Genomic DNA, 121,896 nt, shown 5'->3' on the forward strand with positions numbered 1-121,896 from the left:
GCCTAAGCAGCTGAGTTGAATCAGCCAGGGAGAATAACCTGCTGTTTTAGGGCAATGGTGTCAGTAAGAAAATGAGTCTGGCAATATCTGTACTATGTAAATATCCCATCTGCCTAAGTGTCTAGACTTGGTGTCTCCAGTCCATATTTAAACTGTTCAAAGCATAACATAGGACCTGAACCTAAAAGAGACTTAAGAGTGACAGCACATGCTGAATGCAAAATTTATGCTAGACTACACTGATAATTAGCCTCTGATGAATGCATGCAATCTCTAAAGCAATTTTTTTTCTTAATCCACATTTTACTTGTATGCGAAGTGATTTCTCTCTGGGAAGTCATATTCATTCTGGGACAGTTCCATTTTCAGACTTTTACAAAAAGAAATATTTACAAAAATATGTTTCTGAAACAAGCTGTGGTGTCTCAGGTAACCTTGATCCCAGTCTGTTGCTCCCATGGATAATGACCTTGCATTTTCTCTTGATTAAATGGTTCAAATTTTATATTAGTAATAATGTCAATAAGAATCAGAACAGAAGTGGTAGGGGGAACTATCCCAGAATTCACCACACATTTCTTGGTCTGAAATAAAACCATCCTCCAAAAATCAGGTTTCCACATATTCTCAGAATGCATGGGACTAGAACTGCTGCCTCAGTCCAGAAGGTTACCAGATGTGAGAACTTGACATGCATGCCTCTGGGGACTAGGAGAAACCTAAGGGATCTTAATTGGTGTTCCATGAACTGGCCAGGGAGGCTACTGATGGCCAGATGAGACACAGGGGTAAATTAACAAGGAAGGGAAAAATTGAGGAGGGAGGAAAGTGTGTGTGGGACTCAGATGTATTGTGCTTAGTAGGAGATTTCTATAGCTGTTAGGCTATGACTGTATGCCAACATCATGTCTCCAGTGGAGGAAGGTCTTTGTGGGAGGGTACACGGAAGGGGTCAATCCTTGTGTATGTCCTGGTGCTGTATGTGTTTTTATGCTAATTCTGCTTCGTCCAGAGGGGCTGCCCCAATGAGGGGTCAATCAAATACACTGGTGATTTTGTGTGAACCTTCCCCCCTTTTTATTGGTCAAATAAAGGCTAGAGTCTGTAATTGGACAGTGGAAAGGAAAGGATACTGGAGGTTTTACACAGAGAGAAGAGAGGAATAAGGAGATGGAAGAGACAGAAGTTAAAAGAAAACGAGTTGGAAAGAAGGTGGAGCAGAACCATGTGTCCTGGAGAAGCTGCAAGAAGCAAGGGATCTCATACTTGGGGACTAGAGTAGTGTAGTGGTAAATCTGCTAAATGAAGGCATGCAGCTTATAAATATTGCAACTGAGTCACATGTTCTTTGCACAAACTTATTGGGGTTGGAGAATTACAGCAAAAAATTGGCACCTAATGTATTGTTTAGAACCCATCTAACCTGAGATAAAATACAACTGCCCCTCTCTACCACCAAATACACAGATCAGACAGAGTTCCAATGCTACAGCAGCCTGTGGATTGAAAGGTGACTAAAGTCAGCTACAGTGTGGGACCCCAGCCTTGAGCTAGAGTTGGGCAGTACTCTGGATTAATAGGGAGGGACAGTGCCCTGGACAGCAACTGCATGGGAGGCTCTTTTCTGGCAGACGAAGTGTCCTGATCAGGGCATCTAAGCCTGTAAGGGCATTTCTGTGCTCATTCCCCACACATCCCCTTAGTCTGCAGAGGACATGAGATAGCCAGATTGGCTCTTCAGACTGCTTGTGATAAAGGCTGCCTGAGATCAGCACACAAAGACAAGCTGCCAGATACAACCCAAACAAAAGACAGAGAGCCAGCTCAGAAGCACAGAAACTGCTATTCTTTCTACAATTAGTGCCTTCTTGTGATCTGAGTGGACTGCAGTGTCCTAAATTGAACAGCAGAGAAAGAAAAATGGACTCCAAATCAGGCAATAAGAATCATACATTGATAATAAAAATTGTGTGTGTGTGTGTGTGTGTGTGTGTGTAATCCTCTGATACTCAAAGATGAGGAAAACAACAAATACCTTTTGGGCTTTATGGGATGATATTTTCAACAGGATGGATTTAGAGGAAATATACATCTTGTCATTGACTGTTACTGAAATATTTATCCTCTTGATTTACTATGTCTCCTCAAAAGACAGGGCCCTAGATAAAAAATTACATGCCTTAGACAAAAGATTAGAAGAAACACTAGAAAAGTTCATAGATGAGACTGAGCAACAGAGAGATAAGATTAAGACTTGGCAACATGGCCTAGAGGGAACTCTAGAACTAAAGGTTCAGGATTTTATAGGTCAATATTGGCAACAGAAAGAGGAGAATAAAGGTTGGAGACAGGACATGAAAAAGATACTAGGAAAAATGATTCTACAATTCACAGATCAGGCTAAACAGCAAGCAGATAGGGATAAAATTTGGAAGCAAGCTCTAGAGGACAACTTACTAAAGCTAATAATTCAAAATAAGTTAGATGCTACAATATCAGAATTGCAACATAAGGAGAAGTTAAAATTATGGAAGCAAGGTCTAGAACAGAAGATATGGGAATTTATACAACAGTATAATTGTATAATCAACAATAGAAAGAGAAACTTAAGACTTGGCAACATTACTTAGAGGAAACACACGAATTGAAAAGTCAGAAAATTATACTCCAGAATAAGAGAGAGAAAGACAAAAATTAAGGTGGGAGACATGTGCTGGAAAAGATGCAAGAACAAAGGATACAATAGTTCCCAGATCAAACTGAACAGCAAAGAGAAAATAATGAGGATTGGAAGCAAGACTTTGAGAAGAACCTTTTAAAATTAATCAATGAAAATAAAATAGACAGCAGAATATCAGAATTACAATATAAAGAAGAATTTAAATATGGAGGCAGAACCTTGAACAGAGAATACAGGAACTCAAGAATTAGGAGTAGTGACAAAAGGAGAGATATGAAGCAGGGACACAGATCTTATTTTGAAATAAGAAAAATACTCAGGTAGAGACAGAAGATAAAAAATACCAATCTAAGGTAATTAAAAAACAAACCTTACTATACCAGGTAAGTACACAACAAAAATATCTAGATGGATCATCTATAGAGTAATCAGGAATTTGAATGGCAACACATTGATGTGTTAAAATTAAGAAAATTTAATGAAAGTGTCACTAATTTAGGAATGCATGCACCATTTGTACAACAAATCCTGACATCTTGGGCTATTAAAAATAGTGTAATTGGGCTGGAGAGATGGATCAGCAGTTAACAGCACTGATTACTCTTCCTAAAGATCCTAAGTTAAAATCCAAGCAACCACAGGGTGGCTAACCACCATCTGCAACAAGATCTGACACCCTCTTCTGGTAAGTCTGAAGACTGCTACACTGTACTTATAAAAAATAAAATAAATATTTAAAAATAGTGCAACCCCACAAGACAGGAAGGATATGGCAAAAGCAGTGCTGGATCCTGCATCACATTTACAGTGTTTCTCATGGTGGAGAGAAAAGACAAAGGAGATAGCAGGACACAGTAGAGCCAAGGGTAGAGAGACTTCCACAGATCGGCTACTTGGTGAAAGCTGCTTTGCTGAAATAGAGGTGCAGGCTGCATATGATGAAGAAACTTTGGTATTGTGTGTATTGGCAGCCTTAAATGCCTGGGACAAAGTTGCTGAATCAGGCAAAAGACTTGAACCACATCCTAAAGTCATGCAAGGTCCAAAGGAAACCTTCGCCAACTATTTGAAAATTTTAATATCAGCTGTGGAAATGAGTTTATCAGATGCAGCATCAAGAAAGGCAAAAATCTAGTCTTTAGTCTAAATTTTAGACTAAAATTTAGTCTTTTAAATTCACATTTAAAAATGTGAATGCTGAATGCAAGGAGGTAACCAGACCACTGAGGGAAAGGTCTGCATCAACAGATGAGTGGATTAGATAGCACTGACATTAGACATTGTTCACCTGCTATGGTTTTAATCAGAGAGGCAGCCACTAGAGACCAGGACATGGCCCAAGGTTTTAAATGTTTCTTTGTGATGAGCAGGGTCATGCCAGCATAAACTGAAGGAAAAAATAAATTAATTCCCAAAGTAAGGTTTTGCCTTCTGGATTTGTTAAAGATGCGGCAAAAGCTAACATTTGCCTAGAGAATGTAGAGAAACCACAAACAAATGGGGCAACGTTACCAAAACACTAACAGGGGATCCTCCTGCAGGTCCCAATGCCAAGAAGTGAGAGTTCTCCTCCTCAGAACAATTAAATATCAGTGCTCTAAAACTGACATTGTGAGACCAGATAACAAATCTGAGCTAAATTCTACTGACAATTCAAAAAACCTAAAAGGGGACCAAATCTGATTTATTTTGGCAAACTTCTCTAGAGGATCTAAGGCCAAAACTCAGAATCCAAGTAAGCAATATTGTAGTTGAAGGAATGGTTGACACTGAAACAGATGTCACTATTATCTCTCCAAAATATTGGCCTGCAAGTTGACAACTTCAAGAGGTAGACATCCCTACAAGTACATGTACATCCACTGACCACCCATGCAAATGGTGGCCAAGTCTTCCTTCTTCTACCTTACAGCACAGAAGAAGGCCATGAACATGGGCAGTGTGTGGTATGAAGAGCAGAGAATTGGGTTACTGTCTCTCTGAGAAAAATTTCAAATTTAGCCAGGAAAGTCAAACTGGAAAACTGGGAGAACTTTGCTTTCACCTCTCAGGTCTCTAGGTGACTTGGCTCCCGTACATGCTGCCAGTGAGCCCTCAGGGCCAGGCCCCAGTCTTGCTTACTCACATGGCCAAGGTCAGGCATCAGAAAGCATGTTTTGAAGCTACAGAAGCTGAAGTCTTCACTCCATGATCCAGGTGGCCTCCATTATTGGAGCTGGCCACAACTGAGTTGAGATTCACTTTTACATAAAAGTAGATGAGTGAATAATTTGGATGTTTTATCTAAATGTGTGATACATTGTTATATCATAGAATATAACACAATATAAAATTATTAAAAATAAAAAGAAGTAGACATCCAATTTCAAGGATTTGTGACTTTATCCCAAATAAAGTAATGCAGCAAATGAATTAAATGGATAGGACCTGAAGTTCAATTAGGAAAATTGAGGTCATACATGGATTACATAGCCATTATTGTATGGGGGAAGAGATCTGTTACAGCAGTGGAAAACACAAATTAATATCCCCTCAGTTTCAAATTCTAGACACAAAACTGATCAGGCTTCTAATAAAAATTAAATTAGTTAAGGAATGTTATTGAAGACATTTACAGACTGTCTAGGATGTCCATAAACAAGATACAACAGGGGCTGGCAATATAACTCTATCTCAAGGAGGTACTGCTGATAAAACACCAACAGGCTTATCACTAAGGTGATTGACTGACCAAACCATTTGGAGTGATCAAAGTTCTATTACAAAGGAAAAACTATAGGCATTAGAGCAATTCATCCAGGAGCAGCTGGAGGGTCAGCATATATAGGACTAACAGCTCTTGGAATTCTCTGGAATTTGCCATTAAAAAAAAAAAAACCAAAACATAATCCACACATCAAATGAGGTACAAGAAGAATGGAGGAGTGGCCCCTTGTTCTGGAAAGACTCAGTGAAGCAGTATAGGGCAAAACCAGAACGGGGAAGTGGGAAGGGGTGGGTGGGAGGACAGGGGGAGAGAAAAGGGCTTATGGGACTTTCAGGGAGTGGGGGGCTAGAAAAGGGGAAAACATTTGAAATGTAAATAAAAATTATATCGAATAAAATAAAAAAAAATCTTGCAAATGGACTTTGTTCAAAGATCTCAGAGCAACTGATAAGATTATTCAGCCAATAGGTTCTTTGCAGTCTGGACTCTCATTGTCTTCCTTGTTGCCTAAGAAATGGCCTGTCAGTGATTAATATAAAAGATTGCTTTTTCACAATTCCTTTACATCAATGTGATACGGAAAGGTTTGCTTTTTCAGTACTTGCCTTCAATACAGGTTGCCAAATAAAAAAGATATCATTGGAAAGTCCTGCCACAGAGAATGTAAAATAGCCCTACCTTGGGTCAATATTTTGTATGACAGCCATTGGAGATGAGTCCCACAAAAATCCCCCAATCAATTATTTATCATTATATAGATGGCATCCTATTGGTTGATTTAGATAGAAATATCTTGGGAAGAACTTTTGCTCAAGAAAAATAACAAAACAAGAAAACCATTGCCTTGCTGGGGAATGCAAATCGCCCCTGAAAAAAAAAAGAGAAATATGGGATTCTATTAATTATCTAGGATATAGAATAAGTCTGCAAAAGGTTAGGTCACAAAAGGTGCAAATCGGGACAAAGCAATTAAGGACTCTTAATGGTTTTTAGAAGTTACTGGGAGAAATTAACTGGCTGTGGTCTGGGATTGGCTTGGCCACTCAAGAGCTAAGCCAATTTATTTCAAACTTTAAAAGGTGATGAAGAATGAAATAGCCTGAGAAAAATTATCAGCCTAGGCCTTAATAAAAACATAAGAACTCATTGTCAATGTTGAGATACTATTACTATATAAAGTTGTCATGACCATAGTATCAGCAAATATTCAGTGCATTTTATGTACTACAGAGGTTCAATATATGGAAATCCATTAATGTAATCTGCTACATAAACAAAAAATCACTTATATTTTAGCAGGTAAGCAGATGTTATAAAATATTTGCATGATTAATTTTGGATAATATAGTTTTTGAAATGGTGTTGCAATTATTTGTGGAAAAGCATTATGTGAGGATGGACCAAGGTATTTGTTTAGTGCAGGTGGTATATAATACAGCTCTGTTTCAATCTTCCAAACTCATGCTGACAACATTTCCTTTCATTAGGACTGTTAGTATATGATGTAGAGTTTGGTATTAGCTCTGAATTTATTACATTCATCTATATTAGGCCCAAACCACAATTGTTCTTACAAAAAGATTAAAGAAGAATTCCACAGACCATAGGCTGCTTCTGCTGTGGACCCTGCTTTGGATTTCAGTATTTATGTTAGGAAGCTCACTTTTGTCTGTGACTCCAGCTCTGTAAAACTGTTGTTCTATAATGGCCCAGAGATACTTAAAGAAATGTTCAATTTCCTTAGTCATAAGGGATATGCAAATAAAATGATTCAAAGATTCCACCTTATGCCCATCAGAATGCTTATGATAAGAAACACAATCAACAGCAGATGCTGTCCAGAATCTGGAGCAAGGGGAATACTTCTCCATGCTGATGGGAGTACAAATTTATACAATTACTCTGGCAATCAGTTTCATGGTCTATCTGAAATTTGTGAATAGTTCTGACTCAAGACCCTGCTATACCCTCCTGTGCATAAAAGCAAAAGATGCCCTAGCATACCAAAATGACACTTCAACTACGTAGTTGAACTACGTTCATAATAACTAGGATGTAGACCTAATCTAGATGTCTCTCAAGTGAAGAGTGGATAAAAATATGTGGCTCATTTATACAATGGAATACTACTCAGCTATTCAAATCAAAGACATCATGAAATTTGTAAGCAAATTGATGGTGCTAGAAATTAGAATCCTAAAATAGTCATAAGAGACAAAGAGAAGGAGAGTTGGAAGGGAGTGGAGAGGGAGAGAGGAACATGTGGTTCACGATCAGGTGTGGGGAAGGAAAGGAGACTTGGCAATAAGGACATGGGAATGAATCGAAATCTGCAACTGACTTGGGTGAGGAGGTGGGGGACATCTCCAGAACAAGAAAGAGATCTGGTATACAAGAGGCACCCAAGAATAAATGGGCATGTCCTGAGCTGTGACTTACTACATTTGTGATAGGAAATCTGAAGAGGCCACCTGTTGTAGTCAGAAAGGAACCGCAGTGCAGTGATAGAGACACCAACTTGCCCTTAAAACATTCAAACTAAATTTTATCCTATCTACAAGAAATTCAGGCAGGGAGGATGGAGCCCAATTTGAGACTAATAACATGGGTAAGAATCAAGCCCTAACACTTTTAGTAATAGTCTGTATTCTTGCAGACAGCAGAATGTTGTCCTCTGAGAGTCTCCACCCAGCAGGAGTCTCAAACAAAAACAGACACTCACAGCCAAAGTGTGGATGGAGCTTGGGGACTCTTATGAAAGAATAGGAGGGAGGATTGCAGTCCCAGAAGGGGATAGGAACTCCACAGGAAGACCAACAGAGTCAATTCATCTAAACCTTTGGGGTTCTCAGAGTCTGAACCACCAACCAATGAACATACACAGGCTGGGACTAGGCCTCTCTAGTCATATATACAGATACAGAGCTTGGCCTTCATGTGGGTCCTGAACAACTGGAATGGGAGTTATCCCAAAAGCAGTACCTGTAGGTGGGATATGTTCTACTAGCTGGGCTGCCTTGTCTAAACTCAGTGAGAGAGAAAACCCATAGCCTTGCAGACCTGGAAGTGGTAGGGTGAGGAGGATAATCATGGGAGTTCCTACCTGCTCAGAGGAGAAGGGGAGGAGAGAAACAGGAAGGGGAAGGATTGTACGAGGGTTGATTAGGAGGGAGGCAGTGATCAGAATGTAAAGTGAGTAAGTAAAAGAAAATAAAATTAAATTTAAAAAAGAAATAGAAGAAGAGAACATCCCAAGTGAGCTAACCCAGACCTGGCAAGACACACATCCTGTATACTCACTTATCAGTGAACATTGGACATAAAGTACAGGATAAAATGTTTTACAATCCACAGACCCAAAGAAGCTAAGTGATGAGAAAGGACCAAATGTGGAAGCTTGCATCTTATACTCAAGGGGAAATAATATATTCATTCAAGTACAATGGAGGGAAGGAACTTGATGGGAGTATGGATAAGGATAAGAGCATAAGGGGCAGTGCTAATCAGGCATAGGGAGAGCCAGAGAGAGAGGGCCTGGAGAGTTAAAGGAACTCAGCAGCAGTTAGGGGGTCATCTCTAGGATGCACCACAAACCTGGGATAAGGAATGCCCCAGGGAGTCTATGATGGCGACTTTAACTTAGACTTCTAGTAGCCTGGGACACAGAGCCTAAAGTGGACAACTCCTGTTGTAAGGAAGGACTCACAATAGTGGGATAGGACACCAAACCACAAACAAATCTGACCCAAAATTTGTCCTCTCCATAATAATTGCAGGAACAAAGATGGAATAGATTGAGAAAATGGCGAACCAATGACTGGCCCAATTTGAGATCCATCCCATGGGCAAGAACCAATCCCTTACACTATTAATGATACTCTGTTATGCTTGCAGACAGGAGTCTGTCATAACATCCCTCTGAGAGGCTACACATTGCAGCTGATGGAAGCAGATGCAAATACCTCCATTGAAATATTGGCTGGAGCTTGGGGTATTATGCAGTTGTATGTTCCTATGCTATGTCACAAATGTGGAAGTCAGAGGACAAGTTGGGACTTGGTTCTCTCCATCCACCTTTAATGAAAGTTCTCGGTATCAGACTGTTAGTGTTTTCCCAGGAAATGCTCTACCCACTGAACAATCTCACCAGCCTTTAAGATACTAAGTATAAAAATGAAAGAGAGAAAACAAGACGCCAGTGAAATGACTCAGTGGATGGAGGTGATTGCTACCAAGAATGACACCCTGAGTTCAATCTCTAGGATATATAGGTGGAACAAGAGAACTGATGCCTACAAGTTGTTTTCTGACCTTGACATGTGCATGGCTCCCACCCAATAAAGAGAGTATCATATTTCTTTTTCCAGAGCTGAGGAGCAAACCCAGGGCCTTGAGCTTGCTAGGCAAGCGCTCTACCACTGAGCTAAATCCCCAACCCCGAGTATCATATTTTAAAAATCCATCAAGATGTATTTCTTGTAATATGTTATCTGACACAGCTAGGTATCATTTAGAAATGCAATGTGAAGAAATCTGGACAGAATTTCAAGGCAGGTGTAAAGCATTTGTTGGTGAAGGAGATCTTGGAGAGAGGGTTCAGAAGATTCTAATCTCCATTTCACTAAATAAAATTGAGTCACACCTGTCCACTGCCCCGTCACAGGACCTTCTATTTCCCAAACAGGGTTCAGGCTTCCTGTAAACATGTTGTTCATTGTTTAAACCTATTTGGGAGCTGAATGATGTTTTCACAGGAGTTACCTAAGACCACTGGAAAATAGATATTTACATGTCGATTCATAATAGTACCAAAATTACAGTAATGATGTACCAATGAAAACAATTTTATGGGTAGAAGTATCACCAAAACATAAGGAACTATTAAATAGTGACAGCATTTATAGTCACTGAGAAACACTACAGTCAGACATCATAGTAAAGTGGTTAAATTTGTGTTGACCAGGCAGCTGTCTTCTCAACTCTAGCCTCTTCTCTCATAGCCTCAAGTTCTTTGGATATTAGTTATAGTAATATTACTGCTGACATAGGTCAATAGGATAGTGTGATGACTTGGTGAGAAGAACCTGGCACACAACAGCTTCCACCTGGTATTAGAGATGCAAGAGGAACTCAAGGAGCTGTTGGACACTCAAAGGCAACAGCTTCTGTGCTTTGTAAATGTAACCAGTCATTCAAGAGCCACCATTCCCTTCCTCCCAGACAACCCTAAGATCCTGCTGCTAAAAGCCAGACCAACAAAGTGGTTTCCCTTGGAAAAATCACAAAGTAAAGGGAATCAGACTATTTAGATTATAGGCTGAATGGATTCCATGACCAGTCAGTCTCCTTCAGGGGAACAGAATGTTGTTCAGAGAGGTCCTGGGCATAAACTAATGTTTCAGTATTTTATGATAATAATGATAACATGTTAATAGCTTCACTGGAGTTTCCAGGTGGCAGCCTGATCATAATCATTTATATACCATGCCTAAAAGTACAGGTGAACCATTTTGTCAAAGCCTGCAGCTAATGATAGAGCCATAGCAGCCAATGAGATGGAGAGAATCTACAGCCAATCAAGAAGCTAGCACGACTTCTTATTCAGTCTTACATTTTTACAGTGTTCCTTTCGTAAGTACCAGCCTATGGGACGTCGTCGATACTGGGTAAGGAACTCTTTTCCTCTTGTGAAGAGTCTTCTACCTGTTTCTTCAATTTAGTGCTTTACTGATGGTCTACACAACCATAATTCAATTAGGGCTGAAAACATAGTTTAGTTGGTGCTGCCTGACATGCACGAAGTTGGAGAGTTCCTCAGAATTGTATCATATCAGTAACAGAATTCTGGTCACCTCAAATGTGACTGACATGGCTCTAGTAGGGCTTTCCCTTCTCTCTCTTTCCCTTGGACTTGCTAAATACCACTAGCTTACATCCCCAAACTAGTCCTCAACTTCTATCCCCTTATTATGTCAATCCCTCCTCTTGAAGATGACTATCAAGGACCAGCATTCAAAATATTGGAAGTACAGCAATCTAAAGCCTTCTTTGGCTAATCTAATTAATATTCCCGGGTAAAAAAACCTCTTCCTGCCGGGTGGTGGTGGCGCACGCCTGTAATCCCAGCACTCTGGGAGGTAGAGGCAGGCAGATTTCTGAGTTTGAGGCCAGCCTGGTCTTCAGAGTGAGCTCCAGGACTATACAGAGAAACCCTGTCTCGAAAAAACCAAATCCAAAAAAACTCTTCCGAACACAGTCTTTCCCCTTGTTCCTTTATAAACCACCATTGGCCTATGTGCCATGTCTGTCTTCTCTCTATCTTGAAACCGTTTTTGCCCATGGACAAAATACTGCTTACCCCTCTCCTCTTTTCTCAGTGGCCTTTTCTCCCACCCCTTCTCCCTCATTCTCTGTCTCCTGTGTTTTCCCTTTCTCCTGACCTCTGTTACTCTCTGGGGCCAATAAATCTCCTTTGTGCTGAGAACTTGCTCTGACAACTGGCTCTTGGGTACTCTTAACTGATACTTTTACTTTTACTGAACTATGATAAATCGCAATTGTGATCCCCACAATTGGGAGGTGGATACTACATGATCACATGTAGTGGCATTTTTGAGAATTCTAGAATTCAGGGTTTTTATAACACAGAAATATTATATGAATGTGCTTTCATTTTATTTCCACTTCTAGAAATGTTGAACTCTTTCCAGCTGTCTTCAACTGCTGACCATGATTTGCCTCATGTTCTAGGAGAAACATGGTTTTGCCAGCTGCAGATGATTTCTGCAGCTGTGTGGCACTTGGAATTCAGCAACTTTTCAGAGAGTATATAAATGGTAGGACCCCAAATGGGTTGTTGGTCTTTTAGGGAAGCTGGTTACAGTTTGTTAGTTGCCATGGTCAAACAAGAAACAAAAGGGATGAAATTATATTCAGGGATGTATTTCCCTTGTTTATCCTTGTTTCTCTCCTATCTACTACCTGGGGTTTATAAACGGGGATAAATGGTGTTAAATAAAAGAATCAATAATTTAGTAAAAACCAACTACAATCAGAAGTTTAGGGCTGTTTTCAGATTCACAGTGAATCTGTGGTCTGTCTGGGTTCAATAAGACCATGTCTTAAACATATTAATTGACGACATTGAGATTTAGAAGCTATGAATACTAAATAGTTAATGATGAAGGAAATGACCACTGAACCCCAAAAGTCTGTTTCTCAGATTTGGTGTGAGTGCCAGATTTGACTGTGAGATGTACAAAACCTGAGCAGAGAAAAGAAATAGAGGCAGTTCCACAGGGGAAAAGGGAATTAAATCTGAAACCAGTTTCTATGGTGATTTGCCTGGGTGGGTTTGAAATAACATTTTGTTTGGTACACAGAAAGTCTAGAAAATCCTATCTGTATGTTGATAGGAAAATCATGTCATCATTCACCTTTCTGTTGAGAAGCAAAAGAAAAGTGCTATAGGTTGAGTGAGACACCTGTTGCCCTTTATGAGAAAAGAGACAGGTGTTGGCAGAACCCTTGAGGTGCATGTCATGAAATGATTGGCTAGAGTCTAAAATCATCTCAATGTTTCCACAAAGTTTCATGCAGTGAGGAATCATGAATGAAGATTTAGGGGTAAAACTGATAAGCCAAAGGTTTAAGACTCTGTGGGAAAGTTTCAAGCCAACAAGAAGAGATCATTAAGGAAACACCTTGGACCCACGGGGATTTTAAAAACTTGTGGTAAAATATACCAGCAAGACACCTGTCACTTTAACTACTGTTAATAATTTGGAGCTGTTTCTCTGTGATTTAATATACTTTCTTTGTTGGATTCCCATCCATCTCCAGAACTGGTCAGTAATCTAGACAAAAACTATTTTGATTAAACATTTTACATTTCTTGTCCTCTACCTACAATCTCTAGATTCTACTTTCCCATCCTATGAAGGTCAATCTTAATTCCTCAAATGGGTGACATATGATATCTGATAATGGTGTGATTTCATTTATCATACCTATATAGGTCTATTCATGCTATGATTCATGCCAGCATTTGACTCTATGAAGTGACCAAATAATGCCCAAATGTTGAAAAAGCATATGCCATTTCTGGATCTAGTGATGGGTATCTAGTAACTCCCAACTCTTTGCAATAGGAGACAATGCTACTGTGAATGTTGCTATACAATGATGTTTTATACAACATGTGATCTTCTGCTTTCTTCATTATACAATCAAAGGTTGTGAGATGCATAAAGATGATGGTCTAGCACATTTAGGACTCCCTCTTGGTCTCTATCAGGTGTGTAAGGTCCTGCTGCCTAGCAGGTAAAGTCATATATATATATATATATATATATATATATATATATATATATATATCACAGTTAACTTGGAATTTCTGTTCTATAAAATGGGACATTTAATAATTGCACAATTCATCAAGACATTATTTGACTATTATCATATTTGTTGGTATTTAAGTTTAGGCAATCTACAGATTCAATGCAATCCCCATTAAAATCCCAACTCAGTTCTTCACAGAGTTAGAAAATGCAATTCTCAAATTCATCTGGAATAACAAAAAACCCAGGATAGCTAAAACTATTCTCAACAGTAAAAGAACTTCTGGGGGAATCAGTATCCCAGACCGCAAGCAATACTGCAGAGCAATAGTGTTAAAAACTGCATGGTATCAGCACAGTGACAGGGAGGTGGACCAATGGAATAGAATTGAAGACCCAGAAATGAATCCACACACCTATGGTCACTTGATCTTCGACAAAGGTGCAGGTAACCTCCAGTGGAAAAAAGATAGCCTTTTCAACAAATGGTGCTGGTTCAACTGGAGGTCAGCATGCAGAAGAATGTGAATTGATCCATTCTTATTTCCTTGTACTAAACTCAACTCCAAGTGGATCAAGGACCTCCACGTAAAACCAGACACACTGAAACTAATTGAAAAGAAATTGGGGAAAACCCTTGAGAACATGGGCACAGGGGAAAAGTTCCTGAACAGAACTCCAATAGCTTATGCTCTAAGATCAAGAATTGACAAATGGGACCTCACAAAATTACAAAGTTTCTGTAAGGCAAAGGACACTTTCAAAAGGACAAAACAGCAACCAACCAACTGGGAAAAAAATCTTCACCAACCCTACATCTGATAAAGGGCTAATATCCAATTTATACAAAGAACTCAAGAAGTCAGATGCCAGGGAACCAAATTACCCTATTAAAAATGGGGTACAGATCTAAACAAAAATTTTCACCTGAAGAAATTTGAATAGCCGAGAAGCACCTTAAGAAATGCTCAGCATCATTAGTCATTAGGGAAATGCAAATCAAAATAACCCTGAGATTTCACCTTACACCAGTCAGAATGGCTAAGGTTAAAAACTCAGGAGACAGCAGGTGTTGGCAAGGATGTGGAGAAAGAGGAACACTCCTCCACTGCTGGTGGGGTCATAAGATGGTACAACCACTATGGAAATCAATCTGGTGGTTCCTCAAAAAACTGGACATGACACTTCCAGAGGACCCTGCTATACCTCTCCTGGGCATATACCCAAAAGATTCCCCAGCATGCATAAAGACATATGCTCCATTATGTTCATAGCAGCCTTATTTATAATAGCCAGAAGCTAGAAAGAACCCAGATGTCCCTCAATGGAGGAATGAATATAGAAAATGTGGTATATTTACACAATGGAATACTACTTAGCAATTAAAAACAATGAATTCATGGAATTTCTAGGCAAATGGTTGGATCTGGAAAATATCATCCTAAGTGAGGTAACCCAATCACAAAAGAATACACATGGAATGCAATCTCTGATAAGTGGATATTAATTAGTCCAGAAGCTCTGAATTCCCAAGCTACAGCTAGCATAACAAATGACTCCCATGAAGAACTAAGGAGAGGGTGCTGATCCTGGAAAGGCTTGATCTAGCATTTTAGGGGAGTATCAGGACAGATACAAAGGAGAGAGGTGATTGGAGAATGGGTGGAGAGAAGAAGGTTTATGGGACATATGGGGAGGGAGGAACTGGGAAAGGGGAAATCATTTGGAATGTAAACAAAGAGTATAGAAAATTATATATATATATATATATATATATATATATATATATATATATATATATATATATATATGAAGTTTAGGCCTTTTCAAACACTTTAATGTTCATTTACTCAGGCACTCCTTTGAACATGTGTGAAGCTGTTACTTGGGAATAGATTCTGGGTGATGAAACTGGGGGACAAATGTAAGGCTCACTTTCTGTTTGGATGGAGGGACTTTGCTAGGTTTCAGCCAAAGAATCTATTCACATCTTTACCTTTATACTGCCTCCATTGCACACCTATTAAGTCACAGATTCAAACATTTTCTATACGTTGTTTAAATACTATATGTACAGAAATGGAAAAGGACCTCTTTTTGCTATGTATAACAGACTTCAGTTTCCCCTGTGCACCTGTGTGTGTGTGTGTGTGTGTGTGTGTGTGTGTAGTGTGTTTGTGTGTATTCACTTGTATCTAAGTAAATTCAGTTTTTTTCCTTTTAAGGGAAACAAAAATGTATGCTTAGATTTTGCCCACTGGGGAAATATGGATAGTGGAAGTTTGTGAATTTGAGACCAGCCTGCTGTACATCTAGTGAAATCCAGAACAACCAGATTTGCATAGGGAGACTGTGTCTAAACATACATGTAACTTTTAGGATTTTTGTCTTCATTTAGTAACTTTCCAATTGCAGCTTTTTAGGGGAAACTGTGGTTTCTCATTTCAGAAAATGTTTTAACATGTTTTTCTGATTTAAGAGTTTCCTTTTTAATGTATAGGAGAGTGTGTCCATTGGAAGGTAGTAATTAGTGATATGAAACACCTCTGCATTGAGTTTATTGTCCACATTTTTTTACCTGTTCAAAATGAAATTTCTTCTCTTTGTTGGACCGTTTTCATTTGTTTCTCATAGTTAAGATAGTATTTCTTTGTAATGTTCATGGCTTTACAGCCAGCTCCTTTTCCTAATGGGTAATACATTCCCAAGTAGTCACTCATACAAGTACTGTCCAGGCCTGAACTTGCTTAGCTTCCATGACCAGACAAGATCAAGCACGTTCAGGGTAGAATGGCCACAGACAAAGTGTTTTCCAAGTTTTATAGCTTTATTTACTTTTATTGTAAGACTGTTTTTTCCTTGCATGCATGTCTGTTTGCTGTGTGAGTACTTGGTTTCTGTTGACATCAGATGAGGGTATCTTGTCCCCTGTAACAAGAATTACAGGTGGCTATGGACCACTGTGTTGTGTAGGTGCTGAGATTCAAATCCAGGTGTTCTGCAAGTGCTGGCAATGTTCTGAAACCCTAAGCCATTTCTCCAGCCCATGGATTTTTTCTGCTTTAAATTTTTTCTCACAGTGGAAATGTGAGTCTTCTGAGGTAGTCACTGGGAAGGTTATGTTCCTTTTAAAGCAACTGAACATAGGTGTAATACGAGTTAGAAATGGCTAGCCACTGAATACACTGGTTGCACTGATCCACCTAGAATGTGAATTTTTATTTCTTTGCTTAGTGGAGAGGGGTTTACCACCTGAAAATTATGCCTTTTTCATTTTGTTTAATACTATATCAAGATATTATATTACGGTATTACTTAATATGTAAATTTTTGCTATGCATAAAGAATTTTATTTAATGGAAAGTTAGAATACACATTTTAAAATAATAAATTTCTAGTGTTCTAATTTATTTATAGACAATACTGTGCATATGTTTCAAAAACATTTGAAGGATTTTTGATGTTTTCACTACAATGAAATATCTTTGGAGATGGGTGTTATTGTGTGGATTGAACATTAATCAATGTAGAAAAGTAATGAAAGTTTGCAACATTGCTTATTGATTAGTATGATTTTTATACCTCAATGAAAATAGAAAATCCTTTTCATAGTGGAGATTTTATTCAGTAACAAAAATTAATGAAATCATGTCCTTTGTAGGATTGTAGACTTAACTGGACATTGATAATAAGCACATTGGTTCAGACCAAAAAAAGACAATGTAACACATTTTCTCTAACTTTGGGACTATGGTATTTTTATATAGATGTTTAAAATCACACACACACACACACACACACACACACACACATGTGTAACTATATATATATATATATATATGATAATATTTATAAAAGTTGGTATTATATAATATATGACAGAAAAGTGGAAGAAAGTTGTCTAGGGGAATAGATAGGACTACCAGAATGGCAAAGGAGAGAGACAGAGGGTAAAGGAATGTTGGAAGGAGCAGGTTAAAATATATGTTTATATCAAAATATAGCAATAAATCTAATTGCATAAAAAGAACATGTGCCAATTTTCTGAAATGAATTGAGTAGGTGTGATGGCATATACCCTTATTCCCAGCAACAATTAGAAGTTAGGCAGCTGAATCTCAGTGTGAAGTAAGCTTGATCTATATATCAAGTTCCAGACCAGGCCAGGGTATATAAGTGAGAATCTGTCTCAAATGATAAATCAAAGACAATTGGGTGGAACGAAATTCCTCCTGATTGAAAATAGAATAACAATTGTCAGGGAATGTGAGCTTCTTACTTTACTGATAGGATTTCAGTTTTAGAAGATTAAAATCTGTCTGTTATGCAGATAGATGTGGAAATAGTCTGAATTGTGTGAATATATGTGGCAATATATTAGGACAGAGTTGCCATACGGAAATGGGGAGATGTGCTGCGGTGGCCCAATGAAGTCTGTAAAATATTTTACAGACAGAGGTGAGAAATGTCTCCTGGGAAAAGTGGAACACTCTGTAAATTCAGAAGCTGAAAATCTCACTTGGCAATTTTCTATACTCTCCTATATCCTAGCAGCCAGATGGGCCCATAGTTCTCAAGATGCAGTTTGCCCTGACTTCCCCCTTTGCTCTTTTTATGGAGATTCCTATGGCCTCGCAATAACCTGGTCTTTGAAGTCAACTCACTGATTGCCAAACTCCCTTTTAAGAATTGCAATTCTTTGCCTCATAGTTGTTTACATAATTACAGCCTTCCAAACACATGCAGGTTTATATTGCTGTGCATATGTGAATGGGAACAGCTCTGGCGCTTTGGTACTGAAAGCATTGATTAAGTCAGGAAGTTTTTCTTTACAAGGTAAAAGTCTAAATGTTAGATAAGGATTTCTCACAAGAACTTGTTATAACTCAGGGGGTATAAGAAACTTCAAACTTTTTGAAGATTTACTCTAAACTCTGAGTGATTCTGTATTATAATTAGGAAGTTTGATGTCGTCTGTAAATTGATCCTCTGTACCTGATTGATTTTGAATTTCCTTGTACCAATTGGTTATTATAATTGTGCCTGCCTCACTGGCTACATCTTTTGAAGTGGTAATACCAGCTCTTGGTGTATAAAAATCCTTGCTTTAGAGCTCCAAAATACATTCAGATTCAAACCACCTCTATGGTTGTGTCTGTCATCCTGCCTGACCTGTGCCTTCCTGGACCAAAGAATCCTGGCTATCCTGTGGCAGATTTTGGACTGTAACTGAAATGATTGTATTATCAATCTTGGTCTGATTGTAGTTAGACTGGATCTGTTGTAAATTCAATTAATTTTGTTTTTAATTTCGTATTCATGAAACTTTACTATGTGTTGAATAGGAGCCATCCTAATTAGTTTTCTGAGTTCCATGTGAACCTTTTGAAGATTTTGTTACTCTGTTTGAATAGAACCCTCTAGTGTAGTAATTCTCAACTTCTAGGTTGCCACCCCTTTGGGATCTATTTCTGGTACCCAAATGGTGGCACACAGCCAACTTGTAACTGCAGTCTGAGAGGATCTGATGTTCTCATTTAGTCTCCATGTGTACTACCTGCAAACAGTGCATAAACATAAAAACAAAGATCCCCAAATTTCTTATTTAAAATATCTATTTGATTCATTCAACCTAGTCCAAATAGTTTTTAAATTATCAAGTATCAACGGTGTGTTAATTTTTTATAGACATCAACCATTCTTCCTTGACTATATTGATGAACTTACACTGCTTTATTTTTCAGTTGTTTATGATTCTCTCTGTTGGTGGCCTTGTTGTAAAGATTTTTTTTGTTATTGTTTTTGTTGGCTTTTTGAGACACACACAGTTTCTCTGTGTAGCACTGGAAGTCCTGGAACTTACTCTTTAGACCAGACTGGCTTTAAACTCACAGATCTTCCTGTCACTGTCTATTTCTGAGAACTGGGATTCAACCAGTGTTCCACTAATATCTGGCCATTAATTTTAACAATGGATTCATATAAATTGTATTGAAATGGTGATGAATGAATCCATATATATCTAAAGGAAGGAACACATATTAATAAATTTGACACTTTAAGTTGTTGAGACTGAACTCTCATGTCATTCTTCTTCAAATGTCACTTATTTATTGGTTTTGAAGATTTTTCATCCTCTAGAGTCCAGGATCACAGTTCCAAGATGATGGAGACATCTTGTTTTGGCTTGCTGCAGTATTTGCAAAAACTCAGTGATAAAGAATTCCAGAGATTTAAAGAGCTTCTCAGGAAAGAGCCAAAAAAATTTAAACTTAAACCTATCTCCTGGACTAAGATTAAGAACACATCCAAAGAAGATCTGGTAATGCAACTGAACAAACATTATCCGGAAAAGGTATGGAATATTGTGTTGAGCCTGTTTGTACAGGTGAATCGGGAAGACCTCTCTACCATGATTCAGAAAGAAAGGATAGGTAAGTGAATATCGGGAGAAAGGGACACATGAGGAAAGTTAGCCAAGCAGGAGATTGTTTCTTAAAATAATTACATCTCAACAGTAGTTTCCCTCCCCCTGCCCTCCCTGTCTTCCCTCTCTTCTCCCTCACATGTTCCTCCATTTGCCTTCAGAAAAGGGCAGTCCTCCAAAGAATATTAACCAAACATGCATTACAAGTGACAAGAAGACCAGGCACAAACACTCACATTGGACTGGATGAGATAAGCAAGCAGGAGAAGTGTCCCAAGAGCATATGAGAAACAAACCCCAATGCTCACTCTTATTGTTCTCATGAAAACACCAAGATAAAACCCATAATGTGAAAGTGATGTCAGTGCTGAGTTGTCCATTAGTTGAGAAAATTTCTAGAAAGCAATGAATGTTATATGCAGACCATCCTTTAAATGGGGTATCCTAATGCACATGACCATTGCTAAGAAAAGATAATACAGGATCCATTGAAACTAGTAAGGCAGATACAAATACTGTCTTAGGGTTTTACTACTGTGAACAGACACTGTGACCAATGCAAGTTTTATAAAAGACAACATCTAATTAGGGCTGGATTACAGGTTCAGAGGTTCAATCTATTGTCATCAAGGCAGAAGCATGACAGCATCCAGACAGGAAAGGTGCAGGAGGAGCTGAGAGTGTCTACATCATTATTCAAAGGAAACCAGGGACAGACTGGGCTTGCTTAGGTATCTAGAAGGAAGATTTCCAAGCCCATCCCCAAAGTGACACACTTCCTCCAACAAGGCCATACCTTCTAATAGTGCCATTCCCTGGGACAAGCATATACAAACCATTACATCCCACTCCCTGGCTCCCATAGGCTCCCATAGGCTTGTTCAAACATGAGTCTATTTGGGCCATTCCTAAACATAATGCAAATATATGTTTAGTCCAGCTTCAAAAGTCCCCATAGTCTCAACATAGCAGTCTCAACAGTGTTAAAAGTCCAAAGTTTAAGGTCTCTTCTGAGATTCATCTACTCACTCAAGTCTAATCCCCAAAGCAAGACAGGACAGCAGCTGGGCAAACGTTAAACTCTGCATCTCCATGTCTGATGCAAAGCAGTCTTCAGATCGTCACCTCCTTTTTCATCTTTGTTGACTACAACAAAATTCTTTCTCCTGGGCTGGTTCCACTCACTGTTAGCAGCTGTCCAATGGCATACACAAAATCGTTAATATCTTGGGTTACCCAAGACAACTTCAGCTTCACAGCTTCTTGTTTCAATATCTGAGATCCACACATGATCTCCTGTGCATTTCCAAAAGACTGGTGTCAATACTCCAGCTCTGCTCTGTTCTACCCTTTTAAGTTCAGGTAGATCCACTTGGCTGCAACTGGTGTTCTTGGTGATCATCCCATGGTACTGGCATCACCAATATGCTGGAGTCTTCCACTTAGACTAGGCTTCACCAAAGCCTCTCATAGGCTCTCTACATGGTACCAAGCCTCAACTCCTTTGCATGACCCCTTCAGTCCTGGGGTGTCAACAAAAGCTGAGGCTGCACTTTTCACCAATGGCCTTCCATGGCCTCTCACAGTGCCAAGCCTCAGCTGTTCTTCATGATTTCTTCATGCCTTCAAAACCAGTACCACCTGGGTGATTCTTACACATTACCAGTCCAGCCACAGCACAAGGTACAACCTTGGCTATGGCTATCTCTGGTATACAGCCTCTCTGTGCTTTCAAAAAGCATTGCTCAGAAGATTTCACCTCAATGATGCTAGTCTCTTCTTGATCACCACTAATTTCTTAGCTCCAACTAACTAGCAGCAATTGTCCAGTAGTCTCCTTTTCCTCTTGAATATAAAGCCAGAGACATATGGCCAATGTTGCTGAGTGCTGCTTGCAGTAGCTGGAACATGACCACCTTGTTCTATGATATTATCACTAGCTTCCTTTTTTCCAACTGCTTCACTGCCTAAACTTGGATGTCCTGGATCTGGCTCCATAGACTGACTTTGAACTCAGAGATCTGCATGCCTGTGTCCTAAGCACTGGAATTAAAGGTGTGGGCCACCAAACCCGGATTTAAGTTTTTCTTCACCTTGACTTTGCTCTGTTCTAAGCAGGTTTTGAATTCAGAGATCTGCTTATCTTTGCCTCCTGGTGTTAAAGGCTTGTACTACCCCACCTGAACTCAAATTTACCTGGGTGGAATCTTGTTCCCAGGTTGTCACTCCCTTAATCCAGTTTAATATCATTGAATTAAGCTCCATTTCACTTCCTGGAGCCTCTTTAATACTCAAGCTGCACACCTGCTACATATGTTCTTGGAGGCCAAGGTCCAGCTTGTGTGTGCGATTTGGATGCTGGTTGAGTGTCCAGGTTAGTTGACTCTATTGGTCTTTCTGTGGAGTTTTATCCTCTTTAGGCCCTACTCACTACTCTTCCATAAAGGTTATCAAGCTCCATCTTCTATTTGGCTATGAATGCTTTCATCTGTCTGCATCAGCTGGTGAATGGAGCTTCTCAGAAGGCAGCCAGACTAAACTCCTGTATCCTGTACTAGAAAATCATAACAGTATCATATGTACTGTCAGGTATTGTTGCTTTCCCTTGGTGTTTTTCTCAGGTAGGGATGGTTACTGGCTGGACATTCTTTCAGTCTCTGTTCCATATTTGTCCCTGTATTTGTTGTCCAAACCACCATAACTACGCCATTCTAGCTCCTGCCAATGCTTATTGAATATATAGATAGTTTGAGGTCAATGGGCATTCTGGGCTTCACAAGACTCTGCCTCTAAAATCAGAAAAGAAAAAAACCTAGATTAAAGCAGGACGAATTCTAGCTAATATCAGCTTAAGTTTTTGTTCTCTTTACTATACTACGCATGCTTACAGGATGGGTGACATTTATTGGGCTGTGGAGCTGGATCTATACCTATAAACTAAACTTGATGGGACTTCTTTTGTGATGCTTAGCTACCTATATTGATATAATGATATTCTTTTAATAACCATTCAATTGATTGAATATTTACACCATCTTCATTTTTAAGAAGTCATATTCAACACATGGCAAGTTCCACTCAATTAAAAGCTAGGCCATATAAACCCCAGAGCCATGACAACATCAACCGTGTAGTAGAGACTAATACGATGGCTGAGTTATGTGTCTGTCCTTGGTGGACCTGTGCAACCTTTTCATCCAATAATAAGCCTTCCCAGCCATAGCAATATTACTGTTTTAGGATGTGCAATTGTGCCTTAGGAAAGTTGTCTTGATTGTTGAGAGGCATTATTGGTTTGGGTTTTAGCCCTTACCAAGAGACTGAATTACCTCTCTTAGTGGCAAATTTTAAAACACAGATGTTATCATATATTGTTGTTTAGAGATACAGAAGTACAGAGTGAGACAACAAACACAGAGGGCAAAGACAATTTTCTTAAATTAATCACAGGTTTCACATAATAGAAATAATCTAGACCTTATAGTTTCAAATTCAGCAGTGAACCTTAACCCAATCCTAATATGTATTCATCTATCCAAATTTACTGTCACACAAATTCATAACATATAATTTACAAACTATTATTAATTTAGTTTTATTTGTAATTGTATTTATATGTGTGCATAAACATGTAGATGTGTGCCATGAATATAGGTTTTGGCATCAGATCCCCTGGAGATGCAGTTGCAGGAATCAGAGGGCTATTTTGTGTGAATGCTCAGAACTGAATTCAGGTCCTCTGCAAAATCAGTATGCACTTGTAAACTGTGAGCTGCTGCTGCAACCCATATTGATGTATGTAAATATTAGTGTTGGTATACAATTGAGTGTATGTGGAGGTAAGAGGACAAATTGCTGGAACTGCATGTCCAGTGTGGCCCATTCATTAAGACATATTGGCAGCCCAACACTCAACATTTTATAATGTGTATAGAAAATCTTTTTTTTGAAAATAAAAATATAATAGGTTTAAAATTCCGTGCAAATAACCATTTTCTGTTTTGAAAGTATATCTTTTTATTATAAGACCAATTTGCTTACACATATCAACATGCACCACATGCAGGCAATACTTGTGGTGGCCAGAGAGGACTGGAATCACTGCAGCTGAAATTGACAGATAGTTGTCAGTGGCTTTGTCAGGGCTGGGAAATAAACCGGATACTCTGGAAGGACCAGACTTAACTTACTGAGGCTCTCTAATATGTGAATTACTGCCACAAGTCCCAATGAATCTCAGGAAGCGAGTAGGCTCTTGCTTTCTGAAAGACTGATACCAGAAAAAAATAAAAAACCTAATAAGAAAATATCTAAGTGTGGTAGTGATCATGTCCTGGTTGTCTGGTACCTACCTCCATGAATAACCAGAGAAACATTTTCTCTTAATCTCATTTGTTCGAGGACACTTATATAGATACATTAAACAACATACATAAAACTATGAGATGCATATGACATAACCCAGACCAATATGACACCCTGATCAGGATTGTTACCCATAGACTTGAGATCATATAACCCCAAAATTTGTTTCACTGTCTTGTTACCCAAAGCAAATCTTGCTTTGACTAAGCATAAATTATAAACATGTTTATAAAATTGAAAAATTATAAATAGAAGGATTCTTAAATGACTTACTGAAGATAGGAACGTTTTAGACTAGATAGCTACAATCTGAGTTCTACTTCATACAATTATGTAGAAATGAAGTATTTATGGATTTTTTTCCTGGGGAGGTACAAGATCTTTGTAAATTTGAAATGCAATAAATACTTGGAATTCATGCTTTACTGTAGCTGCTTTTCAGAGATGAGTTACAAATTTGGTCACAATGCTTTCAAGGCAATATATAAAATATATTTTAGCTCTGGATATAGGGAAACCAACTGAGAGTCTACCATTTGGGTCCCATATTGGGCACCAACATGATACTGTCTAGCTGAGTTCTGTTTCTTTGTGAATTAATGCACATACAGGCTGGAAGAGTTGTGGGGAATGTGAAATCAAAATTTATTGGCATTATAGAGTTGTCAGGTAGAGAAGGAGCCCTATATATGGGAGACAATTGACCCTAGATGGAGTTCCTGTTTTTTTCTTTGTTTTAAATACACCTGCCTTCGGAAGAGTTTCTTTCTCTATTGGCCCTAAAATAGTCATTTGCCACAGCTAGCATTGTTATTTGAGGCCCTGTTTCTGTTCACAAAAATGGAAACAGTTGTGTGGAATAGTGTTTTCTATCAATATGTATGGGTATAAGCAGAACTGGTTGGGTGGTTGGGCAATGGAAAAGAAAAACCTACACTAGGTTCTTGTGAGTGGAAATGGGAAGTTATTGCAGAAGAAGTGGTGGGTGGCTCTCCTTTCTTTTTTGCTCACCTCAGAACCCATGGCCTCACTGCTCATGCAGAGGTATAGATTATTTGTTAGATATGAATGTAAGAATTACTGTGATTCATTCTTATGAATATTCTATTCCTAATTCCCTGTATTCTGATTTTATCAATCACAGATAAATACACAAAATACAAAAAGTATATGAAGAATACATTCCAGCACATATGGACATTGGAGACCAACACTCATATAACTGATAGAAGCTACCACAAAACTATAGAACTCCAGTACAGAGCATTGCAGGGCATATTTGATCGTAAGTCAAAGCCAATCACTGCAGTTGTATCAGGTTCTAGAGGAGAAGGTAAAACTATTTTCTTAAGAAAAGTAGTGTTGGATTGGGCAGCAGGAAATTTATTGCAGAACCGATTTCGGTACGTTTTTTTCTTCTCTGTCTTCACTCTCAACACCACCACAGAGTTCAGCTTAGCTGAGCTTATCTCAAGTAATTTGCCTGAGTCTTCAGAGACACTGGATGACATTTTATCAGATCCAAAAAGAATCTTGTTTATCCTGGAAGGATTTGATTATCTGAAATTTGACTTGGAACTCAGGACAAACTTGTGCAATGACTGTACGAAGAAGCTGCCAACAGAAATCGTCTTGAGTAGTTTGTTACAAAAAATAATGCTCCAAGAATGTTCTCTTCTTCTTGAATTGGGGGACTCAAGTTTATCAAAAATTATTCCTTTGTTGCAGTATCCAAGAGAGATAATGATTACAGGATTCCCTGAACAAACTATAGAATTCTACTGTGTGTCACACTTCAATATCCAGAGAGGCAGAGAAATCTTTGAGAATTTAAAAAGAATTAACACATTGTTCACTTTATGCAGCAATCCTTTAATGTGCTGGATGATTTGTAGTTCTTTAAAGTGGCAGGATGAGAGCAGAGAAGTAGAAAAATATTATGGTGGAACAGTCGGGCTTCTCTACACATTATTTATGGTGAGTGCATTTAAATCAACATTTGCCAGGACTCAATCTAAACACAACAGTGACCAATTAAAGACCCTGTGCACCTTGGCTGTAGAGGGAATGTGGAAACAGGTGTATGTGTTTGACTCTGAGGACCTCAGGAGAAATGGGATATCTGAAACAGATAAGGCAGTGTGGCTGAGAATGAATTTTTTCCAGAATCAAGGTCACAACATTGTGTTTTATCATCATACACTACAGTGGTATTTTGCTATCCTGTTCTATTTTCTCAAACAAGGCAAAGAGACACATCACCCAATTATTGGAAGTCTACCTCAACTTCTAGGAGAAATTTATTCTCATAAACAGAACCAATGGTTCCAGACACAGGTATTATTGTTTGGAATGATCACTGAGCAAGTCGCCTCCTTGCTTGAACCATGCTTTGGCTTTGTATCAACAGAAGCGGTAAGGCAGGAAATCATTAGATACATTAAGAGTCTCAGTCAACAAGAGTGCAATGAAAAACTATTACGTACCAGGAATTTGTTTTTCTGTCTACTCAGCAACCAGGAGGAAAGTTTTGTAACACAAGTGATGGATCTATTTGAAGAAATTACTGTTGATATTTGTAATGTTGATGATTTGTCAGCAACTCAATACTGTCTACAGCAAGCCTCAAAATTGAAACATCTTCACCTGCATATACAAAAGAGAGTTTTTTCAGAAATACATGATTCAGAATGTGGTGACTTAGAAAACTTTAATGTGGACAAAGAGTAAGTATGTCTCTAAGACTTGTCTATTGTTCTTCACTTCTGCCCTACTATTTAGAGCAATATTTTATAGATGTGTCCATGCTATAACCAAGCAAATTCATATTGAAGGCAGAGAAAGATGTTCTCTTTGTTCTCTGCCTTAATCCCTTAGAGGACAGTCTCTCACTATCTTAACAAGGCAAACTGACCAGAAAGATAGCAGGAGCTACCTGTTTCCATGTTTTAATGATGGGCCAACAGCCTCAAGCAACCATGTCCACGTTTTTATGTCAGTACTGTGGATCTGAACTCAGGTTCTCTTGCTTGCGTAGAAAATATTCTTACCTTCTCATACCTCTCTCGGCATAGTAAAGCTCTTATATGTCTATGCTTGATTGTTTAGATGGTATAATCAGGAAGGTTTTCTATTGAATCTTGTTATTGATGTTTGGAGCTGTGTAGCCCTGAACAGCCATGTTCCTCCATTTATACAAAGAAGAAATTTGTCACATGGCCAGTGTGAGGTGGAAATGTGAGCATTTCCATTGCAGTGCCTGATGCTTTTCCTTTATCCATTGTGTTTAGAGTGTCCTGGTTGTTATGTTGGAGAGGATTTGGGAATTTGTGTCTGTTTTAAGTGATGCTTATATTATGTTGTTGTAATAGTTCACTTGTCTTACATTGAATTTAATCTGCTAGCTCATACTTGATCAGTATGTATAAATCTTTTATGCCAAATAGTATTCAGTTCCCTCAGGATTCCCAAACATCTACAAAACTTCATATAGAAATCATGTTTCTTACTGGAAGAGGAGACACTTAAAAACCCAGTGAAATTGGAGGCCTTCAAATGTGAATCATACATAGTAATAGTGAATTCCCAGCAGAGATTCAATTCTAGTTTATCTCATTTCAAGCCACATCTGTTTATTATAATTTTTATTCAGTGCATGATTTGTAATTTTGTTTAGATTTATAGTGCATTCTGTTAATTCTCACTTTCTATTCAGTTCTGTTTCCCTTCTACCTAATCATCCAACTTCTTTACAAGATCCTTTCTCACATTAACATCTTTTTGTTTTGCCAGCTCTGGACTTTAGGGTTAAAATCAGTGAGTCAATGGGTTTGGAAATAGCATGTTAGACCTTGGTGGACTCACTTGTTGGTATGACATTGAAAGTGCCTCTTCTCCAGAAATCAGCAGTTCACCTGAGAGGGGTTGATCTATGTGACCCTCTCCCCACTTTATTATTGATTGGCATTTTGCAGGCCAATTAAAGCATCCATAGCTGCTGTGAATCAAGACTGCAATATGTTTACCATGCTCAGAAGATGCCACTTTATATTCCAGAGTGCCTTCTCTCTCCTTTTATCTCCCTGCTCTCCTCTCCTTTCATCTCCTCTATTTGCCTCTCTTCCCATCATCTCTCCTCTCTCCTCTACTTTTTAAAAAAGATTTATTTTACTTAAATGTTATGATTGTTTTGCCTAAATATATGTCTATGGACCATGTGAGTACAGGGCCTGTGGAACTTAGAAGAGGTCATTAGATCCCCTGGAACTAAAGTAACAGATGGCTGTGTGCTTCCACATGGCTTCTGGGAATCAAACCTGGGTCCTACGCAAGCGCATGAAATGCTCTTACCCTCTTAGGCATGCCCTGCTCCAGGGATTACTTTCTTAATCACTAATCTTTGTTGACCCATCTTATCTGTATGAACTTTTGACAGTGCCAGTAATAACTGCTAGCTTTGAGAATGGATTGGGCCTTATCAGCTTATTTTTGGAATATCGTGAATTGAATTTAGCCATTAAAGAATAATGATGTGTTATCTCATTGCAGAATTGTAGCTACACATTGGCCTATGATCTGCAGTTATTTACATAAATTGTATGTGTTAGATCTGGACAGTTGTCATTTCAGTAGAAAGGCCATACAGGATCTCTGTAATTCAATGTCTCCATCTCCTACAGTGCCTCTGACTCATTTTAAGCTCCAAAGCTTGTGGTAAGTTTGATAGTCACACATCCATTTAAGTAAATAAAAGACTTTCCCTTTCCTCCTTGTGTAGAAGACTCAAGTAGAAGTAAATACATAACTAAAATCAAAAGTACTTAATATAATAATATCAAGAGTCAGTTATTTGAAGGTTTATGTCCCTCTCTCTCTCTCTCTCACACACACACACACACACACATCTGATTTATATATAATTTTAAATGCCTATACGTCTTTTTGTCTGTGTGTACACTAAAATAACACTCAACGAGTATTGACAATGGTATAGAGACCACAATGTATATTAAAGGTCTAACTTAATTATTTTAAATTGTGAATATGTATGTGTGATTCTGAATTGGGTACTCTAGACTTCGAGTTATATGAACAGTTGTGAACTTCCCAACAATGGGTACTGGGAACTGTACCAGTACCCATCTAGTCCTCTGCAAGAACAGTATGTGCTCTTAACCACTAAGCCATCTGTCCAGCCCAATGTTACTTAGTCAACATTATGACATATATTTGTTATCATAGAAACCATGGACTGACATAAGTTTGGCTACACTTTTCTCACCTTGAAATGGAATTACTACAAAAAGAAACAAAACCTTATATCTAATTTTCTTAAACTCTGCAACCTATTCTATAACCATTATAGATAGTGATGCCTTAAAAAAGTTAGTACTTGATAATCCCAGTGGTTGTGGCCTATCCTTTAATTCCAGCACTAAGGACACCTAGGGAGGTAGATCTCTGAGTTCAAACCCAGCCTGGTCTACAAAATGTGTTTTATTATAGGCAGGGCTGTAAGGTGAACATGTCAAAAAAAAAAACAAAAAAAGGAAAAAAAAGAAAAACATTAGAACTTAAAGAGAATTAGGCCTTTCCCTTTGGATATATAGCTGGGAATATTAATACAAACTCAAGTATTTGCATTATACACAAAATGTAATTCTGGTTTGATTCCTATTCTATGATAAACACTATAACAAAAGGCAGCCTTAGGGAGGAAAATTCTTATTTTATTATTTTTTGGTCACTCCTTGGTCATAATCTATCACAAGAGGTAGTTAGGGCAGGAACTTGAAAGCAGCACCTGAAATAGAAATCATAAAGGAATGATGAAGGCTGGAGAGATGGCTCAGCAATTAAGAACACTGACTGTTCTTCTGAAGGTCCTCAGTTCAAATCCCAGAAAACCACATGGTGGTTCACAACCATCCATAATGAGGTCTGACAGCCTCTTCTGGGGTTTCTGAAGACAGATACAGTGTACTTATATATAATAAATAAATCAATATTTAAGAAAAAAGGATGATCCTTTCTGGCTTGTTTCTCTATGATCTGCCTCTACAACATTTCTTATTCAGATTAGACTTACTTTCCCATGGGTAATGTTCCCCCACCCCCACCCCATACATGCATTTCTCCACTGATTAACAATCAATAAATGGCCCAATAGTCATGCTAATCTGGTGGAGGCAATTCCTCCATTCAAATTCCCTTTACTAAATTAATAACAGATGCCATCTTATTTAGCCATAGCAAGTCAATGTAGAGGTTAATATGAAGATAACCATGAATCTCCTTACAATGTTTCTAAGTGTTACACAGATGTGGGTGGGTGGGTGAAATGGAATAAAAGGGAAAGATCTGAATAGCTTGAGCCTTAGTGCTTGTCTGGTCTGTAGAGATAACCAGGATGCCCACACAACCACAGTATGTATGTCAAAGTCTGAGAAAGGATTATGTAAATTGGTCTGCCATGGTCCCACACATCTTGATATAATATGGCACTTGGTTTTATTCTGTAGGTGCTCCTTCATGACTAACTTTGGAGATGGTTCATTATTTCACACTCTTCTTCAGCTACCTCACCTGAAATACCTGAACTTGTATGGCACTAATCTCTCTAATCATGTGGTTGAGATGCTCTGCTCAGCCCTGAGATGTTCAACATGCAAAGTGGAGGAGCTATTGTAAGTAAATGCATTTTCCACACTCAGTAGTTTCCTTAGAATGACTCTGAAAAATCACTTTGAAGGCTTAACTTTGAAATTTATTTTTAGCTAGTGATGTATAAAGTGAGGTTCATTTTGAATATTTCATTTTCTCTTTGTTTGTATACATGCATGTACACCTGTACACAGGTCCCTTCAAAAGCCAGGAAAGGACATTATGTCCCTGGAGCTGCAATTATATGCAATTATAAACTATTCTGTGTGGGTGCCTGGAATTGAACTCTAGTCTTCCACTGAAGCAGCACATGATAGCTGCTGATCCATATCTCCAGCTCCCCATTAGGACACTTTCAGCCATGTTTATAATACACTCCTGTCAAATTCATTTATATTCTGTTGGTTCCCGTTTTCATTCTACTGTTTTCTTTTTGATAGCTCATTTTTTCCTAATGCCTGAAATACCAACATAATAGTATATAACGATCTCATTATATTTATTTAGTGTGTGAGACAGGACCATCATAGAAAACAGTGGTCAACTTGTAGTGGTGTTTGGTAAAAACTTACCAGCATAGAAACATTCCACAAATAAAACTTCACATGGTTCTTGATGGGAGACTAGAGAAGAAAGAGGCAGCTATGTGACTGGGCTATGTAGAAATGGCACGAGAAGTGTGTAGGTCACTGATGGTCAATTGGCATAACTCAGATGTGTGTTTTACATCATTAACATTTGTAATATGATGGCTTATGTTAGGTAATATGCAGTTTTGCCTTCCACACTCCAGATATGTAAAAGAATTACAAATTTTGTATTTTCATGAGTGCTTAGTGATGGTAGCAGAAATATTACCTCTGTTTGGACTGTTGCCTTGATTCCAGATGTGAAGTTTCCTACATTTTCCAGGTGATGCAATGAACTATAATTCTAATGAGGCTATTTTTGGTAGACTACTGAATAATGGCCAATTCCCACAAGAACAGAGCTAGCACCATGTTCTGTAATTATCATTCTCATTTCCTGTCCTCCTTGAGTTCAGTTTGAAGTGAGCCAATCATGCTTACATGGTAAAGCAACCATTATAAAAGACCAAAACTTCAGAGTTTTCATCCTGCTTAGAATTAACTGTCAACTGGCCCTGAAGAAAATTCCTTTGGTTTAGTAATTGTCTATCAGGATTATTTCTTGGAAATATCAGTAAGGGATTAGTTAACATAAAAGTACCCAGTCTACTAAGGCTAGGCTAGGCATGGTTCACTAAGCAGGTAGTTCTGGTCTAGTTAGAAGTCTAGCTAGTTAATTGCAATCCAGCAAACAGCTCCTTCATGACTCTTGAATCCAGTTTCCTGTGCTGATTTTTCTGAATGATGCTGTGACCTGGAAGTATCAGCCCAACCATTTCCTGTTGGCTTTGGTGAGAGTGTTTTATCATGGTGACAGAATGGAATTAGAAACATCAGTATTTGAGTTTGGGAAATATAGCCTTGTGGAGCACACTACATCCATGAGGCAAAGGTTCTTGTACTTGGCATCCTTCTAGATTCTTTCCATGTACATGCTTTCTCTGATTGTTTCTATTATCCTTATCATTATCTTTCAGATATACAAAACTAGCATGTGTCACAACAATAGTAGAGCTTCATGAGCACCTTAGAAAGTTAAACACAAGGAGAAGGATAAAAGAATGTCAACCTGTAGCTGGTTGATATTGACCACGGGTTAGATACAATGGGCTTTATAACTGATACCTGAAATCTAGAAGGGAGAGTAACCGTGAGAGACCTGAGAAATAAGCTCTCTCTCTCTCTCTCTCTCTCTCTCTCTCTCTCTCTCTCTCTCTGTATGTTTGTATGTGTGTGTGTATAAGTGTTAACAGTAATCAGACATATGGTTTCAGATCATATTTTAGTGATGGGGTCTATATGTGCATTAAAGAATGACTTTTATCTACTAATTCTTGTAATGCTCTATCTCTCTCTGTTAGGTGCTGTGACAACCAATATCACTAAACATTGTCAAATGGATCTTCGAAAGTAAAAACCACCCATAGCTGAAAACCACTGGCTTGGGCTTATTACCGATCATTAGAACTCTATACATTTACTATGATAGCTAAGCAATTTTGCTTATAAATTAAATAAACCTATAATATATGTCTGGACTAGTATTAGAATCTGGGGCATTTATCTAAGCCATAGACAGTCTTATGTAGATCACCTAAAGACTATTCCTAACCTGTGACATGTTTCTCATATGTAGGTTGGGAAAATGTGACATCTCAAGTGAGGCATGTGGCATAATTGCTACTTCCCTTATCAACTCTAAGGTGAAACATCTCTCATTGGTTGAAAATCCCTTGAAGAACAAAGGAGTTATGTCATTGTGTGAAGTGCTAAAGGACCCAAACTGTGTTCTGGAGTCACTGATGTGAGTTATTCTGGGAGAGCATGCCCGGGAGGTCTTGTAGAATGCTACACATTGGTCTGAGTATCATAAAGGTAGTCACATGCCCATTAAGGAATAAAGATGTGGCATCTGAAAAGAGATTGTTTACTAGGCCAGAGGAGACTATACTTAAGAAAAAAAATTGATTAGTTTCCAAAGCAGAGCTTCCTACATCTTACTTAAGTCACTATTATCTGTCTCATGCCATTAATTTGAGGTTGATTTCTTGTGGAAGAAAACTGTCAGACTATTGTACTAGGGAAGCCATACTAGATAACTTACTATTCGATCAAAGGCCTTAAGTAAGAGAATGTGTTCAAAGGCACTGTGGTTTGTAGATGAGGAAGAATACAGAGAAAGACACATTATTTTGTCTTCTGTGATCATGTATTCATGCAGTAATGCAAACTTGTGGAGCTTACAGATATGAGCAGGCATATAAAATGTATCAACATTGAATATTGTCCATTATAGAGAAACCTGTTTAATCAAAGAAAACTAGTTCAGATTAAGCATCCCTTATGTAGACTACTTATGAAGAGACCAGAAGTGCTTAAATTTCTTTTGGAATATTTGCATATTATGAGAATGGGTAATGGTAACCAAGCTCAACAATGAAATTTATTTACATGCTGTATAAAATTGGTACACATGGCTTAGGGGTAGTTTTACACATTATTTTCAGTGCCTTTGTGCTTGATCTGAGCTGAATACATGAACACAGTTGTGGAATTTTCTTATTGTGGCTTTGTGTGATTTTTGAAATTCTTTTGTATTTTGGAGCATCACAAAAATCCACTTTTATTTAGGAATGCTTAATGTGCAAATTAAATTAAATTAAATGTTTAAAAAATGTATTTTATGTATATGTATGTTTGCATAGCTTTATGTGTATCATCTGCAAGAGCCTGCAGAGGTCAAAGGCAGTCATTCGTCTCTTAGAATTGTAATTATCGGAGACTATCAGCACCATGTAAGTGCTGTGTGGGAACTTGGAACTGAACATTGAGCCCTCTGCAAGATCAGAAAATGATTATAAATGTTGAGCCAACTTTCCAGTTGACAGAGCTAGAGAAAGGGAGAGAAAGAGAGCTAGGGAGAGAAGGGGGGACAGGGAGGGGAGAGATAGAGGGAGGGAGGGGAAGACAGTGAGAGAGAGCAGAGAGACAGGGAGAGAGGTGGAGACATGGAGAAGGGTGGGAGACAAGGAGAGGGGGAAGACAGGGAGAGAGGGGGCCAGGGAGGGAGGTAGAGAAGTAGAGAGTTACTGTGAGAGATATAGAGAACTTGCAAACATATAGGGGACAGAAGACAACTTGTGGGAGTTGGTTATTTACTTATTTATTTATGTATTTATTTATTTATTTTTGAGAAAGGGTTTCTCTGTGTAGCCGTGGCTGTCCTGGAACTCATTCTGTAGACCAGGCTGGCCTTCAACTCAAAAATCTGCCTGCCTCTGCCTCCCGAGTTCTGGGATTGCAGGTGTGTGCCATCACCACGTGGCCAAGGAAAGTTGGTTATTTGCTTCCATTAGTGTGGGAATCTACTCAGGCACCCCTCAAGAAAAGCGGTCAGAGGTGGAGAGCACTTTTCAGATGGCCATCAATATGGACAGAATGACCTACAGAGATTGCTATAGCAAGACAAGTCTAGATTATTGATTCATGGATAGAGCACAGAAGGGATTTTTTTAGTGCTACAGGTTAAAAGGGCAAATTGGTCATGCCATCATGGGAGCAGTATTGGCTGATTGGTTATAGTACAGGACCTAATTATCATCCCGGTGGAAGGCAGAATGGGATGCATGTGCTGAGTTATACCCTTGCAGAGAGCTCTGTACACTGTCACTTTTTAGACAAGGGCACACGAGGCCAGTCATCTGTGTTTAGGGACATACTCCTGAATAAGACCTGTAGAGAAAAGGAAGCCCCAGTGATTAATGGAGTCCCCCATTTGGTGCCAAACTCTAAAAACCACCCACTCCTGGGGCACTGCTACCTTAGAGCAAGGTTCCAGATTTGGTATCAAGGGTATTTAGCCATCTAACCAGATCATTTCAATTTTTTTTTCATACAAAGTAAACCTTCAGTATAGGAAGAACATGAAAGACTGAGCAGTCATGTGAATGTTGCAACAGTATATGAGTTGCTGACATTTAATCCTCTTTCAGGTTGTCTTACTGCTGTCTCACATTCATTGCCTGTGGCAGTCTCTATGAAGCCCTTTTGAGCAACAAACACCTCTCTCTGCTTGATCTGGAGTCAAATTTCCTGGAAGACACTGGAGTGAACCTTCTGTGTGAAGCTTTGAAAGATCCAAATTGCACCCTTGAGGAGTTATGGTATGGCTCTGTTTTCATTCATTGCTGGGGTTAGTTCAGATGCTGGCATTCAGAAAAAAGAAGGGAAGAATTGTCTGAATGGCATTGTCACTTCAGAAATTGTCTTAATCTTGCCACCCATGATAACTATCTTAAGACATGGAACTGTGCATCATTGGGTTTTGAGGATGATTCCCCAGACTACTGCTTCATCACATGGCAAAATATTTACACTCTGTCAAGGATTAAGAGATGAATCGGTGATTGAGTGCCCTTCTTAGTGAGGCATAAGGATCAGAATCTGCATTCCAACACCCATGTTTGATAGTACACAATCACCTGTAACTACAGCATCAAGGGAATAGATGTACTTGCCTCCATGGGTACAACCCTCTACCTACAACATGTACACATGCATTCGTATGGGCACATGCACACTGGCACAAATGTAAAAGAAGGTTTATCTATGAACCATAATATCAGGCTAACTCCATATTCTCTGGAAACCAGCTTATACTTTGATCTTGGGGTTCTAGACTTTATTACTATGTAACTGACATCTATTTATGAACCATCCAGTATGTTTCATTAAAGCAAGGCAAACAGATTAAGACACCATAGAGAATGATGTTTCCTTGAGAAAACAAGGCTGTGATTATTCCATCTGATCCTCCTGGGATGTTCAATGGCTTGCTGACTGTAGTCTTTTATCAAAGGAGTAGTTAGAACAAGGGCTGTATTGTATGCTGCTCCCGAGTTCAAACTTAGTGGAATAAAGAGTATAATAGTGGCAGTGCACACAAGGGCAGGGGATTTTTCTTACACCTCTCTCTTGTTAAGAAGGTTAAGTATAGTACTCAGCTGACAGAATTGAGGTGATGGGCATCTATGTAAATCAATCACAAAGATATTGTGTTTATGTGCAAACATCATAGTTTCTTAATCTTTACATTGTTGATATTTCATGGTGACTGTCCCGTGATTTGTAGAGGTTTATAGTAGCATGTATATATCACTTAGATGCCAGTAGAACCATCTTGCCTAGGGTGGCAAAACAAAATACATCTAGATGCTATATGCATCCCCTGATGGGTAAAATTTTCCCTGCTTAAAAACTATTTTATACACACATAAGTCCCTGCATAAATCCATATGTATATATACCTCCATCAATCATGATTCTCTGCATGTTTTGTGTCTATTTTCATATCTGCCTCTCATATCTACCCACGTACTATCTGTCATCTATGAAGTTAACATGTCTCCCTTGTCTATCATTTAAAAACACATTGTCTTTACTTACATATCATCAATGTCTTCCTATATTCATCTGCGAATCACTTTCCATTTTATTCTATATATCTACTAATTTTTACATGTTGGTTATCTATCTAACATACATCTGCCTAACTTTAATTATTAACATCTATGCAACATCTATGAATTCCCTATTCTTCACCTATATTATACCAATTAGCTTCCTTTTGTCTCTCAACATCTCTATTATTTTCATGCCATGGAGAACTATGAACTTGATGCTTGGGAAGGGTTTGAAGACATTTTATATTAATTATTGGGAAATGTTCTCAGCACATGAATCTGAAATCAATAAGGTAGCTGAACTGACTTTTTAAGGCATATGTATTATAACTGGGGGAATGAGAGTAGGTACACCACATAATGAGATCAAAGAAGAAGAACTGGGGTTAGCCTACATTCTGCAGAGGATCCCAGGTAAAGAAGCATCATCAGCATTTCATAATTGTGGTTTCTACAAATAAGGCAAGCTGTTAAGATGGAATCTCATGGACTGGGAATGTAGTTCCCAGAATACTTACTTTGCATACACAGAGTCCTGAATTTGATTCTCCAGCAAAGGCTTAAATAAAAGCTATGGTAGCTACATTCCTATAATCTCAGCACTGAGAGATAGATATAGGATGGTCATAAGTTCAAAGTCATCCTCAGCTATGTGAAGGCAGACTAGGTTACATGAGATTCTCTAAAAAAATAAAAATAAAAAAGAAATGTGATCAATGAATGGCTGCTAGGGGAGCGGAATCAGTCTCCACCAGCGGAAACTCTGACCTAGGCTGTCCAAACCCCTGAATATATGTACATACAAGCAAACATAAATATACTTATTAGGTTGCATATACGTGTGCATATGTTCATGCACAAACATATATCATATATTCATGTAACGAGAAAAATTAAAGAAGATATTGTTAATTTGGAAGGGGGAACTTGGTGGAAATGGAAGGAGAGATGGAGTGATATAGATGGCTGGAGATGCAGTACTCATATGAAGTTCTAAAAATAAAATTAAGAATGCATCACAACAAAAGAATTGGTGAGAAAGTATTTACATGTATATCTTTCCAGGTTGTCTGGTTGCTATTTAACTCCAGAGAGCTGTGAAGAGATCTATACTGTTTTTACGTGCAATAAAAATCTAAAGACCCTAAAACTTGGCAACAATAGCATACAAGATGCTGGTGTCAAACAGTTATGTGAAGCTCTGTGTCATCCTAACTGTAAATTGCAATGTCTTGGGTGAGTTTCTACTAACTGCCATGTTTGGGAGGCTTGATAAGGAAATGCCAGAGGGTTGATAAGTTTAAGAAGTCCAACTATCATAGGCTCTTAAGTATTGAAGAAATGCATAGGTCTTATACAGCTGCTGTGAGACTGAATGCAATACTCCTGTCATGTCTTACCGCACCACAATATCTGGTACTTCAAGCCTTTCTCCCACTTCTTCTGTTATATTCTCTGGGTGTTGGAGGGGGACAGAATGATATCAATGCCTCATTTGTGCCTTCATACACTGTACACTCTCTGAACTTTAACTAGCTCTGTGTCTATATTATCCAGTCCATGGCAAAAGGAAATTTCTTTGAGGCATGAGAACTAAACTAATACATAGCAATAATGTCAAGGACTTAGAACAATGTTTTTTAACTTGTGGCCCTCAAACGCTTTTGATTGGCAGAAAGGATTTGCTCAGTGTTGGAAGTGTGGACATTTGGGACTGGGTAGGTCTTTACTCAGAAGCCTGGAACTGGCACTGAACCGCACATTCTATTTCTGGCATGCTCCTGCTCATAGGTTAGACATGTGTGAGCTTACCAGTGACTGTTGTGAAGACCTGGCCTTGGCTCTCACCACCTGCAACACATTGAAGAGCTTAAATCTAGACTGGAATCTCTTGGAACATTCTGGGCTGGAGGTGCTCTGTGATGCTTTGAATCACAAAGACTGTAACCTGAAGATGCTTGGGTGCGTACACACTGTCTCCCATGGTTAGAAATGGCTTCAAACAAGCTCTTATGTGTCAGTGTTCACAAGCTCTGCCCCACTGAGGGTGGGTTGATTTCTCTAGTGAGGGCGCACTGCTGCACTGTAGGACACTGAATGCTATCTTGGATTTCTATCCACTCCTGAGTACTATTCTTTGGTGGTGATTACTCCAAATATCATCAGTCATGTTTCTAAAAAAAAAAAGAAAAGAAAACAAAACAAAACAAAAACTAATATCCTTGGCTTAATTTTAAAAGTTGCCATTCAGTTCCAAAACATGAACTCACAAAAACTGTAGAAAATGAGTGAACTTCAAAGTATAGCAACAAGGAAGAAATGAACTACATGTTTTTGCTCATAAACACATCCTAATCAACAACATATATGCACGTACACACAAACATGCACACACACACAAAGGTATCATATACAGGACATAAAATAAAAAGGATAATGTTTATAAATATAAGTTTATGTATATACTACACTTTGTGTTATTCAGTAAATGTTCTCAAAAGGTATAAAATATTTTCAATGCCAAATTAATTTTTAAAACTTTTTTCTTTATATGGGTGAATATTTTGTCACACCTGCATCCTGGCAATTTCATTCCTGGATGAGGGCTGTGAAGAGTAAAGTTAAAGCAAGGATGAGGGAAAAGCTAGGATGCTAGCATAGTAAGAATGCAATAATTGGGGCAGGACTGACCAAAGGAGAAAGTGGAGAGTCAGGAGTTAAAATTGAGCAAGAGATCTAAAAGAGCATAGTAGATCAGGGTGAATGCTTTGTAAAAGCTTATAGTTACCACACAAGGAAGAAAAAGAGGGCAGGAGAAGTTTGAGGAAGCCCACTGTACTTACAGTGAGATATGTATTCCAATTTTTACTTGTGAAATTCAGGAGGAGTAATGACCAAATGTCTAAAGGAATTTTTTCAAGAAAAAAATGTAATTATGTTGAGTATTGACTTCTTTTAAGACATTGTTTGCCCCCTCCCCAAAAAAATCCAAATCACAGCACATGTCTGTGACCATTTACTCCCAGGCAATATTGAAGAAGGCATAGAAATATGGTAAGAGTTTATCACTTATAAAGCAGCACCTGCTAGACTCAGTAAGGTAGACATACTCATGAACAGACAATAGCTGACTCCACAAAACCTGCATAAAATAAAGCCAGTCAACATTCCAAAGATAGAGGAGATTCTCCTGAGGCCTTATCCCTAGATGAAGAGTTGTTTGCATTTGGTGGCTTCAAGGGAAAGGACTGTCAGTTTCTTCAGGGATGTGGCTCCTGCTAGGTTGTATATTCTCCAGAGGATGGACCTAAAAGCATACTTTTATGGGCATCTCTAGTTAGATTCACTAAACTCCTGGGCAGGAAAAGGACCTGGAATTTAGAGAGGAATGTGGAAGGGTCAGAGAGGGGAATGGGGTTAGGATATGTTCAAAACACATGTACACATAAGAAATTCTCAAAGAATAAACACATTGATTTTAAAATATGGGTTTAATGATAATAAGCATTTGGCAATGCATAGTGTTTGTGGAATCAATATTGTTTCTGTTAGGTAAGTTTAGTGATGATGGAGTAGCAGAGAGAACAGGTGAGCTAATGTATAGGATATGCGGTAAGTGTCTCACAGAAAGCGAGTAGGGATGAAAAGGGATCAGACTTAATATGAATAATATTAGTGACTATGACATGATTTACACCACTGTTCATAAGTTTAAGAAAAGATGACATTGCCAGGCGGTGGTGGCGCATGCCTGTCATCCCAGCACTCTGGGAGGCAGAGGCAGGTGGATTTCTGAGTTTGAGGCCAGCCTGGCCTACAGAGTGAGTTCCAGGACAGCCAGGGCTTTACAGGAAAACCCTATCTCTAAAAAAAAAAAAAAAAAAAAAGACATTATGTAACGTTATAATGCATGAATATGGTTAGGCACTTAAACAGTAAAAGGGGGAAACCAGCCATTTTTACTTCAATATTGTTTAATTTTAACATCTTGATGCATGCATATGAACATAATATATATGTATGAATGAAAGGTCTCTTCTCTCTGTGAAAGAATCACACTTTCTCTCCCCTCTCAGTTCATTCATTCCTAGGGATGGATGACAGAGAGATTGTCACAATTGTAAAGAGATGCAAATGATGGTTGACAAAACTTGGGGTGCTGACAGTGAGTGTAGGCACTTGCTGCCACACCTGACAACACAAAATCCCCAGGATAAAAGAGTGGGGGGATGGACTTCCAGGAATAGTCTTCTGACCTTCACATGTTTGCAGAAGCGTTCATCTGTATAAAAACACACAAATTAGAGTTTTTAATTTAGTAAACAGAATTTTCTATTTTTAACCCCAGGCTGGACAAATCTTTATTTCCTGAGAAATCACAGACATTACTGCAAGCTGTGGAAAAGGAAAATAAAAATCTGAATGTTGTGCATTTTCCCTGGATTGAAGAGGAATGCCAGAAGAGGGGTGTTCGTCTGGTATGGAACAGCACAAATTGATCTTGTGAAGAAGACTTATTCTTTGTTATGTTTCCCCCATATATCCTGTCCCAAGTTGCACACCGTGGTACTGGTAGCTGTTTCCAGAGATGTTCTTCCACATTGTCCCACCACCACCCATCTTTGCATCTCCCCTTACCACTTTGAAATATTTAGATAACAAACACATTCAATAAACACTAAGCTTGTTTGCAAACATGAATGTTTCCTTAATGAATGTCTTAAAGTGTGGAAATTTGAAACTTAAAGGACCCTGATCCTTTTACAAACATCATTTCCAACCAGAACTGTAATGTGTCTTCAGTTGATGTAATTCTCAGAGCTGCAAACATTCACCTGAACTTCCTGTGTGTAGTTTATTCCATGATCCTAAAAGACAGGAACATCATGATACAGAAAAGTGGGAAATGGAAAGACAATGTCTAGAATTCCCAAAGTGTTAAAATATGGATCTGTAATTTTGGAGAAACTGATCTCAAAAATTCTTTTTTTCTAAGTTCTAGGGATTAGACCTAGGACTCACTTTTGAGTCTGGAAAGATAACAGTGCTTAAAGTGCTCCTTGCTGTTCAGAGGACCAGAGTTCAAACCCCAGCATTAGTCTGTGTGCCTCCAAGATCCCTTTAACTCCTATTCTGGGGTGTCTGATGTGGACTGTGTGCCTAGCCTCCATAGACACATACATGCATGCACCCACAGAGATTACACAAATACACACAAAATTTTAAAACTTAAAATTTTACATGTTAACCATTAGTCAGTATTGCAATTGCTATAAGTTAGTGCCAGTTCAGAGAGTCCTGAGTAACAAGCCAGCAGTGGAGAAAAAGGCAAGACTCTAAAATATGGAGGGAGTGGGTGTATGGAAACACATACTGTCATGTGCCAGTCACATGGAATTATTGATTTTTTAAAAACATGGCTTCTCGCCCAAATCCTGCCTCAGAATATACATGAAACACAAGGATAGGTTGAAAACATGAATAACATAAGGGAAGGGACAGAGAATGAAGAGATGATAGTTGGGCAAGGACTCTGGGGCACTTCATGTGCAAAGGCCACTCATTTGAAAGTGCAAGCAATAGGGGATTTAGATGTCACACATCTAAATTATAGTTGATTATTGTTACAAATAGTAATATCGGAAATAGCAAAGAAAACAAAATGTAATAACACTATCAGAATTTTTCTTGATAAATATTCATATAAACATAATATGCATAAAAGAGGATAATCCCTAGTTCAAGTGATAGAAAATATACTGACAACAGGAATTCATGCACAGCAGAATTTTGAGAGGCATAAAAAATATGTTGTCATCAATTTATGAAATGTAAAACTCATTTGATGAAAGCATCAAGGGGTAAGAAAACATGGGCATAGTAATACATAAATTTTCAGGGAATAATCAGGACATTTTTTCAAAGCATGACACTTATGATTTTTGTTTGTGACATGCAGTTTGAGTATTGTCATCTCTATCAGGAACAGATCATAAATTCCTGCTCCAGTGATAGATGCTGGGCTTTAGGTTCAATAATAAATTCGTGAAATGGTGTATAACCTGGAATTATTTTGTCTAGGTGTATAATGGGAAAAGTACATCTTCCATTTTATGGATACTGAACAAGAGCTCATTCAAGAATGGAAAGAATAAACCATGGTTGTACATACTTCCTCAATGAAATCATCATGAACACTGGGTTTCTACTTTAAAACTTGGAACTAATATTTATTCAAATAAATACCTGATTCAGAATACACACAAATTCACACTTTTGAGTCTTCCAGTCAAGGTTTACTGTCATTTGATTCATCATAAACTTTTTTTTAAGTTTAAAGCAGCAACGAAGCTTCTTTATTATTGCTTCTATTGACATAAATTAAGGTAAACCATTTCATGTCATTCTGTGATGGAAACAACCAGCAGGTTCAGTTTTTCTATCTTTCTTTCTTTTTTTTTTTTCCGAGACAGGATTTCTCTGTGTAGCCCTGACTGTCCTGGAACTCATTGTGTAGATCAGGCTGGCCTTGAATTCAGAAATCCACCTGCCTCTGCCTCCCAAGTGCTGGGATTACAGGCCAGTTTTTCTTTTCTTTCTTTCTTTTTTTTTTTTTTTTGGTTAATCTTTTTAATTTCATTCGATATATTTTTTATTTACATTTCAAATGATTTCCCCTTTTCTGGTCCCCCACTCCCCGAAAGTCACATAAACCCCCTTCCCTCCCCCTATTCTCCGACCCACCCCTTCCCACTTCCCTGTTCTGGTTTTGCCTTATACTGCTACACTGAATCTTTCCAGAACCAGGGGCCACTCCTCCATTCTTCTTGTACCTCATTTGATGTGTGGATTATATTTTGGGTATTCCAATTTTCCAGGCTAATATCCACTTATTAGTGATTACATACCATGATTGATCTTTTGAGTCTGGGTTACCTCACTTAGTATGATGCTCTCTTGCTCCATCCATTTTCCATCCAATGAATTTCATGAATTCATTGTTTCTAATGGCTGAATAGTACTCCATTGTGTATATATACCACATTTTTTTGCATCCATTCTTCTGTTGAGGGATACCTGGGTTCTTTCCAGCTTCTGGCTATTAGAAATAAGGCTACTATGAACATAGTGGAGCATATATCCTTATTACATGCTGAGGAATCCTCTGGGTATATGCCCTGGAGTGGTATAGCAGGATCTTTTGGAAGTGATGTGCCCAGTTTTCTGAGGAACCGCCAGACTGATTTCCAGATTGGTTGTACCAATTTGCAACCCCACCAGCAGTGGAGGAGTGTTCCTCTTTCTCCACATCCTCGCCAACACCTGCTGTCTCCTGAGTTTTTAATCTTAGCCATTCTGACTGGTGTAAGGTGAAATGTCAGGGTTGTTTTGATTTGCATTTCTCTGATGACTAATGAAGTTGAGCATTTTTTAAGATGTTTCTCCGCCATCCTACATTCTTCAGGTGAGAATTCTTTGTTTAACTCTGTACCCCATTTTTTAATAGGGTTATTTGGTGTTCTGGGGTCTAACTTCTTGAGTTCTTTGTATATATTGGATATGAGCCCTCTATCTGATGTAGGGTTGGTGAAGATCTTTTCCCAATTTCTTGGTTGTCGATTTGTCCTTTTGATGGTGTCCTTTTCTTTACAGAAACTTTGTAATTTTATGAGGTCCCATTTGTCAATTTTTGATCTTAGAGCATACACTATTGGTGTTCTGTTCAGGAACTTTCCCCCTATCATAACTTTTAAAAGTAGTTAAACTAAAACAGCAATGTGTAGTGTTCAGACACTGGGACTCTGGATTACTAGAATACCATGGCATTCTAGCTTAGAATTCAGTTCACCTGGACTGTTATTTTCATTTTTTTATTTTTTTTTTATTCGATATACTTTATTTACATTTCAAATGATTTCCCCTTTTCTAGGCCCCCCCACTCCCCAAAAGTCCCGTAAGCCCCCTTCTCTTCCCCTGTCTTCCCTCCCACCCCTTCCCAGTTCTCCGTTCTGGTTTTGCCGAATACTGTTTCACTGAGTCTTTCCAGAACCAGGGACCACTCCTCCTTTCTTCTTGCATCTCATTTGATGTGTGGATTATGTTTTGGGTATTCCAGTTTTCTAGGTTAATAACCACTTATTAGTGAGTGCATACCATGATTCACCTTTTGAGTCTGGGTTACCTCACTTAGTATGATGTTCTCTAGCTCCATCCATTTGCCTAAGAATTTCATGAATTCATTGTTTCTAATGGCTGAATAGTACTCCATTGTGTAGATATACCACATTTTTTGCATCCACTCTTCTGTTGAGGGATACCTGGGTTCTTTCCAGCATCTGGCAATTATAAATAGGGCTGCTATGAACATAGTAGAGCATGTATCCTTATTACATGGTGGGGAATCCTCTGGGTATATGCCCAGGAGTGGTATAGCAGGATCTTCTGGAAGTGAGGTGCCCAGTTTTCGGAGGAACCGCCAGACTGATTTCCAGAGTGGTTGTACCAATTTGCAACCCCACCAGCAGTGGAGGAGTGTTCCTCTTTCTCCACACCCTCTCCAACACCTGCTGTCTCCTGAATTTTTAATCTTAGCCATTCTGACTGGTGTAAGGTGAAATCTCAGGGTTGTTTTGATTTGCATTTCCCTAATGACTAATGAAGTTGAGCATTTTTTAAGATGCTTCTCCACCATCCAAAGTTCTTCAGGTGAGAATTCTTTGTTTAACTCTGTACCCCATTTTTTAATAGGGTTGTTCGGTTTTCTGGAGTCTAACTTCTTGAGTTCTTTATATATATTGGATATTAGCCCTCTATCTGTTGTAGGATTGGTGAAGATCTTTTCCCAATTTGTTGGTTGCCGATCTGTCCTCTTGATGGTGTCCTTTGCCTTACAGAAACTTTGTAATTTTATGAGGTCCCATTTGTCAATTCTTGCTCTTAGAGCATACGCTATTGGTGTTCTGTTCAGAAACTTTCTCCCTGTACCGATATCCTCAAGGGTCTTCCCCAGTTTCTTTTCTATTAGCTTCAGAGTGTCTGGCTTTATGTGGAGGTCCTTGATCCATTTGGATTTGAGCTTAGTACAAGGAGACAAGGATGAATCAATTTGCATTCTTCTGCATGCTGACCTCCAGTTGAACCAGCACCATTTGTTGAAAAGGCTATCTTTTTTCCATTGGATGTTTTCAGCCTCTTTGTCGAGGATCAAGTGGCCATAGGTGTGTGGGTTCATTTCTGGATCTTCAATCCTGTTCCATTGATCCTCCTGCCTGTCACTGTACCAATACCATGCAGTTTTTAACACTATTGCTCTGTAGTATTGCTTGAGGTCAGGGATACTGATTCCCCCAGATTTTCTTTTGTTGCTGAGAATAGTTTTAGCTATCCTGTGTTTTTTGTTGTTCCAGATGAATTTGATAATTGCTCTTTCTAACTCTGTGAAGAATTGAGTTGGGATTTTGATGGGTATTGCATTGAATCTGTATATTGCTTTTGGCAAAATGGCCATTTTAGCTATATTGATTCTACCGATCCATGAGCATGGGAGGTTTTCCCATTTTTTGAGGTCTTCTTCCATTTCCTTCTTCAGAGTCTTGAAGTTCTTGTCATACATATCTTTGACATGTTTGGTAAGAGTCACCCCAAGATACTTTATACTGTTTGTGGCTATTGTGAAGGGGGTCATTTCCCTAATTTCTTTCTCACCCTGCTTATCCTTTGAGTATAGGAAGGCCACTGATTTGCTTGAGTTGATTTTATAACCTGCCACTTTGCTGAAGTTGTTTATCAGCTGTAGGAGCTCTCTAGTGGAGTTTTTTGGGTCACTTAGGTAGACTATCATGTCGTCTGCAAATAATGATAGTTTGACTTCTTCCTTTCCAATTTGTATCCCTTTGATCTCCTTATGTTGTCGAATTGCCCGAGCTAGTACCTCAAGTACAATATTGAAAAGATAAGGAGAAAGGGGGCAGCCTTGTCTGGTCCCTGATTTCAGTGGGATTGCTTCAAGTTTCTCTCCATTTAGTTTGATGCTGGCTACCGGTTTGCTGTATATTACTTTTACTATGTTTAGGTATGGGTCTTGAATTCCTGTTATCTTCAAGACTTTAAGCATGAAAGGATGCTGAATTTTGTCAAATGCTTTTTCAGCATCCAATGAAATGACCATGTGGTTTTGTTCTTTGAGTTTGCTTATGTAGTGGATTTTATTGATGGATTTCCGTATATTGAACCAACCCTGCATTCCCGGGATAAAGCCTACTTGATCATGGTGGATGATCGTTTTGATGTGTTCTTGGATTCGGTTGGCAAGAATTTTATTGAGTATTTTTGCATCGATGTTCATAAGGGAAATTGGTCTGAAGTTCTCTTTCTTTGTTGGATCTTTGTGTGGCTTTGGTATCAGCGTAATTGTGGCTTCGTAGAAGGAATTGGGTAGTGTTCCTTCTGTTTCTATTTTGTGGAATAGTTTGAAGAGTATTGGTGTTAACTCTTCTTTGAAGGTCTGGTAGAATTCTGCACTGAAACCATCTGGTCCTGTGCTTTTTTTGGTTGGAAGACTTTCTATGACTCCTTCTATTTCTTTAGGCTTTATGGGACTGTTTAGATGGTCTAGTTGGTCCTGATTTAATTTTGGTATTTGGTATCTCTCAAAGAAATTGTCCATTTCCTCCAGATTCTCCAGTTGTGTTGAGTACAGGTTCTTGTATTGGGATCTGATGATTTTTTGGATTTCCTCAGTTTCCGTTGTTATATCTCCCTTTTCATTTCTAAGTTTGTTAATTTGGATACTTTCTCTGTGCCCTTTGGTCAGTCTGGCTAAGGGTTTATCTATCTTGTTGATTTTCTCAAAGAACCAGCTCCTGGTTTTGTTGATTTTTTGTATGGTTCTCTTTGTTTCTACTTGATTGATTTCGGCCCTGAGTTTGATGATTTCCTGCCTTCTACTCCTCCTGGGTGAAATAGCTTCTTTTTGTTCTAGGGCTTTCAGGTGTGTCATTAAGCTGGTAATGTATGCTCTCTCCGTTTTCTTTTTGGAGTTTTCCTTTTAGCACTGCTTTCATTGTGTCCCATAGATTTGGGTATGTTGTGTTTTCATTTTCATTGTGTTCTAAAAAGTCTTTAATTTCTTTCTTTATCTCTTCCTTGACCAAGGTATCATTGAGTAGAGTATTGTTCAATTTCCACGTGTATGTGGGTTTTCTATTGTTTCTGTTGCTATTGAAGACCACTTTTACTCCATAGTGATCAGATAGGAGGCATGGGATTAGTTCTATCTTCTATTTGTTGAGGTCTGTCTTGTGACCAATTATATGGTCGATTTTGGAGAAGGTACCATGAGGTGCTGAAAAAAAGGTATATTCTTTTGTTTTAGGATAGAATGTTCTATATATATCTGTTAAATCTAATTGGTCCAAAGCTTCAATTAGTTTCATTGTGTCCTTGTTTAGTTTCTGTTTTCCTGATCGGTCCATTGAGGAAAGTGCAGTGTTGAAGTCACCCACAATTATTGTGTTAGGTGCAATGTGTGCTTTGAGTTTTAATAAAGTTTCTTTTATGAAAGAGGGTGCCCTTGCATTTGGAGCATAGATGTTCAGGATTGAGAGTTCTTCTTGTTGTATTTTTCCTTTGACCAGCAAGAAGTGTCCCTCAGAGTCTCTTTTGATGACTTTGGGTTGAAAGTCAATTTTATCTGATATTAAAATGGCTACTCCAGCTTGTTTCCTGAGACCATTTGCTTGTAAAATTGTCTTCCAGCCTTTTACTCTAAGGTAGTGTTTGTCTTTGACCCTGAGGTGTGTTTCCTGTAAGCAGCAAATTGTAGGGTCCTGTTTACGTATCCAGTCAGTTAGTCTGTGTCTTTTTATTGGGGCATTAAGTACATTGATGTTAAGAGATATTAAGGAATAGTGATTGTTACTTCCTATCTTTTTTGACGTTATTTTTTAAATTTGATTGCTTAACTTCTTTTGGGTTTGATGAAAGGTTACTATCTTGCTTTTTCCAGGGTGAAGTTTCCCTCCTTGTATTGGTGTTGTCCTCCTATTATCCTTTTTAGGGCTGGGTTTGTGGCTAGATATTGGGTAAACTTGGTTTTGTCGTGAAATATCTTAGTTTCTCCGTCTATGGTGATTGAGAGTTTTGCTGGATATAGTAGTTTTGGTTGGCATTTGTGTTCTCTTAGAGTCTGCATGAGATCTGCTCAGGACCTTCTAGCCTTCATAGTCTCAGGTGAAAAGTCTGCTGTGATTCTGATAGGTCTTCCTTTATATGTTACTTGGCCTTTTTCTCTTACTGCCTTTAATATTCTTTCTTTGTTTAGCTCATTTGGTGTTTTGATTATTATGTGACAGGAAGTATTTCTGTTCTGGTCCAGTCTGTTTGGAGTTCTGTAGGCTTCTTGTATATTCATAGGCATCTCTCTCTTTAGGTTAGGGAAGTTTTCTTCCATAATTTTATTGAAGATATTTGCTGGCCCTTTAAGTTGTAAATCTTCACTCTCATCTATGCCTATAATCCTTAGGTTTGGTCTTCTCATTGTGTCCTGGATTTCCTGGATATTTTGGGTTACAAGCTTTTTGCATTTTGCATTTTCTTTAACTGTTGAGTCCATGGTTTCTATGAAATCTTTAGCATCTGAGATTCTTTCTTCTATTTCTTGTATTCTGTTGTTGATATTTGCATCTCTGTCCCCTGATTTCTTCCCAAGGCTTTCTATCTCCAAAGTTGTCTCCTTTTGAGTTTTCTTAGTTGTTTCTACTTCTGATTTTAGATCCTGGATGGTTTTGCTTAGCTCCTTCACTTGCTTGTTTGTGCTTTCCTGTAATTCTTTAAGAGATTTTTGTGTTTTCTCTTTCATGACCTCAGCCTGTTGACCAAAGTTCTCCTGTATTTCTTTAAGAGATTTTTGTGTTTCGTCTTTCATGGCCTCAGCCTGTTGACCAAAGTTCTCCTGTATTTCTTTAAGTGTTTTTTGCATTTCCTCCTTGTTGGCTTTTGTATTCTCCTGGATTTCTTTCAATGATTTTTGTGTTTCCCTTGCAAGGGCTTCTAACTTTTGATCCATTTTCTCCTGAATTTCTTTAAGTATGTCCTTCATGTGTTCCTGTACCAGCATCATGACCAGTGATTTTAGATCCAAATCTTGTTTTACTGGTGTGATGGGGTATCCAGGACATGCTGGTAGAGGAGAATTGGGTTCAGATGTTGCCATATTGCCTTGATTTCTGTTAGTGACGTTCCTGCGTTTGCCTTTTGCCATCTAGCTCTCACTGGTGTTACTTGGTCTTGTCAGTGCTGGACTCACCAGTGCAAGCTGCCCCTTCCCTGTTGGCCTCTGGTGCACAGCTTACACCCTGCACTGCCTGTAGACAGGGTGCTGCTGTCCAGGCTGTTCAGATCCCAAAGCGGGCACCTGAAGGCTCCCGCTGGGGCCCGCAGTATTTACCGGAGCACACCGACTTCTCCCAGCTGGCCGCCCGGAAGCCCCCGCTAGCCTCTTGAGGGACCTGGAGATGTGGTGCGGCCGCCCAGGCTGATCTGAAGCGGAGAGAGTTGAGCTGAGGGCTTCTGCCTGAGGCCTTGCCCCAGATTGTGTCTGTGGACCAGATGGAGCCCGTGTGCACCCCCAGGGAGTGCCGAAGGTGTATGCTGCTGTGACCTCCCCTGTGTTCCGCTCACTCCGCTGGGCAGCTGATTCCCCAACCGGGCTGGCGCACACAAGGTTAGCCTGGTCGCCCAGGCCCTGAGTCCAGGCAAAAGCCTGGGAGGCCAAGGTCCGAGCAAAGTTCCCCTAGGGCTATGACTGTTAATTGGGTCCGCCAGGTGACCCGGATGGCCGGCGTGCGCGTCCGCGCTCCCCAAAAGCACCAGGAGAGTCTGTTGTGCTAACAACCTCCTGGGCAGGTTGACACACAGATGGCCCACCAAGCTGCCCAGTTCTTGGGGTCAGTCCTGTGCCTTTTGGGGCCTAGACCCCCATTTTGTTAGCCTCAGGCTACGCTTGTTAGCCGTCTCTGCCCTCCCGAGCACTCTGGGTCCTGTAGGCAAAATGGCGGCGCGTGCGCTGGCCAGGGCAAAAAAACCTCCTGGCTGGGTTGGCACCCCGATGGCCACCCGAACAGCCCAGGGCCTGGGTGCAGGCCAACGCCCATCGGGCTCAGACCCCTGTGGTGTTGGCCTCGGATTATGTTTGTGTACCTCAGTCTGTCTGATCTGTGGAGTCCAAAATCAAGATGGAGGTGAGTCTCTCCTGACTGGCGGGAAGCGGAGTTCTGAAGTGGCTTCCGTGCAGAGAAAGGCTCCGCAGAACTGCAGCTGCTTGCCGCCAGGCTGGTCAGCGAAGGTCAGTGGTCGTGGACGCAGGGCCTAACTGGACCCTGTGTCGCCTTGGTTCCACCGCTGATGGCCCTTCAGCTGGACCAGCCACTGCTGCCGCCGCCGCCGCTGCTGCCCCACTCTGTTATTTTCTTTGTGCATATTTCTATGTTAATTTTCTTTTGGATCCAGGTAAAGTCACCTTTGTATTATGACTGTACCATACTCACTCTCTTTCTGTATTCTGCACTACTGTCTGTGCAAGATCATTGTGGGATTTTCTAAAGAAATTTGTGAAATCAGTACTCTATCTGCTGACTTATCACTGTTAGAAGGAAAACTGAAGGACTGGATTTCCACACTTGATTTTTCCTGTCTTAGTGTTATGGCATAGAAAGTTTATGTATTCACTTGTTCCTAGGAAATCATTATTTTGCTCATCAATTCTCATTAATTTTACATGACTTTCTATGGCACTCGATCATCTGATTTTTCCCAGTGACAATCTTAACTACTGAGTCAGGGGTGTAGAAAGAAACCATCCATATAATGGTTCCATACCAAGAGAAATATTTGACTTGAGAAAAATGTAAGGTCAATGTAATACATAAAAAGTGCTGACTAGTTGCTGATAATGATAATTTTCACAAGGGTTGTCAAAGATCGACCATCATAAAACATATTTTTTATGGTCTTGGGACCTGATACACCATTCCTGTTATCAATCTGCATGTGGGTCTGTAACATGTAGATGTATCAACACGCGAGTTCGTCGAATTGTAATAAACCTTTACCATACTATTAAAAAAGTGGAGAAAAAACTGGCTTAAAGTTGTCACATAAGTAAATTATGTTTAAAGACATCTCTGGCTTTTAATTGTAATATTCTACATATTAATGCATTCATATGGATGCCAAGGGATCCAGATCAATACATACAAACGTGTGCATGGGAGTTAGAAAACAGGGCCATATTGAAAGGAGAGGTAAGTTGGAAATAAAAGTTTTATCTTATGAAAAATTGAAAGCCTTCTTAGATGATGATAAAATTGTAACTAAATCTGATGACATTTTCTTTTGCAAAATGCATGATATTTGAGAGATAGAATCTTTGTACTCCAAGACAGCAGACACACATGCACTATATATATATATGTATGTATATATCCACACACACAGTATATATATATATATACACTGTATCTTCCTGGTAAGAATGAAGTGGAGTCTTATGTGATTCAATTGGAGGCATCAGTCAAGGTAGCCACTTGCCATTTGTCCTTGACTCTAGACACAGGAATTTAAGTTCTCAGAAATAGCTCTGAGTAATCGTGTTTGCAGCACATATGTATGTGCTTTCCATTTGTGCTCGGTGCTGGCTGATGTTAGAGGCCTCGGATTATAAATATATTCCTTTCTACACTAAATATGTCACTCCATGCTCAATATCTGAAGAAATGTTAACGATTCCTCATATCATTTTGCTTTTAATAAATTTATGTTATCTAGTTTTGTACATAATGGAGTTGTCTTAATTTCATCTTTATATTTTTCAAACCCTGTGGTGAAATTTCAAAAAGTGTTATAATATTTGAGAGTGGAAGAAAAACATCAAAAAGATTAATGAGTGCTTCTATGATAAAAAACTCCACAGGTCAGTCTGCTCTCCACAAAACTTTGAAAAAATATCCTTTTATTATTCAAACCATTCAAAATTGTATTATCTCTCTGTGGAAATGCTATCTAAAGTGCTTATTTTCTATGATCTTCATTTTCTTCTGGGATGATAAAACTATAATGGTTAAGTGTTTCACATATCTAACACCATTATATTTTCACTAGATTTTCTACAATTTCCATGAACTGAACACCTGCCAGTCTCAAAGAGAATCAATTTTAAATAATTCTCAAAAGCCATATTAATGGCAAATTTATTCATTGGATGGAGTTGTGTAATTTTATATTACTGTGGAAGGAAGATCTTATTTCAGAGATGATCAGGGTTCCAGACAAAAGCTTGTGAATGTGGTTATAAAAATCTGTGGACACTGATACCATTGAGCAATATATGGAAGGGAACAATTTGTAGAAGGATAAAATTATAAAGGATTCAATCCTCTTTAGAGGCACAGGTGATGATAGGAATATGTGTCTTTATTTTGCTATAACATTGATGTGTTTGTGAGCAGATTTAGATGGCAGTATTCTACTTTTTGGCATTTTATGTCAAAAATGATCATGTATTTGTATACACCTGAAATGTGTTTGTCTCAAGAGAGATACTTCCCAATGTTCTGTGGTAATTTCTCAATATAGAAATAGTTCCCTTTTTCTTTTGGTGTGTGGGTTTATTTCTGGATCTTCAATTCTATTCCATTGTTCTACATGACTGTCTCTGTACAAATACCATGTGGGTTTTTTTTTTATCACTATTGTTTTGTAGTAGAGCTTGAGGGGGGATGGTGATTCCCCTGTGAACTTCTCATATTGTCGAGATTCGTTTTTGCTATCCTGTTTTTTTCCATTCCAGATCAACTTGGGAATTGGTCTATCTCCCTGAAGAATTGACTTGGAGTTGTGATGGGTATTGCTTTGATTCTGTAGGTTGATTTGGGTAAGATGGCCATTTTTTCTTTTTTAATCCTGTTGATCCATTAGCATAGGAGATCTTTAAATTTTCTGAGGTCTTATGTGTTTTATTTCTTCAGGGACTTGAAGTTCTTGTCAAATAAATCTTACACTTGCTTGATTAGAGTGACTATCATGAAGGGTGTTATTTTTCTAATTTCTTTCTCAGCTTATTTATACTTTGAATAGAGGAAGGCTACTGATTTGTTTGAGTCAATTTTATATCCAGCTAATTTGTTGACATTGTTTACCATGTGATATACATGTCTCTGTATATGGGGACAGCTCAGGAACTGGCTGAGACTAAAATGTCTATACACAGCAAATAACACTTATTAGGAATTACATACATACCATCCTTTATGAGGACATATATAATAAGTAACATTGTAGTTTGACTAGGTGATCAAGCTAACCTGAAGAAAGGCAGTCAGTTGTCTTTCTTTATTGATCTTCATTGACCAATCTGTGCACCCTGCATGCTCCATATAAATGTATTTTCTTGTTGCTTTTGAGTTTTGTATACTACATGATGAAAGAAGAGAAAGACAGCCCTGAAAAGATTCACACTCCAGGATGCTGAGATTCGGGGACCTTCCATTCCAGCTTCTCGCTTGACTCTACTTCAATTACATCAAAGTTGATTGTTTTAAAGATTTGCTTCCAGAACTTTACTTGCCTCTTCAGCTTTTCAGAATGGCATGATCAAGATGTCAGCTGATCAATGAACATTGTCAGTACATAGTGACTGGAAGGCAAATAATGCCAGCTAGCTAGCTCTCTTCTGACAAGCCAATTTTACTATTTCCCTTTGGGACCCCAGATGGGAATTCTTTGCCCCAATTCATCTTGAAGCAGATAGAAGACAGTCATAGTCTCAGTTCCTTATATTGGCATGGATAGTTCTGATTATTTTAGGAATTATAGTTTTGTTGTCATTTTAGGGATACATTATAAATGTAGCTTTGGACAAGGAAGGAAGTAAAGAACTTAAATCCAGGGATTTCTACCTTTCCTTTCATCTTCTCTATCCTTCTTTCTTAGGTAAAGGAGAAGGGGGTGGAAAAGAAAAATGGGAATATAGTAATATCATAGAGATTATAGAAATAGACAAATAGGGATAGGTTAGCAATAATATTTTTAAGCAAAACATTACATAGCCAGATCTTACATTAGTAGAAGTCTTTACAATTGATATAAAGTTGAAGTTAAAATCTCTTACATTGGTTCAGAGTTTATTTTATGTAAATTTAATGTTTTCATTGGTATAAATGTATTATTGATATAAAACTTGGATTAATATTGTTATTCCAATGTAGGCATTGTGCCTATATAACACATTTAAGAATACAAGGTTTAGATCCTGTTCTTCTAGAACTGAAATTATAAACTGTTTTTAGATGATTTAAGTGAAACAAGTTAAGGGCCAGATAGCAAAATTGAGGTTGTAAATTAATTAAAAGGGGGTTCCTGAGTCATTTTGATTAGAAATGGCTGAGAGTATTCAAGGCTTAGTAGTTCAGAGATTCTTTAGGTAGATAGATGGTCTTCAAAGGCGTCAAAAGTCCACAGAATATGATGCTTATTGACATTTCTTTATTAAAGATCATTTGACTGGAGACCTGTCTGCTCCTGACAGCACCCATTTCTTGAATTCTGAGAAGAAATGCAGTATCAATTCAGTTGCTTCAGTTGTGGCAAGGTAATCACCAGGCAAGAATTGCCTCATTTCATCTACAGACAAATACTGTTCAAAAAAAAAAAAAAAAAAAAAAAAAAAAAAAAAAAAAAAAGGACACACTATGCAGAATAGTCAACTGATAATCTCTTCCAAGACAGAGTAATCAGCCCTTCAAAATTCTGCATTACCAAGGTCTGTCCGATGATCCTGAGCCAGAAGACTAAAGACTGATACTCCAACATTTTGGAGTATAGGGTCTGCCTGGCTAAGTTTTAGAAGTTATATTTAGTTCTTCTCATACTTTCAGATAATATTAGTCATTTTTTGATTATTGATGGGATTGAAGAATAATAATCTTATAGTAAGTCCAAGCTGTTTAGCATTTAGAAAAATGATATAGATTTGAGAGGATGGTTTTCAGATGGGGTTTCAATCTAAAGCCAGGACTTGAGTCAAGGGTAGTATTATAAGTCTTTTAAGTTTGGAAAGATGGCAGAGGTACTACGTAATTAAAAAAAATTGATTGACTGGGTGTTAGGTGTATACTGTAAGTTATGAATTACAAAATGGTAATAATTGGGCTCAATTGATGTCTGAGATAAAAGAGTCTTTTAATTGGACAGAAAGAGCGAAATGTTTTGGATAGCCTGGGGCTTGTATTTTGATGCTAATTCCATTCCTCAGAGGGACTGTTGATGAGGAGTTGCCTTGTGAACCTTCTCCCACCTTAATTTTCAAATAAAGGCTTGAGCCAATGATTGGGCTGGAGAAAGGGGGAGGAGCTGAGAGTTTAGGGGAGGAGCCACAGGGAAGGAATAGGAAGGGAAGACCTCCTAGGGTTCGAAAGAGAGGCTGCAGGGAGAGAAGCTTGTGGCCTGGAGAAACTGCAAGTTACATGGGATAATATAGATGGGAATAGAATAGTGTAGTGGGGGATCTGCCCAATCTATGCTTATAGATTGTTTTGTTTACTGATTGAGTTGAGACTTCTTTTACTGGGTAATTGGGTTGGAGACACCGTTGGGTTTTGATTGAATTGTGATTAGAAGTAGTGGGTCTTACTTTATGGTAACTGAAACTGTTCCTTATGGATTTTCTACAATCTTAAACTCTCAGTGAGCTGAGGGATTTTATGTATAATCGTCTGCATTCTTTTCTCTTTATCTATTGAGCAAAGCATTGTGAAAAGTCCAAGTACTTTCTGAAGAATATATTATAATGATAAACATGACATTTTCACCTTAGAACAAAGAGGCTTGAAAAGTGCTGTGAAAGGAGCTTATAGTAAAAGTACCAGGGATTTTTTATCCTTTGAGGTAGGGATGATCAGGGATTCAGGAGACTGAAAGTGAAACCGGCGTGTTCCCTTGAAAGCTGTTGTGATGATGTACAAATTAGTAGAGGTGCTTTTTTTGAATAGGAATTTGGTTCAGTTCCCAAAACACAGAGTAGCTGATAACCAACCTTAATGTCAGTTTGGACATCTGAAGCCTTTTTCTGAGTGTAGATAGCAACAAACATGGAAAATACACACAGACTCTCACCAAACATAAATCTCAGAGTAACATAAGCATATCTATCAAAAAAGTGAGGAAACAAAGATGGTACAAGTTTGTTTTCCATGTTCTGTCTCTGTATGATTGATCCTGTAGGTATCTATTTCAAATAATCACAAGATTTTGTTCTTGTGATTGAATTTCTATGTAAAATTAATATTAGAGAAATTATAATTTACTTAGCTGTGCATTTCACTGATGAGGTCACCATTGTATCTGTATCTCTTTGTGCCTGAATAACAGTATTAAATGATTTTTTTAAGATTGTGACATATTGTAACAGTAGGAAAATTCATGCTTTTAGATTTTTTTGTCTGAAAGACTTGAAAGATTCTTCAGACACCATTCATTTTTTGTTCCATTTTTACATTTCCTGAACTGACTTTGATAAAATTCTGCACAAACTTTCAAACTATCCTTCTTGTCTTTCCATTGATTGATATCATCTGTTCTATTCCTCAGCCCATATTCAATAATTTCCACTAGACTAATTTTAATGTTCATTTTTATTCTAATTAGGGATGCTTTTGAACTCTGATTTCTTAAAATTCCATATCACTTTAGAATTACTTTTTATATTGTGCAGAAATGGTTCATTCCTGCTGAAAAAAATTGTTTGCCAAGGAAACTTCCTTTTCAGTTGTATATACATGTGAAGTGAGAACATGCTATTCTTATAACATGCATGTGTGGAGGTCTACTGATTTCTTTGAGTTAAATTTGTACCAAATCACCCTGTTAAAATATTTAACAAGTGTAATTTTCTTGTACAATTTTTGGGCTCACTTATGTATACTGTCATATCATCAGAAAATAGTGATACTTTGACTTCTTCCTTTCCAATTTGCATCCTCTTTATCTCCTTTAGCTTTCTTATTACTCTAGCTAGAATTTTACATGGTATGTTGATGAGATGTGGGGAAAGTGAGCAGCCTTGTCCCCAAATTTATTAGAAATGCCTTAATTTTCTTTCCATTTAATTTGGTATTTGGTATTGTTTGCTGTCTATAACCTGTATTGTGTTTAGATATGATCACTGTATCCCTTCTCTCTCCAAGACTTATAAAAAGGAGTGTTGCATTTTGTCAAACATAATTTTGGAATCTACGGAGATATTTATGTGGGGTTTCCCTTTCCATTATAAAATGATGTATTATTGTGATGGCTTTTCTTGGCTGTCACCTTGACTACATATAAAATGAACTACAATCCAGAAATAGAGGGAACACCTGTGATTCAGATCTGAGTCTCTAAGGCACAGGGATCTGACCCAGAATTTGTCATGGGATGACACATGCTTCTGATCTAGATGTTGAGGCATGGTGGCCATGAGAAGCTTAGGTGCCAGGAGTCATCATAGGACAAGTTTATATGTCCTAATATCATAGGACAAATTGGTAATCTTCCTGAGATTACTTTACTTTAGACTAACAAAATTATGACAGAGCTTCAGTAGGCAGGGTCCCAGAGAAAATCACTTTAGAAAAGATTCCTGCTATTGATGTGTTTTGCTTGTTACTTTTAAACATCCATGACAATCACTAGGTATCAGCTCACCATTTTGGGCAGATCTCTGCAGAACTACAAGACAGACTATCTTGTGATGCACTAAAGTTATGTAGATGGTTTCTTTATCCTATATAATGGTGATCCTATAAGAATTCCATAGTTGATAGTAATTATTAAGCTCTTTAATAACACTATAACGTCCATTCTGATAGTCAGAACTGCAGTGAAAACTCTGATAGACTTTAGTGTCACTTCTGATAGTCAGCACTGCAATCAGAACTCTTCCAGTCTTTAGTGTTACATCTGAGAAAGTAAAGACACATTCTCTTACTCAGAAGGTGTATAACAATTAATTAAACATTTTTAAAAAGGAACAAGCATCCCATTACTAGGGCAGAAGAGAAAATAGTGACTAGGTTTCTGTTTATACAACTTGACCAAATGACCAGATCAGATCTCTGGGCACCTGCATGGGGAGTACCCTATTGCACATGCTCAGGTAGTGGGACAGCTTTTATTAGCCTCAGCTGATCCCTGTGTCCTTCTCTGAGACTTAGATTTAAATAAAAAAGTAAAATGATGCTCAATTTCTTTCACAAAATAAATGTGTAACTGGAGGTATCCAGACATGTAAAATGGAAACTGATGCAGCTTTAGGATCCAGACTTTGGAAGGAGTCCTCTATAATATTTTTGTACCTGTAGGAAGCTCTGAGTTCAGTCCCCTGCAGTGCATAAAACCCCATGTAGTAGCATAAGCCTTTAAACCTAGCACTGAGTGAAGTGACAAAGCAGGGGCAGAAGTCGAAGACTGACCTCAGTGAGACACTGACTTTGAAGTTAGCCAGGGCTGCTTGAGAAATCCTATCAAAAATGAAACCTGGCAGGCATAGTGACACATACTTTTATCCAGTTCTGGGGAACCAGAGGAAGGTAGATCTCTGTAAGTTCAAGGTCAACCCGGTTTACATAGGGCGTTCCAGACAAGACTCCACTGTGAGACTCTGTCTCTAAATGAATAAATAAATAAGCCAAGTTATGTAACATAGCTTCAATTTCAGCTCTGAGGCAGAAGAGGGAGGTTGTCCTTGCACTTTCTTTGTAGACCAGAGTGGCCTTTAATTTACAGACATCCTCTCTTCTCTAATTCCATTCTGACTTATAGTTGTGCATCACTGTAATGAGCTTACTCCCCTGAGGGCCTCATTTCCTCTCCTAGCTCTTTAAGCCTTTAGGATGCTAAGTGGTTTTTAACCCTGAGGATTCTGAACACCCAAGTTAGGCATCCCCAACCTCATAAGGAGAAACTAGAAAAACAATATAATCTTGGCTCTGAGAAAACACACCAGAGTCTCATCTACCACACAAGAGGATGCTTTCATGTGCCAGGTAATGCACAGAAGAAAATGATAGGTTTTAGCACTTTTCATGAACACAAAATGATACTTTTTACCTTATTGAGCAGTTGTTATGCCATCACAACAAGCACCCCTAGTTTGAAAATTCAAAATCTAATGAATGCGTTCCCAAATTATAAATTCTTATAGTACCAGAGTATTGCCATTAGTGGAAAAAGTCCATGATCTTATGAGTTTGAAGGCTTTATTGTCATCTTAACTAAATTTAGAGTCACCGAGGAATATGTGACTAGACATGTCTATGAGCAATTCCTCAGAGCTTCAGATGACAATTGAACACACAACCTATATGCATGCAGCATCAAACAGTGGGCTGTGGACCTCCGCAAGTAGAAAGAAAACAGAACCACCACGCTTGTCTCCCTGCTTCTGAAATGCAGATACAATGTGGCCATTCATATTCATGCTTCTGTCACCATGCTTTCCTTGCAAGCCAGGCTTATATTTCTCTGAAAGCAAGAACCTATTCTTCTAAACAAAGCCTTGATTAAGTTGTTTTTGTCAGGACTGTCATCTGTCTCTCTGTCTGAGTCTGTATCGATTATCTACAATTTTGTTTCTTTGAGTGTATGAGCATGAGATTGGAGATCAGAGAATAACTTACAGGATGTGGCTCTCAACTTCCACTGACTGTGTCCAAGGGACAGAATTCAGGTCACCAGGATTGTGTAGCAAGCACTTTTACCTAAAGAGACATCTTATTATCTCTTGAGCTGGCTCTCTCTACAATGGATGCTTGTGAATAAAATCCATAATGATTTTAGCTGAGCAGTGTTGGTACATTCCTTTAATGCCCAGCCTCCTCTACAGAGTGAGTTCCAGGACAGCCATGGTTATACAGAGAAACTCTGTCTCAAAAAAAAATTTTCCTCATGCAAAGATGTTTGTATTTTTCCTCATTATGCATGTAAATAGGTTAAACAAAAATCCTCAGATAAAAAGAGACATTTTCATGATATATTGTCTTTCCTTCATGTTTATCCTTTAGACTGGTGTTGGTATGTTTTATTCTTGCCCCATGAAAAATTCCAGATTCATTCTGAATACTATTTTCCCATTTTCATTCTCTATATGCACAGCCAAATCTGCATGATTATACATGAAAACCAAGAGCCCTGGAAGGTAAAGGCCAAGGAGATCTCACAAACGATTCAGGTATGTTAGAAGGATTGAACAAGGGGAATGGAGCTCACCAGGCAGAAGAAAGAGCACATGAATTTGTTTTTTGCAGAAGCTATTTGATTAATGATTCTAGAAAATTTCAATGAGAATAATATTAGATGTGACAATATGAGCCGGGCATGGTGGTGCATGCCTGTAATCCCAGCACGTGGGAGGCAGAGGCAAGAGGATTTCTGAGTTCGAGGCCAGCCTGTTCTCCAGTGTGAGTTCCAGGACAGCTAGGACTACACAGAGAAACCCTGTCTCAAAAAACAAAAACAAAAACAAAACAAAAAACAAACAAACAATCAAAAAACAGTAGTAGATGTGACAATATGGATTCCCCATGGTAGGCAGTGCAGTCAGCAGTCAATTGATGTCAATTTTTAATTAGTTTTGAGACTCTTAATTAGAAGATGGCCATTGAAAACAAAGTTTCTTTTAGGCAGACTAAAATCATCATCAGGGTGTGGCAAGTTCCTTTTACATATGAAGCAAAGATCAGTAGTGGATTCAGCCCTAGTGCCCTTGAACTTCCTTTTGTGTTTTAGCCAGATTCTCAGTTTAATCTCTCAATTTTATTTCATGACCTCAGCTTGAACAAGAAAATTTTCTGTTACACACATATATTCTTGCCACTGTGATACCAATGGAAATGTGTTTTCTGACAGATTGAGATTGTAGATCACAGGATGCAAATTGGCATCTGGCCATGGATATCTATACCCCAGGCCCCACTCTGTAGAGCATTTTTGACCCTGTGAATGCTACCACCAGAGAGTTCATCTGTGATATTTGTTCACAGAGTGAATGGTCTGATCTCAGTTGTTTTTCTCCAGAAGATGCACTTGCTTTCTGATTCACCTATTCTGTCCAGTCGAAATGATATTTGGACCTTGAATTGTGTTCTCATTCATGCAGTGTGTTGAATTAGTCCTATTTAGAGTGGAATAATTACTGTTGACCTTCCCTGTACTGTTTGGTGGAGTCTCTTTTCCTTAGTATTCTGAGTTATGTTTCTTCTCTTCTTACATTCTAGAAGTATTAGATTTTTCATATGGCTGTACATTTAACTTTCATTCCACTGTTGTTTTTTGTTGTCTGGGAGGCTTACTGCGTCTTTCTATTTGCCTTGATGTAGGCCTAGAAACCTCTAGCCTCTAAACAATCTCATCTAGTCCTAGAGTGTTTTCAGCCTCTGAAATTTCCTGCTGAATAAGCTTCCCCTTTCTTAATCATTCTCAACTCTTAACTGGCTGGTTCAACTCAGCTGTTCCAGCTCAAAATCATCTCCCAGCTGCCTTAATCAATCTGATTTTTCTCTGAGACACTGTATTGCTCTACTTCGACTTTAATTAACTGTAGCAATCTTTTTTTTAAAAACCTTCTGGCCCCTGTCTTTCCCTTGCTCATTCTATCTTTACCTATCTAGCATCTTCTTTTTTCTTGTCTTTTCTTGTCTCTTCTTCCTTCCTTCCTTCCTTCCTTCCTTTCTTTCTTTCTTTCTTTCTTTCTTTCTTTCTTTCTTTCTTTCTTTCTTTCTTTCTTTCTTTCTTTCTTTCTTTTTATTATTGCTGTTGTTTGCTTTTTGTTTTCCAGACAGAGTTTCTCTGTGTAGTCTTGACTTTCCTGGAACTCATTCTGTACACCAGGCTGGCCTTGAACTCAGAAATCCTCTTGCCTCTGCCTCCCAAGTGCTGGGATTAAAGTCATGCACCACCACTGCCCAGCACATGTTCTTTTCAATCTTAATCTGTAACACTCTCCCAGTAAAACTGTTACCTTCTTCCTCACTGTTGTTCTGCCCTCTCAACTGTACTGTACTGCTGCTAATGCGCTCTACTGTATTCCTTTACTATTCTCTTCTTCTTGTACTGTCGTCATTCTCTCCCTTAAGAAGCTTCCCTTTCCCTCTCTCAATTCAGCAGAGTTGTGCATAACCTGTTATGTCAGATCTTTGGGTGACATTTCACATTTTCTGCTATTCAATTTGACAAAACTTTCAAACATGGGTGCCTCCTTCTACTCAATAACTGTCCTTTTTTTTGTTTAGTATTAAAGTGAGCACTAAGGGCTTGATTTTATTCCATTCATTGTGATTCAAGTTTGTGCTAGGGGCTAAACCACACCCTAAGTTGGAACAGGTTCAAATATCCCTATATAATAAATATTCCTATATAATATCCAGTCAGTTTACTTCTACAGAATTTCTTCTTCCTAACTGAAAACTAAGATTCACAAATCATACTCTTCATTAAGTAGATATCTGTTTCATTTATTCTGACTTCTACCAAGGATTTTATTGTGAGCTTCTTTGATGATTGTTCAATGAAATTGTTCTTTGTGAGATTATATTCTTTAGGATTTGTAATCTAGAAGGTTTGCTTGAATTGTGAATGGGAATGTATGGTTGATATTGTTCTCCATTCCTTGTGTGGAATAGAGCTTTACTATGTTGTAGGTAAGGAATCCTTCCTAGTTCTCTTGCATTCATTCATTCTTCACAAGAAATGTATTATTTCCTATGACCTCATGAAAATTTTGTCTTATTCTTTTGTGCATATTTTCATCGGATAATTCTCTAAGTAGGTTTTTGACTACACTCAAATGTACCTTATGCACTGTCTATCCTAGCAGCTACTTTCCTGGATTTAATACTATAGTTGCCAGTTATTTTCTCTCAGGCCATGAAAAACATTATTCAATGTTCTCCTGATTTTAATCTTTGGACAAATATTTAGTACTACTCTATGCTAATATAATATCACCTCTTTTGATGGTATGGCATAGGAGACGACAAGTGAAAAGAGATATACATTGTTACAGCACTTAGATGTGACAATAATGAGATACATCCAAAAGTACAGGTATCCAATCTCTGAAAGTCTTTCCTAGAGAATGCTAGGCTAGAATGTTATGGTCTTCTAGTACTCAAGAGTCCCAATGTGTCTGGACGCAACACATTGATATTTGAGTTCATCTACTTTAAAAAGATTGTGATGAACAAAGTGAAAGTAAATTCTAACTGGAAGTCTCAAAAGTGTGGAATTGTATCTATTCAGAATCAGGTGTATATTTGAGGAAATGTCAGTTCCAAAATTTTAAGTGGAAGTCCTAATGTTCATATTGTCTTCATGGTGGAGGTATGTACAACCATGGGTTATTCTTCCCATTCTAGAAGGAGCTCTTTTTCAATCTCCATGAAATTGAAGACATATTTCACCTGTTATTCACATAGACAAAATAATTCCTTGATATACATTCATCTTATGTATTTACTAGATTTGAATGTAAAGCATCACTAGATCAGGAATTTACGATCTGTTGCTGGTAGAAATGACAACAATCATAAACAATAACAGCCAAGAATCATAAAGTGATATTCTTTGAAAAGAATGTCCTGATTACTTCCTAAAAAATCATGTATTCCTATGACCACTTATTATTACCCACTTGATTCTGTCCACAAATGCCCAGAGCATCCAGTTTTACATATTGTAAATTTGTGACAGTATTTATTTTTTTCCCTGCATCTCCAATTTCTGTTTTACAGAAATTCCTGTTGTCAGAGAAATTTTCTATCACACAAATTAGGATTTATCCTCATTTTTCCATGCAAATTACAGTTTTTACAATATTGACAGAGAAACATTCTGGGAAATATTTGCATTATATGGTTTCTTTGCTATTTTAGATATTACAAAGCTCCTGGAATTGATTTTAATCTGTGCTGTGTAAATACATAGTGCTTGCATTTTCAGTTGAGTGCCTTTGCAAAAGAAGTTCCCCAGAGTGCTTGCAAAGTTGCCATCTCTTTATGCTCAGTCCTCTCTCCCTTTATTCAGGTTTTCAATATATCCTTATGTTTCATATATGTTCTGAAAGAGGTTTTGGATGGGTATTTACACTATCATATATTCATAATTCCATGTTTCATGGTAAATGACATTATGGGTTTCCATGACTCCAGTTCCTCCACCTTTTAGAGCTTTTCCTATTTCCCAACTGCTGGCTTTTATTTTATTGATATATTTTTATTTATATTTCAAATGATTTCCCCTTTTCTGGGTCCCCACTCCCCGCATGTCCCATAAGCCCTCTTCCGTCCACCTGTTCTTCCATCCACCCCTTCCTACTTCCCTGTTCTGGAATTCCCCTATACTCTTGCACTGAGTGTTTCTGGAACCAGGGGCCACTCCTCCATTCTTTTTGGACATCATTTAATTTGTGGATTATGTCCTGGGTATTCAAAGTTTCTAGGCTAATATCCACTTATCAGTGAGTGCATACCATGATTGATCTTTTGAGACTGGGTTACCTCCCTTAGTATGATGTTCTCCAGCTCCATCCATTTGTCTAAGAATTTCATGAATTCATTGTTTCTTATGGCTGAATAGTACTCCGTTGTGTATATATACCACATTTTTTGTATCCATTCCTCCGTTGAAGGATACCTAGGTTCTTTCCAGCTTCTGGCTACTACAAATAGGGTTGCTATGAACATAGTGGAACATGTGTCCTTATTGCATGCTGAAGAATCCTCTGGATATATGCCCAAGAGTGGTATAACAGGGTCCTCAGGAAGTGACATGCCCAGTTTTCTGAGGAACCGCCAGACTGATTTCCAAAGTGGTTGCACCATCTTGCAATCCCACCAGCAGTGGAGGAGTGTTCCTCTTTCTCCACATCCTCGCCAACACCTGCTGTCTCCTGAGTTTTTGACCTTAGCCATTCTGACTGGTGTGAGGTGAAATCTCAGGGTTGTTTTGATTTGCATTTTCCTAATGATTAATGATGTTGAACATTCCTTAAGGTGTTTCTCAGCTCTCCAAAGTTCTTCATGTGAAAATTCTTTGTTTAGCTCCATACCCCACTTTTTAAGTGGGGTATGGAGCTAAACAAATGGGGTTATTTGTTTCTCTGGGTTCTACTTTCTTGAGTTCTTTGTATATATTAGATATTAGCCCTCTGTCAGATTTAGGGTTGGTGAAGATCCTTTCCCAGTCTATTGGTTGATCGTATACTTAAGTGACCCTAAAAACTCTACTAGAGAACTCCTACAGCTGATAAACAACTTCAGCAAAGTGGCTGGCTACAAAATCAATGCAAGCAAATCAATAGCCTTTATATATTCAAAGGATAAGCAGACGGAGAAAGAAATTAAGGAAATGACCCCCTTCATAATAGCTACAAACAGCATAAAGTATCTTGGGGTGACTCTAATCAAACAAGTGAAAGACCTATATGGCAAGAACTTCAGATCTCTGAAGAAGGACATCGAAGAAGATCTCAGAAAATGGAAAAATCTTCCATGCTCGTGGATTGGCAGGACTAATATAGTTAAAATGGCCATCTTGCCAAAGGCAATCTACAGATTCAATGATATCTCCATAAAAATCACAACCCAGTTCTTCATAGAGCTAGAAAGAGCAATTCTCAAATTCATCTGGAATAACAAAAAACCCAGGATAGCTAAAACTATTCTCAACAGTAAAAGAACTTCAGGGGGATTCAGTATCCCAGACTTTAAACTCTACTACAGAGCAATAGTGATAAAAACAATATTAGGCAAGCGGATCAATGGAATAGGATTGAAGACCCAGAAATGAACCAACACACCTATGGTCACTTGGTCTTCGACAAAGGAGCTGAAAGCATCCAGTGGAAAAAAGATAGTCTTTTCAGCAAATGGTGCTGGTTGGATTGGAGGTCAGCATGCAGAAGAATGCGCATCGATCCATTCTTATCTCCTTGTACCAAGCTCAACTCGAAATGGATCAAGGATCTCCACATAAAACCCGACACACTGAAACTAATCGAAAAGAAACTGGGGAAGACCCTGGAGGACATGGGCACAGGGGAAAAGTTCCTGAATAGAACACCAATAGCTTATGCTCTAAGATCAAGAATTGACAAATGGGACCTCATAAAACTACAAAGTTTCTGTAAGACAAAGGACACCATCAAAAGGACAAAACAACTGCTGGCTTTTTACACAACACTCTCTCAACTGGCAGTTTTCCTTTTACAAACTATGTTTCTCTAACTTAGGCTGAAAGCCCCAACAAATTAAATGCATTTCCAGTATTTCTACATATAACAGTATATCATTTATAAATTCACTTTTAGGCCTGTGATCTTTAGAGTGAATTTTGAACAGTTTCCAGTGCCATGTCTGTATTTACTTTGTAGGCTAATCTCAGTTCAAACCAGTAAAATTTCTGTTACCTACTTCTCACTTCTACACTGGTAAACATACATTGTCAAACAGGTTGGTATACTAGCACAGGTGTCAGCATCTAAGGAGAGCCATTATTGGCTCCTTACACCCATCAGCCTTCAGATCCCTTTTAAGAAGTTTGTATTCTAAACCAGCATGTCCAGTGTAGACACTGAGTTGTCTTCTGACTTCTCAGATTATTCTTTATGAATGTATAAAACCAAATGTTATTTTCTTGTATTTTTATAACTTAATTAGTATATTTTCAGATTGTATTATTCTCTTGGGATATTTGTAGCTCTTGAGTTGAAGAATCATTATTTTTGTGATTTGAGAAAACTTGCCTTCCCCATATCCTTCTGAGAACATTGAAAATACTCTAAATGTTATGTTCTTTTTATAAGCACTGCTGCATTGTAATAAGTTAGTGTGGAGAATTTGCACATTCTCTCTTCTGAGTAGAGTAGATTGATGACAGTTGCCTTCAGTTTGTGTAGTGATAAGTTTAGGATGTTGGCTAAAATCTTCATTAGACTCCGTTGTATTCTTTCTGTTCCATATTCTTCAGAGCTTTCATAGTTATCCACTGTGATACTTGACCCTAGGCCCTTCTCTCACTGATTGTACAAAGTTTGTGCCTTGAGTTGTTTGGTTTGTGCTTGTTGAAACAGTTTTGAAACTCTGGCATGAAATTAAGTTGAGTTTACATTCTGCATCTACTAGAGAAAAACTTTTTTCACTATATACAGGTGCACCTGCTCTCTTGTTATTTTCTTTGTTCATATTTGTATGTACAGTTGCTGTTGGATTCAGATAAAGTCAGCTTTGGGTGATTAATGTACCACGCTCCTCTTCTTTCTGTATTCTGCATTATTTTCTGTGCCAGTTTATACTGGGATTTCTCAGAAAAAAATTGTGAATTCAGTGCTGCATATGTTTAATATTCAGTCAGAGTTAGAAGGAACACTTTGAGCCTGGGTTTCCCCACTTGCTTATTTGCTGGCCTGGAGTTATGCCCTAGAAAGCTCACTTGTTTATTTTTCCTGGAAAATCAATATTTTCCTCACCAATTCTCATTAATTTCATAGGACATTCCATTATACTCCATCATATTCCTTTTCCCAATCTAAACTTTTGAGGCAGGGTCATTGAAAAAGACCATTCATATACCTGTTAAATGCCAAGAAAAAGTGTTGACATGTGAGAAATATAAGGTCAATGAAATACATAAAAAGCACTGAAAATTTACTCATACCATGGTCATGACAACTTTCCTTAATAATAATAACTCAACTTTCAGAATTAATTCTTTTGTTTTTATTCATGCATAAGTATATGTATGTATACGTATGTAGTTGTGTGCATATATGTGTATGTTTAGGTTTTGATATATATGCCAGAAGACCCATATCACACATTCTTTCTCTCATGTGAACCTACAAGAAAGATGAGCAGAGATTAAATTTGTAATACTAAGGCTCCAAGAGTCTCACTGTATTCATATTTATTACTGATTGGGAACCTGAGATCATCCTGAAAAAATGCCAAGATTCAGATATATGCATAGTCAGGAAGATATTCCAACAGTGATAGTATTTTAACAGATTTGATATCACAAGTGAGTCATCAAATGGCATACCCTGATATGGCTCATTTTATGCCTATGTATACATATTGTCCCCGGCAGTTATCAGTAAGTTTCTACCATGCCTCCTCCTTAATTTTGTTTTCACATTGCCTGGAACCTGTTTTCTAAACCATTAAATTGTGACTTCTTTGTGGTTAATTGACACTTTCACAAGGGAAGTCAAAGACTAACCACCATAAAACACATATTTCTTATTGTCTTGGAAATTGATTCACCATCCTGTTATCAATCTGCATGTGGGTATAAAATTTGTAGATGCATCAAGTTATGAGTTTCTTGAACTGTAGTAAAAGTTTACCACACCTTTAGAAAATTGGAGAACAATTGGTCTAAAGTTTTAGCAGAATTAAATTATATTTAAAGATATTTCTGTATTTAATAGTCATAGTCTACTTATTCATGTGTTCATGTAGATGTCAAGGGATCAAGATTAAGGCATATAAAGGTGTGTGTGTGTGTGAGTTAGAAAACACTGCCATATTGAAAAGAGTAGTAAATTGGAAATATATTTTTTCTCATGATCAATCAAAAACATTCTTTGATAATGATGAAAATGGCTGTAACTAAATCTGACGACAACTCATTCATTTGAAAAAGCCCTCATATTTGGCAGAAAGAATCTTTATACTCTAAGAAAACAGGCATACATAGAAAGTACATATACTGTGTCTACCTGGTAAAATGAAGTGGAATCACATCAAAGAGACAGATATTGTATTCTAGTGTGATGGCTAATGAAACGCCATTCAATTCTAGAGATTAATCAGGATAGCCAGTAGCCACGGGTCCTTGAGTCTAGATCCAGGATGATAAATTCTCAGAAATAACTCTGAGCAAAATGCTTTATAGAACGTATGCATGTATACCCAGAGGATTCCCCAGCATGTAATAAGGATATATGCTCCACTATGTTCATAGCAGCCCTATTTATAATTGCCAGAAGCTGGAAAGAACCCAGGTATCCCTCAACAGAAGAATGGATGCAAAAAATGTGGTATATATACACAATGGAGTACTATTCAGCCATTAGAAACAATGGATTCATGAAATTCTTAGACAAATAGATGGAGCTGGAGAACATCACACTAAGTGAGGTAAACCAGTCTCAAAAGATCAATCATGGTATGTACTCACTAATAAGTGGATATTAGCTTGGAAAACTGGAATACCCAAAACATAATCCACACATCAAATGAGGTACAAGAAGAATGGAGGAGTGGCCCCTGGTTCTGGAAAGACTCAGTGTAGCAGTATAAGAAAAAACCAGAACAGGGAAGTGGGAAGGGATGGGTGGGAGACCAGAGGGAGGGAAGAGGGCTTATGTGACTTTCGGGGAGTGGGGGACCAGAAAAGGGGGAATCATTTGAAATGTAAATAAAAAATATATCGAATAAAATTTAAAAAGAAGAAGGTATGCATGTACTCTCTGTTTTTGTCTGGTACCAGTTGATTTTAGAAAGAGGCCTCAGATTATACTCATATTCCTTTCCATACAAAATATGTCACTCCATGCTCTCATGTCTATAGAAATGTTGACAAGATTCCTGGTATTATTTTGCTTTAATGTGTTTTTATGTGGTTTAGCATTGTCCATAATAAAATTTTATTAATTTCATCTTTGTATATTTCAAACTGTGTTGTGAAATTTCAAGAAGAGGTCCAATATTTGAAACTGGGAGAACAACAAAAAGAATGAGGGCTTCCCTGGTAAACACTCCACAGGTCAGTGTGCTGTACACATTTCTTTTAGAAATCTCTTTATCATTCAAACCATTCAAATGTTTTAGTATCTATATGTGGTAATGTTATTTAAAGAGTTTATTTTCCAAGATCTTCATTTTCTTGTGGAATAATGACAATCTCATATTTAGACCTTTCAATTTTATAACACCATTATATTTTCACTGGATATTCTACTGTGAAGATATACAATTTTCATTGACTGAAGACCTTCAGGCCTCAAAGAGAATCTATTTAAATTTCTATTGATGATTAATTTCTACATTAGATATGAGTTGGATAGGTTTATTTCAATGTGGAAAGGACATCTTATGCATCACAAAATTTGCATTTCAGATATGTCAGGGTTCCAGACAAAAGCTTGTGTTTGTGGATATAGAAATATGTGGACACTGATGTCATTGAGCAATTTATGGAAAAGAACAATTTGTAGAAGGATAAAATTTTAAGAGCCCACTGTCTGGAATCCTAATAGTAAAAATATTAGCTTCCTAGAAGCACAGATGATGATAGGAATATGTGTCTTTCTATTGCCATAACACTGATGTGTTTGTGAGCAGAGCAGATACAGATTGCAGTATTCCTTTTTTAAAAATTTTACAAATGTTTTTGTCTTTGTAAAATCTATCTATCTATCTATCTACTATCTATCTATCTATCTATCTATCTATCTATCTATCTATCTATCTATCTATCTATCTATCTAGGTTTAAACACTCCAGATTTTCTCCCACCCCTCAATCCACTATCTGTTTCATATTGCATACCTTCTCCTCATCTCCCTGTCTCTACCAGGATACACCCAACCCCCACCCCACCCCCTGCACTCAACCAGACATCTAAACTCACTGGAGTCTCTAGTCTCTGAAAGTTTAGTTGCATTTTCTCTGACTGAACACAGACCCAGCTCTCCTCTACTGTATTTGGGTTGGAGGCCTCATAACAGGTGGAATATGCTGCATGGTTGATGTTCCACTGTCTGAGACATCTGAGAATCTGAGGGTCCAGGTTAATTGAGATTGCTAGTTCTTCTATAGGAGTGCTCTCCTCCTCAGCTTCTTCTTGCTTTTCCCTAATTCAACCACAGAGGTCAGTAGCTTCTGTCCATTGTTTGGGTGCAAATACCTTCATTTGACTGAGCTGCTTCTTGCATTTTCTGGAGTTAAGACAAGATAGATCTCTTTTTGTGAGCATTCCATAGCTTCAGTAATAGTGTCAAGCTTTAGGAGAACATCCTGAGCTAGAACCCACTTTGGGCCTGTTGCTGTACCTTCTTTTACTAAGCCCTTTACACTTCGATCCCTGCAGTTCTTTCAGAAAGGAAGAAATATGGGTCAGAGTTTTGACTGTGGAATAGCAACCTGACAATCACTTGATACCCTGTTTCATGCTGGATGTTGGCTTTATAAGTTCCCTCTCCCTACTGTCATGCATTAAATCTAAGGTTTCTCCCTTTGAGTCCTGAGAGTCTTTCATCTCCCAGATCTCTGGTGCATTCTGTAGGGTCCCAGCCACCTCTTACCTCCTGAAGTTGCACATTTCCATTCTTTCTGTTGGCCCTCAGGGCTTCAGTCCTTTTCCCTCAACCAATATCAGATCAGGTTCCCCCATTCCCTGCCCCCTCCCCTGTCTACTTTCACTCCCAGGTCTCTCCCTCCTTAACTGTGATTGCTTTCTTCTCCCTCCAAAGTGAGACTGAGGAGTTCTCACTTGGGCCCTTTAGCTTGTTGACCTTTTTGAGTTCTGTGGACTGTATCTTTTCTTTTTCTTTTCTTATTTTTGCATTATGTGGGTCACAATGATTATGTGTGTGTTTACACCTGAAATCTGTTTGTCTCAGTAGAGATACTGCCCAGTGCTCTATGACAACTTCTCAATACAGAAATAGTTAATTCCATTTGTCTTTTGATATGTGAGTTTATTTCTGGGTCTTCAATTCTACTCCATTGTTCTGCCTGCCTGTCTTTGTACCAATTTCATGTGATTTTTATCAGTATTGCTTTGTATTAGAGCTTGAGGTCAGGGATGGTGTTTCCCACTGAAATTCTCATATTATTGAGATTAGTTTTTGCTACCCTTTGTTGTTGTTGTTATTCCAGACCAATTTTGGAATAGCTCTATCTCTGTGAAGAATGAGTTGGAATTTTTATGGGTATTGCAATGATTCTGCATATTGATTTTGGTAACATAGCCATTTTTCCTGTTAATCCTGCTGATCCATGAGCATGCGAGATTTTTCCATCTTCTGAGGTCTTCTTTGAATTCTTTTTTCAGGCACTTGAGGTTCTTGTCAAACAGAGCTTTAACTTGCTTGGTTAGAGCCACAGCAGATATTTTTAATTGCTTGTGAATATTGGGAAGGGTGTTGTTTACATAATTTCATTCTCAGACAAGTTATCCTTTGAGTAGAAGAAGGCTTCAAATTTGAGTTAATGCTATATCCATCCTGTTTTCTGAAGTTCAGTAGCTCTGTGAGTTCTCTTGTAGAATTGTTTTTGTCACTTATGTATACCATTGTATCATCAGCAAATAGTGATATCTTGACTTCTTCTTTTCCAATTTGTATCCCTTTGTCCTCATTTTGTAGTCTAATTGCTCTTTCCAGAACTTTGAGTACTATGTTGAATAGATAGGGAGAGACTGGACAGCCTTGTCTAGTCCCTGATTTTAGTAGGAGTGCTTCAAGTTTCTCTCCATTTAATTTGATTTTGTCTATTGGTTTGCTTTCATTATATTTTGTTATAGCCATTGAATTATTCATTTTTCCAAGTTTTATAACATTTAGGGGTTTTGCATTTTGTCAAAGGCTTTTTAAGCATCTAACAAGATGATCGTTTGTTTTCTTACTTTGAGATTATTGATACAGTGTTATGTTGATGGATTTCGGTATATTGAACCATTCCTGAATCCCTGGGATGAAGCCTACTTGATCATGGTGATTGATCATTTTGATGTATTCTTGGATTAAGTTTGCTAGAATTTTATTGAGTATTTTTGAATTGATAATCATATGGGAAATTGGTCTGAAGTTCTCTTTGTTGGATCTTTGAGTGGTTTAAGTATCAGAGTAAATGTGGATTCATAAAAGAAATTAGGTAGTGTTCCTTTTGTGGAATTATTTGAAAAGTGTTGGAATTAGGTCTTCTTTGAACATTTGATAGAATTCTGCATTAAATCCATCTCAGCCTGTTTTTTGTTGTTGTTGTATTGTTGTTGTTTTTTGGTTGAGAGACTTTCACTGACTGCTTCTATTTCTTTTGAGCTTATGGGGCTGTTTAGATGGATTATATGATCCTTATTTAACTTAGGTGCCTGTCATCTGGCTAGAAAATTACCTTAGTTTATCTAATTTTTTCAGTTATATTGAATATAGGCTTTTGTTATAGTATGTCATGATTTTTTGAATTTCCTGTTTCTGTTGTTATGTATCCATTTTCATTTCTGATATTGTTAATTTGAATATAGTCTCTGTGCCCTTTAGTTAGACTGGCTTAGGGTTTATCCCATCTTGCTCCTTTTCTCAAAGTACGAGCTCCTGTTTTTTTGGTTTTTTTTTTGTTTGTTTGTTTGTTTGTTTTTAATCTTTGTATACTTTTCTTTGTTGCTGCTTGGTTGACTTCATCTCTGAGTTTGATTGTTTCCTGCCTTCTATTCCTCTTGGATGTGTTTGCTTCTTTTTGTTCTAGAGCTTTCAGCTGTGCTGTTAAGTTGATAGTGTATGATCTCTCCAATTTCTTTATGGATACACTCAGAGCCATGAATTTTCCTCCAGTCATTGTGTCCAATAAGTTTGGATACATTGTTCCTTTATTTTTGATAAATTCTAAAAAGCCTTTAATTTCTATCTATATTTCTCCCCTGACCAAGTTATTATTGAGTAGTGAGTTTTTCAGCTTCCATGTGTGTTCTTTCTGTTGTCTTTGTTGTTATTGAACACAATTCTTAGTCCATGGTGATGTGAAAGGATGCATGAGATTAATGCAATCTTGCTGTATCAGTTCACACTTGTTTTGTTTCCAATTATATGGACAATTTTGAGGGATGTACAATGATGTGCAAAGAAAAATGTATATATTTACTTTATTGTTTTGTTTTACAGTGAAATGTTCTATAGATTATATCCATTTGGTTCATAAATTATATCTATTTTGTTTATAATTTCTGGTAATTTCACTATGTCTCTAGTTTTTGTTTTCATGATGTGTTGATTGTTAAGATTGTGCTGCTGAAGTTTCCCACTATTATTGTGTCAGATTCAATGTGTTCCTGAGCTTTAATAAAGTTTCTTTTACAAATATGAGTGTCCTTGCATTTTGGACATAGATGCTTACAACTGAGAGCTTATCTTGATAGATTTTGTCTTTTATGTGAATGAAGTGTTGTCCTTCATCTTTTTAAATCACTTTTTAATGAAAGACAATTTTCTTTGATATTTGAATAGCTACTTCAGCTTGTTCCTTGGAACCATTTGCCTGGAATTTCTTTTCCAATTTGGTTTCCCTTTCTTGTTTAGAAGGAAGAATTGTTCATCTACTGTGTTTCTTCTTCCTGAAATGATGTGCTATGTCAGTAAAACTGAAGGGTTATGTTGATGGCTTTATTTTTTCAATGTTTTTATGCATATAAATGACCACCTGCATGTTTTTATACACACTGAATGATACATTATGCACCTAGATACCTGGGTTCTGCATCAAACCCTTGAGAATAAAGTCACAGCAAGTGTGTATACCTCTTAGGCATTTTTTTCATGCCCCAGGATTCTATTTCTGTTGCCCAGTTGTAACATACATAATGTTTATCCTGGGTATTATAGTTTTTGAAAAAAAGAATACTTGAAATTAATACTTACCTATTAAGGGTACTATTCTGATACACAAATGAGGTCATATTCCAAAGAATGAAAATAACATTATATAGCAAGTTTGAAATATTCTATTAAGTCAATCCCATGAGGAATAATATATTCCATATTAATAAGGTGTTAGCATGGTTCTCCCTCAATTTAAAACAAGATTTAATCAAAGAAACTGATTGTACTTTATCGAAATGCATTGTGACAATGCCATTTATTTACACATACATACATACCTAAGTATTCTAGTATGAAAGGCTATATGGGATGTATGAAGTTTTTATTATCTGTATTTCTTTTGCCAGCTTTTATTTAATATTAAATAAGGTAAGCTTATCTAATAGTTGTTTTTCTAATTCTTCTTTTAAAATATTTATTTATTTCATATATGTGAGCACACTGCTGTTGTCTTCAGACACACCAGATGAGGGCATCAAATTTCCAATAAAGATAGTTGTGAGCCACTATTTGATTGCTGCGAATTTAACTCAGGTCCTTTGGAAGAGCAGTCAGTACTCTTCAACATTGAGCCATCTCTCCAACCCCAGATCTTCTAATTCTAGGTCATGAATATACTTTCATAAAATAATTTCCCTAAGTGTTTGATTCTATGTGTCATTTGGAATGTTTAGTATATGTCCTGACTTTATAGATTTTTCTGTTTAAGGAAAAATACTCTAACATTTATTCCATGCATTAGTTTTCTATTTCATATTCTTTTTGTTTTGGTTCGGTTTTTTGTTTGTTTGTTTGTTTGTTTGATTGTTTTGATAGAACGTTCATAGAGGTTTTCTAGGTCTCAAAATGTCAAATAGATATATTACAATATAGTCATGTGAGACCCAGGTTCACACAGGATTGAACTGTGTTCATATTTGAGTAATGTGGACATTGTAGAATTGGATGCATTATCTTCTTCTTCGTAATTTGACCATCTGTTATTTGACACTGGTATTATATTTAATATCAATGCATACTTTATAAAAGTACATTACTGAATAAAGATATCAAATGTACATGGTATATTCTGCAAATGTTTGCTGCTTTTAAGGTGATTATATCAGGCATTCTCAGATATAAATGCAAGGAAGTCTATGTTTATTTTAAGAGCATAAATTTCTTAAACTTCATTTTTGTATAATGTATGTTGCTTACATTTGCATGAAATTATGCATATGTGCTTTATAATCTTCTTGCCTGTGGTGTTCAGCAAAGACTGGATTTTAAAGAAATGTGTTTTAAAATCCATTGTACAGGGAGTCTTCTGCAGTGGCGGCGGCGGCAGCAGTGCAGCAGTGGCTGGTCCAGCTGAAGGGCCATCAGCAGTGGAACCAAGGCGACACAGGGTCCAGTTAGGCCCTGCGCCCACGACCACTGACCTTCGCTGACTAGCCGGGCGGCAAGCAGCTGAGGTTGTGTGGCGCCTTTCGCTGCACAGAAGCCACTTCAGAACATGGTCTCCCGCCAGTCAGGCGAGACTCACCTCCATCTTGATTTGGGACTCCAGAGATCGGACAGACTGAGGTACACAAACATAATCCGAGGCCAACACCACAGGGGTCTGAGCCCGACGGGCGTTGGCCTGCACCCAGGCCCTCGGCTGTTCGGGTGGCCATCGGGGTGCTAACCCAGCCAGGAGGTTTTTTTGCCCTGGCCAGCGCACGCGCCGCCATTTTGCCTACAGGACCCAGAGTGCTCGGGAGGGCAGAGACGGCTAACAAGCGTAGCCTGAGGCTAACAAAATGGGGGTCTAGGCCCCAAAAGGCACAGGACTGACCCCAAGAACTGGGCGGCTTGGTGGGCCATCTGTGTGTCAACCTGCCCAGGAGGTTGTTAGCACAACAGACTCTCCCGGTGATTTGGGGAGCGCGGACGCACACGCCGGCCATCCGGGTCACCTGGCGGACCCAATTAACAGTCATAGCCCTAGGGGAACTTTGCTCGGACCTTGGCCTCCCAGGCTTTTGCCTGGACTCAGGGCCTGGGTGACCAGGCTAAACTTTTGTGCGCCAGCCCGGTTGGGGAATCGGCTGCCCAGCAGAGTGAGCGGAGCACAGGGGAGGTCACAGCAGCATACACCATCGGCGCTCGCTGAGGGTGCACACGGGCTCCATCTGGTCCACAGACACAATCTGGGGCAAGGCCTCAGGCAGAAGCCCTCAGCTCAACTCTCTCCGCTTCAGATCAGCCTGGGCGGCTGCACCACATCTCCAGGTCCCTCAAGAGGCTAGCGGGGGCTTCCGGGCGGCCAGCTGGGAGAAGTCGGTGTGCTCCAGTAAATCCTGCAGGCCCCAGCGGGAGCCTTCAGGTGCCTGATTCGGGATCTGAACAGCCTGGACAGCAGCACCCTGTCTACAGGCAGTGCAGGGTGTAAGCTGTGCACCAGAGGCCAACGGGGAAGGGGCAGCTTGCACTGGTGAGTCCAGCACTGACAAGACCAAGTAACACCAGTGAGAACTAGATGGCAAAAGGCAAACGCAGGAACGTCACTAACAGAAATCAAGGCAATATGGCAACATCTGAACCCAATTCTCCTCTACCAGCATGTCCTGGATACGCCATCACACCAGTAAAACAAGATTTGGATTTAAAATCACTGGTCATGATGCTGGTACAGGAACACATGAAGGACATACTTAAAGAAATTCAGGAGAAAATGGATCAAAAGTTAGGAGCCCTTGCAAGGGAAACACAAAAATCATTGAAAGAAATCCAAGAGAATATAAAAGCCAACAAGGAGGAAACGCAAAAATCACTTAAAGAAATACAGGAGAACTTTGGTCAACAGGCTGAGGTCATGAAAGAGGAAACACAAAAATCTCTTAAAGAATTACAGGAAAGCACAAACAAGCAAGTGAAGGAGCTAAGCAAAACCATCCAGGATCTAAAATCAGAAGTAGAAACAACTAAGAAAACTCAAAGGGAGAAAACTTTGGAGATAGAAAGCCTTGGGAAGAAATCAGGGGACAGAGATGCAAATATCAACAACAGAATACAAGAAATAGAAGAAAGAATCTCAGATGCTGAAGATTCCATAGAAACCATGGACTCAACAGTTAAAGAAAATGCAAAATGCAAAAAGCTTGTAACCCAAAATATCCAGGATATCCAGGACACAATGAGAAGACCAAACCTAAGGATTATAGGCATAGATGAGAGTGAAGATTTACAACTTAAAGGGCCAGCAAATATCTTCAATAAAATTATGGAAGAAAACTTCCCTAACCTAAAGAGAGAGATGCCCATGAATATACAAGAAGCCTACAGAACTCCAAACAGACTGGACCAGAACAGAAATACTTCCCGTCACATAATAATCAAAACACCAAATGTTCTAAACAAAGAAAGAATATTAAAGGCAGTAAGAGAAAAAGGCCAAGTAACATATAAAGGAAAACCTATCAGAATCACAGCAGACTTTTCACCTGAGACTATGAAGGCTAGAAGGTCCTGGGCAGATCTCATGCAGACTCTAAGAGAATACAAATGCCAACCAAAACTATTATATCCAGCAAAACTCTCAATCACCATAGATGGAGAAACTAAGATATTTCACAACAAAACCAAGTTTACCCAATATCTATCCACAAACCCAGCCCTAAAAAGGATAATAGGAGGACAACACCAATACAAGGAGGGAAACTTCACACTGGAAAAAGCAAGATAGTAACCTTTCATCAAACCCAAAAGAAGTTAAGCAATCAAATTTAAAAAATAACGTCAAAAATGATAGGAAGTAACAATCACTATTCCTTAATATCTCTTAACATCAATGGATTTAATGCCCCAATAAAAAGACACAGACTAACTGACTGGATACGTAAACAGAACCCTACATTTTGCTGCTTACAGGAAACACACCTCAGGGTCAAAGACAAACACTACCTCAGAGTAAAAGGCTGGAAGACAATTTTACAAGCAAATGGTCTCAGGAAACAAGCTGGAGTAGCCATTTTAATATCAGATAAAATTGACTTTCAACCCAAAGTCATCAAAAGAGACCCTGAGGGACAGTTCTTGCTGGTCAAAGGAAAAATACAACAAGAAGAACTTTCTATCCTGAACATCTATGCTCCAAATGCAAGGGCACCCTCTTTCATAAAAGAAACTTTATTAAAACTCAAAGCACACATTGCACCTAACAAAATAATTGTGGGTGACTTCAACACTGCACTTTCCTCAATGGACCGATCAGGAAAACAGAAACTAAACAAGGACACAATGAAACTAATTGAAGCTTTGGACCAATTAGATTTAACAGATATATATAGAACATTCTATCCTAAAACAAAAGAATATACCTTTTTTTCAGCACCTCATGGTACCTTCTCCAAAATCGACCATATAATTGGTCACAAGACAGATCTCAACAATTATAAGAAGATCGAACTAAGCCCATGCCTCCTATCTGATCACTATGAAGTAAACGTGATCTTCAATAGGAACAGAAACAACAGAAAACCCACATACACATGGAAATTGAACAATACTCTACTCAATGATACCTTGGTCAAGGAAGAGATAAAGAAAGAAATTAAAGACTTTTTAGAACACAATGAAAATGAAAACACAACATACCCAAATCTATGGGACACAATGAAAGCAGTGCTAAGGGGAAAACTCATAGCCCTGAGTGCCTCCAAAAAGAAAATGGAGAGAGCATACATTACCAGCTTAATGACACACCTGAAAGCCCTAGAACAAAAAGAAGCTATTTCGCCCAGGAGGAGTAGAAGGCAGGAAATCATCAAACTCAGGACCGAAATTAATCAAGTAGAAACAAAGAGAACCATACAAAAATCAACAAAACCAGGAGCTGGTTCTTTGAGAAAATCAACAACATAGATAAACCCTTAGCCAGACTGACCAAAGGGCACAGAGAAAGTATCCAAATTAACAAACTTAGAAATGAAAAGGGAGATATAACAACGGAAACTGAGGAAATCCAAAAAATCATCAGATCCTACTACAAGAGTCTGTACTCAACACAACTGGAGAATCTGGAGGAAATGGACAATTTCCTTGAGAGATACCAAATACCAAAATTAAATCAGGACCAACTAGACCATCTAAACAGTCCCATAAAGCCTAAAGAAATAGAAGGAGTCATAGAAAGTCTTCCAACCAAAAAAAGCACAGGACCAGATGGTTTCAGTGCAGAATTCTACCAGACCTTCAAAGAAGAGTTAACACCAATACTCTTCAAACTATTCCACAAAATAGAAACAGAAGGAACACTACCCAATTCCTTCTACGAAGCCACAATTACGCTGATACCAAAGCCACACAAAGATCCAACAAAGAAAGAGAACTTCAGACCAATTTCCCTTATGCACATCGATGCAAAAATACTCAATAAAATTCTTGCCAACCGAATCCAAGAACACATCAAAACGATCATCCACCATGATCAAGTAGGCTTTATCCCGGGAATGCAGGGTTGGTTCAATATACGGAAATCCGTCAATGCAATCAACTACATAAACAAACTTAAAGAACAAAACCACATGGTCATATCATTGGATGCTGAAAAAGCATTTGACAAAATTCAGCATCCTTTCATGCTTAAAGTCTTGGAGAGAACAGGAATTCAAGGCCCATATCTAAACATAGTAAAAGCAATATACAGCAAACCGGTAGCCAGCATCAAACTAAATGGAGAGAAACTTGAAGCAATCCCACTGAAATCAGGGACCAGACAAGGCTGCCCCCTTTCTCCTTATCTTTTCAATATTGTACTTGAGGTACTAGCACGGGTAATTGGACAACATAAGGAGGTCAAAGGGATACAAATTGGAAAGGAAGAAGTCAAACTATCATTATTTGCAGACGACATGATAGTCTACCTAAGTGACCCAAAAAACTCCACTAGAGAGCTCCTACAGCTGATAAACAAATTCAGCAAAGTGGCAGGTTATAAAATCAACTCAAGCAAATCAGTGGCCTTCCTATACTCAAAGGATAAGCAGGCTGAGAAAGAAATTAGGGAAATGACCCCCTTCACAATAGCCACAAACTGTATAAAGTATCTTGGGGTGACTCTTACCAAACATGTCAAAGATATGTATGACAAGAACTTCAAGACTCTGAAGAAGGAAATGGAAGAAGACCTCAAAAAATGGGAAAACCTCCCATGCTCATGGATCGGTAGAATCAATATAGTTAAAATGGCCATTTTGCCAAAAGCAATATACAGATTCAATGCAATACCCATCAAAATCCCAACTCAATTCTTCACAGAGTTAGAAAGAGCAATTATCAAATTCATCTGGAACAACAAAAAACCCAGGATAGCTAAAACTATTCTCAGCAACAAAAGAAAATCTGGGGGAATCAGTATCCCTGATCTCAAGCAAAACTACAGAGCAATAGTGTTAAAAACTGCATGGTATTGGTACAGTGACAGGCAGGAGGATCAATGGAACAGGATTGAAGATCCAGAAATGAACCCACACACCTATGGCCACTTGATCCTCGACAAAGAGGCTGAAAACATCCAATGGAAAAAAGAAAGCCTTTTCAACAAATGGTGCTGGTTCAACTGGAGGTCAGCATGCAGAAGAATTCGAATTGATCCATCCTTGTCTCCTTGTACTAAACTCAAATCCAAATGGATCAAGGACCTCCACATAAAGCCAGACACTCTGAAGCTAATAGAAAAGAAACTGGGGAAGACCCTTGAGGACATCGATACAGGGAGAAAGTTTCTGAACAGAACACCAATAGCGTATGCTCTAAGAGCAAGAATTGACCAATGGGACCTCATAAGGTTACCGAGTTTGTGTAAGGCAAAGGACACCATCAAGAGGACACATCGGCAACCAACAAATTGGGAAAAGATCTTCACCAATCCTACATCAGATAGAGGGCTAATATCCAATATATATAAAGAACTCAAGAAGTTAGACTCCAGAAAACTGAACAACCCTATTAAAAAATGGGGTACAGAGTTAAACAAAGAATTCTCACCTGAAGAACTTCGGATGGCGGAGAAGCATCTTAAAAAATGCTCAACTTCATTAGTCATTAGGGAAATGCAAATCAAAACAACCCTAAGATTTCATCTTACACCAGTCAGAATGGCTAAGATTAAAAATTCAGGAGACAGCAGGTGTTGGAGAGGATGTGGAGAAAGAGGAACACTCCTCCACTGCTGGTGGGGTTGCAAATTGGTACAACCACTCTGGAAATCAGTCTGGCGGTTCCTCCGAAAACTGGGCACCTCACTTCCAGAAGATCCTGCTATACCACTCCTAGGCATATATCCAGAGGATTCTCCACCATGTAATAAGGATACATGCTCTACTATGTTCATAGCAGCCCTATTTATAATTGTCAGATGCTGGAAAGAACCCAGGTATCCCTCAACAGAAGAGTGGATGCAAAAAATGTGGTATATCTACACAATGGAGTACTATTCAGCCATTACAAACAATGAATTCATGAAATTCTTAGGCAAATGGATGGAGCTAGAGAACATCATACTAAGTGAGGTAACCCAGACTCAAAAGGTGAATCATGGTATGCACTCACTAATAAGTGGTTATTAACCTAGAAAACTGGAATACCCAAAACATAATCCACACATCAAATGAGATACAAGAAGAAAGGAGGAGTCGCCCCTGGTTCTGGAAAGACTCAGTGAAACAGTATTCGGCAAAACCAGAACGGGGAAGTGGGAAGGGGTGGGAGGGAGGACAGGGGAAGAGAAGGGGGCTTACGGGACTTTCGGGGAGTGGGGGGGGCTAGAAAAGGGGAAATCATTTGAAATGTAAATAAATTATATCGAATAAAAAAAATTAAAAAAAAATCCATTGTACAGTGGTCTGAGGTTTCTAGGAAACAAATTTCATAATAGAGGACTTTAAAATATATTATACAATCCCAACTGCACTCATAAATTTTGAATGAGGTGCTAGTGGCCAATCTTTCATTTGCAGCTAAGGTATAAGAAAATCACAGAAGATTCATGAAGGTGTGAGTCTTAATAAATGAAAGCACTGTAGTAAGTCATTGTATAGATTGTCTATTAAAGAACAGTAATTCATAAATTCAGACACATCTCCATGAAACTTTTAGAAAACATTTGTTCTTCAATATTTTCCTTTTCTCATCTGCAACTGAAAGTATCTCCAATTCTTAAAGGGATTTTATTAACATAGGAAAGCAACTTTCTCCAGTAGCAAAAAAAGTAGATTTCCATTGCAGGGTCTGATAAACTTCAAGGGTGTGGCTCTTGACTTCTCACTGGAGGAGTGGGAATATCTCAGAGTTTTGCTCAGCAGGCATTGTACATGAATGTGATGTCGGAGACTTACAACAATCTATTGTTTGTGGGTAAAACTACACTTGTTGAATTCCTGAATAATTATTTGAATTTTCTTACATTGTTTATTTAAACTTGCTGAAATGTCAGGAGACCACTAGAATTAGGGAAATTCTGGTTATAATCACAACTTTTTCATGGCATTTACTTCATAGTTCTCTGCTTTCTGGAAGAATATCCAGAAGTATGTTCTTTGAGGCCTTTCCATACCTACTATATAGCTTTAATAGGAAACTTTGAGTTGAAACAAATATTCAGCATAAGGAATTATATTTCTATGCACATAGTAATTTCAGCACTTATTTTTGCTATTATATTAAACTCTTTACTTATTTAAGATTTTTCATCCTTAATATTGGTTTTTTTATCAAAACACTTGAGTCCAATTAAGCAATTCTCTGCAAACCACAAAATGTAGTACCTTCTTTCGAATAGAAAGAGAAACAGTGACAGGTAGGCAGATCAATGGAACAGGATTGAAGATCCAGAAATGAACCCACACACCTATGGCCACTTGATCCTCGACAAAGGTGCTGAAAACATCCAATGGAAAAAAGATAGCCTTTTCAACAAATGGTGCTGGTTCAACTGGAGGTCAGCATGCAGAAGAATGCGAATTGATCCATCTTTATTGCCTTGTACTAAGCTCAAATCCAACTGGATCAAGGACCTCCACATAAAGCCAGACACTCTGAAGCTAATAGAAAAGAAACTGGGGAAGACCCTTGAGGACATTGGTACAGGGAGAAAATTTCTGAACAGAACACTAATAGTGTATGCTCTAAGATCAAGAATTGACAAATGGGACCTCATAAAATTACAAAGTTTCTGTACGGCAAAGGACACCATCAAAAGGACAAATCGGCAACCAACAAATTGGAAAAAGATCTTCACCAATCCTACATCAGATAGAGGGCTAATATCCAATATATATAAAGAACTTAAGAAGTTAGACTCCAGAAAACCAAACAACCCTATTAAAAAATGGGGTACAGAGTTAAACAGGGAATTCTCACCTGAAGAACTTCGGATGGCGGAGAAGCATCTTAAAAAATGCTCAACTTCATTAGTCATTAGGGAAATGCAAATCAAAACAACCCTGAGATTTCACCTTACACCAGTCAGAATGGCTAAGATTAAAAATTCAGGAGACAGCAGGTGTTGGAGAGGATGTGGAGAAAGAGGAACACTCCTCCACTGCTGGTAGGGTTGCAAATTGGTACAACCACTCTGGAAATCAGTCTGGCGGTTCCTCCAAAAACTGGGCACCTCACTTCCAGAAGATCCTGCTATACCACTCCTGGGCATATACCCAGAGGATTCCCCACCATGTAATAAGGATACATGCTCTACTATGTTCATAGCAGCCCTATTTATAATTGCCAGATGCTGGAAAGAACCCAGGTATCCCTCAACAGAAGAGAGGATGCAAAAAATGTGGTATATCTACACAATGGAGTACTATTCAGCCATTAGAAACAATGAATTCATGAAATTCTTAGGCAAATGGATGGAGCTAGAAAACATCATACTAAGTGAGGTAACCCAGACTCAAAAGGTGAATCATGGTATGCACTCACTAATAAGTGGATATTAACCTAGAAAACTGGAATACCCCAAACATAATCCATACATCAAATGAGGTACAAGAAGAAAGGAGGAGTGGCCCCTTGTTCTAGAAAGACTCAGTGAAGAAGTATAGGGCAAAACCAGAACGGGGAATTGGGAAGGGGTGGGTGGGAGGACAGGGGGAGAAAAGGGGGCTTATGGAACTTTCGGGGAGTGGGGGGCTAGAAAAGGGGAAATCATTTGAAATGTAAATAAAAAATATATCGAATTAAAAAAATTAAAAAAAAAAGAAAGAAAATTGTAAACAGTAAGCAAATCTTTTCAATTTGCTTGAAAGAGAATTTCAGTGTCCACATGAAGTTTGTATATTAGACATTCTGATTGGTGTAAGGTGGGATCTCTGGGTCGTTTTAATTTCCATTACCTTGTTCAATAAGTACTTTCACGGTTTCTTTAAGTGTTTTTCAGCCATTTGAGATTCCTCTGTTTTGAATTCTCTATTTCTATACCCAATTTTTTGATTGGGTTGTTTTCTTTCTTGATGGTTATCTTCTTACATTCTTTATTTCATTTTGGGTATTAGCCCTCTGTTGGACATGTGGTTAGAGAATATTTTTTCCCAACCTATATTTTGCTTGTTTGTAATTTTGCCTTACAAAAGCTCTCTAGTTTCATGTGGTCACATTTATCAATTCTTGATCTTTGAGACTAAGCCATTGAAATTCAGCTTAGGATTTTTCCTCCTGTGACATTTGTTGTATTCCATAGCTGCCTGCAGCTATTATGAACTGGGTGGCTAGAACAGAAGCTGAGGGGTGGATGGGGAAGGGGCGAAAAGAAGTAGGGCCAAGACAATATTTCACTGATCAAGGCCAGAAACTTTAATGGCGGTCAGACCTTTTAACAGTTTGGGCAAACCCTTCCCCCCAGACTCTGGGCTGAGTTCTGGTGGAAGTTGTCTAGCTTCTGTTGGAGGTCCTTGTCTTGACTGCTCTAGCAGCTGGGTGGGTCACCTGCTTAATTCAGGAATTCCTAGACCTGGAGGAACAATGAGCTTAACCTTCACTGAGCTCCACCCTAGGATAAAAATTCCTGCTTTAACCTACTTCCCTATTATGTCCTAAAGGCAGATTCCTGACCAAGCCAGGGATTGTCCTTGACCAATGTCAAACTCAAACCATGTTCATGACTGCCCCAATATGGCTCTGTACAGACATTGACTTTGAGGCTCTTTCTAACTTCATCTCTTATTAGATTCAGTGTATCTGGTTTTCTGTTAAAATCCTTTATCCTCTTGGACTTGAGCTTTGTGCACAGTGATAGATATGTATCTACTTTCAATTATCTACATACAGTGTGCCTGTTAGACCAGCACCATTTATTGAAGATGCTTTCCTTTTTCTGTTGTATATTTTTAGCCTCTTTGTCAAAGATCATGTGTCCTTAAGTATGCGATTTTTTAAAGATTTTTTTGTTAGATATATTTTTTATTTATATTTCAAATGTTGTCCCCTTTCCTGGTTTCCCCCTCTCTTAAAAATCCTGTAAACCATCTCCCCTTTCTCAATCAGCCTTCCTCCCCCTTCCTGTCCTGGTGACAGTACACTACTGATCAAGTCTTTCCAGGACCAAGGGACTCTCCTTCATTGAGTATCTAACAAGACCATCCTCTGCAGTCTTTGTGTCTGGAGCCATGCGTAACTCTGTGTGCGCTCTTTGGATGGTGGTTTTATCCCTGGGAGTACTGGGTGACTCATATTGTTGTTCCTCTTGTGGTGCTGCAAACCCCTTCAGTTCCTTGAATCCTTTCTCTAGTTCCTCCATTGGAGACCTTGTGGATCGGTTCAATGGCTGTTTGAGAGTGTCCCTCTCTGTATTTCTCATGCACAACCAGAACCTTCCTGGTAACAGCTATATCCAGCTCCAGTCATCAAGTACTTGGGGGCACTGATAATAGTGTCTGAGTTTTGTAACTGTATATGGGATGGATCCATGGGTGGGTTAGTCTCTGGATGGTCTTTCCCTCAGGCTCTATTCTTTCTTTTGTCTCTGTATCTCCTTTTATGGGTATTTTGTTCCCATTTCTACAAAGGACACAAGTATCCATACTTTGTTCTTCTTCCTTTTTGGGCATCATTTGATATATGAATTATGTCCTGGGTATTCCAAAATTCTGGGCTAATATCCACTTATCATTATCAGTGAGTACATAGCATGTCTGTTCATTTGTGATTGGGTTACCTCAGGCAGCATGATATTTTCCAGTTCCATACATTTGTCTAAGAATTTCATTAATTCGTTTTTTAATGGCTGAATAGTAAGTAGTCCATTGTGTATATATTTACCACATTTTCTGTATCCATTCACTCTTTAAGGGACATTTGGGTACTTTCCAGCATCTTCCTATTACAAAGAGGGCTGCTGTGAAAATAGTAGAACATGTGTCCTTATTACATGCTGGAGAATCCTCTGGGTATATGCTCAGGAGTGGTATAGCAAGGTCCTCCAGTAGCATTATGCCCAGTTTTCTGAGGAACCACCAAAGTGATTTCCAAAGTGGTTGTATAAGCTTGCAGTCCCACCAGCAGTGGAGGAGTGTTCTTTTTCTCCACAACCCCTGTAGCACCTGCTGTCTCCTGAGTTTTATCTTAACCATTCTGACTGGTGTGAGGTAAAATCTCAGGCTTGTTTTGATTTGCATTTCCCTGATGACTAAGGTTGTTGAACATCTCTTTAGGTGCTTCTCAGCCATTTAATATTCCTCAGGTGAAAATTCTTTGTTTAGTTCTGTACCCCATGTTTATTCTAAAGCAGGGATAGTTATCCTAAAATGTCAGCAGACACAAATTATTGAATCTCTTTTTCTCAATATAGTAATCCCTGATGTCGCTATTTTTACTTTTTCAGAAAATCATCTCATATGTGGAAAACATAGAAAGATCTTAGATCAAGACAGAGTTCGATGTTCATGAGCATATGAATATGCAAGAGAAGTGTTATAAATGTAATGAGCTCAGCAAAATGATCAATGAATCCACCCAAAGCACACCATATAAAACTAACCACAGAGATGCTTCACTTCAATACTCAAACCTGAAAAGATATAAAACTGGAAAAACCCAAGAAATTTCCAAATACAAGGACTGTGTAAAATGTTTAAATGTGTGCTCTATCATTAATCTAAACCAAGGAATTCACATAGTGAAGAAAGAAAATAACAATACAGAATTTGATAAGGGTTTTATGTCTAAAAATAAACTTATGCTGAAACAAAACAGTAATGGTAAGAAGCTTTACAAATGTATTGAATGTGACAAATGCTTTACCCACAAAGGCCATTTTAGTATTCATCAGAGGATTCATATTGGAGAGAAAGGATACAAAGGTAGTGAATGTGACATATGCCTTATTGACAAACCTCATCTGAGAATTCATCAGAGAACTCATATAGGAGACAAACCTTACAAATGCAGTGAATGTGACAAATGCTTTAACTACAAATCCTGGCTTTATTTACATCAGAGAATTCATACAGAAATGATACCTTACAAATACAGTGAATATGACAAATGCTTTAATCACAGATTTAGTTTTCAATGTCATCAGCGAATTCATACAGGAAAGAAACCTTACAAATGCAGTCAATGTGTCAAATGCTTCACCCAAATATGCTATCTTCCAAGTCATCAGAGCAGTCATACAGGAGAAAATCCTTACAAATATAGTGAATGTGACAAATGCTTTAATCACAAAGTTAGTTTACAATGCCATCAGCGAACTCATACAAGAGAAAAACCTTACAACCACAGTAAATGTGATAAATGCTACACCCAAAACTGCAATCTTTAAAGTCATCAGAGAACTTATACAGGAGAGAAACCTTACAAATGCAGTGAATGTGACAAATGTTTCAGCCAAAAATGCTATCTTCAAAGACATCAGAGAATCCATGCAGAAGAAAAACCTTACAAATATAGTGAATGTGACAAATACTTTATCCAAAAATGCAATCTTCAAAGTCATCAGAGAACTCATATAGGAGAGAAACCTTACAAATGCAATGAATGTGACAAATGCTTTGGCCAAAAATGCAGTCTTCGAAGACATCAGAGAATTCATGCAGGAGACAAACCTTACAAATGCAGTGAATGTGACAAATGCTTTACCCAAAAATGCCATCTTCAAAGAGGAGAGAAACCTTACAAATGCTGTAAATGTGACAAAAGCTTTACCGAAAAATGGAGTCTTCATAGGCATCAGAGAATTCATATAGGAGACAAACTTTAGAGATGCAATGAATGTGACAAATGCTTTATCAACAAATGAAATCTTCATTTTCATCAGAGAATTTACACAGAAGATATACATTATAAATGCAATGAATGTGACAAATGCTTACTGACAAAGGCAGTCTTAGAATTCTTCATGGAACTCATATAGGAGAGCAACCTTACAAATGCAAATAATGCTCTATACTACAGAATTATTATAAGTATGCAAAACTTGTGAAAACATTCATGCCATGTTCAAATCTTAGATAATGTGAACTTTTTCTGTGGGGAAATACTCTGAAAATGTGACACTACAGGAAAGTTTTACTTGTTTACTCTCAAATATTATAAAACCCAAGTAGGAAAGCCAAAAGAATATAGTATTTTGGACACTTTCCTTGGAACTGAAATAAATGATTCAAAAGAAAACCTAATTTAGCTATGCAATACACCTTTCAAATTGTTTAATAATACTGACCACATTCTTTATATTCAACTCACATTGAGAAATTTAGACAAATTTTACTTAAACAAAGATTTGATACACTGAGACACCTAAAGAAATAGGATGTGCTTTATCCTATAGAGATGACTACAGGACTGGGTGGTGCTTGCCTTTAGTCCCAACACTTTGGGGGCCAATGTAGGCAGATTTCTAAGATCCAGGATATCATAGTCTACACAGAAAAACCTCTCTTTCTCAAAAAAATATGCCTACAGATATGCTTGGAGTATCCACTATTCCTAATCTCTATCCAATGCTGGTTTTAAGTTTCAGGATGATAAGTTACTATGAGTCCCTTGCAACAAGATCTTCCTTTGTCCTTTAAGTATATCCAATAAAGCTCATTGATGAATCCAATTTGACTTGTTTTTTTTTCCACTTTCCATTTTGGATGATTAGATGAATATATGTTGTGTCTCTCCAGAAAATGTCTCTCATGAAACATATAAGGGAGCCATTACAATTTTTGGCAAATGTGTGACATGAACTTCGTACTAGTGATTTTCAATGTGTGGATAAGAACTCCTTTGGAGGGTGAAATGAACCTGTCACAGGGGTTGATTAAGTGTAAATGGAAACATGTATTTTATAAAGATTTTAGTATTGAGAAATAAATAATTTGACTCTCGGTGAGTGTGCCCACATGAAAATAATTTGGATTATATGTAAGTATTATAAACTAGGAAACACTAGGAAAAGTTTAGGAAAGTTGGAAGCACTGTATTAGAGATGATGATTTGTGTTAACTAAACTAGGTAAGATTTTGTTCCAAGTACTAAGCTTACTGCCATAGTACTACTAGGTTCATTTAATAAGCCTTGAAGCAGAAGAAAATGGAAAGACTTTTAGAGCCTCAACAATGAGTCTCATCTTTTTCATGAATTCTTGGGAATATGAGAGAGAAATCTACCAAACAATACATAATAATATGGCTTACTCATTTTCAGTGATAGACATCCATATTATGCTGTGTAACTGCATGTCTCTAAACTCTTTAATAGCATTTGACTGAGAAAAATTCCAATAAAACTCAGAACAATGCTACCTATTGGCTCATAATACAGATCATTATGGTGCCATGTCTTATTGTGCCTTAAGACTCCAACACAAGAAATCTATTAGATTCCCTTATTTTTCTTAAGTCATTTTCAGAAGGCTAATATTTTATACATCACACAATATACATCCTTAAAAATTACTCAACAACTTATTATCAATATATTGTCCTCATCTTAATTTCATGTGTGATTTCATTCATACAAATATCATGAACCTATGAGATAATGTATTAACAGTAGATGAAGAACTTCCTCACACATAGTTTAGAAATAATAAACATCTTGGAAATCCATTTGGAAATACTGAAAAAAGATGAAAGTCTTTATTTCAAGCAAAAGCATTATATTAGAATTGTCATACAAATTTTCAGAAGGCTCAGAAAAATTAATATCATAGAAAATGTAACATGTCATATTTAACACACCCATAGATGTTTCCCTTGCTTAAAAAAGGAAATGAAATTGTTGAACTTATGAGAAAATTCTTAGAGATAACATCAAGTTGTTTTCAGAATTTGTGTTTGTAGAAACCTGACATGTTTAGAAGAATGTTTAGTATACAAGGGCCCAGCTCTAAAATAATTTTGTCTGATTTCTCTTAATTGAAGTGTGAGGGATATTGAGAACCCACCCACCAGGGAAGGGAAATTTAGGTGTCTGGAATAGCCCTTTACCTTCTAGAAATTGCAACCAATTGGGAAGTTTCTGGAGATTACAGCTACACACATTCATTTCATCAGTGACACGGTACTTGATGACTTATTATTGGAATAATGAGATAATTATTCCAAATGTGCAAGACTTAGTCTTATATTGTAGAATTTCAAATTGTGGACAATAAAAATATATCTCAACTTCGACCCCTAACAAAATATGATTGTCTTCATTCTATGAGTCCCAAGTTGGGCCAGTCAGTGGATGGCTTTTTCTTTACGTACTTTTGTCAATGTTTGCGCTTTATATGTGAACAATTCTGGATCAACAATTTTGTAGATGGTCAATTATCCCCATGCCTCAAAGGGGGGTCATGTCTATTGGCTAAAGTTGTTATATTTAGGTTCCATCTACCCACTGTTAGGCATTTCACCCAAGGTCATCCCCATTGTGTCCTGGGAACCTCCCACAATCATCTTATCTTGGCATTTCTAGAGTTTCATCCATCTCACACTCCCACACTGTTACCTTTTTTCTGTTCATTCTCCTGACCCTCTGAGCTTCTCTACTGTCTCCCCTATACATGATCTTGCCTCCATTTTTAACCAGTCTCCCCACTTTCATCCAGGTCCCTTCTTTTGTCTGCCTTCTATTATTATTTTTTTACCCCTTCTAAGTGGGATTAAAGTATATGCACTTGAGTCTTGCTTCTTTTTCGTCTATGAGTTATATCATGGGTATTCTGAAATTGTTGGCCAATATATACTTATCAGTGAGTATATACCAATTATAACTCTTTGGCCCTGGGTTCCTCAATCAGGATGATATTTTCTAGTTATATCTATTTACCTGCAAATTAAATGATGTCCTCATTTTTAATAGTTGAGTATTATTCCATTTGATAATTGAACCACATTTTCTGCATCCATTCCTTAGTTGAGGGACATCTAGGTTGTTTTCACCTTCTAGCTATTACAATTAAGGCGATTCTGTACATAGTGGAACATGCATCCATGTGATGCAGTTGAGTTTCTTTTGTGTATATTCCCAAGAGTGGTATAGCTCGATCTTCAGGTATACCTATTTCCAATTTTCTGAGGAACCACCAGATTGATTTCCAGATTGGTTGTACCAATTTGCAATCTCACCAGCAAGAGAGGAGTGTTCCTCTTTCTCCACAGCCTCTCCAATTAGAGAATTTAGAAAACAAAGGGAAGTCAAAAGGTTAGAATTGGAAATGAAGTGATCAGAATATCACTATTTGTAGATGATGTGATATTATATATAAGCAACCACAAATTCTACCAGAGAATGCTAACAGCTATCAAATAACTTCTTCACAATGTCTGTATATAAAATTCACTCAAACAGATCAGTAGCCTTGTTTTATACAAAGGATAAAAGCACAGAGAAAGTAATTAGGGAAACAACACCAGTCACAATTGTCACAAAATAATCTAAAATATCTTTGTGTAACTCTACCATAGGAAGTGAAAGACATGTTTGACAAGAATTTCAAGTCCCTGAAGATAGAAATTGGAAAAGACCTCCAAAGATAGATCTCCCAAACTCATTGATCATTAAGATTCACATAGTAAAAATGTCCATCTTACCAAAAGCAATCTGCAGATTAAATCCAATACCCATCAAAATTTCAATTCAATTTTGTAGGGTTATGGGAAGTTTGACTATGTGTACCCCATGCTGTCACCAGGCAGGTGTTAGGCCTTAGGGACACTGCTATCCCCTGTGACACTGCTCTGGGGATAGAGAAGCACAGCCTGAAGTTCAGGACAGACTCCAAGGTCCCGGTCCCCAGGCCTGTGACAAGGTGAGGGCCATTTGCTTCTTAGGCTCTTGGACACCTAGGCACCACTGGGACCCACAGAAAAGCTGAGAATGGATCGGAGCCCTGCAGGCTGGGTCTAGCCTGGGACCAGTGGGGCCCTGCAGGCTGGGTCTAGCCTGGGGCCAGTGTACAGGAAGGTGAGAGCTCCAACTTGTCCCTCAGGAAGGAGTCATTTGCTTGATTGCTATAGGCTTACTTGTGGTGGTGGCCATGGTTGGAAGTGCAGAGTGGCCTTCTATGGGAGACTATAAGGCATCTCTATAGGCTACATCTTTCATTGAGGCTCCTCATGGTAGATTCTGATCAAAAGAGGCAATTCATGGTTTTAAGGCAGTTATTGTCATGGTGGAAAGTGGATGAATAAAACCATACCCCATCTCTCAGGGTGGGAATGAGATTAAATACTTTTTTCAGTGAGGAATGTCAGGGAAGGAAAGCTTATTGGTTAAGTGCTCCAAGCCTTTAGGTACCTCATTAGTATGGAGATATGTCTTTGTTCTACAAGACCACAGTTTATGTCCTCTCCCTGTGGAGGGAATTGGGGTGCTGTCCTTATGTGACTGATGTCCACAAATCTATGGTGGGCTGTGGCAAGTGACAGGTGCCTAGTTCCTAGGTATCAGGTGGAGCATCTACTGTCCCTTCAGATTTTCTGGGCTTTCAAGCCTTAGCTCATTCATGAATGAGGATACCTTTCCTGATCCCATACAATTCTTCAGACATGGAAAGAGCAATTCTCAACTTCCTATTGAATAACCAAAAACCTAGAATAGCAAAAACAATTTCAACAATATAAGAACTTCTGAGTAAGGTACCATCCCTGACCTCAAGCTGTACTATAAAGCAATAGTGATAATAACTGCATGGCATTGATTCAGAGACAGAGAGGTAAGATCAGTAGAGTAGAAGTAAACCAACAAACAAGAAATAAACCAACAAACCTATGGAAAGTTGATACTTGAAAATGAAGACAAAACCATACAGTCAATAAAAGAGAGGAAGAAAGAAAGGAAGAAAGACATAAAAATAAATAAATCAATTAAGAAAAGAAGGAAGAAAAAAGAAAGATGGAAAGATAGAAAGAAAGGAAGGAAGAAAGCAAGTATGTTCATAGAATACTGGCAGTCTAACTGGTGGTCTGCATGTTTAATAATACAAGTTGATCCATATTCATCACTGTGTACAAAGCTCATATACAAATCGGTTAAGGTCCTCAATGTAAAACCAGAAACACAGAAATTAATAGAAGAAAAATTGGGAAAGATCCTTGAACATATTAGCACAGGGCAAAATTTCCAAAACTGATCACAAATAGTTCAGACTATAAAACCCACAATTGGCAAATGGGACCTCATTAAACTGATAACCTTCTGTAAGGCAAAGAACACTGCTCTCAAACATATTTCTAATGGTCTTAGGACTGAGAAATCATTCTTTGATCCCAGTAGAGTCTGCCCACATAAATATAATTTGAATTGTATATCACTTTTGTAAACTAGGAAACACTAGGAAAAGTTAAGGAAAGTTAGAAACACTGTATTAAAGATGAAGATCTGTGTTGTCTACAATAAGGAAGATTTTGTTCAATGAAACTAACTGCCATAGAATTACTAGTTTAATTTAGAAAGCCTCAAAACTGAAAATACAGAGAAACTTTTAGGGCCTCAACAACAAGTTTGTTCTCTTTCTTGAATTCATGGGAATATGAGAGAAAAGTCTATGAAATAATAAATGTAAATATGGCTTCATCATTTTCTGGGGTATACATCTATATTGTGCTATGTAACTGCATGACTCTAAATACCATAATACCCCTGGAAATTCCACCATTCCAGCATTCTCATTGCATCTCAGTGGCCTCGTGGTCAGCAAGTCATGTTGGGAGACTAGTACCTAGAAGTTCTGGAACCTGAAAACTTTCTTAAGTTCCTAGGGGATTCCTTCCTTGACAATTATATGTTTAGGTCTCTACTCCATTTATTTTAATTGGGTTATTTGGTTTCTTGGAGGTTAGCTTCTTGAGTTCTTTATATTTTTTGAATATTAATACTCTATTAAATGTGGGGTTAGAGAAGTTTTTTTTCAAATATGTAGGTTGCCATGTTGTCCTGTTCACTCTGTCCTTTGCCTTACAAAAGCTTTCTAGTTTAATGAGGTTCCATTTGTCAAGTTCTGATCTTAGAGCCTGAGCCATTGGAGTTACATTTAGGAAATTTCTCCCCATGACAATAAGTTTGAGGCTCTTTTCCACTTCTTTTTTATTGATTGTATCTTGTTATTTGTTAAGGTCCTTGATCCACTTGGATTTAAGCTCTGTGCACATTGACACATATATGTTGATTTTCATTTATTCTACATACTGCCAGTTAGAGCATCACCATTTATTGAAGACATTTTCTTTTTTGCCATTATATATTTTTGGCTTCTTTGTGTCCTCAAGTGTGTGCTATATTTCTGGACCTTCAACTCTATTCCATTGATCAATGCTTTTGTCTCCATAGCAACACCGTGCAGTTTTTATCACTACTGCTTTGTAATATATCTTGAGATCAGGGATGCTGATTGCTTATTATTAAGAAAGGGTTTTTTTTTTTTTTTTTTTTTTTTTTTTTTTTTTTTTTTTTACCTATTCTGGGTTATTTTTTCCTTTTTTCAGATGAATTTGAGAATTGCTTTTTACACAACTTTGAAGAATTGAGATGGAATTTTAATGGGGATTGCATTTAATTTGTGATTTGCTTTTGGTAGAATGGCCATTTTTACTGTGTTAATTTTACCAGTCCATGTCCATGGGATATTTCTCCACTTTCTGAGGCATTCTTCAACTTTTTTTCTTGATACTTGAAGTTCTTGTCATACAGATCATTCACTTGTTTGGTTAGAGTCACACCAAGCTATTTTATAATATTTGTGACTACTTTGAAGGCTGTTGTTTCTCTAATTTCTTTTTCAACGTGTTTATCATTCTTGTAAAGGAAGGATACTGATTTATTTGAGTTAATTTTATATCCAGCCATCTTGCTGAAGTTGTTTATCAGCCATAGAAGCTCTCTGGTTGAATTTATGGGATTGCTTATATATACTATCATGTCATTTGCAAATGATGATACCTTGACTCCTTCTTTGCCAATTTGTATCTCCTTGATCTGCTTTTGTTGTCTAATTGCTCTAGCTAGAACTTCAAGTACTATATTGACTAGATAGGGAGAGAGAGGGCACCTTGTCTAGTCCTTGATTTTAATAGGATTGCTTCAAGTATCTCGCCATTTAAGTTGTTATTGGCTGTTGGTTTACTGTGTCTTGTTCTTATTATGTTTAGGTATGAGCCTTAAATTTCTGATCTCTCCAATACTTTGAACATTGAAAGGATGCTGTATTTTGTCAAACACTTTTTCAATCATCCAATGAGATGACCATGTAATTTTTTGAGTTAGTTTATACAGTAGATTATGTTAATGGATTTTCATATACTGATCCAACTTTTCATTCCTGGGTGTATCATACTTGATCATGGTGGAAGATGGTTTTGATGTGTTCTTGGATTTGTTTTGTGAGAATTTTATTGAGTATTTTTGCATTGATATTCATAAGGGAAGTTGGTCTGAAGTTCTCTTTTTAGTGGAGTCCTTGTGTGGTTTAAGTATCAAAGTATTGGGGATTCATAGAATGAATTAGGTTGTATTTTATGGAATAGTATAAGGAATAATGGCATTAGTTCTTTGAAGGTCTGGTAGAATTCTGCACTAAAGACTTCTGGTCCTGGGATCTTTTTGCTTGGAGGTTTTTAATGACCTCTCTTTCCTTAGCGGATATGTTTTGGTTTAGATTGTTTACCTGCTCTTGACTTTACTTTGGTACATTTTGTGTCTAGAAAATCATCCATTCCATCTAGATTTTCCAGTTTTGTTGAGTATAGGCTTCTGTAGTAGGATCTGATGATTTTTTTGAATTAGTTCAGTTTTTGTTGTGATGTCTCCCTTTTTGTTTTGATTTTGTTTATTTGGATACTGTCTCTGAGTTTTTTTAGTTTGTTTTACTAGGAGTTTTTCTATCTTGTTGATAATCTCAAAAACAAGCTTTGGGTTTTGTTCAATCATTGCATAGTTCTCTTTGTTCTTATTTGATTGATTTCAAATCTCACTTTGACCATTTACTGGTTTCTGGTCCTTTTGAGTTTGATTGCTTCACTTCATTCTAGAGCTCTCAGGTGTGCTGTTAAGTTGCTAATGGAGGATCTCTCTAGTTTCTTTACCAGGGAAGTCAGTGTTATGAATTTTACTCTTATCCCCCCTTTCATTGTGTCCCATAAGGGTGGGTATTCTGTACCTTCATTTACATCGAATTCAAGGACATCTTTTGTCCTGACCTGCAGGACAGTCAACAGAATCCCTGGAACTACCTAGGGAAAAGCTAGAAACAAGAGACACGAGAGAGGGACAGCGAGACAGATTCTTATCTAAACAGTGTTTCTAGGAAGTAGTCTCTCAGAATTTTCTCTCAGAATCTCATGACAAACCTGGCTTGGGCTTCAAGGAAGCTGGCAAACTAAAATGATCACGAGGAGGTGAAGTGGAAAGAGATTGTTATAGTAACCTAACTGCAGGTGAGCTCTGTTTGTTCTAACCAACATGAGCTCTCTATGTGCTTACATACTTGATATTTGAAAACCTGAAAGCTAATATTTCTCCTTCCAAAGGCAGGCTTGAGCATGTAAGATGGCTGAAAGGAGGAGGTTTTGAGATCTAAGTGAGAATGACTACTGGCAGTCTTTAATTTCATTTTTTTTATTTCTTCCCTGACTGAGATATCACTAAGTAGAGAATTATTCAGATTCCATGGGTATGTGAATTTTCTGTTGTTTGTGTTGTTAGTGAAGATCAGCCATAGACTGTGGTGATCTGATAGGGTACACTGGATTAGTTCACTCTTCTTGTATCATTTGCAGCTTTTTTATGACAGATTATATAGTCAATTTTGCAGAAGGTACCATGTGGTGCTGAGAAGAAGGTATATTCTTTTCTTTTAGGGTAGAATGTTCCATATATGTTTATTAAATCAATTTGGTACATGGCCTCTTTTAATTTCACTGGGTCTCTGTGTAGTTTCTCTTTTAATGACCTGTCCATTAGTGAGAATGGGGTGTTGAAGTCTCCCACAATTATTGTGTGGTGATCAATGTGTATTTTGGGCTTTAGTAATGTTTCTTTATGAATGTAGGTGCTCTTGTGTTTGGGCATAGATGTTCAGAATTGAGAGTTTCTCTTGGTGGATTTTTTTCCTTTGATGAATGTGAAGTTTACTTCCTCCTCTCATTTGATAACTTTTGGATAAAAGTCTATTTTATTGAATATTAGTACTGCGACCCCTTCTTGTTTCATGGGAGAATTTGCTTGGACTTTTTTTCAGCCCTTTACTCTGAGTCAGTGTGTGTCTTTGTTATTATGGTGTGTTTCTAGTATGCAGCAAAATTCTGGGATCCTGTTTGTGTATAAAGACTGTTTGCTTGTCTTTTTATAGGGGAATTGAGTTCTTTCATATTGAGAGATATTAAAGACAAATGATTGTTAGTTCCTGTTATTTTTGTTGTTGTTGTTGTTTTAGGTGGCATTAAATGTGATTTTCTCCTTTTGTTTTTGTTTTGAGATGATGAATGTCTTGTGTTTTCTTTGGTGTAGGTAGCCTCATTTTGTTGGAGTTTTCCTTCTAGAATGTTTTTTTCTGCTGGATTCCTTGATAGATATTGTTTGAATTTGGTTTTATCTCAGAATATTTTGACTTCTCCGTCTATGCTGATTGAGAGTTTTGCTGCTTAGAATAGTTTAGTCTGGGGTTTGTGTACTCTTTGCCCTTGTATAAACACTGTTCAGGCTCTTCTGGCCTTTAGTATCTCTGTTTTGAAGTCTGGTGTAATTCTGATAGATCTGCCTTTATATGTGACTTGGCATTTTCCTCTTGCAACTTTTAATATTTTTTTTTGTCCTGCACATTTAGTGGTTTGAGTATTATATGAAGAGGATTTTCTTTTCTGTACCCATCTATTTGTAGTTCTATACACCTCTTGTATGTTTATAGCCATCTCTTTCTTTAGGTTGGGGACGTTTTCTTTTAAGGTTTAGTCAAAGTTGTTTTTGTGCTCTTTGAGCTGGGAATATTTGCACTTCTCTTTTCCTATTGTCCTTAGATTTGGTGTTTTCATTGTGTCTTAATTTTCCTGCATGTTTTGGGTTACAAGATACTTATGTTTTGAGCTTTCTTTGACAATGGTGTTAGAATCGTCTAAGGTATCTTCCATACCTGAGATTTTCTCTTCTGTCTCTTATATTCTGTTAGTGATGCTTACATCTGTAATTCATGACTTCTTTCCTAGGTTTTCCATTACAAGGTTTTCCTCCATTTGTTTTCTCTTTATCAGTTCTACTTTCAGTTTTAGGACTTGGACTGCTTACTTCAATTTCTTCATCTGTTTGATTGTCATTTCCTACATGTCCTTTCAGGATTCATTTGTTTCCTCTTTAATGGCTTCTACCTATTCACCCACCTTTTCCTGCATTTTTATGTGAGTTATTATGTCCTTTTAAAAGAATTCTAGTTTCTTCATCTGATAGGATTTTAGGTCAGTTTCCTGATTTTCATGTGTGTTGTCATCTCCAGGACATGCTGTCCTGGGAGAACCTGGTTCTGATGATGCCAAAATGTATTGGCTTCTGTTGCTTATGGTCTTGTGCTTGCCTCTCATCATTTGGCTATACCTAACAATAGCAGGTCTGGTGTCTGCTTCTTGTTTCCCTGGGTTGCTTCCAGTCTCCTGATAGACATGTAGTCCTTGCTATAGCAGACGCCTTGCGAGTGAGGCCTTCAGACCATGGCATCTTTAGAGGGGCAGGCAAGCTGTTGAATTGTTGCCCTGGCTGCAGCAGATTTCTGGAAGGGATTTCAGGAAGTCCAGTGAAGTTGTTACCCTTCATATTGTTTTTTTTTCCTGAGAGGTCTTCAGACAGTAGGGTCTTTTCCCTGTGTGAAGCAGAACATTTGGCTTTGCTGTGTGTGCAGTAGGTGTCCTGAAGGCATTAAGGCTATGGTGCATTCAGAGGAGCATTCAATCTGGTGCAGAAAGATGGTGCTGACTCGAAGAGGAGAGGAATTTGGGGAGCAAGGGCTTTGGGAGATGATAGGACTTTAGAACAATAGGATCCTTGGGATCCCATGTACTTGTCCTACATACTGTGGACTTTCTGGAGGCCCAAGATTACAGTGTCCCCGAAGAAGCTGGCAATATGCTTACTTATCATTTTTTAATAATGCTAAATATTTTAAGTGGATATAGAGCTGTTGGTTTGGAAAATTTCGATTTTGTTTATTCATTTACATTTGGACATTTGGTCTGTTTAGTACTGATACTGAGTGATCTTTATTCAACATTTTGGATGCTGAGACAAGTGTATATAGAAAATTTACTTTATATCATGTCTTTCTAGCTGACCAAAGCTGCACAATTTCAGTGTGAATGAAGTCATAGTCGAAAATTAGAAGTACATTGCCTAGAGATATAATTTGAGAAAATTCAAAACTGATCAATCACATATGTGGACTGGCTTCTGCCAGGTACAGTTTTAATAATAAGATTTAGAACACTATTAACATTTCCTGTCAGTTGATACAGATCAGAATTGAGTGTCTTCTGAGAATCCATGTAACCATTGTGAAAAAAGAAAAAACATCTCCTGAGAGTGTAAATGCTGGAGAAGGAGTCTAGTTTACCTGAAATGTCAGAAAACACCCATTATTGAATCTCTTTCTCTCCAGTACAGTAATCCCTGTCATCTCTATTTGCACTTTTTTTTCCCGACAATCATCTCATATGTGGAAAACATGAAAAGGTCTTAGATCAAGACACAGAGTGCATTGTCCAAGGGCATGTGAAGATGCAAGTGAAGTCTTCTAAATGTAATGGGCTTAGCAACATGATTAATGAATCCACCCAAAGTACACCTTATGAAACTAATGACAGAGACATTGCTCTTCAATCCTCAAATCTAAAAAGACATAAAACTGGGAAAACCAGAGAAGCTTACAAATATAACCATTTTGTAAAGTGTTTAAATAAGTGCACTCTCATTAGTCTAAATCAAGAAATACACATAGAGAAGCAAGAAAATAACAATATAAAATTTGATATTGGTTATGTCCCTAAACATAAACTGATGCTGAAACAAAAGAATAATTGCAAGAATCTTTACAAGTGTAGTGAATGTGAAAAATGCTTTAGCCACATAAAAACTGTGAGATGTCATGAGAGAATACATACATGTATACATACAGGTATACAGCTGTATAAATGTAGTCAATGTAAAAGATGCTTTACCCACAAAGGCCATTTTAATATTCATCAGAAAAGCCAGGCGGTGGTGGCACACGCCTGTAACCCAGTACTCTGGGAGGCAGAGGCAGGCAGATTCCTGAGTTCGAGACCAGCCTGGTCTACAGAGTGAGTTCCAGGACAGCCAGAGCTATACAGAGAAACCCTGTCTCAAAAAAGCCAAATCTAAAAATTAAAAAAAAATATTCATCAGAAAATAAATACAGGAGAGAAACTTTACAAATGTAGTGCATGTCAAAAATGCCTTACCCAACAATCACATCTTAGGGTTCATCAGAGAATTCATACAGGAGAGAAGCCTTACAAATGCAGTGAATGTAACAAATGCTTTACCCAAAATTTCAGTCTTAATTTACATCAGAGTGTTCATACAGGGGAGAAACCTTACAAATGTAGTGAATGTGACAAATTCTTTACCTACAAATCTAGTGTGAGAATTCATCAGCGAATTCATACAGGAGTGAAACCCTACAAATGCAATGAATGTCATAAATTCTTTATCAGAAATAGCCATTTTAGCTGTCATTAGCAAGTTCATACAGGAGAGAAAACTTACTTATGCAATGCCTGTAACAAATGCTTTAACTATAATAGTGGTCTTAGAAATCATCAGAGTATTCATATAGTAGGGAAAGGTTAGAAATGAAGTGAATGAGAAAATCTTCTACCAAAGAAGGTCCGTATAGAATTCACCAGAAAAACATACTCCTGAAATAAATATTTCAACTATAGTGATGGTATAAATCCGTTATTTTTGTCTTATCTCTTAAAATGCCACAGTGAATACATACAGATGAGAAACCTCACAAGTGCAGTGTCTATGGAAATATCTTTGACTTCATTTCAATTCCAAAAATATATCTGAATATCTATAGTGAAGAAAATATTTCCAAGAGAAAAAATATTCCATATGTTCTATGTAGACTGCATTCTCTGCAACACTTGAGGCTCTACACTAGAGAATTATTGTGAGAAAGTAATGTTGTGAAAACTTTCATTCCATGTTCAAATCTTAGATAATGTCAAATATTTCTGTAGGGAATAACTGAAAATATGACAACAGAAGAAATTTTTCATTAAAACTTTTACTTACTCACCTTCAATATTACAAAATGAAGATAAAATGTGGAAGCTGGAAGAGTACAGTAACGTTCGACACTTTCCTTGAAACTGAAATAAACGATTACAAAGGTAATTAATTAATCCTTGAAACAATTTAATTATACTGACAGCATTCCCTATATTTAATTCACATGAAGAAATTCAGACAAATTCTACTTAACAGAGAATTTGATATACTAAGCTGCCAAAATAGCATGTTCTTTCTCTTATAGAGATGCCTACAAATATGGGGTGTGCTATAACTGACTATGAGTCCCTTGTTCTCTGGTCAACAACTCCTTCCCCATTGTCCTGTAAGTATATCCAATAAAGCTCATTGATTAATTTGACTTGGTACTTTTCAATTTCTATTTAGGGTGCTTAGATAAATATATGTTGTGTATCCCCAGGAAATTTCTCTCATGAAATATATGTGGAAGCCATCTTCAAACTTGTAGCAGAAACATGAACTTAATGTTAGTGATTTTCAGTGTTTGCTTCACAACCCTTTTGAAGGTTAGAATTACTCTGTCATAGGGATTAATCAAGAGCAAAAGAAAACATATTTCTAATGGTCTTAGGACTGAGAAATCATTCTTTCAATCCCTGGTGAGTCTGTCCACATAAATATAATTTGAATTTTTGTATATCACTTTTGTAAACTAGGAAACACTAGGAAAAGTTAAGGAAAGTTAGAAACACTGTATTAAAGATGAAGATTTGCGTTATCTACAATAGGGAAGATTTTGTTCAATGAAACAATCTAACTGCCATAGTATTACTAGTTTAATTTAGAAAGCCTCAAAACTGAAAATACAGAGAGACTTTTAGAGCCTCAACAACAAGTTTGCTCTCTTTCTTGAATTCATGGGAATATGAGAGAAAAGTCTATGAAATAATAAATGTGAATATGGCTTCATCATTTTCTGGGGTATACATCCATATTGTGCTATGTAACTGCAAGACTCTAAATACCTTAATACCCCTTGATTGATCCAATCTCCAATAACATTCACAATAACACTACCCATTTGCATATATTACAGGTCATTATGGTGCCCTGTCCTGGTGGACCTTAAAACTCCAGTCTAACATGGAATGAATTAGACTTTCCTTTCCCCCCCTTTTGTTTCTTTTAAAGATTTGTTTATTATATGTAAGTACACTGTTTCTGTCTTCAGACACACCAGAAGAGTGCATCTAATCTCATTGCAGATGATTGTGAGCTCCCGTGTGGTTGCTGGGATATGACCTCAGGACTTCTGGAAGAGCAGGCATTGTGGTTAATCACTGAGCCACCTCTCTAGCCCTTCATTCTTTTTCAAAAATCATTTCTAGAATGCTAATATCTTACACATACCACAATGTTCATCCTGAAGAAATGCTCAACAAATCACTATTAAGTTTTATCATCTTCATGTTAATTTCATGCTCATGAGAACATTCCACCTCAAATCCTAATGTCCATATCTTAACTGTGTTGGTAATCTGCTGACTATGTAAGTGTGGCATATTCTGTTTTTTTTCCATTTACAGTATTGCTGCCAGGATATTTATATAATGATTTGTAAGAGGAATTTCTTGTCTGTTGTTTGCACACATGGAAATGTTTGTTTGGCAGTCAGCACAAAGCAGGTATACATCAGATCAATAAATGATTTCTAACTCATCTGTTTTATCATTGTCAAGACAGTGGTTTCTGCACTTGGAGAATAATCATTCTGAGTGAGCTTTTTAGGTATTAGTCCCTTAAAGATCCCTGGAATTATGATTGGATATGAAGGTATACTTAACAATCTTTAAAACAATAACTATCTATAAAGTTATGGTTGTATAAATATTGATTAAGCAAGTAAATACTCCTTGTTAATTTTCTATTCGAAATATTTGAAATACAAGATGTAAATACAGCATTCAGAAATATGTCCTCATATACTGATTCATTAATTTTATACCTTAGAATCTTTAAAAACACTATATGAATGCTGTGAAATGATATTAGGCCACAATATTTTTGTAGTTTGAAAATTCATTATACATTGAAATAATAATAGAGAGGAAAATTTAAATTCCCCTGATCAGTAACTATGAGAAAAGTTGTCTCTTGTCTCCATTCAAAAAAGTGCATTGTTTCCATGCATACATGGCTAAGGTATCCTGCTGTTGATTGATTTTGATTTGTTTTCTTGAAAAAGCATCTTTTTCATGTGTTATTCAGAAGTCATCTCACATACCAAGTGAGGACTTAAGAAGTATCTGTCTGACGCTGCCTTCTTTGTACTGTGTTTAAAGCAGTGTAAGAACACATATTCAGACATTCACTTTTCTGGTTGACTTCCATGATTTCATAAGAGTCAACTCAAAAGGATTGACCATACCCATACCCTGTTCATCTGGATTTGTCCAAAGTTTGGATGCTTCAGAACTGCAGCTATGTGGAATTTCTCCTTTATTTCTTAGTGCTGTTGGTTTCAGAGAAAATAACCCCGAAAATGTGTGAGCACTGTGTGAATGAATGTTACATCTCACAGAGACAGCTGAGATTCTGAGAGCAGTGGGGATCGATCTTTGCATGATCCATTGTCTAGTTTTCCTGTTGTTTCTCACTGGTGGTGTAACTCATCCTTCATATTTTGTTTCGTGGAAATTTCAGGACTTCAGGACCTCAGTGCTGCACACTACTCTCATCCCAATCATATACTCCCATTTGAAACCTTGGGTTTTGATGAACCTGTGATTAGAAGTGGTGGGCCCTTTTTTTTTTTTTTTTTTTTTTGACTCAGGGTTTCTCTGTGTAGCCGTGGCTGTCCTTGAACTCACTCTGTAGACCAGTCTGGCCTCAAATTCAGAATTCTACCTGTATCTGCCTCCCAAGTGCTGGGACTAAAGGCATGTTCCACCACTACCTAGCTAGAAGGGGTGAGTCTTAAGTTATGCTAACTTAAACTGTACCATATGGATTTTCTAAAATCTTTAACCCTGTGTGACCTGCGGAATTGTATGTAGAATTGTATTCATTCTTTTCTCCTTATCTTTTGAGCAAAGCACTGTTAGAAATATAAGCCCATTCTGAAGAATATATTTCTTATATGCAGGGCTCACCAATAAGCATCACTCTTTAAACTTAGAACAAAGAGGCTTGAAAAGTGTTGTGAAAGGAGCCTATAGTAAAAGTACCAGGTATTTTCATCTTTTGAGATAGGGCTGATAAGGTCTTCAGGTGACTGAAAATGAAATGGGCACATTCCCTTGAAGGCTGTTGTGATGGTGTACCAGTTAACTGAGGTGGTTTTTTTGAATAGGAAATCAGTTCAGATTCCAAAACACATAGTAGCTGATAACCAACGATAATGTCAATTTTGAACATCTGATGCCTTTTTCTGAGTGCAGATGGCAACAGACATGAAAAGTACACATATACTCTCAGAAAATATATGAACCTCAGCTAACAAAAAACAGCTGTCAAAAAAGTGTGGAAACAAAGATGTTACAAGTTTGTTTTCCACATTCTTTTTTTTTTTCATTTTTCTTTTTTTTATTTTTTTAATTTGATATATTTTTGTATTTACTTATCCAATGATTTCCCCTTTTCTAGCCTCCCACTCGCCGAAAGTCCCATAAACCCTCTTCCCTCCCCCTGTTCTCCCACCCAGCCCTTCCCACTTCCCTGTTCTGGTTTTGCCCTATACTGCTTCACTGAGTCTTTCCAGAACAAGGGGCCACTCCTCCGTTCTTCTTGTACCTCATTTGCTGTGTGGATTATGTTTTGGGTATTCCAGTTTTCTAGGTTAATATCCACTTATTAGTGAGTGCATACCATGATTCATCTTTTGACTCTGGGTTACCTCACTTAGTATGATGTTCTGCAGCTCCATATATTTGCCTAAGAATTTCATGAATTCATTGTTTGTAATGGCTGAATAGTACTCCATTGTGTATATATACCACATTTTTTGAATCCACTCTTCTGTTGAGGGATACCTGGGTTCTTTCAAGCTTCTGGCTATTAAAAACAGGGCTGCTATGAACATAGTGGAACATGTATCCTTATTACATGCTGGGGAAACTTCTGGGTATATGCCCAGGAGTGGTATAGCAGGATCTTCTAGAAGTGAGGTGCCCAGTTTTCGGGGGAACCGCCAGACTGATTTCCATAGTGGTTGTACCAATTTGCAACCCCACCAGCAGTGGAGGAGTGTTCCTCTTTCTCTACATCCTCACCAACATCTGCTGTCTCCTGAATTTTTAATCTTAGCCATTCTGACTGGTGTAAGGTGAAATCTCAGGGTTGTTTTGATTTACATTTCCCTAATGACTAATGAAGTTGAGCATTTTTTAAGATGCTTCTCTGCCATCTGAAGTTCTTCAGGTAAAAATTCTTTGTTTAATTCTGCACTCCATTTTTTAATAGGGTTATTTGGTTTCCTGAAGTCTAACTTCTTGAGTTCTTTATATATATTGGATATTAGCCCTCTATCTGATGTAGGGTTGGTGAAGATCTTTTCCCAATTTGTTGGTTGCTGATTTGCCCTTTTGATGGTGTCCTTTGCTTTACAGAAACTTTGTAATTTTATGAGGTCCCATTTGTCAATTCTTGATCTTAGAGCATACACTATTGGTGATTGGTTCAGAACCTTTCCCCCTGTACCAATGTCCTCAAGGGTCTTCCCCAGTTTCTTTTCTATTAGCTTCAGAGTGTCTGGCTTTATGTGGAGGTCCTTGATCCATTTGGAGTTGAGCATAGTACAAGGAGACAAGGATGGATCAATTCGCATTCTTCTGCATGCTGACCTCCAGTTGAACCAGCACCATTTGTTGAAAAGGCTATCTTTTTTCCATTGGATGTTTTCAGCCCCTTTGTCGATGATCAAGTGGCCATAGGTGTGTGGGTTCATTTCTGGATCTTCAATCCTGTTCCATTGATCTGTCTGCCTGTCACTACCAATACCATGCAGTTTTTAACACTATGACTCTGTAGTATTGCTTGAGGTCAGGGATACTGATTCCCCCAGAATTTGTTTTGTTGTTGAGAATAGTTTTAGCTATCCTGGGTTTTTTGTTATTCCAGATGAATTTGAGAATTACTCGTTCTAACTCTGTGAAGAATTGAGTTGGGATTTTGATGGGTATTGCGTTGAATCTGTATATTGCTTTTGGCAAAATGGCCATTTTAACTATATTAATCCTGCCGATCCATGAGCATGGGAGGTTTTCCTATTTTTTGAGGTCTTCTTCCATTTCCTTCTTCAGAGTCTTGAAGTTCTTGTCATACACATCTTTCACATGTTTGCTAAGAGTCATCCCAAGGTACTTTATACTATTTGTGGCTATTGTGAAGGGTGTCATTTCCCTAATTTCTTTGTCATCCTGCTTATCCTTTGAGTATAGGAAGGCTACTGATTTGCTTGAGTTGATTTTATAACCTGCCACTTTGCTGAAGTTGTTTATCAGCTGTAGGAGTTCTCTAGTGAAGTTTTCTGGGTCACTTAGGTAGACTATCATATCATCTGCAAATAATGATAGTTTGACTTCTTCCTTTCCAATTTGTATCCCTTTGACCTCCTTATGTTGTCTAATTGCCCAAGCTAGTACCTCAAGTACAACATTGAAAAGATAAGGAGAAAGGGGGCAGCCCTGTCTAGACCCTGATTTTAGTGGGATTGCTTCAAGTTTCCCTCCATTTAGTTTGATGCTTGCTACCAGTTTGCTGTATATTGCTTTTACTATGTTTTGGTATGGACCTTGAATTCCTGTTCTTTCCAAGACTTTAAGCATGAAAGGATGCTGAATTTTGTCAAATGCTTTTTCAGCATCCAATGAAATGACCATGTGTTTTTTTTCTTTGCGTTTGTTTATGTAGTGGATTGCATTGATGGATTTCAGTATATTGAACCAACCCTACATCCCTGGGATAAAGCCTACTTTATCATGGTGAATGATCATTTTGATGTGTTCCTTGATTCGGTTGGCAAGAATTTTATTGAGTATTTTTGCATCGATGTTCATAAGGGAAATTGGCCTGAAGTTCTCTTTCTTTGTTGGATCTTTGTGTGGTTTTGGTATCAGCGTAATTGTGGCTTCGTAGAAGGAATTGGGTAGTGTTCCTTCTGTTTCTATTTTGTGGAATAATTTGAAGAGTATTGGTGTTAAGTCTTCTTTGAATGTCTGATAGAATTCTGCACTGAAGCCATCTGGTCCTGTGCTTTTATGGTTGGAAGACTTTCTATGACCCCTTCTATTTCTTTAGGGGTTATGGGACTGTTTAGATGATCTATTTGGTCCTGATTTAATTTTGGTACTTGGTATCTGCCTAGGAAATTGTCCATTTCCTCCAGATTCTCCAGTTGTGTTGAGTATAGGCTTTTGTAGGAGGATGTGATGATTTTTTGGATTTCCTCAGTTTCTGTTATTATATCCCCCTTTTCATTTCTAATTTTGTTAATTTTGATACTTTCTCTGTGCCCTTTGGTCAGTCTGGCTAAGGGTTTATCTATCTTGTTGATTTTCTCAAAGAACCTGCTCCTGGATTCGTTGATTCTTTGTATGGTTCTCTTTTTTTCTACTTGATTGATTTCAGCCCTGAGTTTGCTGATTTCCTGTCTTCTACTCCTCTTGAGTGAATTGGTTTCTTTTTGTTCCAGGGCTTTCAGGTGTGTCGTTAAGCTGTTAGTGTATGCTCTCTCCATTTTCTTTTTAGAGGCACTCAGGGCAATGAGTTTTCCTCTTAGCACTGCTTTCATTTTGTCCCAAAGATTTGGGTATGTTGTGCCTTCATTTTCATTAAATTCTATAAAGTCTCTGTTTTCTTTCTTTATTTCTTCTTGGACAAGGTGTCATTGAGTAGAGTATTGTTCAGGCTCCATGTGTATGTGGGCTTTCTGTTGTTTTTGTTGCTATTGAAGACGACTCTTACTCCATAGTGATCTGATAGGAGGCATGGGATTAGTTCGATCTTCTTATATTTGTTGAGGTCTCCACATTCTATCTCTGTATAATTGATACCATAGGAATCTATTTCAAATAATCACAAGAATATGTTCATGTGATTGAATTTCTATGTAAAAATTAATATTAGGGAAATTATAATTTACTTATTTGTGCATTTCAGTGCTTAGATCACCATTCTAACCGTATCACTTTTTGGCCTAATAATAATACTATTTTTTTTTTATCATTATGACATATTGTAACATTAGGAAATTTCATGTTTCCAGATTGTTTTTTTGCCTGAAAGACTTGAAGATTTTTTCAGGCACTACTCATTTTTTTGTTCCATTTTTCCATTTCCTGAAATGATAGGTTCCTTTTAGTGACTCTTCCATAGCCTCAGTAATAATGTCAGGCTCCCCTCTTGAGCTGGATCCCACCTGGGGACTGTTGCTGGACCTTCTTTTCCTTAGGCTCCTCTCTATTTGAATCCCTGCTGTTCTTTCAGACAGCAACAAATATGAGTCCGAGTTTTCAATGTGGGATGGCATCTTCCTTCCTCACTTGATGTCCTGTCTTCCTGATGGAGGTGGGCTCTATAATTTCCCTCTTCCTACTCTTGGGAATTTTTAAGGTACTTCCCTTTGGGTCCTGAAAGTATTTTACCACCCAGTACTCTGATGCATTCTGGAGGGTCCCCCCAACTTTCGACCTCAGGAGTTAGCCTGTTTTCTTTCTTTCTGCTGGCCCGCAGGGCTTCAGTCCTTGTCCCTCACCCAATACCAGAACAGGATCCCCTCTCCCCCCCCCCACACACACACCTGCACACTTTCCCTTCCAGATTTCTCCATCAGCATTTGTGATTGCTTTCTTCTTCCTTCCAAGTGGTCTGAGGAGTCTTCACTTGTCCCCTTCAGCTTGTTGACCTTTTTGAGTTCTGTGGACTATATCTTTTGTTTTGTTATTTTAAGTGACAAAATCACGACTGTGTTTATACCTGAAATCTGCTTGTCTCAAGAGAGATACTACTCAGTGTGATACTCTTTGGTAAATTCTCAATATAGAAATTGTTATTTCTGTTTGTCTTTTGTTGTATGAGTTTATTTCTGGGTCTTCAATTCTGTTCCATTGCCCTGCCTGCATATCTCTGTACCAGTACCACAAGGTTTTTTTTTTTTTTTTTTTTTTTATAAATCGCTATTTCTATGTAGTAGAACTTGAGGTCAGAGTTTGCGATTCCCTCTGAAATTCTCATAGTTTTGAGAATTATTTTGGCTATCCTGTGTTTTTTGTTATTTCAGAGCAATTTTGGGAATTGCTCTATCTCTGTGAAGAATTGAGTGGAAACTTTGAAGGTATCGTGTTGAATCTATAGATGAATTTTGGTACAATGGCCATTTTTCCTCTGTTAGTCCTGTTGATCCATGATCTTGAGAGATAGTTCCATCTTCTGAGGTCTTCTTTGAATTCTTTCTTCAGGAAGTTGGAAACTTTTGTCAAACAGATCTTTCACTTGTTTGGTTAGAATGACACCAACTATTTTATATTATTTATAACTATTGTAAAGGATGTTGTTTCCCTAATTTCTTTCCCAGCCCATTTATTCTTTGAGTAGAGGAAGACTTCTGATTTGTTTGAGTTATTTTTTTATCTAAGTAATTTGCTGAGATTATTATCAAGCTCTGTGAATTCTCTGGTGAAATTGTTGGGCTCACTTATATATATATAATCATATCCTTTGCAAATAGTGATATCTTAATTTATTCCTTTCCAATTTGTATCTCTTTTATCCTTTGTAGTCTAATTGTTCTATCTAGGACTTAAAATACTATGTTGAATAGATATGGTGAGAGTGGGCAGCCTTGTCTAGTCACTGATTTTTGTCACAGTGCTTCCAGTTTCTCTCCATTTAGCTTGATGTTGACTATTGGTTTGTTGTATATTGTTTTTCATTGTAAGCATTGAATCGATGATCTTTTTGAGGTTTAGAAAATGTATGGGTGTTGTATTCTGTCCAAGGCATTTTAAGCATCTAATGAGATGATCATTTGCTGTATTTATTTTTTTTAAGATTCTTGATACAGTGTATTATGTTGATGGATTTCTGTATATTGAACCAACTCTGCATCCCTGGGATGAAACCTACTTCATAATTATGAATGATCATTTTGATGTGTTCTTCGATTTGGTTTGCTAGAATTTTATTGAATATTTTTACATTGATATTCCTCAAGGAAATTCAACTGGAGTTCTCTTTCTTTTTTGGGTCTTTTGTGGTTTAAGTATCAGTGTAACTGTGGCTTTATAGAATGAATTAGGTAGTGTTCCTTCTGATCCTATTTTGTGGAATAATTTGAAAAGTATTGGTATTTGGTCTTCTTTGAAAGTCTGATTGAATTTGAATTCTGGACTCAACCCATCTGGGTTTGGGCTTTTTTTTTTTTTTTCTTTTTTCTTTTTTTTTCTTTCTTTTTTCTTTTTTTTTTTTTTTTTTTTTTTGGTTGAGAGACTTTAATGATTGTTTCTATTTCATTTGAGATTCTGGGATGGTTTAGATGATTTGGGGTTTTTTGTTTGTTTGTTTGTTTGTTTGTTTATTCTGTTTTAACTTTGGTACCAGGTATCTGTCCGGAAAATCACCTAATTCATCTAAATTTTCCAGTTTTGTTGAGTAAAGGCTTTTGTTATAGGGTCTCATAATTTTTTGAATTTCCTCAGTTTTTGTTGTTATGGCTACTTTTTCATTTCTGATTTTGTTAATTTGGATACTGTGTCTGTGACTTCTGGTTACTCTGTCTGAAGCTTTATCCATCTTGTTGATTTTCTCAAAGAACTAGCTTCTGTTTTTTTTTTTTAATATTTTTATTCTTTTTATAGTTTCATTTGTTTCTACTTGGTTGACTTCATCTCTGAGTTTGTTTTCTGCCATATTTTCCTCTTGGGTGTGTTTGCTTAAATTTGTTCTAGAGCTTTCAGATACACTGTTAAGTTTCAGATACACAAAAACAGTGTTTCAGATACACTGTTAAGCTGGTGTATTATCCATCTGATTTCTTTGTGGATGCACTCAGAGCTATGAATTTTCCTCTCAGCACTGCTGTCATTGTGTCCAATAAGTTTGGGTATGTTGTACCTTCATTTTTGTTAAATTTTAAAACATCTTTAATTTATTTATTTCTTCCATGACCAAGTTCTTATTGAGTAGAGACTTGAGCAACTCATATCTTCAGACTCATATCTATGAAACTTTTAGAAAACATTTGTCCTTCAATATTTTCCTTTCTCATCAGTATCAGAAAGTATATCCTGTTTTTCAGGGCTTTTTATTAACATAGGAAAGCTATTTTGTCCAGTAGCCAATAATAGTTTTCCATTTCAGGGTCTTTTATCCTTCAAGGACGTGTCTGTGGACTTCTCATTGGAGGAATGGGATTTCCTCAGTTTTACTCAGCAGATGTTGTACATGGATGTGATGTTGGAAAATTACAACAATCTATTGTTTGTGGGTAAGGCTACAGTTCTCTTTGAATTCCTGGAACTTTATTTGAATTTTCTTTCATTCTGTTTATGTAAACTCTTTGAAATATCAAGAACCCATTAAAATATGAGAAGTTATGGTTAAAATCACAACTCTTTCAACTCATTTACAGTTCTCTGCTTTCTTTGGAAGAGTATCCATTGCCATATTCTTTCAAGTTTTTCCATACCTCTTATATAACTTTATTTGGTAACTTCTGAGTTGAAAAAAATCAAATGTTCTGAACAAGAAATTATGTTTCTGTACATATAATAATTTCAGAACTTAATTTTAGTATTACATTAAAATCTTATTTATAAATTTTTCATCCTTAACATTGGTTTTATTATCAAAACTCTTGTGCACAATTAGGCAAATCTCTACAAACCACAAAATGTAGTACTTACTGTGGTATAGAAAGAAAAAAATGTAAACAGTAAGAAATTCGCTTCAGCAGAGATAAAGTTTCATAATGATAGTAGAATGTACAAATATAAAGACAAATGCAGATCAAACAATATCAAAATGAGAACCGCATCAATTTCCATTCAAAGAAGCATGGATCTTTGGAAGTTTGGCTTTGTGACATTTCAAAGAGAATGAATTAAACCTTAAAAAACCTACTAAATAAGCTATATTGTAACTTTAGGGCAAACGTAGGTTTTCATTTATAAAAGCCATCTGTAAAGGTCATACACCTTAAAAAGCTTAACATTGGTTGTCCACACCTGAGAGTAGAGATAAACAATTGCTTTTTAAATGTCAGCATCATTCTTACACATTGACAAGGCTACGGAGATATTCTATACAGCAAAGGAATGTCCATGCATAGCTACATATGAAAGAAAACGACATATTTTATACTTTTTAATTTTTGACAAATTGATGCATTATGGAATACATTATGTCACAATCACCACACATATTCTTTTTTATCTTCCTAAGTCACAATCGCCACCCATATTCTTTTATCATCTTTCCAATTCAATCGGTTATTTGGCATTGGGGGAGGTTGCTTTCTTTTTATTTAGTTCTTGTTTTGTGAATCATTGAATGGGAGTGTAGAAGTAATCGTTGGAGCAGAGCTGACCAGTGGTTATACTAATAATGCAGTGATTTCATTTACAAATATTTCTTTTTAAGAATATGAGGGGATATGGTGGAGAGAGGCAGTGATCGGGATGTAAAGCAAATTAAAAAAAAAGACTGCATGTCAATATACTCTCGGCATAAAATATATTCATAGCAACACTATTCATACAATTGCATATAGAAGGTTTACACAAGTTAAATGTTGTTTTTACACTAAAGACACATAACTTGATTTTTTTAAATTAAATGTTATACTTTTCTCTGCATACTTCCTCCCCCACCTTCTTGTCCAGAGGATGTCTCCCCCAGACTACCACCTGAACAAGCCTCACCACTCCATGGAATTTCAAGTCTCTGGAGGGTTAGGTGCATCTTCTTTCACAGTTGCTGGACCAGGAAGTCCTCTACTGTTTAGGTGTCATGGTCTTCATGCTGGCTGGTGTGTGTTGTCTGACTGGTATCTTAGTGTCTGAGAGATCTTGGGGGTCTAGTTCATTTGAGACTGCTGCCCTTTCCATGGGGTCACCCTCCTCCTCTGCTTCTTCCAACTTTTCCCCAATTCAACTACAGGGGCTCCTGGCTTGAATCCATTGTTTGGGTGCTAGTATCTGCATCTGACTCCTTCAGCTGCTTGTTGCACCTCTCAGAGGACAGCCATGTCAGATTCCTGTCTATAAGCATACCATGACATCAGTAAGAGTGTCAGGGCCCTGGGCCTCCCCTTAAGCTGGATCCCAATTTGGGCCTGTCACTGGACCTCCTTTCTTTCATGCTCTTCTTCATTTTTGTTCCTTCAGTTCTTTCAGACAAGAACAATTTTTGGTCTGAGCTTTTGACTATTAGATAGCAATCCCATTCCTCCACTTGATTCCTATCCCACCATGGGAGGTAGACTGTTCAAGTTTCTCCTCTCCACTGTAGAGCAGTTAATCCATTATCCCTCTCTTTGAGTACTTATTATTGAGTACATACTAAGTATATACATTTGGGTCTTAGTTACTTCACTCAGGATGATATTTTCTGGTTCTATCCATTTGCCTGCACAACTCATTTTTAATAGTTGAGTAGTATTCAATTGTGTAAATGAACCACATTTTCTGTATCCATCAGATCTCTCAGATGCTTGATTTCTTGTATATGCTAGAGAGCCCTCCACCTCCCGCCTCCCAAGGTGTCTATTTCCATTTATCCTACTGGCCTTCAAGGTTTCACTCCTGTTTTTGCCCCAATACTTCATTACATTCCTACCATCCCCTCCCTGTCTTCTCTCCCCACCAAGGTCTCTCACTCCTACCCCGTGACTGATTTCTTGTCTCTCCCAAGTGGGAATGAAGCATCCTCACTTGGGACCTTCTAAATGTTAACCTTCTTGTGTCCTGCCAGTTTTCGTCCTGTGTATTATGTACTTTTTTGGCTAATATCCACTTATTATTGAGTACATACTAAGTATATACATTTGGGTCTTAGTTACTTCACTCAGGATGATATTTTCTGGTTCTATTCATTTGCCTGCACAACTCATTTTTAATAGTTGAGTAGTATTCAATTGTGTAAATGAACCACATTTTCTGTATCCATTATTCCATTGTGGGGCATCTGGGTTGTTTCCAGCTTCTGGCTATCACAAACACGGTGGCTATGAACATAGTAGAAAATGTGTCATACTAGCATTGGGGGTATCCCTTGGGTTGGCCCAAGAGTGTTATAAGTGGGTCTTCAAGTAGATCTATTTCCAGTTTTCTGTGGAACCTCCAGATAGATTTTCAGTGTGGTTTTACCAGTTTACAACCCCAGCAGCAATGGAGGAGTGGTCATCTTTCTCCATGTCCTGGCCAGCATTTTTGTAACCTAAGGCTTTGATATTAGCCATTCTAGTTGGTGTAAGGAAGAATTCCAGGTCATTTTAATTTCCTTTACCTTGATCACTAAGAACTTTGAACATTTCTTTAAGTGCTTCACAGCTATTTGAGGTTCCTCTGTTTGGATTATCTATTTAGTTCTATACAACATTTATTTATTTATTTATTTATTTATTTATTTATTTATTTATTTTGGTTTGGGTAGTTTTGTTTCTTGGTAGTGATCTTCTATGTGTGTGTGTGTGTGTGTGTGTGGGTGTGTGTGGGTGTGTGTGGGTGTGTGGGTGTGTTACATTTTGAATTTTAACCCTCTATTGCTGTGCGGTTAGAGAATTTTTTTCCCAACCTGTAGGTTGCTGGTTTGTCCTTCAGCTTGCAAAAGCTTGCCAGTTTCATGTGGTCACATTTATCAAATTTTGATCTTAGTGCCTGAGGCATTGGAATTCTGTTTAGGAATTTCCCTCCTGTGTTAGTGATTTCAAGGATATTTCCCACTTTGTCTCTTAATAGATTCAGTGTATCTGGTTTTAAGTTGAGATTCTTGATCCACTTTGTCTTGACCTTTATTCATGGTGATACATATTTATCTATTTTCATTTTTCTACATACAGACTGCGAGTTAGACCAGCACCATTTATTGAAGATACTTTCTTTTTTTTCCATTGTATATTTTTAGTTTCCTTGTCCAAGATCAAGTGTCCATAAGTATGCTATTTTATTTCTGGATCTTCACTTCTATTCAATTGATCAACCTGTCTGTATCTTTATGAATACCACATTGTTTTTTATCACTATTCCTGTGTAGTGTAGCTTTAGCTCTAGGATGGTGATTCACCCAGAAGTTCTTTTAGGGCTACACAGAGAAACCTTGCCTCAAAAAACCAAAACCAAAAAAAAAAAAAAAAAAAGTTTGGATTTTTGATGGTAATTACATTAAATTTAAAGATTGCTTTTTGTTGGATGACCAATCTAATTATCTTAATTCTACTAATTCATGAGCATGGGAGATCTCTCTATTTTCTATCGTCTTATTTAATTTCTTTCTTGCTAGACTTGATGTTTTTGTCATACTGACATTTCAATTGTTTGGTTAGAGTTATCCTAAGATATTTAAACTCTAATCCATTTCTATTTCTTTACAGTATTGCTGGATATAGTAGCCTTGTTTGCTATTTGTGTTCTCTTGGGTTCAACATGACCTCTGTCCAAACTCTCCTGGCTTTTAGTGTCTCTGTTGAGAAGTCTGGTGTAATTCTTTTAGGTCTGCCATTATATGTGACATAGCCATTTGGTCTTGTGGCTTTTACTATTCTTGGTCTTTTTGTTATTTTGTCTTTTTTTTTTTAAGAGAGCTGAGGACCGAACCCAGGGACTTATGCTTGCTAGGCAAGTGCTCTACCACTGAGTTAAATCCCCAAACCCGGCTTTTAATATTCTTTCTTCCTTTTGTTCATTTAGTGATTTGAATATTATGTGATAGAAGGATTTTCTTTTCTGGTCTAATCTATTTGGTGTTCTGTAGGCAGTTTGTACATTTATGGTCTCCCTTTATATTCAAGAAGTTTTCTTCTATGATTTTGTTGATGTTTATGAACCCTTTGAGTTAGGAATCTTAACTTTCCTCTATTCCTAATATTCTAGATTTTATCTTTTCATTGTGTCCTGGATTTCTGGGATGTTTTGGCTTATGAGATTTTTATGTTTTGAATGTTCTTTGATAGTTTTTTCTATTTATTCTAAGATACTTTTTACACCAGATATTCTGTATTCCAACATTTGTATTCTATTGGTGTTGCTTATGTCTATATTTCATGACCTCTTTCCTAGGTTTTCTATTTCAAGTGTTGCCTCCATTAATATTTTCCTTATTGCTTCTACTTCCACTTTTAGGTCTTAGATAGCTTTGTTCTATTCCTTCACCTGTTTGATTGTGTTTTCCTGTATTTCTCTAAGGGATTTATTTGTTTCCTATTTAATGGCTTCTACCTCTCTACCACATTTACCTCTATTTTTTCAGGGAGTTTTATCTTCTTTAAAGGGCTCTATTATCTTCATGAGATAGTATTTTATGTTAGTTTACTTATTTTCAGGTGTGTTGTTGTATCTAGGGCTTTCTGTGGTGGGAGAAGCAGGTTCTAATGATACCAAAGTATATTGGCTTCTATTGTTTATGCTTTTTCACTTGCCTCTCACCATCTCATTATCCCTGGTTCTAGGTGGACTGAGTGTCTATGTCAGCCAGCTGCCTCTTGTGTCCCTGCGTTGCTGCCAGTCTCCTTGTAGTACTGTGTTCCTGACTGTAGCAGATGTCATGTGAGACCTTCAGAGAGTGTGGTGTTTAGAGAGGCAGAGAAACTGCTGATTTGTTACCCTAGCACCAACAGATTTCCTGATAGGCCTTCAGTCTATTGGGTCTTCTGAGGAGCAGTCAAACAGCTGCCTTTTTTGTTGCTGTTTTCCTGGCAGATCTTCAGACTGTAGGGTCTGTTGCCCTGTGTGAAGCAGAACAGTTGCTATGTGTGCACTGGAATTCCTGGAGACCTTGAGACTGTGGTGCCTTCATATGGGCAGTCAATGTGTTGTTCTGCCTAAGCAGAAGGCACAGCCTTGAAGGAGAGTGGAATTCAGGGGGCAGGAATTTTGGCAGTTGAATGGACTAGATGCCACTGGCCTCCTTGGAATTCTCAATGAGCTTAACTGCTAGAGAAAGTACTTTATAAATTGTCCTGTATTCATCCGACCTACCACCATCTCCAAGACTATAGTGTCCACAAACAAGCTCTCAATTTCCTCATTTAGTTTTTGACAATGCTAAAGTTTTTAAGTTGATATAGAGCTGTTGTTTTTGGAGAATTTTGATGTTGCTTATTTATTTACATTTTGATATGAGGTCTCTGTGTTTAGTACTAAGACAGTATGATCTTTATCCTAGCAATTTGCTTGCTGAAACAAACATGTATAGAGGATTCATTTTACAATATGAATTTCTACCTGTCTAAGCTACTATGAATCAAATTGTAATAAAAAATCAGAGGTATATTGTTCTGAGATCTACTTTGTGAAATTTCAATACTGATCAATCACTTATTTGTCCTAGCTTCTGCAAGGTACACTTTTTAAAACAAGAATTAGAAGGGTATTATCATTTCCTGTCAGTTGATGTAGATCAGGATTGAGTGTTTTCTGAGGATCCATGTAATCATTATGAAAAAAAAAAAAAACTGTTTTGGGAGCATGAATCCTTGAGAAGGTCTAGTTAACCTGACATGTCAGCAGACACCCTTTATTGAATTTCTTTTCCTTCAATGCAGTAACCCCTGCCATCTCTATTTTTATTTTTTCAGATAATGAAAAAATTATCTCATATGTGGAAAACATGGGAATGTCTTAGATCAAGACAAAAAGTGCATTGTCCATGAGCGTGTGAATATGCAAGAGGTATCTTGTAAATGTGATGAGCTTAGCAAAATGATTAACGAATCCTCCCGAAGTACACCTTATGAAACTAACCACAGAGATGCCTCAATTCAATCCTCAAACCTGAAAAGACTTAAAACTGGGAAAACCAGAGAAGTTTCCATATATAAAGACTTTGGAAACTGTTCTATCATTAAACTAAATCAAGGAATACACATAGGGAATAAAGAAAACAACAATACAGAATTTGATATGAGTTTTGTCTCTAAACATGAACTGATGCTGAAGCAAAATAATAATGGTAAGAAGCTTTACAAATGTAGTGAATGTGACAAATGCTTTACTCACATGAAAATTCTGAGACATCACCAGAGAATTCATAAAGGAGAGAAATGGTATACATGTCATGAATGTGACAGATGCTTTACTCACAAAGGCCATTTTAATATCCACCAGAGAATTCATACAGGAGAGAAACCTTACAAATGCAGTGAATGTGATAAATGCTTTATCCAAAAATGCAATCTTAGAATCCATCAGAGAACTCATACAGGAGAGAAACCTTACAAATGCAGTGAATGTGACAAATGCTTTACCCAAAAATGCAATCTTCAAAGTCATCAGAGAACTCATACAGGAGAGAAACCTTAGAAATGCAGTGAATGTGACAAATGCTTTACCCAAAAATGCAATCTTCAAAGTCATCAGAGAACTCATGCAGGAGAGAAACCTTAGAAATGCAGTGAATGCAAAAATTGCTTTACTCAAAAATGCAATCTTCGAAGTCATCAGAGAACTCATACAGAAGAGAAACCTTAGAAATGCAGCGAATGTGACAAATGCTTTACCCGAAAATGTGATCTTAGAATTCATGAGAGAATTCACACAGGAGAGAAACCTTACAAATGCAGTGAATGTGACAAATGCTTTACTAACAAAGGCAGACTTACACTTTATCAGAGAATGCATACAGAAGAGAAACCTGACAAATGCAGTGAATGTGACAAATGCTTTACCCAAAAATACAATCTTAAAATTCATCAGAGAATTCATACAGGGGAGAAGCCTTACAAATGCAGTTAATGACACAAATGCTTTACCAAAAATGCCATCTTCATAGTCATCAGAGAATTCAAACTGCAGAGAAACACTAAATTGTACTGAACGTGACAATTACTTTACCAACAGTAACAATCTTAGAAGTCATCGCTGAGTGCATCCAAGAGAGAAATCATAACAATGCATTGGATGTAACAAGTGCTTCACCCATAATAGCTCTCTTAGGAGACATCTGAGATTTCATACAGCAATGAAAGTTTACAAATTGCAGTAAATGAGAAAATCCTTTATCAAGAATGATGAGTTTAGAAT

The 121,896-nt window shown here is 37.7% G+C and overlaps 1 protein-coding gene and 2 pseudogenes across 3 annotated transcripts; all 3 read left to right on the forward strand.

Annotated features, from left to right (window-relative positions):
- Nucleotides 1–19,889: 19,889 nt before the first annotated feature.
- Nucleotides 19,890–41,771, forward strand: LOC127681604 (NACHT, LRR and PYD domains-containing protein 9A-like). 3 transcript variants are annotated; one of them, XM_052178052.1, is made up of 9 exons: nucleotides 19,890–20,160; nucleotides 25,663–27,244; nucleotides 29,067–29,231; nucleotides 31,040–31,204; nucleotides 33,447–33,614; nucleotides 35,803–35,973; nucleotides 38,338–38,508; nucleotides 39,064–39,234; nucleotides 41,621–41,771. In XM_052178052.1, the coding sequence occupies exons 1-9, from the start codon at nucleotides 19,890–19,892 to the stop codon at nucleotides 41,769–41,771; spliced, it is 3,015 nt and encodes a 1,004-aa protein (XP_052034012.1). The 3 variants fall into 3 exon arrangements, with proteins under 3 accessions (XP_052034012.1, XP_052034011.1, XP_052034013.1); XM_052178051.1 differs by having other exon boundaries at nucleotides 25,663–27,233; nucleotides 29,032–29,231; XM_052178053.1 differs by lacking the exon at nucleotides 29,067–29,231.
- Nucleotides 41,772–51,506: 9,735 nt separating this feature from the next.
- Nucleotides 51,507–90,185, forward strand: LOC127679739 (zinc finger protein 501-like; annotated as a pseudogene).
- Nucleotides 90,186–102,157: 11,972 nt separating this feature from the next.
- LOC127679740 (zinc finger protein 845-like) lies at nucleotides 102,158–121,608 on the forward strand (annotated as a pseudogene).
- Nucleotides 121,609–121,896: the final 288 nt, after the last annotated feature.

Source organism: Apodemus sylvaticus, chromosome 3 (genome assembly GCF_947179515.1).
Source record: "Apodemus sylvaticus chromosome 3, mApoSyl1.1, whole genome shotgun sequence".
In the NCBI taxonomy this organism is placed as follows: Eukaryota; Metazoa; Chordata; class Mammalia; order Rodentia; family Muridae; genus Apodemus; species Apodemus sylvaticus.

Excerpts from the sequence above, each read along its gene's own strand:
- LOC127681604 (XM_052178051.1), top strand. The coding sequence starts at position 19,890 with ATGATGGAGACATCTTGTTTTGGCTTGCTGCAGTATTTGCAAAAACTC. Across the intron at positions 27,234-29,031 it reads GTGACTTAGAAAACTTTAAT|CCATTAAAGAATAATGATGT; the intron begins GTGGACAAAGAG and ends AATTGAATTTAG. Across the intron at positions 31,205-33,446 it reads TGCAAAGTGGAGGAGCTATT|GTTGGGAAAATGTGACATCT; the intron begins GTAAGTAAATGC and ends TCTCATATGTAG.